The following is a 144,179-nucleotide window of genomic DNA, read 5'->3' on the forward strand; positions in this document are numbered from 1 at the left end:
TTGTTCTTCGCCTCCAGGATTATCCTGGAGTAGAAGGACGACTTGGCCGAGGCCAGAGTGGAGCGGTAAATTTTGAGCAGCAGCCCGCACCTGGCTCTTCAGTGAGCGGAGGTGGGTGGAGTACCAGGGGGAGGAGCGGGAGTAGGAGACAGTGCGGGAAGTGATGGGGGCAAGAGTATCGAGTGTGGAGGAGAGGGTATTGTGGAGGAGGGAGAGAGGAGAAGAGGGGTCGGTGAGGGTTGAAGGCCAGAGGGAGAGGAGTTCAGAGGACTCCAAGGCATCGGTTAGGGATTGTGGGGGTAACTTCTTCCAAGGGCGGTAGAAGATGGTGGTGGGTCTGGTGGAGGTGGGGAGGGGGGTGGAGGTGGTGAAGGAGATGAAGTAGTGGTCAGAGATGGCCTTGTCGGTAATAGTGACATCCGAGACACTGAGGCCCCGGGTGATCACCAAATCGAGTGGGTGGCCGTGACTGTGAGTGGGGGAGTTTATGTGTAAGGAGAGGTTGAGTGAGGAGAGCAGGGAAGAGAAGTCTGTGGAGATGGAGCAGGAGGGGGTGAAGTGTAGGTTAAAGTCGCCCAGGATGATGAGGCGATCAGAGCAGAGGCAAAGAGATGTGAGGAGTGTTGAAATGTCAGAGATGAAGGTGGGAGAGGTTTTAGGGGCCGGTAGAGGAGGAGGATTTTAAGGGAGAGGAATGAGGGGTGGGAGAGGGTGAGGTGCTCGAAGGAGGGGAAAGAGCCAGTGGAGTAGGGGGATAGGGCAAGTGGTGTCCTTGAGATAAGGGCAACACCACCGCCACGGCGGTTGGGGCGGGGGATGTGGTGGGAGGTGTAGCCGGGTGGTGTGGCCTCCGTGAGGGGGAAGGTGTCGCCTGGGGTGAGGCAGGTTTCCGTTAAGGCCATGATATCAACGCTCTCATCAAGGATGAGATCGTTGATGACCAGGGCCTTGTTGCAGAGGGAGCGGACATTTTGCAGTCCGATGTGGAGGGAGCGGTTGACAGAAGGGTGTGTGTGAGGGGAGGGGGGTCCAGGTTGTGAGGCAGGGGTGGGGGAGATGGGGATGAGGGAGGAGAGGTTGACTCCCCGGGTCTGTGTCCGGGGTGGCTGGCGAGTGTGGTGGGGAATGGGGCAGTCGGTGTGGCTGCTGCTGGACAGCCAACGCCGAGTGCCGCGGTGAGCCCGGCCGGCGGAGGGTTCCCAGACTGGAGCAGACGGCAGGTGACAAAGGTACGAACCAGAGTTTCAGCGGCTTTTGGGGAGAGGTATTGGCGGAGACGGGCGATGCGTCGGAGGTGAAAGAAGGCGGTGCTGGTGAGAGACCGGATGTGGGGAAGAAGGATAATTGGGGGTCGAACCTGAGGCCGAGGCTTCATACGGGATCGGAGAGTTTTAGGGGGAGGTCGGGTCGGTGGAGGAGGTGAGAGCCGTGAGATTTTAGACAGTGACGAGAGCCAAAGAGTATGGGTTCCTCTGGTCAACGTTCAGCTGAAGGGAGTTTCATCCAAACCCCTCCACTGTGTCTGTGCTGATGGGGGGCCCTGTGGGTCACATGGGGGGGGGGCCCTGTGGGTCACATGGGGGGGCGGCCCTGTGGTCACATGGGGGGGCGGCCCTGTGGGTCACATGGGGGGGGGGCGGCCCTGTGGGTCACATGGGGGGGGGCGGCCCTGTGGGTCACATGGGCTGTGGGGGTTTGCCGGTGTGTGAGGCGCTGTGGCTGTGGGAGGGTTACAGGGAAAGCTCTCGTCTTTGTTTTTTTTGCTTGTAAATGGTGATCCACTGTTGTGAGAGGCCCTAAAGCTGTGTGTGTGTCTGTGTGTGTGTGGGTCTGTCTGTGGGTGTGTGTGTGTGGGTGTGTGTGTGTCTGTGTGTGGGTGTGTCTGTGTGTGTGTGGGTCTGTCTGTGGGTGTGTGTGTCTGTGTGTGTGGGGGTGTGTCTGTGTGTGGGTGTGTGTGTGTCTGTGTGGGTGTGTCTGTGTGTGTGTGTCTGTCTGTGGGTGTGTGTGTGTCTGTGTGGGTGTGTCTGTGTGTGTGTGTCTGTCTGTGGGTGTGTGTGTCTGTGTGTGTGTGGGTGTGTGTGTGGGTGTGTGTGTGTCTGTGTGTGGGTGTGTCTGTGTGTGTGTGTGTCTGTCTGTGGGTGTGTGTGTCTGTGTGTGTGGGGGTGTGTCTGTGTGTGGGTGTGTCTGTCTGTCTGTGTGTGGGTGTGTCTGTGTGTGTGTGTGTGTGTCTGTCTGTGGGTGTGTGTGTGTCTGTGTGGGTGTGTCTGTGTGTGTGTGTCTGTCTGTGGGTGTGTGTGTCTGTGGGTGTGTCTGTGTGTGTCTGTGTGTGGGTGTGTCTGTGTGTGTGTGGGTGTGTCTGTGGGTGTGTGTGTCTGTGGGTCTGTGTCTGTGGGTGTGTGTGTGTGTCTCTCCTACCTCTCCGACCTACTATCCCCCTACCTACCTGCCCGTACCCTCCGTTCCTCTGGCTCCGGTCGGCTCCACATCCCCCGCCCCAACCGCCCTACCATCGGTGGTCGGGCCTTCAGCCTCTCAGCCCCGAGGCTCTGGAACTCCATCCCCAGTGCCTTCGCCGCTTCCTCCCTCTCCTCCTTCAAGGCCGGTCTCAAGACCTTCCTCTTTGACCGTGCCTTCAGCTCCCCTCTCGACTCTCTACCCCCTCCTCGCCCCCTGCCTTCCCTCCCCTCCCCCTGACCATTTCCCCCCAATGCTCGGGTCCTGACCCAACTGTACAGCGCCTTGGGACGTCCTCCCGACGTGAAAGGCGCTCAATAAATGGAATCTTGTTGTTGTGCGTGTGTGTGGCTGTGGTGTCTGTGGCTGTGGCTGTGTGTCTCTGCGTGTCTGTGTGTGTGTGGCTGTGTCTGTTGTGTGTGTGTGTGTGGCTGTGTCTGTTGTGTGTGTGTGTGTGTGGCTGTGTGTGTGGTTGTGTCTCTGTGTGGCTGTGTGTATATATATATATATATATAAATGGCGTGTTGTTATGTGTGGAGTGTCTGACCTCAGTGTTCTGTCCCTCTGCTCAGGTCCCAGTCTGTGCTGAAGGCGAGTATCGAGGTGTTTTCAATCCTGGATCCCACCATGAACATAACCCAGGGTGGTCTGGTCCTCCTCTCCGCCAGCTCCTGTGCGGCCTGTGCTGAGCTGGCCAGGAAGATTTCAGAGTAAGTAAATAATAATAATAATCCTAGCATTTGATGTAGGGCTGTATGACATCTTCAAGCCATCTCCAAGGGCTTCACAGAATATACTGTGAAGTTAATTGACCGCTTAAAGCAAATCAATACATTTAAGCAATCCATCAATTTTATGCCTTCCTCCAACAAAAAAAACAAAGTGCAATCTGCTGCAATGTCCTATTTATTTTATTTATTTATATATAAAAATCTGAAGCTGTCTTCAGTGGTAAATGTTGTCTTTTGAAAATGGCTCTTTCACCCTAACCCCCACTCCCCACTTTACCCACCCCACCCTTTTTGTGTGTTTGCTGGAGAAACTTCAGTGTGTGAGAGAGAGAATGTGTGTGTGTGTGTGTGTGTATGTGATCACAATCTACAGCGGCATTAATTAACATTAGTATCTCAGCAACTACTGTTGTAAACTTTGAAACATTTTGCCTGTCCACACTTGCAAGTTCTTAAAAATGTTTTTAATAAGATGCTACTGTATAGATGATCTCAGGTTTATCAGGTGTATAGTAATTAAAATATTTGTAATGAGCGGTAAAGATTTTGAATTACATATTGAAAATGTAGATGTGTTTTCTTGCTTTATTTTGGCATACACATTGAGACTTTTTTGTTACCACAAGTCGCTCCATATTTTTTAAAATATTGAATCACAAAAGTTGCTTGGGTCAAAACACGAGGTTTGTTACTGTAATTAATCTTGTGGAGTCACAGCCTCTGATAAAAATAGTGCAGTCAATTGAAGATAATGTAAAAGCTACTTACATAGTAAACCTCACATAACGTCGCATCAGTTAGGACTGTACATTGAATCTGACTTATGCAATGTATGAGTTGGGTAGATATACGACTAAGATGTACAATTATACGATTTATTCAGATCAGACGTATGCAATTTTTGCTGTATAATTTTCTGCATTTTGTAAGTTTCTGATTTTTATTAAAATACATTTATTGAAGCAGGAATTTCCATTCTCACAGGATGTAAACTGTATGTGCAGATACAGCTTAAGTATCAGATATTATAATATGAATAGATTGAAGGTGAAAAGTAGAATGTTTTATTTTGTCTATGCTGATAAAAGAAAATGTTTTTAAATATCATTTTTAATGATACTTGTTATACAGTTTAACTGGATGGTTTATTCCATTGAGCTCCCTTTTAAGGTCAAACCTTGAATGGTAATGTCTTGTGTAATATTGAGCCAAAAGTACATCCTATTATTTTTGTTTAACACTCAACAGGGTGATTAATTCTTATAAATAATATTTTTCCCCTCAGAAAGTCAAACAGGACACTTGTACCTAACACTGTCGAGTGCCCCTTCTTCCCCTCCCCAAGCTATGCGATTTTAGCCTGTTAGACTCGAGCAGTAGCCTTGGCTGTTGCTAACCTGCGCTTATTTCCAGAATTAGGTAAACAGGATCTGCCCCTCCAGGGAGAGATTTCCATATATAAGTGTAATGCATGGAATTCTCTGTATGGTGATGGATTTCCATGTGTGTCAGACACCCGTCTGACCTAAACAAATAAATTCCCCTCCCCTTTCCCTGGTTTGGGAGTGTGGGAATGTTCAGTAAGGAAAGAACTGAGCTTGGCTTTAACACCCCTTGTCTCCATGGACTGACAGCACCCAGTCTCTCTAGGTCCACATTTGAATAATAATAATAATAATCCTTGCATTTGATATAGTGCCTTATCACATATTTGAGCCACCTCAAAGCGCTTTGTAGAATATAATATAGAGTGAATTGACTGAATAGTGTTTCGCCCACAGAATACACAGTCAACCCACTTTATAGTATATGTTGTGAAGCGCTTTGAGTTGTCTCAAAGATGTAATGAGGTGCTATATCAATGCAAGGATTATTATTATAATAATAATTATGAAATATATATTATGAAACCCAGCAGCCGATTGCACACAGCAGTGTTCCGCACACAGTCGTGGAGTGAGTGACCACATTTTTTTTTTGGAAGGACTTATTAGCCCCCGGAAAGCCGATCTGCCAATTGACTAACAACGGATTCCTACTTACTGCTAGGGAAACAGAGGCGTGCAGAGTAAGAAACTTGCCCAATGTTTTGCCCTGCCTGGGAATCAAACCCAGGTCCTCTCTCTTGCGAGGCAAGTACTCTAACCACTGAGCTACAGGACTCCATGATAATAAAATGTAACAGTGAACTCCTGTGATAATAAAACAGTAACAGATAACTCAACCTTGGCTTAAGTTGTCACTACCACTTAAGTCATCATGCTGCCAATATCCTGGCTGCATTTATTTATGTTCAGTATTTTTTTCCCTTGGATGCCAAGTTATCAGGAGTTTATTGTAGTAGTGATCATGGTATAATAGCAGCATTAACCACAGTCTGTATCCCATAGATGAGTGTCTGCTTTCACAAGAGGAATGGAGAAAACCAGGAAGAAAAATAATTAACAATAACAGTGTGGGTGCTATATAAATGATCATGAGGTTTGACCTTAATACAGGCTACAGATTTGTTTACTATGCTGAATGATATTGCCTGAAGTATAATTTGGAGCTGAATAAGAATTGTTCACCATCAAAGCTTCTGATGTAAAAATCGCATTAATACATCTTCTTCGAAGAAACCAGGTGATTGAGTTTCTTATTATTTGATAGGCTGGATAACCCTTCATGGTGCAGCTGGTATCTGAGGTCTAAAATATTCTAAAATTAAGAGCAAGACCTTGAGATTATCTGTTTCCTTAGAGGGTACAGTAGTACTGAGCCAAATACCGAACTAGTTTGCTGACCAATTCTCCAGTGAAATATTATCTTTGTAGCTTACATATTCTAAATTTGTTACCTACTTGTCACTGATTTTGAAAAAGTTGCCTAGTTTTTGAAGCATGTTATCCCCCAACCAAAGTACAAATTGTTGCTGTGTTTTTTTTAAATTTAAAAATAAATGACAAGGTTGTATCTGTATTACATAAAACCATTTTGGTAGATGTGGTTTTCAATTACATCTTCATACAACTCAATAAAATGTTTGGAAGGAATGTTGGCTTCTGTTGGTGGAATAAAGCTTGAAGCTCTGCTGATCTCTCATTTTGGTTTGGGTGGAGAATTGTCCCTTTTTAAAAACTTGACCCATTTTGTATTTTTGTATTTTATCCGTCTCTCCATATTGATTCAGGAGTTGGGCCATTTTCCATTTGTCCTATTGACTGCTGTTGCGGCAGTTGTGTAGTTCATCCTTGGGTTCATCTGGACCAAAAGTCCAAACTTATTGTTGTTCGCTTGTTCATCACTTCTTTGGTGCCATGTTTTATCCAGATATTGTAGTAGCAAAATTGTGGAAATAGTTTCTTTATCCCTGTTCCCTTCCCTGAGGCAGTGACTTGTGCAAAGTTTATACGGTTAAATATTGTTGGCTTTTTGATCAAGCCAAATTCTGTCCTTGCCCAAAATACATCCAAATACCTTCCAGGAAAGATCATTGGCTAGTAATCCAGAATTGGTTAGGTTGTCCTCCCCTCTTCTCCTCCTCCCACGCCAACAACCTCCTTTTCCACTCTTAGGTGATCTAAGATACTTTGTTGTTCCTTCACTATTACGCCTATCAACAAGTGAGGTGCTCTTTATGGCTCAGTACAACTGCATACAATGCGTTGACCTACTCCATCCATTGCTCTGAATAATAATAATTTCATTTGATATAGCGCCTTTCACGTTTCGGGCATCTCAAAGCACTTCAAAGGATTTACTGTAAATTGTAGTGCCTTGTAATTCACAGGTGAAAATTTCATCAATAGGAAGTATTAGAGCAAAATTTTATTATTAATTCATTCTTGAAAAGATACCAGCATTGTTTACATTCAGTGCACTGTTGCAAGATGCTGGGTATAAGGTTGAAGGTAGGATTTCTGTTCCTTATCCAAAAAATAATGGTCCTTGTTTCTGTGCTGTTTAGTTCTTTAATAAAAGTCAGCGTTATGATTTTTGAGGGCTATTCCTCATCTTCAATTTTAGGCGACTTGGCGTAGAACTGGGTAAAGTTCAAGTCTCCCAAGCATCTAACCGAGGTAAGTGGACAATGTACATACAGCCTTATCATGCAGACCTGGTTTGTGGATTGTAACTAGGGGGTAAAATTCTATATGCATCTTGATTTATTGTGTTTTTCTTAAAATTTTAGTTTGCCCAGAATTTGGCAAATTCTTAATTTTTTTTAGGGGTAACAGACAACCAGTTCAAATTTGAGACTGAATTCAACAATTTGCCAATTTCTGAACTCTTTGGGATGATAGGAACATAGAATAAATTTAGACCCAGGTGGAATTTCTCCCCGTTATACTTGTCCCTATTCCTTGATGAGCAATGATTCTTGTAAATATTGGATAAAGTTTGTAGGTTTGGGAAAAAACAAAATAGTAAAAGGGAGTGCGTGACTAATTTTAAAATGATTAGTTATTTAGTTGGATGGCACTATTTGAGAGAGTGGTCAACAGTGGCTAACCATGCAGAGAGAGAATTCTGACCAAGCTAATTGGCAAACCAAAGTCTTTGACAGAAACCCATAAGGAACAGTTTGCTTCATACCGTAATTCTTCTTCTTGTTAAACTCTTGTTCTCCTCCCTCAAGTTATTTGACTTTTAGATTTTTGGGCACCCATTACAGCTGGTCTATGTTCAACAGATATTGTGACGAGATCAGCCTGGCCTGTTTTTTAAGGTGTAAGTTTCTGCCCCCAAACTGGATCAGACTCCAGTCTGCATTGTTTCCCTGGCTGCCCACATTAGAACCTGACATTGGGTGTTGAACCTATTTGTCAGAAATAAGAACAAACCTATTGTTTTGATGTAAGTTTCCTTATCTGGAGTTGTTCGGATCTGGAGTGCATCGTCTAAAAGAGTGTTGGAAGCTTATTGATTGAATAACAACTTTAAAGAGAGTAGATAATCGTTTGGGGAGAACAAGTTTGCAGGGCTATGGGGAGAGAGTGGGGGAGTGGGATTGATTTGGATAGCTCTTTTTTTTAAAAAAAAGCCAGCCCAGACATGATGGGCTGAATGGCCTCCTTCTGAGCTGTATAATTCTATGATCTCGTACCAGATGCAATGATTTTCATTAGAGTTTATCACTAGTTAAGAATTTGGACAACCTGGAATTTGGATTTTGTGAACTTCTATTGAGTTATGTTAGGATTCTCTTAGTCTCTTTGTCTTATTGAATCACGTCTGCTGGGAGGTTGATGATTCCCTGTATCTGTAGTGTATTGAAAGCTACCAGGGGACAGTCCAGCTGCCTCTGGTCTGTCTCTCTGCACTTCTGGAGCTAGTAATAATGATAATAGTAAAAAATAATCCTTGCATCTGATTAGTGCCCATGCCCAAGCACAGCAGCCAATTTGCACGTAGCAGTGTCCCACATAATCATGAGGTGAATGACCTTTTTATCGTTGGGAGAAACTCCTTGCTCTTTTCAAATAGTGCCGCAAAATCATGAGTGTCCACCTGAACAGGCATACTGGATCTTGGTTTGGCGTTTCATCTGAAAGACTGCACCTCCAACTGCACTGGAACATCAGCCTAGGCTGTGAGCTAAATGTCCTGACTTGTGTAATGTTAATGCTGTTTCCAGCACAGGCTGACTTGCCTCCTCCTGTTCTAAAATATTCTGTTTCTGTAATAACTGAGTAGTGGTATTGCGGCAATACGGAGGTCACATCTGCTTCATGCCAAAAATATTTTTGAAGAATGTGCATCATCTATTGGTCAGTTCAATCAATCACCAGTTAAGTGCAGTGAGGTTGTCGTACTTGGAATAAAAGAGAAGTTGGAAGTGTTGGAATTATTTTTAAACCAGTTCAGTGTTAGTAAAATATGCCGCAATAGAATTGGCTGTGTGTCAATTTCCTATAAATCGGACCTTTTTATCATAAAATAACATCCTGCTTTGTAATTTCTATTCTGAATGGGTTTAAATGACTGTATGTAAACATTGACATCTGTTTCCAAAGTTTTCGCCAACTGCTTGTGTGTTTGAGGCTCCCTCTTGTAAACGAACAAAAGCTTATTTAAATATATATTAAACAAAAGCTGCTATCTGATGTCATTTTTCAAAATGGTCAATTCTTTAACTGTTGTATTAATTTACAGTGCGGCCGTGGAGGTGAATTCCGTCAGTTAATAATGCATGGATTTGTGTGCAACAGGATTTCACAGATCACTGAGCTCGAGCTATTTTGATATTCACTGACATGGACTGTTGTGTGGTAAAACAAGGTACCAGTTTGCCTTGCTGGTGACTTTATTGTTGCTATTGGTAGAAAAGATTAATTTGGAATTTGCTGTCAAGTTGCATGAAGTAACAGAATGAATGCTGTGCTGTTCCCAATGGCTCAGTTTGACATTGCAGTAGTTCTTCATTAAAATGACTAGGATATTACAGCGTATACATGAGGAGCTGTGGGTGTTGTTAGTCTCACTCAACCCCTGAGTCAGAATTTGTGAGTTCAAACCGCACGCCAGGACTCGTGACAGCTGAGTCAGCCTAATGCATTGGCAGGACTTGGAAGGACAGACGAGTCACAGGGGCAGGGAATCCTCCCACCCAGCTCCTGTTTAACCCTGCAGACCAAAACCCTAAAAGGTAGGGTGGTGCTAGCTAGACAAGCAGTGGGAAAGCTTGCCATTTAGTGCTATCAATGGCAAGCTATGCGGTTGTAGCTAGTTAGACTCCAGCAATTACCCCCATGCACACAATGGGGCCCCCAAGAGTTCGCTCCTGCCAACCTGCGCCTAATACTTTCTGAAATCAGGTAAGCCGGCTGTGTCCCTCCAGGGAGAAAGTGCACATTCCATTCTAACAATCTGTCTCTGGACATCCCATGTGAATGTGACATTCTCGGCTTGGTTTGGATAAGTATGGGAATGGGTTTCCACATGTGTCAGACACCCGGCTGAACAAAGAAAATATCACTGAGACTCTTAGTCCAGACTGATACTCCAGTACGGTGCTGAGGGAGAGCTGCATTGTCACAGGTTCAGGTGAGATGTTAAACTGAGGTTCCATCTGCTTGTTCAAGTGGACGTTAAAAGATCCCTTGAACTATTGGTAAAAAGGAAGTTCTCCCAGTGTCCTGGTCAACAATCTTCCAGCTAAGATTGGTCATTCGCTTCATGGCTGTTTGTGGGACAATGCAGTGTACAAATTAGCTGCTGTGTTCACCTACACATACACAATTGCTACACTTTATAGTAAAATCCAATGAATCATTGTTTCAATAAATGGTGCTTTTTCATCTTCAAGGATTATTATATGATTTATCTGACAATAGACAAGCGGACCTATGAGATATGATTTATATCTACAAGCGTTATGGAATGTGATGTGTATCCAACAGCAGATACGTGATGAAAGATGGTCTTTGGTTTGTGTACAATATAATTAAAAATTACATTTGTAAAACGCCTTTAATGTCGGGAGGACGTCCCAAGGTGCTGAGCGGGGGGCAGGGGGTGGATGGTTGGGTTCAGGCAGTGGGGAGGACAGAGAGGGTAGGAGGATGGCCAAAGGCATGATTGAAGAGGAGGGCTTTGTGCCTTGAATTAGGCAAGGGAGGGGGCGAGGCGAAGGGAATATGGGATGGAGTTCCAGTGGGTGAGGGCAGCGAGCCTGAAGGCCCAGCCGGTGATGGTTGTGCAGGCTGGGCAGGGACATGGAGGGGGCCAGAGCCTGCTAAGTGGAGGGAACAGGCAGGTTGTAAGGAGTTAGCAGATTGGAAGGTAGGAGGAGGCAAAGCCATGGAAGAGCCTTGAGGATGAGGATGAGAATTTTGAATTTGGTCCTCTGAGGGATGGGGAGCCGGCCAAAGGTGGGTGTGATGAGGTCACGGAGGCTGGTGCAGGAGATGACACGACATACAGAGTTCTGGATGATCTGCACATTGTGGTGGGGGGGGGGGGGGGAAGAGTTGGGAAGGATGACGAGCAGGGCAACAGCATGGTCAAGCCTGGATGCAATGAAGGCATGTATGAGGGTGAGGGTCAAACAAGACGACTAGGTTCCTGACTGGCTTGGTGAGGTGGAGTGTGCATCTGTGGATGCTGATGCTAAAAGTGCCTGAGGTGCGGAGGCGTTGGCACAAGCCAACCAGGAGAGCCTCAGTCTTGCTGACGTTCAACTGTAAAAAGTTGGCTCTCATCCAGGTTTTGATGTCTGACAGGTAGGCTATAGGACGTCAGTGGTCCTGAAGTCGAGAGTCAAGGCAGAAAGGTAGAATTGGGTGTCATCCGCATACATGTGGAAGTTGACCCCATGTCTACGGATGATGTCACCAAGAGGGAACATGTACAGGTTGGAGGGGACCGAGAATAGAGCTCTGAGGAAAACCGCACAAGACCGTGCGGCGGCTGGGGGAGAAGCTGTTTGTAGGGACAAAGTGGAGCTGGTGTGAGGTAGAATCTGAACCATTCAAGGATAGAACCTTGAAGGTTGAGGTGAGAGGAGAGGCGGTGGAGGAAGATAGAGTGGTCCACAGTGTCAAAGGAAAAAGGAGCCCTGGTCACAGATGGACAGAATGTCATTTGTCACCTTGATTAGGGCTGTTTCGGTGCTGTAGGCCACCTATGGAATTGTTTTCTGCTTGGTTGCTGTAGTGGGAGCAAGTGTTTAAGATTGGAGGCTGTCACACAGCAGGTTGTGTTGACTTTCTGTTTGAAGTGTTGACAGATGGTTGTTAGTGCATAAGCCAAGTGTCCTGATGAGCTCTGAAATCAAGGATGACTTTGCGACATGGGTTTGTATGGAGGGGAGGAAAGGGGGGAGAGAATGGGAATATGGAACAGGGCAGATATTTAAGTAGCATTGAGTCTTTTTCACTGTTTGTGTAAACCATTGGCCAATGCAGAGTAAATGTGCCCTGCTTCTGTGCCATAACAATGTCCCTTATAGCATAATAATAATCCTTGCATTTGACATTGTGCCTTATCAAGTGTTTGAGATGTCTCAAAGCGTTTCATAGAATATACTGAAAGTGAATTAACTATAGTTTGTGGGCTTCTCCATCTTCACAAGGGCACCCCCTTATTTTGTTCACACTGGAAACCTCTTAAGACTCTACCCTCAGTTACTGTGGAGAAGTCCTTAACTGCGTCGGTGGCTCTTATATGTTTTTCATGACTGCACATTGAGGCAACCAATCTGGTAACTCTAAGATGAGGTAGCTGGACTGAGTTGTAGGATAGTGTATTAGATATACTCACTTATTTTGAAACGTTTGGTTTTCACTTATAGCGTTTTCCTTTTTTTTGATGCAGAAACAAGAGTACAGATTCAAGAGTCTGTCAGAGGGAAAGATGTGTTTATTATCCAGACTGTTTCAAAGTAAGTGCTGTAGTGAAATGCCTTGAGTGTGAGTATGTTGCATTTTCTTCTGGTCAAACCACAGCAAATTAGTGGGGCTACAAGGAATTAGATTCTGCCTTCAAGTGAGATGTAATTTGAAATTCGATCTTCAATTGCAAAGTCTGGGCTTTCTTTCTGGTTACAACAACAACAACAACAAGATTCCATTTATAGAGCGCCTTTCACGTCAGGAGGACGTCCCAAGGCGCTGCACAGTTGGGTCATGACCCGAGCAGGGGGGAAATGGTCAGGGTGAGGGGAGGGAAGGGAGGGAGAGAGGAGGGGGAAATGGTCAGGGTGAGGGGAGGGAAGGGAGGGAGCGAGGAGGAGGAAGAGAGTCGAGAGGGGAGCTGAAGGCACGGTCAAAGAGAAAGGTTTTGAGACCGGCCTTGAAGGAGGAAAGGGAGGAAGCAAGGCGAAGGCACTGGGGGATGGAGTTCCAGAGCCTCGGGGCTGAGAGGCTGAAGGCCCGACCACCGATGGTAGGGCGGTTGGGGCGGGGGATGTGGAGCAGACCGGAGCCAGAGGAACGGAGGGTACGGGCAGGTAGGTAGGGGGATAGTAGGTTGGAGAGGTAGGAGGGAGCAAGGCCGTGAATGGCCTTGTAGGTGAGGATGAGGATCTTGAAATCAATCCTCTGGGGGATGGGGAGCCAGTGGAGGCGAGCGAGGGTGGGAGTGATGTGGTCCCGAAGCCTGGTGCGGGACAGTACACGAGCTGCAGAGTTCTGAATGACCTGCAGCTTGTGGAGGGAGGTGGCGGGAAGGCCGGCGAGGAGAGAGTTCCCATAGTCCAGCCTTGAGGTGACAAAGGCGTGAACCAGGGTTTCAGCAGCGTGAGGGGTGAGGTAGTGCCGTAATCTGGCGATATTCCGGAGGTGATGGAAGGCGGTGCCAGTTGTGGTGCGGATGTGAGGGAGAAAGGACAGCTCAGGGTCGAACAAAACGCCGAGGTTCCTGACTGGCTTTGAGAGGTGGAGAGTGCAGCCTTGGATGCTGATGGTGTCAGCGCCTGAGGTGCGGAGGCGCTGACGTGAGCCAATCAGGAGGGCCTCGGTTTTTTGCACGTTGAGCTGAAGAAAGTTGTCTCTCGTCCGTTAGAGAGACGGACGTTAGAGCGTACAGTGATCCAAAAGAGTGTCAGAAAGCCAGACAAGATGTCACAGATGTTCACTCAGTATTGAAGACCTGACAGCCAAAGTGACTTCTGCCTTTTTCATTGAGACGTGAATTTGAACATTAACATTCAGATTTTCCACCTGTGACCACAGTGAGATACAAAGGGAAATGCCAAGTAAATGTTGATTATTGTCCTTCATTGCTAATGTTGCCTACAGTAGTGTTTTTTTTTGTCGAAAGTGTGGTTCATTTACAAACAACTTATTTCTAATTTTAGTTATTCATTCTGCCCTGACTATCCGGAGAACTAAATTTAACTAATAGTGAGTTAGTACAAAATGTGCAGTGCTGACATGTGTAAAAGTGACCACCCTTCACTGGGGTAGTGTCTCAGAGTGCTTAACAGTACCATTGCTTGATTCCAAGCAGAAGAGTGGGGAGGTGACTGAAGGTGGGTGGGGGGAGAAATTGATATCTCTGCAACCTCCTAAACCCTACCATTTTGTTCGCTCCCTCCGCTCAGCGGGTTCCGTCCTGCTTCATGTCCCCTGCCTCTGGAACTCCATCCCACACCCTCTCCACCTCACCCCCTCCCTCGTCACCTTCAAGAACCATCTCAAGACCCTCCTCTTCGACCATACTTTCGATCTCACTGCCCTTCCCACCCCCCACCCCAGCTTGGGTCCGTAACTCTCTTTCCAGCGCCCTGGGACGTCCTCCCGACGTGAATGGTGCTATACAATGTAGTGTTGTTGTTGAGACGCAATTCCATTGATTTAACATTTGAGGAATCAACACAACTATTACTTATGCTAAGGTTGCAGATTGTCAATGAGATAACAAATTTATCTTTCAATAGAAATAAGTGGAGCCAGATAAGTAACCCCCCCCCCCTCCCCCATTCAAGTCCCTGTTAAATAAATGACTTTGATAACTTTGCTCTAAATTGTTCTGGATGGACACATGACAGCTGGATTATTTGGACTGTGAACCAAATGTTCAGTTTGATTTGCTCGTTAACATCCACAGAGAGATTCATTCATCCGCAGACAGCTGAGATTTAACTTGTCTCGGGTTTCTACGGATGAGAATGTGTGGAGAGAGGAGGGGTGGATTATCGTGTCCTCTGGGAGTTGCATTGAGAGAGCCTTGATAATAATAATAATAATCCTTGCATTTGTTGATAGTATTCTGGGCATAGCAATCTAGCTCAGTGATTTAGGGAGGAAGGATTGTACTTTTGCGGGAAATGGTAGGGAGTTCATTTTGTGGTTGGCAGTTCATTTTATATTGTATAATGTGCTTTCATGTATGTAAAATCGACAAAATTGCTTGTCCAAGAGTGAAAATATTAAAATGTTTTTTGTGTCAAATCTCACATGAACAAATTTTTAATGTCTTGTCCTCTGTTGTACAACAGGGATGTCAACACTACTATTATGGAGCTCCTTATAATGATTTATGCCTGTAAGACATCGTGTGCCAAGAATATCATTGGTGTGATACCTTATTTCCCATACAGCAAGCAGTGTAAAATGAGGAAACGAGGTTCCATTGTGTCTAAGCTAATGGCATCCATGATGTGTAAAGCTGGTGAGTTGTGCTCTGCTATAGAAGATGCTCTTCACAATCTAATCTATGGATTATAATCTGCATAACTAAGAATTTTCTAGGCAAAAGAAGACCAAGGTTCATCCAGTTCACCTTCCACCATCCTGGCAGTCACATGCACATGTCATGTCCCAAAGTATATTCTGCATCCCAAGATATTATTTGTTCTTGAAAGAATCAACACTTTCTGCTTCCACAGTCTCCCGAGGGAGTACTCTCAGTAATTGGGTTTCAAGTACTAGTCTGACTAAAAATACATCTGAGATTATTAAAAGAATAGTATTTTATTCTTTCTTCGTGACCCACTTTGTCAAGTGGACCTAGACGTCTTGGTAGAGGGCTCTCCGTACTGCAGGTTCCAGCGTTCAGGAACCAAATGTGAGCGGACCTGTACACTCTTACTCCCTGGTTCTCCTTTCTCCTTCTCCCGGCTGCTGGGATGAAATCGGGATTGTGCAGGAAATCCTAATAACATTTCTTGGGAGTCAATTCGTAGAGTGAATATAATCATACTAATAATACTAATAATTCATCCTTACACTTGATACAGTACCTTTTGTGTCAAAGTAGGAAGTTTCAAAGTGCCTCACAGATTTATCCGTCTTGATGGTGAATAAGATGCAAATTCATGTATGGTTAATGGCCCACGAACAGCGGTGAAGTGAATAACCAATTTTATTTGGGGGATTTTTGTAAAGGACTCCAGGAGAGAGAAACTCCCCTTTTTTGAAAAGTGCCATGGGATCTCCAATATCCACCTGAACAGGCCAACGGGACTTTGAGTTGATGTCTCGTCCAAAGGAGAGCACCTTTAACATTGCAGTTTACCCTGAATTGTCAGTGTAGCCTGAGCTCAAACTTGGGGCTTTGAACCAGCAACCTTCCGACACAGGGGGTGATGCTGCTATAAACTAATGCAGACTGTCTATTTTTAATTAGAGAAAGGGATGTTTAGCATGTAATGGGATCCAAGAACACCCTAAAGGGTAGATTTGCAAATTAAGGTGTCCTTTTACCACAGCTCATTCACACCTGATACCTTTGAGCCCACCACTTTGTCTAATGATCTAAACCAGGAGAGGTTCTCAGGTGCTGCTCTTATGATGTTGTCAGCAGTGTATTGGGTTGCTAAAGTTACTGTGCTCAAAGAGCTGGAGGTGTTTATTGACTTGGTTACTACCATGGGGATTTGTTCCCTTCTAAGTTGCCGTGAAAACTGGAAGCTATTTTACTAAATGAGTGGACTCCGGCTGTGTGGAGTCATGCTCAACAAGCTGTTTCCATTTGGTTTGTGTTTGTTTGAATGATGTTGATTTAAATTGTTTGTGTCTTTCAAATTTTATTAAATAAGCTAATTTTTCTAGTCCCGTCTTTTCTCCTCCCTCACGCATTCTCTTTTTCTCTCTCGCTCTCTCTTTGTCTCCCCCCCCCCTAACCTCCACCCTATTTTAATTGACTGCTCTATTAGTGAGTTTTGGACAAGCCTGCCATTTAGCATACTTGAAGGAGAAGGGAATTGAAGGGACTAGGAGAGTGGAGTTTCTTGTGCAGACTATTTAAGATGAATTATGTATTTCTGTGCTGTAACCCTGCTGTAACCCTGCACATGTAACTATGTCCTATGTAAATGTATGTGGGGTGTGGTATAGAGATTACTAAGTTCAATTTACTGCTGACTATAGGACAATCAATGTACTTTTCTTTCATTTTGTGTTTAACTGACGCTGCAATTTCTCTTTTCTGCCAATTGGTGGCACAGTTTTTCTTAAAGATAAAACATATTTTAAAAGTAATGACTTAAAATCTCACTTGACAGGTGAATAGATGTAGACACTTTGCCATCTTCATTGCTTCCGGATGCACTGACGTGTTTACAGGACAATGCAAATTTAAATTTATAGAGTGCCTTTCTTGTCGATGATGTCCCAAGGCGCTTAACAATATCTGATGCCCAGATATAACACAGACCTTTTGTGGTGTTTCTCCCGTGCTTTTTCCAGGCTTGACACACCTCATAACAATGGATTTACACCAGAAAGAAATCCAGGGATTTTTCAATATTCCTGTTGACAATCTGCGAGCTTCTCCATTCCTGTTGCAGTACATCCAGGAAGAGGTAAGATTCACAGTGATACGGAGACCGTTGTTGGCCTATTGATATAAAAATAGTGTAACAGCCGGAGTCGAGACATAGCTATCTTAACCGATATCAAAATAAAATCACCAAGATTTTTAAAATTAAAACTAAACCGCACGTATCAAAATACCTACAATTGTTTAATACTATGTTTTGACACCTTTGTCTCATAACTATGTTGCATTGGCTTGAACATTGTGAACTGAGTATGGAGTATTATTAAATAACACAACTGACATGTTTACAACACAATACAAATTGACATTTATGGAACGCCTTTCACGTTGGGCTGATGTCCCATGGTGCTTCAACCTGGCTTGAAAACCAGCTTGGGGTAGGTAGGTATGCAAGTTTGTATGTAAGGTTTTTTTTATTGACGCTGGTTTTATTTTTGTCCCCTCTATGGTATTTATAGATTCCTGACTACAGGAATGCAGTCATTGTTGCGAAGTCACCAGCATCTGCCAAAAGGTGGGAAAACCATTCAGTGGTGGGTTACAACGTGCAGGGATGTTATCAGGAGAAGAGGAGGTGGCGTGGCAGTATATATAAGCTCCAGTATTGAAGCATGAATGAGAGGATTTTAAAAAAGGAAAGGGCAGCCACAGAATCACTTTCGATTGAATTAATGGATGGCAACAGAGGCAAACTATTATTGGGGGTTGCTATAAACCCCAGTCCAGGGTGATAGTCTTGATCTGGAACTGTGGGATGAGATAAGGATGGCAACTAGCAAGGGACCAACCATAGTAGTTGGAGATTTTAACTTATAATAAATTGATTGGGATTAAAAATGTGTCTACTGGTAAGATAGGGAAGGAATTTCTAGAGTAAAAGGAAGAGTGTTTTATGACTCAGTATGTAAAGGAGCCAACCTTCTGATGCCAACATCTATTGTAGTTGTTTCACCACCAAAGAGACCGAAGCATTGTTGGCTGATGGAACCAACTATTTTCCAGTGTGTGGTGATGTCTTTCTTTCCTCTCGCGCCCCCAGTCTGTGAATCTTCGAGGAATATTCAGCGCCATATAATACAGATTCACATTTGAACCACACACTGTGACAATGTAAGGAAAATTACTTTTAAAAAAAAAACTACTCAATGAATAAAAAAGTTATTTGCGCACAAGAAATATTTACCCTGTAGCATTGTTGAGATGTCTTTGCTCACTGCATGTGTTGACCAGGGTAGCTGCTGTATTTACCATTTCAAAGTGCTCAATTTAAGGCAGGAGACTCACTGCACTAGCTATAACAACAACTTGCATTTATATAGCGCCCCTCATGCAGGGTAATGTCCCAGAGCACTTGACAGTGGCGGAGCATGGCACCGAGCCATAGGGAGGAACGAGGTGATGGTAGTCACGGTTAAAGAGGAAGGTCTTCAGGCACAACCTGAAGATGGGGGATACCAGAGGGGTAGAGGCAGAGTGTTCCAGAGTTTCAGGGATTGAAATCTTCTCTTGTGGCTGTGTTTAGTGAAGGCTTCCTGTTTCAGAGCGCAGTCCTTCGCTGAGCGGTTGCGTCTGGGGATTGCAGTGATTCACGGTGAAGCTCAGGATGCAGAGTCAGACATGGTGGATGGCAGACATTCACCACCTATGGTGAAAAATGCAGCAGCCATACACCCCAGTCTGGAGATGCCCTGTAAGTTCTACAGTATCAACCACTTTGGTATGAGAGGTTGCCAGACAAATTGAGCACAATGTGTCTAGGACTAAAATGTCATATAAACTTTCTTCTTTTCGAACACATTTTAAAAATCTTTACTTTCAGGCCAGATATCTTCATGGAATTGAGGTACATCAGGCCATGATGGAACAGGCTCGATGAATGCCTACTCCTGTTCCTACCTGTAAAAATAAGCGAATTTGAGAGTTCAAATGACACTGGTATTACTATGCTACTCTACCTAGTGTACAGCTGCTCGGATATGAAGAGCTAATGACATCTAGCTGATTGAATTCCAACCTCAGTTTCCATTGTGTAGAATTGGAAAAGTCTTGATGGTTTTATTTGCCTTGTCAGCAGATATTGCCCAATAATTGCCAAGATCGGATTGTTCCGGGCTAGAATTTAATGGTTTATCTAAAAACGAGCTATGCACCCAATCGAAGATTCAATATGGAATGTAGATTTCAGTATTATTATACTTTATATAATGATAGATCACCTCCAAAAAAATATGCTCATGACACTCCACCTGCAAGACCTTTCCAATGAGGTATAAATCTATCTCTCCAGAAGGGTGTGTGATTTCCTTTGTTGCTACTTAGTTATAGAATACCATGCATACCTCATATTTGGGAGCTTAATTAAAGCATTTTTTAAATATAGCTCATCAATGATAGGAGATTCCCCCCCAAAAAATACGCCCATGAACTCCCACATGCAAGATCTTTCCGATGAGGTATAAATCATGTCTCTACCTCAATCGTACAGACAGATACAGAGACATTTCGTCTATCAGGATAGAAGATAGATAGGTCCTGCGGCATAATAATTTGCTTTTATTTTTCTTCTCCTTTTAGTGCTGATTCCAAAGGAGAAACCTCCAATCACAGTTGTTGGAGATGTTGGGGGAAGAATAGCCATCATAGTGGTTAGTAGATGAAGTTGATCATTTTGTGTACTATAATTCTATTTTAAGTTTGTTTCAGATATCTGCCTGGCTCAGTTGGTAGCCTCTGAATCATGGTTGAGGGTTCAAGCCCAAGTTGGGACTTTGAACTCACAGACTGACACTCCAAAACAGACACTCCAACATTTCTATCTGTCTGTTCAGATAGATGCTAAAGAACCAGGAGAAACTCCCTTTACTTTTGAAGAGGCAAATGGGACCTCAGTTTAACTTCTCATTCAGAGGACAGCAACTCTGACAATGCAGCACTGTATTGGGATGTCAGCCTGGACTATAAGCTCAAAATACCAATAGGGGTGGGGGCTTAAACCCACAACAGTCTGACTCAGAAGCAGGATGACATAACTACATTCTTGCAAAATTCTCTTTATTTAAGGCCAAAAATAGACAGCAGTCTTTTACACCTGTAAGCAAAGCGTTTTTTTGTTTCTCGTGCCATTTGAGTTAAGGAACCCCATAAAATTCTACAATGTTAAACAGAACTATTCCAAGGGAAATTGGTAACAGGCTGTTCACTGAATGTTTGACAGGACGACATGATTGATGACGTTGACAGCTTTTTAGCAGCTGCCGACACGTTGAAGGAGAGAGGAGCATACAAAATCTTTGTAATGGCAACGCACGGTGTGTTGTCCTCTGATGCTCCTCAGTTGATAGAGGAATCAGCAATTGATGAGGTAACTGGCACCTGTTGACTAATATTGTGATTAGAGGAACTTAATTATTATTTTTTGTGGTAATTATCATTTCTGAGAGGAAGGCGGGAGGAGGCGGTTGAAGAGGAGGATCTTGATGGGCTTGAAGGAGGCAAGAGAGGGAGATCCAAAGGGTAGCGGCATAAAGGATGAAGGCTTGACCTCTGATGGTCGCTGATTTTTCGTAGGGAGTAAGAGGGAAGCACTGACCCATTTAATTTTCCCCCTCCATAGGTGATCGTCACTAATACCATCCCACATGAACTCCAGAAACTCCAGTGCCATAAAATAAAGACTGTCGACATCAGCATGATTCTGTCTGAGGCCATTCGGAGAATCCACAATGGTGAATCAATGTCTTATCTATTCCGAAATATTGGTGTGGATGATTAAAACTCTCTTTCCTAAGGCCAACCTGAAGTGCACCTTTACCTAACTTGGCAAGAATATTGTGTAAGAAGTGAAATTTGTCAAGTGGAGACTTTTTTAAAAAAGAATTTTTGGGACTACCTACGAAATTCTTTGTTTTTCTGAAGCTTAAAGTGTTACCCAAACCTTTCTCTTCCAACCCAATCCACCATTTTTACTTGTGTTGATACTTGTACTATATTTTGCGTGGTACAGGCATTGCCTTTCTCTGCTCTTGAATACAACAACTTGCATTTATATAGCGTCCTTCACACAAGGTGTAAACCATTAGTTTTCTCTCCCTGACTCCTTACGAGCTCGGCGTTTACTATAACCCAATAGTTGAGCTCCCAGCTCAGCCCTAGCTGAGGTTGGATTATTTAGCATAGACCAGGATCTAATGTATGATCACGATCTGTAAATATATTAATGAGCTCAAAGTAAATTTGACAAAACCTCAACACAAGACGCATGTAAAACTACCCCTGAAATTTAAAAAACCTAACCAAATACAAATGCCATGGCACCTGTTTCCTAATGAGAAAACCAAACCAGTGAACACGTGACAAAGCCAAGCGTACTGTCCTCCATCACAAATTGCTCGTTCCGTTTGAGGCAAACTGTACATGATGCCAGATAAAGACGGCAAGAATTGAATGTACATTGCGTCCTATTTTTCCAGTTCGGAAAGGTAAAAACAAAGATGCCAACAAAAAACAGGATTAGATCCTCCCAAAATTAAAATAACGGCACCCGGAAATTAAACTAAGTGCCCAAAAATTAAACGGCCTAGACAGCTATCGCCAGCCCCAACTAAAAATCTAACCCTAAAAAGTTCCATACTATGGAGCACTGTTACTTACAGAAAGGCTGGAGCACTATTTCAGGGGGTGCTGAACTTCGAATCTTGGAGCCCTGATTTGTATATTTACATCTGTATGAAAGGAAGTCATTGTGGCATAACAGAGTAGCATGACGCAGAACTACAACAGGCCAGTTGGCCCAACTAGTCCCTGACGGTGTTTATAGTCCATGAGCCACCTTCCCATCCCTTGTGTTCCCCTTTCCTACTCACCTACCTCATGTACGCATCAAGTCTTTTGTTAAATATATTGATGCTCCCACTGGGTTGGATCAAAAGAGAGGGTGGGGAATGATGTATCCATATACTTATACTACACACAAATGGATACATGGGAGGCTGCAAATAAGATTGGATTTTTCCTGCAGAGGGAAGTATTGGTGCTTGAGAACAAGAGTTACAGTGAAACTCCAGAAATTATTCAACTTTAAATAACTAGTGTGCTTGCTGATGTTTTACATATCGAATCTAGAAGCAAGTTCTCATCTTTGATTTATTGGATTATTGTATGACCTCTAACTGCTGTCATTAAGGACTCCATTACTTGTGTAAGTAACTTTCATAGGAAGTCTCAATGTTCTCATTTATAAAGGTGACCTTGTAATTTCTGGCTTCACTCGAAACGTGTCGGAGGTGTAGGAATACCTTGTTTGAATAGAAATAGTATTTCATGATTTTGCTTCCCTCACTATCCTCTTCCCAATCAAACCTTCCCTAGATGGCAAACTTTGAGGCGGAAATCAATTAGGTTGCTAATAGTTCTCAACCATGCTGAACTGACTTATTGAATGAACCATAGAGATGAGAAATCACCACTTAGTTGAATTGGTCAATTTAGTTTAGAACATCCCAAATGTTAGATGGTCTGTAGGAACTCTGTGGTAATGGATATTTTTCTTCCACGCTGTTGCTCTGGTTTCCGGCTTTCTGATTTAAGAGCAAGGCAGAAGGGCTGACTTGATAAGAGCAGGCTGCAATTACAGCTCTTTATTTTGACCTATTAAAAAAAACATGATAATTGAATGGGGAAGAAAAAGAGAATTGTGGATTCACGCAAACTGTACATGGACCACAAACCCGTTGTGATGTTATAACTAAAAACATGAGCAGTTGTTGTGTTTGAACTAATGCTCTGCTGACTAATTATATGTGGAAGACGATGTGGATTAATATTGAATTTCCAGACCAGTACAGAGCCCCTGCTCTATCAGTAGTGTGTGTATAATTCAGCTAATGTTCAATATAGCTTACTGTAATTTATGGTGTTAATATTCTCACACCAAGCTGAGTGAATTCCATTCCACAGTCCTAATGAAAATGTTTCTCTTTCCCCTCCCCAATTTATCAATTTCATTTTAGCTTTGAATATGGTCACAAAGCATGTTTCATTGATTTAATACTTTAGCATTTTTGTGCTTGTTAAAATGAGCAACGTCTGTGTTGGGAATGGAAAACAAACCTGTTCTCTGTTTGGCATTATATCAGAATTTGAAGCAGAGTTGAGCTCACTTTAGATAGCCATGTGATAGGACATTATCACAAGCTATGTGATAAGGAAATTTAATTCTGCATAACCATAACTTAATATACGTTTTGTTAAATTGAGGAAACATCCTAGTTAAATACCTGTTGCACAACGTGCCATAAGCCTAGCTGTGTGATTTTTATAACTTGTAGGGATTCTGGTCAAAAGTATTTGTTGGGGAACTAGTTAAGTGTTTCTCATGATTCACTTTGCCTTTAGAATGGAAAAATCAGTAATCCGAGGTTGCAAATTTCTTACTTTAATTGGAAACGGTTGAATAGAGCCTGAGTTAGGCATCACAGCTAGTTCTCCTCACAGAAATCAGTTGGTTGATGGCAAATGTTAGCCACAAAACCATTGACCTGCCATGGGTTTTACACTGAATCCACAACTGATGGTGGGGCACTACTGTGTGCAATTGGCTGCACACTACTATACACTATGTGCAGTCGGTTTGACCACAAAATATACAGTGAATCCACTTTACAATACATTCTGTGTAGTGCTTTGAGATGTCTCGTCAACGTGTTGAGGCGCTATATCAAATGTAACTATTATTATGGATGGAGGTATTGGAACCAAAAGAATGTAGTTTCATCATGAGTGTTCCCTGTTACGAAATATAAGCCATGAGCTCTAAATTCTAACCAGTAACATAAAAGCTGCGGAGAATTTTACCAAAGTTAAGAAATGACTTCAGTCAGTTGGAGGTTAAATCATTTCACGGGGAATTTAGGCACAAATAGAGGCAGAAGTGTTGTCTCAATAATGTTGATCGATGCTTTCATTATTTCACCAGTGTTTTTTTNCCTCTTGGATGCTGAGGTCCATCTGACCACCTTACTGAGTACTCTTTTGTGTCAATTTACTCTAAACACATCTTTTTCTTCATTAAACACAATTCCAGTCAGGTTCCTGATTGATTGAGTTTGAAAATAAGATGGACCTGCTGAAACCTGTACATATGTAAAGCTTTTCATTCTCTATGTACCCTTATTTGAACCTGCTAATCTTAACAACAGGGAAACTATGTACTTGATTTCTTGTGCCCACCTCACCACTGCCAATTGACTGGGGACAGTGAGGGGTATAGACCCAGTGTTTATTGTTACATTGTGATATTTTTCCAATTAAAAACACAAGACGCTGATATCACTTTCCGTAGCGTGTCTTGTGTGCAGAGACTGTAACTTGGTCACAACTTGTGCCTTAGTTTCATTGAGAAAAATTAGCAAATTCCCCAGTGGTTCTGATATGCATTCTGAAAATCGAGAAAAAGCTGGTAATTGTTCCACAATTAGTTATGAGTCTTTCCGGACTTAAGAGTGTTGTGAACCATTTGCTGACTCAACAGCTGGATTCTCGCTTGTGTTAAATGATAGCGAAGGAATCAGCTGGGATGCTTTGTACTGCATGAAATCTTCACTTAATACGTAAAGAGAAAAAAAATGTTTTAGAATAACTTCAAATGTGTTAAATTTCAATCTGAAAGCTCGAGAAGGTGTGTAGTAATAAAGATTGAGTGAAAACACGATTTGTGTCCATGGTACATAGCTTTGGAAAATAACTTCTTGTTTTTTGTGTTTTGTTTCTTGTCTCTTTTTTTAAAAAAAACAAACCTCTTCAGGAAGGTTTCCTGATCAATGATCAGGGTGTGACTGAGACAGGTAGACTTTTTATGTTATTGTCTAGTAACAGTACTGAAGAATGGGACCCAGTGACCTCGACAAAGACATCCCTCCTGTCGCATACTGAATGCCTCCATCTCTGAAGAGCATCTGTAACCAGGAAACCCATCTGGCCCCTCTTTTTTAAAACCAAGATGAATTCCTTACTTGCCTGGAAATATTTATTGAAAAACGAGTTGCGAGCTTATAAGTTAACAACATGCTTTTTACTGCACAGTTTATGAGTACGTTTATGTTATTGCTGTGTTCTTTGAACCGATTCTGAACTGAAAAGTGAATATTTGTATGTGAAGACAATGAAGTTTCAACATGAATAATGGTGGCTTAACTTTGGGGCGGAGAACCCTCTGAGTGTTTAATCACATTGTAGTCATTGGGAAAGGTTTCAGATCAGTCGGTCTCCAATGCGTTTTTTTTGTGAAGTTATTTTAAAAATGCAGTGTAATTGCACTGGGGGAAGGAGCTGTGCATGGCTGCTCCCGTTTGTGATTTTTTTTGTTAAAAGTTTTCTTTACTCTTGATAGTTATTTGTCTGACTAAAAGTAAAGTCAAAAGAGTCTTGCCATCATTTCATTTTCAGTGCAATGCAAGAAATAGTCCTTTTAAAATCGGTTTGTTTTCATTTTATTTATAAGAGACCAGTTGGAAAGGAGTTACTGAGGCTGAGCGAGATGAGCTGGTTAAGATCAGTAATAACATACTTGGATTTCACAACATCTAATTCATTGAATGCTTAAGGACTAATCACTTTTGGGCTCAGTTATTTTATTCTACCCAGCTAGTTTGGGTGTCCAAAATAAAGATTGTGTGTGTGTGTATATATATATGTGTGTGTATATATATTAAATAGATTGACACAGATGGGTAGAAATTCATCTGGAGGATTTTTAAGCTTTTTTTACATGATTTGTTCTTTTATTGTTGAAATAAAAAAAATGGAAAGAAAGCTGCTGGCACGCGATGATTTTTAAAGCTCCTTTGTATGGAAACTCAACTTGAGATTGTCCAAACCTCACAGTCTGTTGAGCTAAATCCAAGTTAAAAGTCCCAAGCCTGAAGGGACAAGTGTTTGTCCACGCTGACTCTTCCTTTCTTGTCCGCAAATCTCTACAGTGAAAGATCTGTAAAACCTTCACTGGGAAAATTAGACATCGGCCTTTGCTTTGAACTTTCGGCGGATAGGGTAGATAGTGTTTTGTGTATTTGCTTTTACTGCAGCCTTCAGCCATTCATACACGTTACTGAATGGAAATTCTGAGGCTTAATTGTGTGCTTGTGCATGAAACCTGGCAAAAACACTTGGACCAGCCACTAAAATGTATGCATGTACATCTGCCACTTTTTTTAAATTTAGAAATCACCAACCCATGCTTTTTTTTAGAACATTGGTCAGATTTTGTGAGTACTTAAACTGTATTTTAGCTGAATTGTAACAACATCAATTGATTAAAAATTGAATAATTGAACACAGAGCAGCAATTTGGCTGTGTCATTTCATTCTCTTGGTGAGATTATTACAAACCGGTCTAGCGATGCCTGTTAAAGCAGGTGTCTAGGTCATCTACTTATTTTCAGGTTGGATGAATTTTGTGGTGCTAGGGTAGAATGCATTAGAGACGCATGTTGATGCTCAGATTAGTCATGAGACTGAAACTTGTTCCCATACACTGTCTTGAGTTTTATTTATCTTGCTGATCAAATTACTAGCACTAGATCTTTACATGCACGAAATTCACAATAATATTCCTTGCATTTGATTCAGCACCTTCACATTGTTAATCTCAAAGTTTTTCAAAGGATTTGCTGTAAAGTGCATTGATTGTGTATTTTGTAGACAAAAGCAATGCCAATTTGTACTAAGCAGTGCCCTACACCCTGCCACAAAGTGAATGACTAATTTTATTTGGGAGATTGTTGGCTAGGACATGATTTGAAAAGCAACTCCCCTCTTTTTTATGAATAGTACCACAGGATCTTTAACGTCCATCTGAACAGACAGCAACTCCAGCAATGCATTGGAGTGTCAAGCTAGACAATAAGTTCAAAGTCATGATGTGGGGCTTAAACTCACAAGCTTCTGACTCAGAGTCCAGCATCCTATTGCCGAGGGTCAAGTTCAAACGGCGTTTTTGTGTGAGGTGCCTGAATGCTGTTGCACCTGTAGAATTGGTGTAAAATACCATCTTTACAAGCAAAAATAGGGGCAAGGGATTGGGGTGGGAAGGAAAAAGTATACTTTTTGTTAATAGTTTACTGATGATTCTGTGGAGATGAAACTAATATTTCTAAATTTAAACAGGTTAACTGAGAGAACACTACACAGAAAAGGTTGCATAAAATTGATACTAGTTACAGACATTTGCTCCTCCAAAACTTGATTCCCATGTAAGCCTATTTGCCTATTGTCAATCTTGGGATGGGCCACATTACCAGTAAATACTGTTGTGTTCAGCTTCAGCAGAGCACAACATTTGTCAATTCTGTCTTCACTCAGAGCCGGGAGTGTCTAGCTGGAGATCTGTTATCTAGTTTATAGCTAAGCTCGGTGCAAATTAAGAGTCATGGAAGGAGCATATTGCATTCCCCATCTGGATTGCTGGCAAGCAGAGCTCTACATGCATTTAGCTTGTGAACCCACTGAGCACTCTGCCCAATTGTAGTGATTGTGAACAGAGAGTATAAATCTGGTCAGTCAGTTTCAAATTCATTCATTATTGCTGACAACGACAAGCAAATCATGACTGAGTAATAATCCTTACATTTGATATGGAGCCTTTAACTCAAGTCTCTCAGCTATTACAATAATTCCTATTAATTGTTGACTACAATTTCCAATGCACAGCCAGAAAGTGAATGATGAGTTTATTTGAAAAGGAATTGATGGTCAGGGCACCAGTGCCAGTTTTAAATAGTGTCTTGGTCTTTTTAACATCTCATCCGAAGGATGGCACCTCCAATGATGCAGCACTCCTCCCAACACTACATTGGAGGCAACCTAGACTAGGAGCTGAAAGTCCCCAATGGGGCTTGCACACAACCTTCTGAACCTAGAGGTGAGAGCGCTACCAGCTGAGCTAAGCAGAAGAGTAAAATTCACATCTCATCTCTGCCCTCTTCAGATGACATCCAATGCATGCAGGAGGTTGAACCATACATAAAGAAAGAAGATCAGCTCAAAGGTAATTTGGATTCAGCATTATGGAAGGTTGTTTTCCTTCATAATCCCACAGAACAGCAACAACAAATTAAATTGTATAGCACCTTTCACATTGGGAGGACATCCCAAGGCGTTGGATAGTCAGGGATTTAGATCTGAGCTGGGGCTAGTATCGGGTGGAGGGCAGGGAAGTTAGGGTTAGGAGGGTGACCAAAGGCGTGGTCAAAAAGGAGGGTCTTGAGATAGGCCTTGAATGATGCAAGGGAGGGGGCGAGGCATAGGGTCTGTGGGGTGGAGTTCCAAAGGGTGGGTGCACACATTAAATCGCCACAGTTTAATGTGATCGAATTTGTACATTATTCAGGGATGGTGGGGGAAAAAAGACAAGTTCCTGCAAGTTCAGTATTAATCATTAATCTTTTCTCTTAAGTGTTTGTCAAGGTAGATTGAAACATCTTGTTTTTATCCCTCTGGTTCATTAGACAAATGCACTTTTCATTTCTCACAAACGCTTGCGCTTTTTAGAGTGATTTTGATTGGTGAAAATATGAAATCTCAAAGTGCCTTCCAGTTTAGCAGAGTATAATTTGAGCTTTGATAAGCACAACAGGTTCCATTAGCCAGCTGTCAGGCTGCTATATTATTTTTGTACTGACCCAAGTACATTCCCCATCAATAACCTTCAGTTTGCTGTGCAGAGGAACTGCTTGAATAATGACTACTAAATATAGTGATTGGAAGCAGCACTTGTGAACAGAAATAATGGACACGTTCCTCATTCTATTTTCTTTTGAAGGCAAATGACCAATTATCCTCCTGCACTGCTGATGATAAAGCAGAGCCTGACTTATCAGTACAACTTGAGGGCCAGGTCAATCAGTAGGGACAAGGATTTTTCACACTCTGCTCCCGGCAGGGCGAAACCTTAGGCAAGTTTCCTTACTCCACACAGAGCCTAATAATAATCCCTCCAAAACAATAATAAATTGGTCATTTTTAATCCACGACTGTTTGTGGGACATTGCTGTGCGCAATTGGCTGCCGCGTTCGCCCACAAATATACAGTCAATTCACTTTACAGTATATTCTGTGAAGAGCTTTGAGACATCTCGAAGACATGAAAAGCGCTATATCAAATGCAAGCATTATTATTATTAATCCTTACATTTGATATTGTGTCTTAGCACATCTTTAAGACGTCTCAAAGCGCTTCACAGAATATACTGTAAAGTGAATTGACTGTAATTATGAGCCTAGGCAATGACTGTTTGGAGTTTTTTGACCGGTGTAGTGGGGAGAGAAGTCAGTCAAACCCAAATCCGTTCCTCAACCAACATCCAAACAACATTTGTGGTCTGCGGGACTCACCAAGTCATAAATTAGCAAAACTCCCTTTCAGCTTAGCAAAGCACATTTGGAGATTTCATAATCACAACAACAGATTCAGTTTTTATTCAGTTTCAAAGTTCCATTGAGCATTGTCACAGCATTGTCACAGCTATCTACCTACCGGCCCATCTCAAATCTATTCTTTCTATCCCAGGTCCTTGAGAGAGCTGTTGCCTCCCAGCTTCGCTCTTTCCACTCCCTCCATGAGCCCCTCCAATTGGGTTTCCGTGCTGCCCACAGCACAGAAACTGCTCTGGTCAAGGTCACAAACGACATCCTGACCATGTGTGACCAGGGCTCCTCGTCCTCCTTGACCTCTCCGCCGCCTTTGATACAATGGACCACTTAATCCTCCTCCACCGCCTCTCCCACCTCAATCTTCAAGGCTCTGTCCTTGACTGGTTCGGGTCCTACCTTTCACACCGCCTCCATTTCGTCGTGGCAAACAGCTTCTCCTCCAGCCCCCACATCGTCTCGTGCGGGGTCCCTAAGTGCTCTGTCCTCGGCCCCCTCCTCTTCACCCACCACATGCTCACCTTGGTGACGTCATCCGCAGACATGGGGTAAATTTCCACATGTATGCGGATGACACCCAACTCTATCTCTCTGCTTCCAACCTGAACTCCAGGACTACTGGTGTCCTGACCGACTGCCTGTCCAACATCAAGTCCTGGATGAGGGACAACTTTCTCCAACTCAACGTCAGCAAGACCGAGGCCCTCCTGATTGGCTCACACCAGCGTCTCCGCACCTCGGACGTTGGCAGCATCAGCCTCCACGGCTGTACACACAACCTCACTGAGCCAGTCAGGAACCTGGGGGTCTTGTTTGACCCTGAACTGTCCCTTCTCCCCCACATCCGCACCATGACCGGCACTACCTACCACCACCTCTGCAACATTGCCAGACTCCGCCACTGCCTCACCCCTCAGGCTGCCCAAACCCTCACCCACACATTCGTCACCTCAAGGCTCGATTACGGGAACTCCCTCCTCATCGGCCTTCCCAACTCTTCCCTTCACAAGCTGCAGATCATCCAAAACTCTGCAGTTCGTGTACTCTCACACACCAGGCTCTGTGACCCCATCACTCCCACCCTCGTCCGACTCCACTGGCTCACTATCCCTCAGAGGATCGAGTTCAAAATCCTCGTCCTCACCTTTAAGGCCATCCATGGCCTCGCCCCTTCCTACCTCTCTGACTTCGGGCTCCCGCCTACTCCATGTCTCCCGCCCAACCCGTCCTACCATCGGTGGCCGGGCTTTCAGCCTCTCTGCCCCCACACTCTGGAACTCCATCCCACGGTCCCTTCACCTCGCTTCCTCCCTCGCATCCTTCAAGGTCGGTCTCAAGACCTTTCTCTTCGACTGTGCCTTTGGTCTCCCTCCACCTCTCTGCCTTCCCTCATCCCTACATCAACCCCCCTCCCCCATGCTCAGGCCCCCACACCTGACTGTTCAGCACTTTGGGACGTCTCCCAACATGAAAGGCGCTCTATCAATGTAATTTTGTTGTTGTTGTTGATTGTATGATTAAGACATGATTCCATGTTACAGTGTAATGTTAGATTTGTGTTCAAAAATGTGTTATTGCAGCAAAAAATTCCTAATGAACAACTCTTTTCAACCTATAATAGGACATACGTAGGGAAAAAGATTAACTTTTCTTCCTAGTTAATATTTAATTTGATTCTTTTAGAAGCTGGCGTGACAAAATATAAGAAGCAGACTTGTTTTGGGGCTCGAGTGATGCACATCTGTGTGATTTACAGGGATCCCTGTCATTTGTGATTAAAAGGTTGTCTTATATAATTGGAAAGCAAACATAGACGGGCCATGGGATTGCACCAATCTGCACCTCAATGGCTCATTGAGTTGATGTGTTAAATTTGATTAATGTTCGATTTCCTATGTTAATCAGTTACCTCATCTTCCCAATCAAAATTCATAGAAGATCACTGTGCGTTTGCTTCAGTATGTTGAGCTGTATGAGGAACAATGGAAGCCAACGCAACTGGTGGCTATTCCCTCTATACACAATCCTTTAGTATTTCTGATGTTATAGTAATCGTGGTTTATTTTGTGCTGAATGTTTTTGTAGGAATATGGGTAAGTGTTCATTTAACTTTGCCTCATTTTTAATGGTTTACTTTACGGGACAGAATCGCTCACGCTTGTTCCAGGTTTTCTACAAACTGTGGTTTTCGATTGACCATTTAAACCCAATGCCCTATTGGTAGAATCCCAGTCGATCAACTAATGGGGGTCAGGATCTGTGCGTAATATGCTGGGTTTAGTCTGCGATTGGCCAAATGCATCCACCGGGAAGCGTGTTTTTCTCACAGGAATTGCATAGCAATTTTTGGAATTGCATGATAAAAATTAATTGGTAAAATTCAGAAAGGTGGCACTTATTTAACGAGTGTTTGTAAAACGTACTTCAGAAACAATCAAATGCACCAGTAGCCTGACCAATATTTAAATTCAGCTCACGTTTGTGCAAATTAATGATAATAATAATCTTTGCATTTGATATAGCGCCTTATCACATCATTGAGACGTCTCAAAGTGCTTCACAGAATATATTGTAAAGTGGATTGATTGTACAGCGTACTAAGTGTATATTTTATGTCTGTCCGGCAAATGCACGTCAAATTAACTATTTATAAATGGCACTCGTGCAATTCTCTTCTAAAGTCGGCTTGAATTGTTTGTTTTGATATTTGGCTCTCCTGGACAGAAATGGGCTTTAAGTGTTAAAATTAGTGGAAATATATCTCCCTGAGGTGGGCAGAAAGTGAGCATATCACTTACTTGCTGCAGTGGAAAGCAAACATTTGGTTTTGATGTTTATCAAGTTATCATTAGTCCAACAATTGCTTACCTTTTACCTCCCTCTCTGCTTTCAAACCCCCTTAAAATTCTATCTCTCTGCCTGCACCTTCAGTCCCTTCTGCTCCCCAACTCTCACCCAGCTCGGGCTGCTACTCTGTCTTTTAAAATGCTTCGAGACGTCCCCCTAAGTGCAAGTAGCTGTTACTGTTAGCACAGGTTGTTATTGCACTGATAAATTAATGCAAGTATTATATTAATATCTAATTTTACTAGTTTCAGAGGACATTACTAGCATGTGTGAGTGATTTGTCCGAGTACTGGACAGGATGGAGCATAACTCTGGGCTCCAAAACAAGTTCATAGTTTTTAAAGCCCGTCAGTGTAGCTGGAGCAATTTGGTAGACTGTAGTGTTCTGCACTGCTGTAATAAGAGATACAACCCACAGAGGGAGGTCGTACAGCAGGCAGATGAGAAAGGAACAAGGTGAGATACAGTAGTACAATATAATACTTGCGCCTTATGATGTTAAGACATATCAAAGTTCTTCCACAGGATATACTATATAGTTTACTGACTGTATTTTATAGATGGCAGCCAGTTTCCACACAGCAATATTCCATAAATAGCCGTGAAGTGAATAACCAATTTTATTTGTGTGCCTGGAGTTCAGTACCGTGGAGTGAGGGGGAAGCTTCCCAATTAATTTCTGGCTCAAGCAATCTAATAAATTGTCAATAAATGTTCATTTATTTACGACTGTATTAGTTTAAAGCCAAATGCGCCTGCCCTTATGATCGAGAAGATAATTTTTTGTGTGTGTATTTAAAGAGCATCTACCTGAAGCAGAACCCCTGTCTCTTCTCAGGCTGCATCTATGGAGAGAGGAAAGTGAGTTAACATTTGAGGTCGATCCTGCCCATACAATAAAGTCAGGCTTGTTCCAAACATGCCAGGAGCACGTTTCAATTTGTAAAAAAGATCTTGAGCAAAAATTAGCTTTTTATCATTTCAAAATTGTGTATATTGTGCTTTATTTCACAAATACAGCCCTGTTCTAATAAGCTCTAGTGGAGAAGTTGCATATTGCAAGATGTGAAGCTTAAAATATAACCATGCCTTGTGCAGACTCACAGGGTGAGTTACGGTCTTAGCCTGGTTCAGTTACTAGCGCTGTTGCCTTTCATTTTGAAAATTGAGGGTACAAATCCCATGTCAGGACTTTGAGCTCACAATCTAGGCTAACATTCCAGTGCAGTGCTTGGGGAGTGCTGCAATAATAATAATAATAATCCTTGCATTTGATATAGCACTTTTCACGTCGGGAGGACGTCCCAAAGCGCTTCACAGAACACACTGTAAAGTGAATTGACTGTATATTTGTGGGCGAATGCGGCAGCCAATTGCGCACAGCAATGTCCCACAAACAGTCGTAGATTGAAAATGACCAATTTATTATTGTTTTTGGTTTTGGAGGGATTATTATTAGGCTCTGTGTGGAGTAAGGAAACTTGCCCAAGGTTTCGCCCTCTGCCTGGAATTGAACTCAGGTCTCTCACTTGCAATGTCAGAAGTGCCATTCTTCAGATGAGGTATTAAACCGAGGCCTGTTCAGGTGGATGTTAAAGTTATTATTATAATTCTGGGAAATTAGTGTGGAAAGAATGAAACATTGTACTTTGAAGTGTTTACTTAAACAATTTCCTCCAAACCTTCCATCCAGAGAGAGGAGTTCCGTAGCCAAACGTTCACGTGTGTTCTCTCTTTACAGTCCTCTTGCAGAGTCAGCAGGAACACTCTAAGTGGCTACTTTCTGGCAGGCAGAGATATGGCATGGTGGCCTGTAAGTAACGATTTACTCTGTCTTGCTTGGACACTTGCTTTAATCATATTTATTCCTTCAAGTGTAAACCACAGGATTGCAAGCATTTTACAGCAGAAAGTATGTTGAAAACATAGAACAGCATAAGTGTGGAAATTTCCATTTGTCCAGAATGGAGTACGCACTCTCTCTTTCCTGAGGCGTGGTGACCTCCGAGGGCGTGTGGGACAATTCTTCCCTACAGCTCTGCGAGGATACAATACCAAATTACATTTGTATAGCGCCTTTCACGTCAGGAGGATGTCCTGAGACACTGGATGTAAGAAGAGATACCAGTTAATGAGAAATGGAGCATTGAATCAATAGTGGTGCAACCAGCTGAACCATGGAACTTTCCGGAGGAGTTAGTTTATGGTTCTGTTAGGTCAAAAGTGGTCTCACCAAGGGAAATGCATTCATTTCATTGTCTAAATGTTTCTGTTGATGTACATTCCCTGGTTGTAAGCGTTAGACAGAGGCTGGCAATAGTCATACGGACCTGCCTGCAAAAATAGTGAGCTGAGATATTCTTGCTCAGCTAAATGTAACCAAATTGAATGCATTGGAATAATAATCTTGGCATTTGATATAGCACTTATAATGGAGAAATATCTCAAAGTGCTTGACAGGGAATTGCTGTAATGATTGTATTTTGGGGGCAAAAGCAGTAGCCAATTTGCACTCAGCAATGTTGTACAAACAGCCGTGATGTGAATGTTCAATCGATCTGGAGAACTGTTCGACAGGAGTTTTCAAACTAAACTGCAAAGGGAAATCCCTTCCTTTGTATTGCATACAGGTGTTGAGTCAATACCGGGCATTCACCGTCCATTTCTGGAAGACTTGTAATTCCCAGAATAATAAACCTTGCATTTGAAATAATGCCTTATCATGTTGTTGAAGGTTAGGACACAACACAGCACTGAGGGATAAGCTAATAATAATAAATATAATAATCCTTGCATTTGATATAGTGCCTTATCATGTCTTCTGGACGTCTCAAAGTGCTTCACAGAATATACTGTAAAGTGAATTTACATATTTTTGTGGGTGAAAAGCGGCCGCCAAATATGCACAGCAGTGTCCCACAATCAGACCTACTTACTGCTGGATAAAAAGAGGCATGTGGAGTAAGGAAACTTGCATAAGGTTTCGCCCCGCCCAGGAATCGAACCCGGGTCCTCTCGCTTGTGAGATGAGTGCTCTAACAAATAAGTTACAGGACTCCGCATAAGCATTTTATTGAGGATTATTATTGTTAAGGATCTTGGTCCCGAGCTCAACTTGTCATGTTTTGGTTGCAGATTGGGGCTTCCCTCTTTGCCAGCAGTGAGGGCTCGGGTCTCTTTATTGGACTGGCTGGTACCGGGGCAGCAGGAGGAATCGCTGTGGCTGGATTTGAGTGGAATGTAAGAACATTGAAACATCACTGCACAACCTTACAGCTCTTTAGTTTTGAGGAAGATTTCTCAGAGGGGATCTGATAGAGGTGTATTAAAGTTTAAATGGAATTGAAAAAGTAAACCCAGTGCATTACTTTAGTATGCACACATGTTTAAGAGTTTGTAAAGGGTAATTTCAGGACAGACAAGAGGATGTTTTTCTTTACTCAGAGGGTAATTAACGACTGAAACAGATTGCCAGGAAAGGTAGCTGTGGCTAGGAAATGGGAGGACGGTAAGGTGGGTGTCCTTGAAGGATGAGATCCAAAGGGCCGAAGGGACTTCTTCATCTGAACACGTCTTGTGAAGTATTTCTTTACACAGAAGGTAATTAACGCACATGGTTATCAGAGAGGGCTGAAGCCAGAATTCTGGCTCGAATAAGAAATCGCTAAATGCTATGTTGAGAGGTAAAATGAAGCCTGCACATTTGTGTGCATTGATTCAATAAGCATATCATTGATGTTGCAGCTGAACAGTAATAAGATGCACCAGTGAAGCACTTACTCTTTTGCTGTCTCCACAGGCCACCTATGTCCTGCTCGCTTTGGCTTGGGTATTTGTACCTGTGTATATATCGTCAGGGGTAGGTACAGTTACCATCTGACCTGCCTTTGGAGTCATTCATTTTATTTAATGATTATAAAAGCGTTTGACAGAATTGGTTGTTTTTAAGGGCTGATGTTTCTCCCCATATATCCTGTTGCAGATCGTGACCATGCCTGAGTACTTTCAGCGTCGATTTGGAGGGCAAAGGATCCGGATTTATTTATCTGCCTTGTCGCTGCTGCTGTCTGTATTTACGAAGATATCTGTAAGCACTCTCTTACTTTCCAATCTCGTGTATGAGTGGCCTAAGGCACAGCCTTAATTATGCTGTGCTTTCCAAGAGGCTTTCTGGCATCCCAGGCACCTTATCCAGATTAGCCGGCATAATGCACCACACTAAATCACACTCAGCAAACACAGGAAAATATTGCTCAAAAACCAGCTTCCAAATTCCTTGATCAGCATCTGTAGGCAGCATAAGTTAGTTCTAGTTAAGATACTAGCTCAGAGTGCAAGATGGTGAACCTAGTATTTTTTACCACACCTATAACATTGAACATCTCCAAGTGCTTCACAGGATTTACTGTAAGTAAATAGATCAGTAGTGACTGTGTATTTGTAGGTGAAAGTGGCAGTCTTATCTGAAGGATGGTACCTGCAAAAATGCAGCATCAGCCAGGGCTGTGGGATCAAAGTACTGATCCCACAATCTGAGACGGAAGTGCTGGCAATTGATCTTTGTAATTGGGTAATGCAACACAGAATGTAACACCTGAAAGGCTTAAGGGGACGTTTTAATGACAAGGCAGAATTTAGAGACACAATTAGCTTTAATAATAAGCACCAAATCCATCTTTCTTGGCTGGAGTTATTGACATGAGATCAGAGGTACTACATTTTATCCTGTCCAGGCAATGCTACCTTGACTCATCCAATTCTCTCAGCCTCCAGCACAGGAGAACACATTTACTCCCCCTCCCTGATCTGCCAAATTGCTGTGGGTTGGGGGTGGGGTTTCATAAGCATTTTTTAAGTACTTTAACTTTTAATTAATATTGGTTTAAGCTGAGCACACCCAAGCATTTCAAGGGGCAAACCCTACAGTCGTAGATACTTCAAATAAACCGGGTTTGTCATCCAGTACATGTGGTGAGCCTTTCATCATCTATTGTAGTCTCATTTGACTACATGTTACTCTCAAACATGTTGAATACTGTACATTAGATTACAGCACACAAGACAGCAGTGAGAGCAGCTTTTAATGAACATCGTTTTAGATGTATCGAGTATTCACGTTTCCTGCTTACACCCCACTCCACTGCCCCACTTCACTCATCTGACTCCAGCCTTCTACGCATCCTTCATTCCCTCTGGTTTATCATCGGCGGCCGTACTTTCAGCCACTACGCCTCCGATACAGCAACAAGATTACATTTGTATAGCGCTTTTCACATCGGGAGAATGTCCCAAGGTGCTGGACAGTGTACAGCATTTCAGACCCAAGCTGGGGAGAGGGGAAGGGAGATGGCCGATGGCATGGTCGAAGAGGAGGGTTTTGAGGCGGGACTAGAAGGAGGCTAAGGAGGGGGCGAGGCGGAGTGATTGGGGGATGGAGTTCCAGAGGTTGAAGGCAGAGTGGCTGAAGGCTCTCCCGTCAATGGTGGGGCGGGTGGGTCAGGGGACATGGAACAGGCTTGAGCGGAGGGAACGGGCGGGTTGGTAGGGGGTTAGAAGGTCACAGAGATAATGTGGGGCAAGACCATTGAGGGCTTTGTAGGTGAGGACCAGGATTACTCTGGATCTCTGCCTCAATCCTTCCTCCTTGCCTCATTCTTCCTTTCTCACCGTGTCTACAGTTACCTCCCCTCTCTCTCCAGATCAGCGTCAAGCTCCGCCCATTGTTAAGCTCTTTGAGGTGCTCCCCATGTGAATGGCGCTGTATAAATGCGAGTTGTTGTTAACGTGGGAGTTTTACCTGTGGTTTCTCTGACTAGAGAGATGCCAGACTCCACTTTAGCACTGTGGAAAGAGGAAAGGTATGTCTCCGTTGTAAAATGGACAAATAACATACACAACACCCCCTAATGCTCTGCAGTGATCAATACTCTATTGCAAGTAATTGTGGATTATAATTCATGTCTGAGATGAACAAAACTAATACCACACTTCAAAATGCAGTGTGATTGAACATTTGTGGTATGTGATGGATGCATCCACATTGGTGTATGGCTCTAAGTATAGCTCTAAGTTTGCATAGTAACCGACAAAGCAAAACACGACCCATCCTTGTTTGTATTCTTTGCAGTATACGCACGGGTCCCTCCCCAGCTCCCGACGCATTTAACATAAGTTAACTACTCTAAATTGCAGAGTTTCGCAAAAGGTATTGTCAGATGTTAGGTCCTGCAAATACCGGATATTATTCCTCTGTCCCACCTGAACTCTATCTGGACACCGATCTTATCTCCTAACTGGGATTAGTTAATGAAAGTGGGGATGTAGCAACACAGATTAGCAGCAGCACAAATTTGATAGGCTGAAAAGCCTCCTTTCTGTGTTCCCTTGAAGTTGGATTGTGGTTATAGAGAGGTCAGTGTCCGGTCATGGGCAGAGTTCGATATTTACCAATTACCAAAAACTGAATTCTCAAAGTCGTGTTCTGTTCTATCACAGGACAGCAAGTTGAGACGTCCTGCTGATGTGAAAGGTGCTATACAAATGTCATTTGTTGTTGTTCATAATCAGGGTTCTATTGTACCAGGCAAAGAACTCTGCTCTGAAGGGAACTGTGTTAGAATGATGTAGACTTGAACATTTTTTGTTTAACACAGCCACGTGTCTGACACATGCAAAAACCCATCACCGTGCTTAAGAGTATCCAAACCAAGCTGAGATTTCCATGTATCCCACCTACACATGGAAATCCCAGAGATAGATTGATGGAATGGAATGCGCACTCTCTCTCTCTCTCTCTGGAGGGACACATCCTGCTTACTTAATCCCAGAAAATATTGAAGCACAGATTGGCAAGTGCCAAAAGTAAGGGACCCCAGTGTGTGGTTGGGGTACTGCTGGAGTCTAACTAGCTAAAACCACATAGCTTGCCAAGCTTTCCTGCTGCTTGTCCAGCTAAGACCACCCTACTTTGGCTTGCCGGGTTAACAGGAGCTTAGCAGGATGACTCCCTGCCCCCAGTGACTGGTCTGCTCTTCCAACTGCTGCTGATGAGCTAGGCTGGCTGTGCTGTCATCAGCAGTGGCCTGGAATACTGTGGATCCACCTGGCTCAAGAACCAGACTACTGAAACTGCCACAGAGGGCTGGTTCAATTCTGACATTCTGCTGCCAGGCATGCCACCTTGGAACCAGTTCAGATCCAAGGAGACCCCACTTATCTCCCTCCCACAAGGAGAATAGAACTAAATAGAATGTTAAAGCACGGAGACATTTGGGCCAGTTAGTCCGTGCCAATGAGGGTAATGTGAATCCTTAAAGCACAAAGTTTGATTGCAAAGTCTGTCGCTGAATCATCGCTGAAGTATTTGCTCAGCAGATCAAGTCCAGTCATGAATTTGCCACTTTTTTCATATGGCTTGAGGAATGTTCCTTTTATCATTTATGTGTAATTTCACAAGAGTAGATTAGGGAGTGGAGTATTTTCATTTCTCCCTGATTGACGTTCCTCTTCAATGTTGTGCATTGCTGGGGTTTGATCGTTTCTGGTTACATTAACTTGTACCTTTGGCATTTATGCTGTTATATAAAAAAAAGTAACAGCTTCATTTCTGGTTGCAGGAGAGCATCTCAAAGCCCGTCACAGGATGTTTATGCTACATGCAAAACAGAATGTTAACATGTCACTTGTTTGCCTCCTTAGACAGACCTGTACTCGGGAGCCTTGTTTGTGCAGGTTTGCCTTGGATGGAATCTCTATCTCTCTACAGTGCTGATGCTGGTTGTGACAGCCCTCTACACCATAGCAGGTAATGTCATACAACACGCCATATAACATCAGGCTTGTGTTACCAATGGGCGCTGCTCATGATAGAGATATGTCTGAGACAGTTTAAAGTCTCTGGTTGATTTCATCCACATAAAGTGTGGGTCCTGCTATGTAACCCAATCAAAGCTGTAAAAGGTGGGTTGAGGTCCCTCTGGGATTATTATTTCATGGAGATTAACATTACACATTAATATAGAGGCATGTTTCCATGGTAACCTTACAGTGGCTATTTATAAAGAATAGAAAATAATGCTTTCACTCAGACTTGTGTTTTGAATGTTGAACCAAGTAACTAGCTGCAATCTGAGGTCTGGAGCTACAATTATTGTCAAATGACTTGACTGGGGAGAGATTCCTATTATCTATTTTAATATGTTTTGAACCAGTGAAACTTTTGATTTTCTTTCTGTTAATTGGTGTTGTATATCTCAGGAGGTGGTAAGGGATACATGACTGTTCCTTTGTCTTGGAAGATATATTGTAGATGTCTTGGCACTGAGCTTAGGAGACGCCTATTGGGGTGGGGACAGTCAAATTCAGGTCAGATATAGTTGTGGAAGATTGGTTGGTGCTAAATCAGAAATGGATGCATTGCTGGGAGACGAAGCGAAATTTATAGTTGGCCATTTCTATCCACATCTTACTCTCTGTAAAGATACTTAATATTCTTTCCCTCTCTCCATTTCCTCATAAACACTAACACAATGACATTGTTGCCTGATTCAGTACCGAGCAACTCTTATAACGTGTTTGACTACCAACAACAACATTAGTATAATAATAAAAATAATAATCCTTGCATTTGCTATAGCGCTTTTCACGTCGGGAGGACATCCCAAAGTGCTTCACAGAACCCACTATAAAGTGAATTGACTGTATATTTGTGGGCGAATGCGGCAGCCAATGGAACAGCAATGTTCCACAAACAGTCATGGATTGAAAATGACCAATTTATTATTATTTTTGGTTTTGGAGGGATTATTATTGGGCTCTGTGTGGAGTAAGGAAACTTGCCCAAGGTTTCGCCCTAAGCTGCCTGGAATTGAACTCAGGTCTCTCGCTTGCAAAGCGAGTGCTCTAACCACTGAGCTACTGGACTCCACGCACCTTTCACGTCGGGAGGACATCCCGAGGCGCTGGACAGAGTATAGCATTTCAGACCCGAGCTGGGGTTGGGAGGGGAGGGTCAGGAAGTGGCACTTGAAGGAAGCTAAGGAGGGGACGAGGCGGAGTGACTGGGGATAGAATTCCAGAGGTTGGGGGCAGAGTGGCTGAAGGCTCTCCCGCCAATGGTGGGGCGGGTGGGTCAGGGTCGTGGAGCAACCAGAGCCGGCTGAGCGGAGGGAATGAGCGGGTTTGTAGGGGTTTAGGAGGTCGCAGAGGTAGAGTGGTGTTTATAAAAAGTGTTATAAAGACCAGGTGATATTATAAAGAGTCATGATAACACGGTAGACGTCCCAGGTTGTCATGTGCAGGAAATGCTGCTGACAAGACTTCCTTTGTAAAGACAACAGCAGTGCTCGCTGCTCACCATGTGCAGAGTGCAGGAAGTGACGATAGTGGCAAACTGACGACCCAAAAGTTGACAATGGAATTCAAAATTTTAGGTAAGAAAATGTTGAGGTCCAAAACGCAATTGCCTTATAAGCGAATCCAAGTTATAGCAGGTGTTCTAACACTGTGGTCCTGTTTATTTTGTTTGTATCTTGTTTGACTCCCACGGTCTTTCACATCATACTAGGCTCAGCTTTCACTCACCTCATTAACATTGACCGCCTCCACCACTACCTTTCCCGCCAAGATCCCATGGAACTACTGAAAAAAGAATTTCTCCCAATGTCCTTTCCAACAAACTTCCAGATAAAATAAACAAAAGGCGAATGACCTATTTGCAGATAAAATAGGTCATCACTTCACGTTTGTTTTGGGGTCATTGCTGTGCACAGATTGGCTGATGCATTTGCCTACAAAGTACACAGTCACTACATTTTAAGGTGTATCCTGTGAAGTGCTTTGAGATATGCTCCTAAATTGAAAGATGTTGTCTCAAGTGCAGATTGATTGATTAAGGAAGCAACGAGTTGGTGATCTTGTACGTTAGCAACTCATTAGCATGTACAAGGACAGACATCATTCACATAACTAACTGCTAATTAACAAAATACAATATAAGGAGAATGACACCCAAATAAATTGTATTCAATTATCTTTACAACATGTATGTGAAAAGAAATTATTAAAATCCAACTCTGGGATTACTGCTGTAAATGTGCAACTGGACTGCCTTGCTGAGGATTATTTCTAACTCATCACGAGTTGTATTGCCCATAAATTACAGAGTGGCAAATACAGACAGTATACCTGAGCCTAATTGATTAAAATGTTTTATTGGATACGGTCCAATCTGGCCATCAAAGCTTACAGATATTTTAAACAGAAAAGCTAAGTGTGAATCTACTTTGTGAATTTCAGGCTCCAGGATAATTCCAGGCATCTAACACTCTAACAGCAGAGCAAAGGGCAAGGAAGGGGACTATAATCCAGGACAGAATAAATCTTCACTTAGAAATGTTCCTAAAATGCATACAGGACAACTTTCTTGATCAGTTCATTTCCAGCCCAACAAGGAAGGAAGCAGTGCTAGATCTAGTTCTGGGGAATGAAGTAGGGCAAGTGGAGAGCATCTGGGAAATAGTGATCACAACATCATTAGATTCAGAGTGCATATAGAAAGAGACAAGGAACCATCTAAGGTAAAACAACTAAAGAGCAGTGGGAAGTCTTCAAGGATGAGATAGCTCGGGGACAGAATAAATACATTCCCACAAAAGGTATGTATGTAGGGTATCCAAACCTCCCTGGATGACGAAGGTACTTGTATCTGGAATGAAGCAGAAAAAGGAGGTGTATGACAAATGTCAAACCCAAGATACAGAAGACAACCAAATAGAATATAGGAAGTGCAGAAGAGGTTTGAAAAAGGAAATAAGAGGCTAAAAGATTATACGGAGAAAGGTTAGAGGGTAACATTAAAGGGAATTCTAAAATAATTTACAAACATATCAAGGAAAAAAGGTTAGTCAAAGGTAGGGTGGGGCCATTTAAGGACCAAGGGGGAAATCTTATTGTGGAGGCAGAGGGCACGGCTGATGTGCTGAATGAGTACTTTGCCTCTGTCTTCACAAAAGAAGTGGATGCACCAAATGCCGCAGTATTGGAGGAGAGGGCAGAGGAAATGGATAGGATAAGTATAAACAGAGAGAAAGTACTGAAAAGGTTGACTGGGCTGAAGGTGATACGGTCCAGACGGGATGCAGCCGAGGTTACTATGGGAGGGACGGGTACAAATAGCGGAGGCTTTGGCTACAATTTTTCAATCTTCGTTGGACACAGGAGTGGTGCCTGAGGACTGGAGAGTGGCCAATGTGACTCTCCTGTACAAAAAGGGACAGAAGGACAAACCTGGGAACTCCAGGCCAGTCAGCCAAACATCAGGAGTGGGGAAACTCCTGGAGACTATAATCCGGGACAGAATAAATCTTCACTTAGAAGAATATGGGTTAATTAGGGACAGCCAACACCGATTTGTTAAAGGCAAATCTTGTCTAACAAATCTAATAGAATTTTTTGATGAGGTAACGGAGGGTGGATAAAGGCAGTGCAGTTGATGTAGTTTATATGGACTTTCAAAAGATATTTGACAAAGTGCCACATGAAAGACTTGTAAGAAAGATAGAAGCCCACGGTATAAAAGGGACAGTGGCAGCGGATCCAGAACTCACTGGGAGACAGAAAGCAGAGAGTTGTGGTGAACGGCTGCTTTTCTGACTGGAGGGAAGTGTACAGTGGTGTCCCCCAGGGATCGGTATTAGGACCACTGCTCTTCTTAATATACATAAATGATCTGGACTTGGGTATAGCAAGTACCATTTCCAAGTTTGAGGATGACACAAAGTTAGGGAAGGGGGTAAACAGTGAGAAGGATAGCAGTCAACTGCAGGAAGACATAGACAGAATGGTAAAATGGGCGACACATGGCAGACGAGTATCAATGTGGAGAAATGCGAAGTAATGCATTTTGGTAGAAAGAATGAGTGGAGGCAATATAGGCGGTAATACAATCTTAAAGGGGGTAAAGGACCGAGAGACCTGGGGTTGCAGGTAAATGAAGCCTTGAAGGTGGCAGGACAGGTAGATAAGGCTGTAAAAAGGGCAAATGGGATACTGGGCTTTATAAATAGGGGCATAGAGTACAAGAGTCAGGAGGTGATGATTAACCCATATAAAATACTGGTTTGGCCTCAGTTAGAATACTGCGCCCAGTTCTGGACACCACACTATAGGAAGGATGTGAAGGCAATGGAAAGGGCGCAGAGGAGATTTACGAGGATGGGACCAGGAATGAGGGACCTTGATTATGAGGAAAGGCGAGAGAGGCCGGGATTATTCTCATTGGAGCAGAGAAGGTTACGAGGAGAACCTGATAGAGGTCTTCAAAATTATGAGGGGATTTGATAGGTTAGAAAGGGAAAAACTGTTCCCACTGGTGGGTGTGTCGGTGACTCGAGGTCACAGATTCAAAATAGTCTCTAAAAGAAGCCGAGGGGAGGTGAGAAGAAATGTTTTCATGCAGCGAGTTGTTCGAATCTGGAACCCATTGCCTGAAAGGGCGGTCGAGGCCGATTCAATAACTACTTTTAAAAACGCGGTGGACGGGTATTTGAGGAGGACGGGTTTGCAGGTTATGGGGAAAGGGCCGGGGAGTGGGACTGACATTACATTGCTCTATTCAAAGAGCCAGCACAGACTCGATGGGCCGAATGGCCTCTTTTTGTGCTGTATGATTCTATGACTCTGTATGTGGAGACGGTTCACTACGCCCAAGCGTACCACATACAGTGGTCTGAAATGTTTGCTCTTTGTTTGTCTTTCTCTCTGCACTCTTTAGAGAAAATGAACGGACCTGCCAACGCTCAGGAGCAGTGCATCCACCTCCTCTTGAATGCAGAGAAACTTGCTTTGCTTTCTGAGTAATTGTCACCTCTCTCCAGATGGCTCCAGCTGAAAGATTCAGCAGCATAGAAATTAGGCGCTGAAATTGTGAACTGGTGACTTATATGTGTCATAAATATTAAAATGTTTAGAGTGAAACACTGTTATCAGTAGCAGCTTGGTTCCAAAGTGTTCCTCCCTGCATCACAAAGGCTCCTCAAAGCTGGGACATGGTAAAAGGTCTGTAATGAGAGTAGAATCTCTCCTGTGCTAAATTGAGAGACACGACTGATGAGAGGAGTTGCTGTTAACTACATTGATGCTCCAAGAGACAGAGGCAGAAATGTATCGCTGAAATCAGCAACAGCTAAAATTAAAGAATGTTTCACTCAAAGAAACGGGTTCCCACTTTTACTACAACAAAGTGGAACTGTTGACACCACAAAAATGGTCTGTACTGTAGACTTTGGCATGTATTATGATGAAATGTGTCTTAATAATAATAATAATCCTTGCATTTGATATAGCGCTTTTCATGTCGGGAGGACGTCCCAAAGCGCTTCACAGAACACACTGTAAAGTGAATTGACTGTATATTTGTGGGCGAACGCGGCAGCCAATTGCGCACAGCAATGTCCCACAAACAGTCGTGGATTGAAAGTGACCAATTTATTATTGTTTTTGGTTTTGGAGGGATTATTATTAGGTGTCACAGAGTCCTTATATCCATCCCCCTCCATGTTCATTCCATCTCTGTCAAATTCAGTTTTTCTTTAGAGAGTTGTACAGAATTTAGACATCTCATCTGATTGAGAGATTTCTAAAGCTGGCAAAAAAATAATCTGCCTCTGTAGCTAAGAATTTAATGAGCAGAGATGATAGTTAGAGTAAACCACAAGAAAGATAATACCGAATTTGCTTTCCTTGGAAAATAAATTGGAGGCATGTTGTTTTCACATTCCAAGATTTAGGGACTCTAAATATATTATGCAAATCTAAAAAATTGAACTAGGAATGTGTATGTGTGATAACCATTAAAACTTATGCTGTTTCACTAACTACCTGTTTTTACCCACAAAATACACAGTCAGTCCACTTTGCATTATATCCTATGAAGTGCTTCATCGCTTTACTATTTTTCCCCAATATTCTCGACAATGTGATAAGGCGTTAATCAATTGCAAGGATTATGATTCTTATCAATAGCATCTTGGTTTATTGATTAAACCAAGCTTTTTTGAAGCTTATTTAAACCAGTCAGTTGTAGGTTCTCGACTACAAGGGGACTTGGGTGTCCTTGTACACCAATCACAGAAAGTTAGTCTGCAGGTGCAGCAGCAATTAGGAAGGCGAACGGGATGTTAGCATTCATTATGAAAGGATTAGAGTATAAGAGTAGGGAAGTCGTGTGCAACTGTATAGGGCCCTGGTGAGTCCACACCTGGAATACTGTGTGCAGTTTTGGTCTCCTTATTTAAGGAAGGATGTACTTGCTTTGGAGGGGGTGCAGCGTAGATTTACTCGGTTAGTACCAGGGATGGAGGGGATGAGTTTTGAGGATAGGCTGACCAATTTGGACCTATATTCTCTGTGAAATAGAATAATTAGAGGGGATCTTACAAAACCTATAAGATCATCAAAGGCCATGATAGAGTAGATAGTGGGAGATTGTTTCCCCGGTTGGAGAAACTAAAACCAGGGGTCACAACCTTAAAATCAGAGGCAGCCCTTTCGAACTGAGTTGAGGAAGAACTTCTTCACTCAAAGAACTTCGTCACAGTGGTGACTGTATGGAACTCACTACCCCAAAGTGCTGTTGACGCTCAATCCTTGAACATATTCAAGACTGAGATAGATAGATTTCTTATTGCAAAAGGGATTAAGGGATATGGGGATAAGGCAGGGTCAGGTTATTAGCTGGAGTTAGATGAGAAGATCAGCAATGATTGAATGGCGGGGCAGGCTCGAAGGGCCGAATGTCCTACTCCTGCTCCTACATGTTATGTTACAACTGACTGTGTGGGCGAGAACAGTAGCCAATTTCCATATCGCAAAGTCCCTCAAATAGCCATGAAGTGAATGATCAATTTTATTTGGGGGATTGTTGGTCAGGACACTAGAACTGAATCGGGAGCTTTAACATCTACCTGAACAGGTAGATGGGATATTGGTTTAATGCCTCATCCAAAGTGCCAACATTGGGGTTGGACCCACAACCTTCCGACTCGGAGGCGAGAGTTCTACTAACTGAGTCAGGCAAACGTGTGCAATTAAGCGTTCTGGGCTGTGGCAGACTTTTAGAAATCACAAATTTCCCTGTAACTGAAATGGAGATTGGAAAAATACTCAGCAATAACATTGCTTGGTAATACCACCTCTTCCAGGAAAATAAAAAGAATGACTGTTAATGTTTTGTAAGTAAAGACTTCTGATACATCCTATATAAAACAACAGCAGCTTACGTTATGCAGCAGCTTTAACAAAGGGTAATGTCTCGAAAAGCTTTAAGCAGACAGTGCAGGCACTGAGCTGGGATGGTCTTGTCAAATCATAGCAGGACATTTTCTCATCGCTAGTACATTTCCCCAATATTCTTGCCCTTAAAAATCCTTAACCCATTGCCTTTGTTACTTCCCGGGTCAATTTTTCCAATGCTCACCTCGTTGGTCTCTCCAGCTCTACTACTCATCAAATCCAATTGATTCAAATCTCTAACATATCTTCACCCACACCAAGCTCCACACCTTCCAGTCCTTGCCAGGCTGCACTGCTTTCCTATTGTGCAACAGATCGATTTCAAGCTCTTCATGCTTGTGTACAAGTCACTTCATGCCTTGGTATTTCCTTATCTCTCCAACTTGCTCAAATTCCATTCCTCCACCCACTCCCTTCGCTCAGCAGGCTCTGGGCTCCTGCATGTGCCTCATCCTCTCTGCTTCACCATCGACAGTCGTACTTTCAGTCACTACGCCCTGAGACTCTGGACTTGTCTGCCTCCCCCCTACCTTCCTGCCCGTACCCTCCGTTCCTCTGGCTCCGGTCTGCTCCACGTCCCCCGCCCCAACCGCCCTACCATCGGTGGTCGGGCCTTCAGCCTCTCAGCCCCCAGGCTCTGGAACTCCATCCCCCAGTGCCTTCGCCGCCTCCTCCCTTTCCTCCTTCAAGGCCGGTCTCAAAACCTTTCTCTTTGACCGAGCCTTCAGCTCCCCTCTCGACTCTCTTCCTCCTCCTCGCTCCCTCCCTTCCCTCCCCTCACCCTGACCATTTCCCCCCTCCTCGCTCCCTCCCTTCCCTCCCCTCACCCTGACCATTTCCCCCCTCCTCGCTCCCTCCCTTCCCTCCCCTCCCCTGACCATTTCCCCCCTGCTCGGGTCATGACCCAACTGTGCAGCGCCTTGGGACGTCCTCCTGACGTGAAAGGCGCTTTATAAATGGAATCTTGTTGTTGTTGCCTCAATCCCTCTGGCCTGCTGCCTCCTTGCCAATCTTCCTCCTTAAAGACATTCCTCTTCAACAATGCTACAATCACCTCTCCTCTCTCTCCGGCTCCACCACTGTTAAGTGCTCCAAGACACTACGCCTTGTGAAGGGTACTATATAAATACAAGTTGTTGTTGTTGTATGTTCAAATCAACAACAGATAACCCTTATGTAACATCTACAAGGTGACGGAAGCAGGGACATGACTTGGGGTTGAACAGTACCCAGACAACTCAGTGATGAGTTATAAGTATTTTAAATTGATCCTTTTTTGTCACATTTATCCAGAGGCTAATACTGTATTGATGGGAGAGTGGGGGTGGAGGGCAGCATCTCTTCTGTTGCTTTGATGGCTGCAAGTTGGCTGGATGGTTGAACCACTTAAATCCTCAACTTGGCTTTATATCAACTGAGCTAGGCTGACATTTAAATTCCGCATTCGCATTTATATTCCATACAGCTAATAGCATGCTGTAGGTTTTCTATAATCTCAGATAAGCAGTGTCTCTGATTATATAACTTAATTGGTTAGCTACACCCATGAAGTCAATGGATACAAGCATTTTATCAACCATTTATTACAACGAATATACTGATTTCACAATTATGTACTTTGTTATTCACTGATGAGGCTGTTTATAATCAGACCCAAAATGTGGTCACTAAACAAAGGGTAGGAGATCACATCTTAGCTTGAACCTTGGTTTCACTTCATGATTAGATACAGGGTTTGTTAGCAATTGCTATGCAAAAATTGCCACGTTTACCTGCCCAATACACAGTCACTGCTCTTCACAGTAGAAGCTCTATTAAATCTCCCCTGAACCTTCTCTGCCCTAAGGAGAACAATTCCAGCTTCTGTAGTCTCTCAACATAAGTGGTCTCTCATTCCTGGTATCTTGTTTCACATAATATGCAATGAGAATGCTCATTCAATACATTTTATTTTCATTTAAGATAGTTGTAAATTTTAAGATTTAAGACAGCTGTTCACCGATTTAAGATAGTTGTTGAAAGAAACAGAGGGGAGGTTAGGAAAAATATTTTCAGCCAGTGAGTTGTTGAGATCTGGAATGCATTACCTGAAAGGGTGGTGGAGCCGATTCAATAACAACTTTTAAGAGAGAATAGATGGGTATTCGGGGAGAACAGGATTGCAGGGCTATGGAGAGAAAGCGGGTCAGTGAGAGTGAGTTGGTTTGCTCTATTAGGAGCCAGCGCAGACAGGATGGGCCGAATGGCCTCTTTCTGTGCTGTATGATTCTATAATTTCTTTCCTCTATGCTTTCAGGTGGCCTGGCTGCAGTAATATACACTGATACCCTGCAGACAGTCGTCATGATTATTGGAGCCGTGGTGCTGACCATTGCAGGTAGAGCTGAGATCACTGCTACACCCACAGGCTTGTGTTAGCAAATCTCTTCATTGGGGGAAACTGAATTTATACTGAATAATAAATTTGTGCCCACAATAGAATGACCAGACGAACCACTATTTTTTTATAAGAAAATAATTCTTGCATTTGATATAGTGCCTTATCACATCATCGAGATGTCTCCAAGCACTTCGGATCTACTATAAAGTGTAGTCACTATGTAGTTTCTAGGCGAACGTCTTGCAATATTGCAATTGTATAACAGTTTATTCAACTAGGATGTCTGCAGAAGTGGAGAGAGCATTGTGTTCACTCCAGGTAACTAAATGCGAAGTCTACATAAGGGAGTGTGTGTGTGTTGGGGGGGAGTGGGGGATGTCTGAGGTGAAGGAACCAGCCCAGTAGCAGTAAAAAGATAAATTATAAATGTTTGCCAATTTTGCATTTGTATGTCAAAGGTTAAATAGATCTCTTTTGGGACAAGAATTTGATGAGATTAGAAACCAGAATGTGAGACATGTGAAGGACCCGGAGGCTTACTCTTGGTCCGTTTTCTCCCTTCCTCCTTTCCTGATTTATTTGCTGAGTTGTTCCATAGACACTGTTGGCTCTGCAGTGCTTCACGCAAATATGATCTCAAATCCGATCGGAAACTGGAACCTTGACTGTTCCCGCCTCCCACCTCCCCGAAGCCTGGAAAGCTGAGGTCTATTGTAACACCAAACTAATGCCCCAGTCTAGATCCAATTAATGATTGGAACAGTGTGCCAAGTTGCCAGAAAGGGTGATTGAGACCAGCATGCTGGATTTATTTAAAAAACGGCTTGATGGTGTGATGGGGGATGATGGGGTGGGTATTCTGGTGGGGGATGAGATCAGATGGGCCTTCTTAATCCAAGCTAATCTTGTGATCACGGATTGGGGTTCAAACCTGGTGTGCTTCCAATCAATACTGCTTATAAAGCTTACTATAGGTGAGTGATGCCTCAAACATTGTCGGGGAGAACGGAACCAACTTGTGTGTAGATCACAATGTGGAGATGCATTTCCAAATACAGTCATGTATCCACGTTATTCTGGCACCTCACATGCAAGATTTATTGCACATTACAAAGGAATATCACCAAATACAAGATCCAGATACTAACAACACCCTGATAGACTCAGTTGTCCGCTCTTTAGATTAAAAAAAGCCCGAACCAAAAATAATTATAGCAGCTGTACTGTACTGAGGTTTTAACATTTACATTAACAAAGTCAATTGCTTTATGTTGCTCCTCTAGCGTTTAATAAGATCGGAGGATACCACAACCTGGAAAGGGCATATCGAGATGCAATTCCGACAAAGATTATTCCCAATACAACATGCCACCTCCCCAGAGCTGATGCAATGCATCTCTTCAGAGATCCAGTGACAGGAGATCTTCCGTGGACTGGCATGACTCTTGGATTAGCCATTTTGGCAACCTGGTACTGGTGCACAGATCAGGTAATGTAAATTTATTTCCCATCACATTGCTTTGCCCCTTTTGGACAGTACAGAAGCAGCATTTATTAAATACTTAAGAGTCCCGAATACCAGGGGCTCCACAGGTTTAACTGCAAGACTTGCTGGTGTTTCAAGTGTTGCTTGTTCATTTCTTCTGTAATGATACTGAAAGTATTGCAGCTCTTTGGCTCAGCAACTTAACCCTTAAATGACGAGATGCTGAAAGCTTGGAGAACGAGAGCCCAATAGAGTCTTCGTTGTGCTAAGGGGAGCCTTCTATAGAGATGATCCACTGTGCGTTGTTAGCTCTGTGGTGCCTACTGTTGAGGTTAATGTCCTAAAAAGGTCTTGATCTTGGTGAAATTGTGAACCATGTGGTAAAACCTTTCAGCTGGAAGGCCCAAATGATTTAGAGATCACCTTTCTACCTTTGTCCAAATCGGTGCTCCTTGTTAATCCATGGAACTTACGAACGTTCATGTTTGACCTCAGCATGGCAGCTGGTGGCTTTGAAGTTAGTGGGAACAAATTATTCCTCTGTGAGAGAGAGAAAAAAGGTATGTGAGTGACTTGAATTGAGATGTACACAACATGTTTCAACAAGTGGCTGTGGAACGGTTTGGCAGTATCTTCGTTCAAATGTCACTGTGTAACTAATGTGAAAGCAAATGATCGGCAGTTCACACAACAGGTTTTGATTTCAACTGTACCTGCTCAACAAACAAACACAGTAAACAGAATGACAATACGGAGTAACCACGTTTCAATGTTAAAAATGTGTGTGGATTCTCCATGTTTCATCCCAGCTTCTTTTTTCCATCCAACCAACCCATGCTATGTCTGTTTGCTAAGAATAATAAATTCTTCAGTGAGGTTTACTAGCGTCCAGGGTAGACATTGTGTCAGCATTGGAACATTACCTGATCTGGTGCATAGATCAGGTAATGTGAACATAAGAGGACCAAGGTTGAAATCCAGCCTATAATATAATAAAAATAATAATTCTTGCATTTGATATAGCACCTCATCAATTCATTGAGATGTCTCAAAACGCTTCACAGGATATACTGTAAAGTGGATTGACTGTGTAACTTGTGGGTGAAATGCAGCAGCCAATTTGTGCACAGCAGCGTCCCACAAACAGCCAATGAGTAAGTGGCCAATTTTATTTGAGGATTTGTTGGCCAGGTCACTGGGAGAAACTCCTTTCTCTTTTCCAATAGTGTCATGGGATGATACGCATTCTGTTCTACATGCAGGGAAATTTTCATACGTAGGTGGTATTGCCTATGTGGAACTTTCTATCTGTTTTGGACGATCCTAAACATGCTGGTGGCTTTGTGCATGTGTCGGACACCTGGCTGACTAAAAACAAACTCTCTTCCAAATGTTGGTAACTTAGAACAGAATTTATTAAATTAAAGGAAATGATGGCTGGAAAACAGCAAATTTCTGCATCCTTCACCAGAACAGGCCTCATTTACATTGACTACACTGGACTGTATTCGTTCTCTGTCCTGTAAATAAGTCAGTATAAAAATACACACTTTTTATATTGCAGGTCATTGTGCAGCGGGCACTGTCTGCAAAGAATCTGAGTCATGCAAAGGGAGGCTCCATCCTAGCGAGCTACCTCAAAATGCTGCCGATGATTTTCATTGTAATGCCTGGGATGATAAGCCGTGCTCTGTATCCAGGTAACTCAGCATTTATCAATTAAGCTTCCACTGTTTATAGCGTATGGTGGTGGTCCAAGCCTCTGTGACACTACTTTACCTAAACCTTCCCTGGAGCAGCGAACAATTTGGTTGAACAACAAGAACAACAACAACAAGGGTTGAATGGAATTTTTTTTTAAAAAGTCTCTGTAGCATGTTAAACAGTGGAGAAGTATATCACGTTTGACAACAGTGCTTTCGGGTTTCAAACAGATTTCAAACTGATAAAAATCAGTGATGTTCTTTCATTAAATTTCTTTTAAAATCTGTAACAAGTTGAAGTTGATCAGCCCATTGACTGTTGAATAGAATTTCTTCGATGGAACAAAACCATTGCCTAACACAATGTACTAAATGCACATGGCTAGTAATAGATAGTCTAATAGGGAGTTTAAGAGGAACTTCTGAAACTAACTGTCAGAAGCTGTGGTTGAAGTAAAAAGTATCAATGTATTTGAGGGAAAACTTGCTGCATACATGAGAGAGAAAAGGACATAGAGTATACCAGAGGGGAATAGGAAGTGTGGGGCTTGTGTTGAGTAATTGACACTCACTTCTGCGTCATATTCCTCTAATTTTATATAAATCGCACCTTGAGATGTCCTCCGAATGTGATAGGTGCTACATTATATGTAAATTTGTTGTTGTAAATGGCTAGCTAACTCAGGAATTGGTTGCTATGTTCACAGTGGAACCCTGTCCCACTCAACCTGCTTTAGGCAATGCATCAGCCACCTTCTGTGCAAACAAAGTACAGTTTTGTATTTACTTTGTCATCACGAGAATGCCAAAAGCTTTCTGAGGAACATGATCTGGAGACAAACGGCTGTGTACGCAGCACTGGGCTCTTTAGTACGAGGTGTGATGGCAAGAATGATTGCTGTAGTCTTTCTTCGATTTGAATTTTTCAAGAGTCGTTTTTCTTAAATGTAATCCATTGGTGGCTTGGATAGAAGCAAAGAAGCTTTCACGATTGTGTGCTACTGTGGAGAGCAGACTTGGCAATTGAACCTGCTCACTCTCCCTATTTGGCTATTATTTTTTGCTGTCCACATTTCAAATGTCTTCTAAATGTTTTTAAAACCACTGCTCCCTCCCTCACTCCCTCCAAACAGACAAAGTTAATTTCCAGAAAGTTCTACATTACAAAAGAAAACTTTATGGGAAATGCTGTGCGCATTTGGCTGCCGCTTTTCACCCACAAAAATATGTAAATTCACTTTACAGTATATTCTGTGAAGCGCTTTGAGACATCTCGAAGATGTGATAAGGCGCTATATCAATTGCAAGGATTATTATTATCATCATCTTCCTTTTCTCCAGAACTTAATCCAAACGTCTTTTGCCTTATCGTAGTGGTGGCCAACCTTTATGGTCAGTCAAGAAAATACATTTTCTTGATTGAATATTTCTTGATTTATGCCACAAATCAAGAAATATTCAATCAAGAAAAAACTGAAAACATACCAATGATCAAACACGGACATGCCTAGACTCATGCGAATGTTCGCTTCTTGATGGCCCTGTGGGCCCCTTCAGCCTGAGGGCCACAGGTTGGCCATCCCTGCCTTATAGTAATAATTAATATTCTGTGGCTAACATATACACTTGTATAAACCTGTCCCCCTCCTCCCCCCCATTTGAGTTTGTCTAGGCAGAACACAACATAATGGCTGCAACATAATGGTTTCTGCTCAAGCCAGTGACCCATCATTCAGAATTTTAAAAAAAGTAATTTGGTCATTCAATCTACGACTGTTTGTGGGATGTAGCTGTATGCAATTGGCTGCCCACAAAATACACAGTATATTCTGTGAAGCGTTTTAAGATGTTTCGAAGATGTGATAAGGTACTATATCAAATGCAAGGATATTATTACTTAGACAGTTGAGTTTGAGTAAGCTGCTGAATTGTTAAAATAATAAGTTAGTCACTGGATACATCTCTGCATTTCCACATCATACTGTAAATGTTTCAGAAAGATACAAGTTGACAAGTGTGATTTTTTGGGGGTCAGCCAGGTGTCTGATACATGCGGAAACCCATCACCATGCTTAAGAGTATCCAAACCAAACTGAGAATTCCATTTAACCCACCCACACGTGGACATTTCAGAGATAGACTGATGGAATTGAATGCACACACACTCCCTAGATGGATGCATATTAGAAAGTATTCGGTGCAGTTTGGCAAGAGCCAAGGCTTGGGGGCCCCAGATTGTGTGTTGGGGTACTATTGGAGTCTAACCAGCTAAAACCACATGGCGTGCCATTGATATCACTGTCCACCAGTGTCTGACAATGATTACAGCATCTGACACAATTGATAAGTAAAATCTTACCTTTGACTTTTCACAAAAACGTTGAAGGTGTTGTTGGTGGAAAGTGTGTCGCATATTATCAAGAGCCTTCTTCTTGGCCTGTTCTTTTACTTCACGTAAGAAGATGGCAGCCTCGTTTTTGGACACTATCTTGTAGCCGTCTCTTATGTCATTCATCGAATGGGAAAAATTCTTGGAGTGGTTCAAAGGGCTTTCAAAGGTGCCGCGGCTGATGCAGTGGTTCACCTCCCCAATTATCTGTTCTCCATCATGCTCGGATGCAACTTTTTTGACTGTGCCATTGAAATCATCACACTCGTAGAAGTCATCTGATTCAGAAGACAGGGAGGTGTCTGATATCCAATCTGGAGTGCAATTTGTTGAAGGATTCGATACACAGTCTTCCTCTAGTTCAGTTTCATCTGGTCCATTCTCCTGACCACCTTCTGTTTCGTTGCTTTCTGCAGGCACCTCTGCTTCGCCTGTTGTAGAAGTAATTACATCTTTTATCCCCTCCGAAGTTTCAATCGCTCGCCCTTCTCCATTTTCTTTACATGCAGATGAGTACACCACTGTCTGTTTCGCAGGTCTTGTGTCATTGTCCAAGACTTTACTCTTCAGTTTGTTTCTGTGCTGTAGAGAGCCTTTCATTCCTCTCATTTTTGACTTAACTTTATGATCTGTTGTATTTGCTTTATGCTTAGTTTCTTGAGTCTCTAATGTTTGTGCAGTCAATAAATTGACACCAGTATTCTTCTCCATTCTTTTGTTAGTTCTCTTAGTCTGAGTATCATTATCAGTTGCTTTGCGGGGAACATCTGCCTCTCCTTCTACCTGTTTTTGTGCCTGACTGCTTTGCACAGGCCCACAATCTCTTTCTTTGGTGTTTGTTGAACTCTTCTGATCCTCGCTGTTCTCCTGAGGCTGTACCCCAAAACTAAACATGTAGGCAAGCATGTCTATTTTGGGCATGTTCATAAGAGCTTGGTCAATGGTGGGCTCTTCGAATGGGATCTCTGGTAATCCACTAGCTGTCTGTTTCTTACTTGTGTTCAACTGTTGATTCTTATCCTTGTTGGAGTCGGACTTCTTATCAGAAGATGAAGAATCCCCGTTGGCCATGTTTAACCGCACCAGGGCGTACTTGGGGTTGATAAGCTTCCTCGCTATGGCGGCACTTTGTTCTGGTGTGAGACTCGGTACCTGGATGGGTTCGGGCTTGGGTTCAGGCTCCACTGGAGCCAAGTTCAATTGACTCATGTTGACCACTTTGGAGAAGTGCAGCAGCTCCCTGAATTCTTTGTCAAACGTTTCCACCACCTGACCCGAAAGCACAGTGATGATGTTGCGGTCAAGCCGAGATCCAGTCCAGGTAAAACTAGATGAGCATAAGAGTAAAAGCTCGCAATTAGAAAATGTTGGTGCGTCTCATAAAAGTTCAACCCAAAGCTTATGATCTACAATTAGATCCAGATCCACCACTGCAATTGCCCGCATTATTGTATTAAGACCACTTTCTGCTGCCCTCCCCAAAGATGGAATTGATTGCGTGAGCAGTCTTTTGTTGCTTGTCAACAGTGCCATCAATTAAGCATGTGATCCTGCAGAGCGAGAACAAACCAGTTTGGCTAAGATTATGATTGAACTATTCCTTTGGAGCTGAGCTGCTGTTGGCTACACCTGTGTTTTATCAAACACCACCCAAAGCAAATAACATAACCCTGTTAACAACCATATTGTGGAGTCCTGTAGCTCAGTGGTTAGAGCACTCGCTTTGCAAGTGAGAGACCTGAGTTCAATTCCAGGCAGAGGGCGAAACCTTGGGCAAGTTTCCTTACTCCACACAGAGCCTAATAATAATCCCTCCAAAACAAAAACAATAATAAATTGGTCATTTTCAATCTACGACTGTTTGTGGGACATTGCTGTGCGCAATTGGCTGCCGCGTTTGCCCACAAATATACAGTCAATTCACTTTAGAGTATATTCTGTGAAGCGCTTTGGGACGTCGAGAAGACGTGAAAAGCGCTATATCAAATGCAAGGATTATTATTATTTTATTAAGGCTGACTTCCACAATCCCATCATTCTGGCTTGCAAACCTTCAAGAGGTCTCATCTCACACGTTCTATTTAAACATGTCACAAGCATGCTTGTGACAAGATTCTGAAGTCATCCCGCAGTTATTTAGTTAGTTTGTTGTTATCTTATTGCATTGTGATGTGAGTCACTGCACTTAGATTTCTCTTAAATAGAAATTGAAAGTTCATAAATCATTTTCTGTCCACATCCTTTGTATTGACTCTTGATAAACGAGCTTGATTAACACCCTGAAATTCACCCTTTGGTCGGTGCTCCCTAATGCGTCATACATCCTATGCAAAAGGTGCTATATAATTGCAAAGTATTGCTCTTGCAGTTAACCAAAATGATTCCCAGCATCTGCTGCCTCGATCCCATCCCCACCCAACTGCTGATCACCCAGCTCCCCCTCCCCTGCCCACTACTGGCAGATGCTGTTCACCAGGATCAGTCCCACTCCCCTTCAAAACCGCGGTCATCACCCCACTCCTTAAAAAACCTACCCTCGATCCCACCAACTTTGGCCACTACCCCCCTATCTCAAACCTGCCCTTCCTTGCCAAAGCTCTGGAACACTTTGTTGCCAACCAACTTCACGCACCCCTCTCCCTCCACACCACAGTCCGGTTTCTGACCTGCCCACAGTACATCCTCTCTATCTGTGACCAGGGCTCCCTCTGCCTCCTTGACCTCCTGGACCTCTCCGCCGCGTTCGACACAGTCGATCACGCCATCCTCCTCCACCGCCTGTCCTCTATTCACCTCAATGGGACCGCTCTCGCTTCCTACCTTGCTAGCCAGCACCACATTTCTGCAAATGGCTTTTCTTCTCGCTTCCACCCAGTCACCTGCGGGATACCCCAAGGATCTATCCTTGGCCCCCTTCCTTATCTATATGCTCCCTCTCAGTGATGTCATCCACATACAATGATGCCATGTATGCAGATGACAATCAACTCTACTTTTCCACCTCCAGCTGTGACCCCCAGACCCCTTATGCGCTGTCAGCGTGTCTGTCGGACATCAAGAGGTGGATGAGTACAAATTTCCTGCAGTTAAACGTCAACAAGACGGAAGCCATACTCTTTGGCTCCTGCCGACGTCTTCTCTCCCACGGTTCTGACCTCCTCAACCTACCCAAGCTGTCCATAAAACTCTCCGAACCAGTGCACAACTTAGGTGTCAGGTTCAATACCCAGTTATCCTTCCTCCCCCACATCCAGTCCCTGACCAGCACCACTTTCTTCCACCTCCGCCACATTGCCTGTGTCCGACAGTACCTCACCTCAAAAGCTGCCAAAACCCTTGTCCGTGCCTTTGTCACCTCTCAGATGGACGACTCTAACGCCCTCCTCGCTGGTCTCCCCTCCTCCACTGTTCCCAAAATTCAGCTCATTCAAAACTCCGCTGTCCCCATTCTCACCCGGACCAAACTTTGTACCCTGATTACTCCAGTCCTTGCCAAACTCCACTGACCCCTGTCACAAAGCGGATTGATTTCAAGATCCTCACTCTAATGTTTAAATCCCTCCATTCCTTGCCAACCCGCCCCATCTCTCTAACCTCCTGTCTCCCCACAGGAGTACCCGCTGCCTCCGCTCTACTGGCTCTGGCCTCCTCCTCATCCCCCGAATCCTCCGCTCCACCATCGGCTGCCGTTCCTTCAGCCACTACGCCCCGAAAGTTTGGAACTCCCTCCCTCAACCCCTTTGCCTCGGCCCCTCCTTCCCCATCTTCAGGCCGCGCCTGAAGACCTTCTTCTCCGACCACGCTGATGGTCACCTTCCCCCCCCCCCACAGCTCAGCCTCGAACTTTGCCATTGTTAAGCACTCTGAGCTTTGATGTTGACTTTCTGTAGTTCTTGAAATAATGCGTAATAATTATTATTTACAGAAAATTGGCTTCAAAATTTAGACTGTGTTTAAGAATTTTCCAAATTCTGGACTGTCTCAAATCCTAATAAAGTAAAATAAATCCATATTTGGGTGGAATTTAGGTAGACTGTGTTGATAAAAAGTTCACCTTGTGACGGTTAATTGTCTTACCTGTATGATCCGGACACTGCCCTGTCTCCATCAATCAGCATAAACTTTTGCATTTGCCTCCCTATGACCGTTTTAGCTGAACGGGTGTTGAATTCATTCCCCTCAATAGAAGAGATTTGTAGATACTGCAAAAAAAAGTGCTCCTGATTTATATTGAAGCTTTTTGTCCTTATCATTCTGAATAAAAATATCAAAATACGTGGGGGGGGGGGGGAATAACCCATATATTTTTTTAAGAGTACCAAAAACACTATTTGCATAATATTTCTTGTATTTCCACCTCCAGTACTGGAATGAGAAATTATCTTCAGATTATCTTTCAGTCATTTGCTCTGTGACTCTAAAGTTGTCAAATTGCTTCTTTGCTGATAACATATGTAAATGATTGTAAAGGACAAGATATTATTCAAAGGTGCAATTCAGCTGTGTTACTGGAGGTGTAGTTAAACATTCATGACGACCCTTATTGTTTACAACAACAACAAAATTACATTGTAAAGCACCTTTCACATTGGGAGGACGAATGTGTTTAGCCTTCACTACAGAAAAGCTTCCTGTTGTGAGTAAAGCTTAAGCGGAATTGGATGGCAAGGCATTTTAACAAGTAGAGGTTTTGCAGAAAAAGCAGAGGTGGTTGCAAAATCTATTACTAGAATGCCAACTAGGCAAGGCTTTGAAATGGCATAACAATCTAAAGGGAATGTTGAGTCAAATTACTGAGAAGAAGCTTTTGTGAAAATATTGCATGTGGCTTTTGTCCAGGGTGTGGCAGGGGCATGTCATGCAAGACCTATTTTCCCTTGCAGCACAACACATATGCCATTCTCGCTATGTGAACAACCGAGAAGCAATCAAATTGATTGCAGAGAGATTTACGCCTCAAATTTTTAGCCGATTGAGTAGCTCATTGAATGTTTTGCGAATCATGGTCAGTAACATCACACTGCTTGAGCAATTAAGATGGAAACTGGGGTGGGGGGTGAGGGAGAGTGGGAAGAGCCATTTATAATATGATAATAATAATCCTTGCATTTGATATAGCGCCTTATCCTGTTGTTGAGATGTCTCAAAGAGCTTCACAGATTGTAAAGTGGATTAACTGTGTATTTTGCTCAGTGAGAATGTGTACAGAGAGAAAAAGAAAGGAAGATGGTGAATCCTTGGCTTCCACAAATTGCAATATATTAAAAAAAAGTGATTGAAGACTTTCAAAATGAGTGAGAAGGCAGTGGGGGAAACAGAGGCAAATAGGTTAGAAAGATTGTGGACAATGGGAGAATGACCAGAGATTCCAGAATTCAATGTGGGGAAACTCGATCATTATCCGTGATCCTCTTTATGATAACGTGTGTGAGAGTGAGGAATTAGGGCAACCATCTTTGCTCCACAAACATCTCAGGTGTTGATAACACAATGACAGACCAGACTAAGTCACTTCATTATTTCTGTGTATGCAAATGAAAACGGTTGACAAACACATTCACCAAGATATATCATTATCAAATTGGGACATAGCTGTGTGCAAATTGATTGCTGTGTTCATGTGCAAAATACATAAATCGCTGCACTTTACAATAACTCCTGTTTTGAGATGCCATCTGTATGTGAAAGACACTCTATCAAATGCATGGATCATTATTCCTATTATGTATTGATATTGGAGGAATAATGATAAACCATAGTTTTCTAAGAATATTAAGCTATGGTTTGATGTCTATTCCAAATGAACTTTATCTATTCACCAGTTACTGGCATTGGGGAAAAAAAAGCAGGAGTCATCAGTTCAAACAAATGCATTTTTCTCTCACTGGTGATTGATTGAATTGATAGCAATCAGGGCAATCAAACCTGAGCGTGACAAGCCTGCACAGCCTGTGTTGCTGGAGGCTAGGGAAGGAAACCAATGCTCCTACCTACATATCTGCAAACTAGGTGAGGTAATGGGTAATGCTGAAACTGCTGTGCTCGTCAGAAAACTGGATGGCGGTAAATGTTTCGAAACTGCAGAAGGGTTTGAACTGGTGCCCCTTTATTTGGCGCAACAACAATTCACAATTATGCAACTTCTTTCCCGTCAGAAGTAGGGTTTGGAGCGCTCACACACAACTGCTGTGGTTACAAGTGAGAGTCCGTTTCAAGTCAACCATCATGAGATGTTAATAATAATAATCATTGCATTTGATATAGCACCTTATCACGTCTTCGAGACGTCTCAAAGCGGGAGACGTAAAGTGGATTGACTGGGTATTTTGTGGGCAAACCACAGCAGCCAATTAACCACAGCAGTGTCCCACAAACAGTCGTGGATTGAGTGATGATATTTTTATTATATATTTTTTGGAAGCATTATTACCCCCAGAAAGCAATCCACCAATCGATTAACAAACAAGTTACTTACTGTAGGGGAAACAGAGGGGTGTGGAGTTAAACTTCCCGCACGGGAATCGAACTCGGGTCCTCTCACTTGCGAGGCGAGCGCGCTAACCACTACGCTACAGGACTCCTCATGTTGAGAAATTATTGAATAGAAGCGAACAATATGGTAAATTTTTCCCTCGATAATGAATATGAGGATCATTATTATTAACACTGCAATATGATTCTTTTGGAAATTCCCAAACTTGACATTCTTGTTAAATTTGTCAAGTTCGGTCACTGCAGATATAATACTGCGATTGTTATTCCTTGGAATTAACAGACATAACAATTTGAGGCAAAACCACTGATCACAGGAGGATAGGCCAGTCTCACGAGATACCAATCTTTTTCTGTAGAACATTTTTAGATGAGAGATTGAGAGCTGCTTATGCAGTATAAAACAAAATACATTTAGACTGGTCTTTCATGTCTAGAGGACAAAGTGCCTTGACACAGCTGGCTGGGCATCTAAGCTGGGGGGGGGGGGGAGGGAGCAGTTTAAAAATAACAAATTACATTTGTATAGGGCCCTTCACGTTGGAAAGGCATCCCAGGGCACTGGACAATCGCGTTTTGGACCCAAGCTAGAAAGTGAAGTCACAAGGGGAGGAGGGCAGTGGGGGTGGGAGGGTGGTCGATGGAACGATCGAAGAGGAAGGTGTTCAGACAGGACTTGAAGGAGGCAAGAGAAGGGGTGAGATGAAGTAATTGTGGAATAGAGTTCCAGAGTGTGGGGGGCAGAGATGCTGAATGCCTGACTGCAGATGGTGGGGCGGGAAACAGGCCGGTGTCCACCGAGCTAGGGAGCGGACAGGCTGATATGGTGTTATAAAAACCAAGGGACAAGCAAGACACCACTTGGCTGGTTCCAGCCTCCTGCTTGTCCTTCGTCCTCTTCACTCCACCATCAGTAACCGTGCCTAGGTCCCCAAATTTTAGATCACTCTCCGTCAATCCCTCCGCCTTGTTCCTCTTTCCCATTTTTCAGATCACCCCTGAAGACCTTCCTCTTCAACTGTGCTTACAACAACAACAACTCAGTTTAACAATTCATCTGAAGGACGGCACCTACAATATTGCAGCGGTCCCCCAACACTGCATTAGAGTATCATCTTAGACTATGAGCTCAGACTTGAATCCACAATATAACAACAAGATTATATTTGTATAACATCTTTCACATCGGGAGGATATCCCAAGGCGCTGGACAGTGACAGCATTTCAGACCCGAGCAGAGGTCAGGAGGGGAGAAGGGAGAGGAGAGGAAGTGGGGTGACCAGTGGAATGGTCAAAGAGGAAGGTTTTGAGGCGGGACTTGAAGGAGGCTAAGGAGGGGGCGAGGCGGAGTGACTGGGGGATAGAATTCCAGAGGTTGGGGGCAGTTATTATTATTATTAATTAATAGTTATAATTATTATTATTATAGAGTGGCTGAAGGCTCTCCCGCCAATGGTGGGGCAGGTGGGTCGGGGGAAGTGGAGCAGCCAGAGCCGGCTGACGGAGGGAACGGGCGGGTTGGTAGGGGGTTAGGAGGTCGCAGAAGTAGGGTGGGGTGAGGCCATGGAGAGCTTTGTAGGCGAGGACCAGGATTTGGAACTGGATCCTCTGAAGGATAGGGAACCAATGGGGGAGATGGGGTCACAGAGTTTGGTGAGGGAGATGACATGGGCTGCAGAGTTCTGGATTATCTGCCAATAGTCTGCCAATTAAGCCAGGGTGACATCTTGGTGAAGTATACATGGAAACAGTGTTACGTACTATGTGCAGTGTATATGGAAACAGGGATTAGTTGATGTTTTCACAGAACAGGACTGCGAGTTATTAGTACCATATTCAGGCCAGTGGCAATAGTACAGCTGAAATGGGCATCAGCAGGCCCTGCTATCGTATTACCTGACTTATGGCCGCACTGATCATGAGTCAGGGAAGTAGAACAGGCTGGTTATTAGAGTTGTTGACTCAGGTGGATGTAAAGGGACCGTACTACTGTTTGTATTAATTTTCCTGTACTAGATAATCGCATGATTTCTGCCTTTTTTAATTCACTTAGAACGAACAATTACTGTATTCACAATGCCAACACCTTCTATTTTCATCCAAGGCTGCAGGAAAAGAGATTCTTAATAAGGAATTACAACAAAACAACTTGCAGTTATACAGTGTCCTATAAGCGGGGTAATGTCTCAGAGTGCTAACTGCATGTTGGTTCCTGCAGTCATTTCACTTCCAAATGAATGTAATTTGGCAATTCTAAAAATTCTGTCATTTCTAAATTTAGCATAGACGCTAATTGTGCTTTCCTGCACAGGAATGTGCCAATTGAACTCTCAACTAATGTCTTTATTGTTAAGGAATTTCACAAAACAACCTTTGTCCAACATTTTATGGCTCCAAACGTGGGCGCAAAGCGAATGTTTTTAAAAGCTGTTATCGGTTTAATGAATATTAATATTATCAACAATTATATCAACGAACAGTTTTCATGTAATTGTCACGCATTGCGCAATCGTTGCATTGGTTAGCTCTACCAGTGTTTAAAACTTTTCATTAAATTCCTATAAGAACAATAACTTGCATTTATATAATGCTCTTCACGTGGAGTAGTGTCTAGAAGTGTTTAAATACTCAACAAGCTTAGAATGGAAAATGAAATGGCTTGAAATCCAGGCAGATGATATAAGTAACTTGCACTTTTAGTGCCAGGTTCCTTCGACCATTTTTGTCCACTTACTTTGAGCATCCCCATGTGCATTCCTGAGCTCTCGCACATCTTGAAGAAGTACTTGATGTTGGTTTGATCATGGATAATGTAGGCAGGAACTTTCCTTTTAAAGCTGGCATCTAGTATGTCTTTGAAGATATCAATGTCTGTAAATAAGTCCATGACAACAGCGATTACCTGTGGACAGTAATGAAAATGTTGTATCCATGTGCACCGACAGCCCATCATAGCTTGTAAAATGTAAGCATTGAAGCAAAGGATTATTAAATCATAAGTTATTTGCACTGCGTGTGCAGTAGTTCAAAATAACTTCTTTGGTATGCTGCCAAATGAGCCAGGCTGCTAACACTTACACTTAATGAGTTAATAATGATTATTCGTGCGTTTGATATATAGCGCCTTTCACATAAGAGGGCGTTTCCAAGGAATTATTCTAAAGTGCTGCGACTGTATTTTATAGGCAAATTGTGGGTTGAATAGTGCAGTCACTGTATGAATAGGAATGCTGATTAATACAAAATTTTATAAAGTCTCTCTGCCACACACAGAGCTGGGGAAAGTTACCTGCCTCTGACAGATAGGTTTATATTCTTCTCAACAACCATGTGAAAGAGTCTGAGCTGGGGTCTCAGATTAGCTGATTGAGACACTCACAGTCATATGACTATTTAGCTTGATCAGCCTGAAATCTATACGTTAAATGCCCAGTTGAGAAATGTTCAAATTGCCCAATTGTAATTTCTGTAGGTTGGAAGGTGCATAGAGCCTCGTGTGATAGTTTCACAACAGTGTTGTAACTATCACCTCCGGTTGTAAAAAAAATGTCCGACTGTGCAGTTAAAGAGGAAGGTCTCAAGGTGGACCATGAAGGAGGCGAGGGAAGGGGTGAGATGAAAGGACTCCAGGAGGGATTTTTACAGGGTGGGGAGGATAGGCTGAATGCCCAACCACTAATGGTGGGTGTGGAACAGATATGTGGAGGGGAGTGCCTGGGTCTGTAGGATTTGAGGATGTCGCAGAAGTAGGGTGGGCCAAGATTACGGAGGGATTTAAAAGTGAGGACGAAAATCTTGAACTCAATCCACTGTAGAAGGGGAGCTCGGCGAGGAGGGGGCCGATTGGCTCACATGGGTATTGCGTTTGGTCACCTTCCTCCCCCTCCCCCTGGCTCGGCCCCAGGATTCGTTACTGTGAAGCGCTCTGAGACGCCGTCTGGCGTGGAGGGCGCTATATACATCCAAGTTGTTGTTGTTATTGTTATTGTCAGAATAAAGAATTGTTTACCAGGTGAAGTAGAGTCGATTGGGGGCATTTAATTGGAATAGGCACCTGTGGAGGATGGGTTTTACGAGGGTATGTGGAAAGAAAATTGGTAATAGGGTAGATGGTTTCATTGGAGGAGCGAACGCAGATACTCATTCCTAATTCCTTGGCTTCTTGCTGTGTTGGTAGAATTCTATTGTTCTAACAATGGAAGAATAAGCATTGAAATAATACAGAGCCGAGTCATATTGCAACCCTGCAAACTAATAAAGTCCAGCGTTGCAACTGATCCTTGATGCAGTCCCTGTTTGCACTGTTAGCAACAACTGTGGAGTCCTGTAGCTCAGTGTTAGAGACTCTCCTCGCGAGCGAGAGATCTGGGTTTGACTCCCGGCAGGTCAGGGCCACACCTTGGGCAAGTTTTCTTACTCCACACACAGCCCAATAACAATCCCTCCAAAACAGAATTGGTCATTTCAACCCACGGCTGTGTGCGGGACAGACACTGCAGTGTGCGGGACAGACGCTGCAGTGTGCGGGACAGACGCTGCAGTGTGCGGGACAGACGCTGCAGTGTGCGGGACAGACGCTGCAGTGTGCGGGACAGACGCTGCAGTGTGCGGGACAGACGCTGCAGTGTGCGGGACAGACGCTGCAGTGTGCGGGACAGACGCTGCAGTGCGCGGGACAGACGCTGCAGTGCGCGGGACAGACGCTGCAGTGCGCGGGACAGACGCTGCAGTGCGCGGGACAGACGCTGCAGTGCGCGGGACAGACGCTGCTGTGCGCAATTGGCTCCGCGTTTCGCCCACAAATACACAGTCAATTCACTTTACAGTATATTCTGTGAAGCGCTTTGAGACGTCTGGAAGCCGTGACGAGGCGCAGTGCCCGGTGCCGGAGTGCTGTGTGTGTTATGGCGGATCCCTCAGTGCTGCGCTGTGTCCTGACCTTCTGTGCCCCCGCGATCATCCTCCGCACCACCTCCTTGATGTGAGTTGTCCCGTCCACCGGCGGCTGTGTGTACACGGTGGCCCGGGTCACCCCGCGGTACGAGGAGCTGTCGGGCCACCCCAGGTCCAGCCCCGGCCGCTCCACATCAGAGTGGTCGGGCCAGTACAGCTGTGACAGCGGCGGCTCCCCGGGACCCCCGGCCCCGGGCTCCCCGGGCTCCCCGGGCTCCCCGGGCTCCCCGGCCCCGGGGTCCGGCTCGGGCTCGGGCTCGGGCTCCGGGAGGTACTCTCGGGCCGAGGACAGCAGCCGCCGCACCTCCAACTCCGAGAGGAACGCCCTCAGGTTCTCGTTCCTGATGGTTTCATCGAACGCCTCTCTCCCGCGGGTCACCAGAGTCTCCACCGCCAGTCTCTGGGCCTCACTGTAGTAGAACTCCGGCCGAGACTCGTTAGTCCTGTGGTTCACGTTACTCTCCTCCAAACACTGCACCTGTGACAGAGCCATAGTCCCTATACAGAGATACACCTCTGTGAGTGAGTGAGTGAGTGAGTGGATCTCTCTCTCTCTCTGTATTCCTCCCTTTCACTCACTCCACACAGTGCCCTCTCCCCGTGTGTGTGTGTGTGTGTGTGACTCACTGGTGGAGGCAGTGACAGGTGTGGCTGAACCACAGTGATCTCCTCCCAACTTCAGACAACACACCCCACAGCCGCACCGCACCGCCCCCTCAGCGGAAGCTGATTCATTCACCTGCGAATACCGGGCAGTGAGGCCCCGGTCTCCTGTTTCCCGGCACTGGGGGTGTTCCCGAGGCGCTGCCGATGGCGGGACCTGGTCAGTCAGACCGCCCCTCAGCTCCCGCCAACCCTGAAGCCACACCACACCACACCCGTGAGGGGGCGCTTCGCTTCGCTTCGCTGACCCGCGGGGGACAGTGCCGCCGGACAGTGGCAAACTGTGGCTTTAGGTGGAAGTTACAGCCTTCAGACCATTGTGGTTCGGTCCGTTTGTTTAAACAATGGCAACAATATGTTGTCTTGGAATACTAAGCGTCTAAAACATCCCTCAGACACATGTGATACACACTGTGGCTTAAAGGTCTTTGATGTATTTCTTTCAGAGATAGTGGAATTCTCGAACAGTTTCTGAATGATGTTCTTTGTTTATGAATGAAGTCACAAGTTCCTACATTCCCCTCCATCCCCTATTGTATTATTTTATTATTTTATTTTTTATTGTGTTCTTGGCAGTGTTAATGATTACTGGTTGCAACCGCCATAGTTTGCTATCACATTGGAATGTAATCTATAAAGTGTTCTTTGCAAATAAATACCTTCATGTGTAAGCAGCTGTTTGTCGGTGATGATGACGGCCATTCACACTCACTGGGTCCCACACAGCGGAGAGAGGAGACTGACTGACTCGCTTCCTTGCGTTGCCCACATCTGATTTGTTACTTTCGATTTTTTCTGCACAGAAAGAGGTCATTCGGGCCCGTCATGTCTGTGCAACTGTTGTTTGGTTTTCCAAACCATCCTTTTTCTTCTTAATAATAACAGTAATAATATTAATCATTGTTGCATGGATATAGCACTTTAGCACATTGACAACGCCTGCACATGGCAATCACTGCAGGATAGCAACTGTGCATTTGTAGGCAAAGGGTAATCTCACTATAAGCTCTCTACCCATGTCCTGCCTTTATTTATTGTTTATTGGGGGATCGTGCTGTAATTTTAAATTTGTTTTTATGATTTTATCCCTTTTCCTACTCCATGTCTGGCCACCACAAGTCGCTGAACGTAATTATAATTTGTTTTTTGTATCTTTTAAGGAAACTTTCATTCAGAACCACAGGGCACTGACTCATTCAGTGATACCATTGCACAAAAATATGTACGAATTAGTCTCACTTTCCCCAAGTGGGAAGTTCCTGATATACTCATTTAATAATTTACGAGAATAACTTCATAAAACTGGAGGAATTTTCTGATGCTAAATATATTTTTAATATTGTAATATTTTGATACTGTGTTAATAATACCAGAATTGGTTTAGCTTTCTACTGCTTTGTGTACATAACTCTAAACTTTAATAACAGTGTCTGTGAATCATATTTCTTAATCAATTCACAATTGATATGGTGGAATATCATATTATGATATCTGAAAGCACTTCACAGGGTTTAACTGTGTAGTGTAGTGACTGTGTCTTTGTAGGCAAATATGGCAGCAGCTTTATGCACAGCAACGTTCCCAAACACCTATGGAGTGAGTGACCAATTTTACCTGAAAGATTGTGGGCCAGGACACCGGGGAAAAACTCCTCTTTTTGACTAATGCCATAGGATCTTCACTGCACTGGAGTGTTAGTCTGGATTATGAGTTCAAAGTCCTGATGTGAGGGCTTGAATGCACAACCTTCTGACTCAGAGATGAGAAAGCTACTAATGACCCAGGCTGACACCTACATCATGCTATAATAACTGATCCCAAAGTATCTAAATGGTGTTTTCTTTTGCATACCTGAATAAAATAAGTTCTTAAAATTAATCCTTCAATTTTTGACATTCTGAAACTGCATTATAGTAGCTAAGTTTCTTTTTACAATCTGCTTTAATCTATCTTATTGTTCAAAAAGCACAATGTTATTTGAACAATATATGGGAGTTTTGTGTTCCTATTCACAATCTTTTCAGCATGACCTTAAATTGACTCCAAAGCAGGTCGGTTGTGCATTAACAATGCAATAAAATGGATAAAAATTAAGAGTGTGAATTCTAAATTCCTGTATAATATTCTATCAAATTCTAAATTTGTGGAGTCCTATAGCTCAGTGAGGGTTATTCATAATAATTTTTACATTTGATATAGTGTCTTATAACATTGTTGACATATCTCAAAGGGCTTCACAGGATTTACTATAAGGTGTAGTGACTGTGTATTTGTAGGCAAACTCGGCAGCCAATTTGCACACAGCAATGTCTAAATCATGCTATAACAGCATGGAGGTGAAAGTCCAATTGAATCTGGGGAATTGCTTTATTTCTAAAGGGAAACTGCTTACAGTAAATATTGTTTGCCAAGCCATATACATTTTGTTGCAGTGAAATTGAACTCAAGTGAAATAATGTTGCCTTTCAAAGTGATTTGCATCATTGAATTACGCAAGTAATTTGTTGATTTACAAAATTTACTGAAAGATTATCACACAATAATAAATAATATTTATTATTAAATACATAATATTTAACATCACGATTGTACTGTATTTGCTTATGAATATTTTTTGTGCTTCGACTGGGTGTCAATGGAGGACAAATTTGTCTGACGCAAGTATGTACAGAATAATTACATTTTAAAGATACATTTCCTTTTAACCCATTAATCCATTTCCTCTTAACCCATATATCCAGGAACCCATTATTTTAATTATTTATTGGCTTTATTTATTCGTTGTTACACAAGACCTGGAACAGGGATCAAATTTCATCTATTCCTTCAATAACAAGTAAATTGGGACATAATTAAATATTCATGAAAATGATTCTGTGCACGCATCTGTTTTGGGAGATAATGAGTCAAGTGCAAATATTAATTCACAGCCCTTCATAAAGCCTGGTAAGTGGGGGGAAAAGCGCGCGCAGGTTATTTGGTTCATAAATTTGTGAATTCACGAACAAAAGGGTTTCCATTATAGGTAATCGAGAAAAAATATTTTAAAAGGAAATTCGAGCCACACAGCATTTGAGTACATTTGAGTACATGTGAAGCCAGAGATGAATTACAGTCAATTGTGTAGTGTAGAGCCGAGGTAGCAAAGTGTTTGCTGCTCTTTGCTGTGCCTGTAACCTGCAAAACTGACACCCTTCAAATAGGTGGAGGAGGACCACAGTGGGAAATAAGATTTATAAAGAATATACAGCACGAAAATAGGCCAATCGGCCCAACCAGTCCATGCCAGTGTTTATACTCCACATAGGTCTCCATCGACTCCTTACTCCCTACCCTCTCCCTCATGTGAAGGTCTCACTTCCTGTCCACTAGCCCTGTTCCCAACTCTTCAAAAACAGCCACCATCACTCCTATCCTTTTTATGTATAAAAAAAATCCCTCCCTGGACCAATCACTGCTCTCAAATTACCGCCCCATCTCCAACGTCCCTTTCGTTTCCAAGGTCCTGGAACAGTGCCGCCCACAGCACAGAACCAGCCCTGGTCAAAGTGACAAATAACATTCTGTCCATCTGCGACCAGGTCTCCCTCTGCCTCCTCGTCCTCCTTGACCTCTCTGCTGCAATCGATACCGTTGAGCACTCTATCCTCCTCCACTGCCTCTCCTCTCACCTCAACCTTAATGGTTCAGATCCTATCTCACACCGCCTCCACTTCATCTCCACAAACGGTTTCTCCTCTAGCCCCCACTCCGTCTCGTGCTGCGTTCCTCAGGGCTCTCTCCTTGGTCCCCTCCTCTTCAACATGCTCCCTCTTGATGACATCATCCGCAACATGTATATGGATGACACCCACCTGTACCTCTCTGCCTCCACCCCCATCTCCGGGACCCACTGCTGTCCTGACGGAATGTCTGTCACACATTAAGTCCTGGATGAAAGCTAACTTTCTACAGTTGAACATCAACAAGACCGAGGCTCTCCTGATTGGCTCCCATTAGCACCTCCACACTTTAGGGGCCGACAGCATCACCATCCAAGGATGCACACTCCACCTCACTGAGCCAGTCCAGAACCTTGGCGTCTTGGCCCTCAACTATCCTTTCTATACCATTTCAGAGCATTAAATTGTCGAATTTAGTCTTAACTTTGCAGCCGGTTTTCTGTAGTTCCTGAAATATTTTACATATAAATATAATATATTTTACATCTAAATATATAAATATAAATGAAATATAAATAAGGATTTACCAAATTCTTGATGGTCTAAAAATTGCTGAGAAAATAGTGAATTGAGACCTGGGTGGAATTTCTACCTCTTCATTCCCAATCCTCCCTCCATTGTGACCAAATTTTCCAAGGATTAAGTAAGCAGGATGCATCACCCTAGGATGACAGGCTGAACACAACTCAAAGCTTTTGAGCAGGAGAAATTTTGAATTTATGCGACATAAAAAGTCACTATACGCAGAGTGTTAAGTTGGTGGCATTTTCATCTATGGGTTGCCTGATGAATTAGAAGAATTGAAGTGGTAAGCTGGTAGCTTTGCAGCATTTTGTTTAGTGCAATTACTTTTGTTTTCTAAAATGTATTGTAGGGAAGCAGGATGGAGCTCAGAGTGTTATGGTAAAATGATTCGTATCTCAAACTCAATGATATGTGTGAGGTTACAGTGTTACAGGAATGAGCTCTGAACGACCATTAGATACGCTGGGATTCTGTAGTCTTGAAAAGAGATGTCTCAGAGAAGATTATACAAGATTCTAAGTGGAATGACAAAGTAAACTTAGAACAATCCTTTCAGATGCATCAAATAACGAGACAAGGATACAGGTTTACAATTGCAAAGGACAATTTCAAGGCAAACCACAAAGCATTTCTTTAACCTAGAGGGTAAATTATGGTTAGACAGAATGTGGGCTACATTGTTGAAACAGTTGAGTTTATATCCCCTGGCCGTTGCAAATTGTTATAAGGCTGAAATCATTGGTTGGGTTACTAGTTTCTTACATTAAGTGTTAAACAAATGGGCGAGAGCTAAATTATCTTGTTCTAACACACAGAACACTTGAGTCACAAAATCTGCCTCTTCATGAAATGCTGAATGAGCATGTAAGTATTTAGATTGCATGAATCACTTTGATTGGAAGATGTTTTGTCTGACCATCTTGATACACAAGTGACTAATTGTGAGTGTTGGTCATGGACTGGGGGCATTAGTGACTAATTGTTGTTTCAGTGCTCCGAGATGCTACCCCATATGAAGGGCACTATATAAATGCAAGGTGTTGGTGATTGAATGACTGACTTGGTGAGAGTTTGAGAGGGGATCTGATAGAGCTGTTTAAGATTATGAAAGGATTCAATAAGATGGCCTTTAATAGACTGTTTCTACTTGTCAGGTAGTCCGAAACGAGGGGGTTTAAATATAAGTGAAGATAGCAGATCCAAAAGAGAGTTTAGGAGGAAATTCTTTAGGCAGAGGGTGGTGAGAATGTGGAACTCATATGCTGGAAGCTGTCATTGAAATAAAAAGCATGAGTGTATTTAAGAGGTTATATGAGCGAGAAAATAACAGAATAAAAAAGGGATATATGGGGCAGTGTGGGTGGTGGAGGCTCATGTGGAGTGTAAATACCTGCACAGATGGACTAGTTGGACTGTTTCCATGTTCTAACATTCTGTGTAATTCTGTGTAAAGGCTGATATGCCCAGACATATAAAGCTGTGCTGTGCTTCCCTTGGTATTAATGGAGATCTGACACACAGTGTTGTGGCTGCCTGAGCTTGCCACTATATGTATTTAGAGAATAGTTCACATTTCAGACAAATAACATCACAGGATATGTACACATTCCAAAGTATTTCAAGTCAGCAGCTTTTTTTCAAACATCTCTGAAGAGCAAAAATCCTCCCCACCTCCAAATTACTAAGAAAGAATTTGCAAAAAAGTGCATACAATTATTAATTCCTGCGGTGACGAAATGCAAAGCCACTTTGTATTAATTCAGTACAGAGGCTTTCATTGCTAAAAAAACTTATGCAAGAAAAAAGTACATTATCTTCATTGCACATTAGTCCAAAACATATTGCTTTCATTGTACTGAAGCTTAACATGTTTAAGATGAAAATTGGTGTTTATGTCAAATAGTCATTTGATCCAAGAGAAAATGGGGGTGAGGGGCAAGAGGCAGCAGGCAGTGGGTTAGCGGTAGCCATATGGGGAAGAAGTAATTTTCTTGTTAAAGTTAAGTGAGTTAGAAGATTAGAAGTGAGTTCAGTAAAACATTTGTTCACACAGGTTGTGAAAATGCAGAATGCACTGGCCCAAAATCTCATAAAAACATGATAAGAATTATTGATAATACAAATAATGCTTGCAATTGAAATGGCTCCTTTCACATCGGAGGATTGTTATCGCTGATCTAAATGTTGTCTTGGCCGTCTTGAAATATTAAGAGTGATTAAGTAGATATTAAATGTGTATGTTTTATTTATTTTGCTCAGATGCAGTTGCATGTGTTGACCCGGAAGAATGTATAAAAGTGTGTGGAACTGAAGTGGGCTGTTCCAACATCGCTTTCCCGAAGCTGGTAATTGAACTAATGCCCGACGGTAACTTTATCTTTCATCGATGTTTGTTTTCTGATGTGCTAAGCGTATCATGCGGGAGAGACACTGTCATTTTTTTCTTTGCAAATTGTTCCTTTGAAGGCTGCACTGCAAAAAAAAATGTGGATGCGGAGGTAAGGTTAGGAATGTGGCTTTACATTTCCCTCATTCTACCTGAGAAAGGAAACATTTGTAATCGATAAAGATGTCATTTTTCCAGACAACAGATGATACTTATCTCATCGCTTCATCTAGATTAGCAGGATTGTTTACTATTTTTGCCTATATCACATTCAAGTTAATATCTAATCGATTATTGAAGTAAAAGTCCACCTGGGTAAATTTAATCTAATTAATTTACTGTTGCTTGGTGCTCACATCCCAAGACAAAGTGAATAAAATGCACACAAACATCTGGTTATGGGGTTTGTCTGGTAACCCACAGTATTCTTCATCTGGCATCACTCAGAGAAGCAGTGATTATATGGGAATCTTCCAACAACAAAGTCGCCATAAAGAACTGTGTAAAGTGAAAGGGAATGAGTAACCACACTGATTGACAGGAATACAATGGGGCATTTGAGAGAGGGATTGAAACACCTGCTAAACTACCTCACCGACTACAAATGATAATAATAATAATAATCCTTGCATTTGATATAGTGCCTTTCAAGTCTTCTAGACGTCTCAAAGCGCTTTGCAGAATACACTGTAAAGTAAATTGACTGTAAATTTATGGGCGAAACACAGCAGTCAATTGCGCACAGCAGCGTCCCACAAACAGTCGTGGATTGAGTGACCAAATTATTATTGTTTTTTGTGAGGGATTATTATCCCTGGAATAGTGATCCGCCAAACGACTAACAACCAGATTCCTATTTACTGCTGGGTAAACAGAGGCGTGTGGAGTAAGGAAACTTGCCCAACGTTTCGCCCTGCCAGGAATTGAACCCAGGTCTCTCGCTTGCAAGGTGAGTGCTCTAACCACTGAGCTACACTGAATCCCTCTGATTCTAACCTTCACTAAGCCAAACCTGTCTGAAAACCTACATCCTTGTCCATGCTTTCAGTCACCTCCCTCTGGCTTCACTTCTGTGAACCACTTTGACACATTTTCCCCACACATGATAGACGCTGTATAAGTACAAATTGTTGTAGAGCAATTCATTTTGTTTTGTCGTGTCATGTTTAAAAGAGAGATGGGAAGATATTTGAGAAGTAACATAGATAGAATAATAATAATACTTGCATTTGATATAGCGCCTTATCACGTCATTGAGACGTCTTAAAGATTTTCATAGGATTTTTACTGTAAAGTGTAGTGACTGTGTATTTGTAGGCAAATTAGGAGGCATATTAACGGGCATTGGTGAAAGAGCAGGGAATTGGTTTTAAAAGAACTGCCAAGATGTAATAAACTTTTGGAACAGGCTCGATTGGTATCCTTCTGTTCCTGTTTTCCTATGTAACTATTCCGATATCACAGACATCGTCAACCTGTCCCTCTCCTCTGGCTCTATTTCCATTCCCTTAAAAACTGCCACCATCACTCCCACCTTAAAAAAACCCTCCCTTGATGCGTCGCAGCTATCAATCTCCGGCCCATCTCCAACCTCCCCTTCCTGTCCAAGGTCCTGGAACGAGTTGTGGCCTCCCAACTGCGCTCTTTCCTCTCCAACCATTCATTATTCGAACCCCTTCAGTCGGGTTTCCGTGCTGCCCATAGCACAGAAACTGCCCTGGTCAAGGTCACCAATGACATCCTGACCATCTGTGACCAGGGCTCCCTCTGCCTCCTCGTCCTCCTCGACTTATCGGCAGCATTCGATACGGTTGACCACACTATCCTCCTCCATCGCCTGTCCTCCCACCTCAACCTTCAAGGCCCTGTCCTTGAGTGGTTTAGGTCGTACCTCTCCCACCATCTTCACTTTGTCTCCACAAATGGTTTTTCCTCCGGCCCCCGCACTGTCTCGTGCGGTGTCCCTCAGGGCTCTGTCCTCGGTCCCCTCCTCTTCACCCTCTATATGCTCCCCCTGTGGTGACATCATCCGCAGAAATGGGGTTAACTTCCACATGTATACGGATGACACTCAACTCTACCTTTCCTCCTCTACCCTCAACTCCACGACCCCCGATGTCCTGACAGCTGTCTGTCTGACATCGAGTCCTGGACGAGAGATAACTTTCTCCAGCTCAACGTGTGCAAAACTGAGGCCTTCCTGATTTGCTCCATCAGCGCCTCCGCACCTCAGGCGCTGACAGCATCAGCATCCAAGGTCGCACTCTCCACCTCTCAAAGCCATCAGGAACCTCGGAGTTCTGTTCGACCCTGAGCTGTCCTTTCTCCCCCATATCCGCGCCACAACTGGCACCGCCTTCCATCACCTCCGGAATGTCGCCAGACTACGGCACTACCTCAGCCCTCACGCGGCTGAAACTCTGGTCCACGCCTTTATCACCTCAAGGCTGGACTATGGGAACTCTCTCCTCGTCGGCCTTCCCGGCCCTCCCTCCACACTGCAGGTCATTCAGAACTCTGCAGCTCGTGTACTGTCCCGCACCAGACACCGCGACCACATCACTCCCACCCTCGCCCTCGCTCGCCCCCACTGGCTCCCCATCCCCCAGAGGATCGAATTCAAGATCCTCATCCTCACCTACAAGGCCATTCACGGCCTCGCTCCCTCCTACCTCTCCGACCTACTATCCCCCTACCTACCCGCCCGTACCCTCCGTTCCTCTGGCTCCGGTCTGCTCCACATCCCCCGCCCCAACCGCCCTACCATCGGTGGCCGGGCCTTCAGCCTCTCAGCCCCGAGGCTCTGGAACTCTATCCCCCAGAGCCTTCGCCGCCTCCTCCCTTTCCTCCTTCAAGGCCGGTCTCAAGACCTTTCTCTTTGACCGAGCCTTCAGCTCTCCTCTCGACTCTCTACCCCCTCCTCGCTCCCTCCCTTCCCTCCCCTCACCCTGACCATTTCCCCCCTCCTCGCCCACTCCCTTCCCTCCCCTCACCCTGACCATTTCCCCCCTCCTCACCCCCTCCCTTCCCTCCCCTCACCCTGACCATTTCCCCCCTCCTCGCCCCCTCCCTTCCCTCCCCTCACCCTGACCATTTCCCCCCAATGCTCAGGTCCTGACCCAACTGTACAGCGCCTTGGGACGTCCTCCCGACGTGAAAGGCGCTCAATAAATGGAATCTTGTTGTTGTTGTTGTTGTTGTAACTGAAAACCCAGTGTTAGTTAGTAGCAAAGCTTTAACTGTTGCCGTCCCCTGATGTGTTTCCAGGTCTCCGGGGCTTAATGATTGCAGTGATGATGGCTGCTCTCATGTCATCCCTGACGTCAATATTCAACAGCAGCAGCACCCTGTTTACTATGGACATTTGGAAAAAAATCAGGAGCAATGCAAATGAACGAGAATTACTGCTCGTTGGAAGGTAGGGTTCAAAGTGTAGAAACTACTGACATGATGTAAAATACACCTGAGCCATGGGGAGGAAGTGTTTTCTTATACAATGCAAAACAAATAGTAACCAAGCAACAGAATCTGTTAGCACTGTATTACTTTGAGCTCAGAGTTTACTGTAATGCTCCATCGCAGTGTTGGGAGGAGCTCTGTGTTGTCGGAGGTGCGTTCTTTGGACGAGACTTTTAACCTTGTTCAGGTGGACGCTAAGATCCCAGGAAAGAATGAAAAGAGAAGGGAGGTCTCCTGCTGTCCTGGACAACCATCCAACAGATACAATTGATCATTCACTTCATAGCTGGATGTGGGATGTTGCTCAGTGCAAATTAGCCACATTTGCCTAAACAAATATCAATTCTACAGAAATCGCCTCTGGAGCATTTTGAGTCATTTTGACTTTGTAGGCATTATATCAAATGCAGGAATTATTATTATTATTAAGAATACACTCGTTCTTGGAGGCCTTCTAGAATAAACTGTCTGGGGTGTAACAGCTGATCTCTCTCAGATAAGGAAATGCTGACAGGGAGTATAGTTTACTGCTGCAACATGATGCAACAACAACATATTGCATTTGTATAGTGACTTTCACGTCAGGAGAACATCCCAAGGTGCTGACAGGATGAATGGGACTTTCTTCAAGCTAAATCTCCATTCTTCCACCTTCTGATATCTTGACTTTCTAGCAAAAAAAATGTTTGATAAGTGACATCAAACAGAGTGGGTAAACCTTCATTATTTGAAAAATACTGAGATTTCAGAAGGTATGTGCTCTCAGAGCACATAAATCAGCAAAACCAGTCAGTGAGATTGTTTCACTGATCGACAGACTGAGGAAAGCTGCTATCCTGCTTACCGAGGTCAAAAGAGGCAATGGCTGAGCCAGGAGTTAAAGGGCCTCGTTAAGGCAGGGAAGAGCAATGAGGATCATCCCCAGTGTTAGAGCAATGATTAGTCAAGCTGGTGCTCTTCAGTTTTGAGAAAAGGGGACCTCATAGAAGTGTTTAAAATTTTAAGTGGGATTGAAAAAGTAAACCCAGATCAATATTTTGGGAAGCATAAGCACAGTAGAACAGGACATAGGTTTAGAGTTGTAAGGATAGTTTCAGGACCCACACCAAAAAGATTTTTTTTACTCACATGGTAATTAATGACTGTACCAGGTTGCCAGGAAAGATGGTTGAGGCCACAACACTGGGATTTACTTTAAAAAGCAGCCTGATGCTCTGATGGGGGGAACAGTAGGATGGTGATTCAGGAGCGATGACATCAGATGGGCTGAAGGGCCTTCTTCATCCAGCCATACTTGTGATCTTGTGACACTGGGGTTGAGGGTAGGGTCAACAACAACTTACACTTATATAGCGCCCTCCACACAGGCTAGCACTTAACGGTGGGGAGCCTGATTCCAAGGTGGGAGGTGGCCATAAGCACAGTTGAACAGGAAAGTCTTCAGGTGGGACTTGAGAGAGTGGGCAATGCGAAGAGATTTAGGAAGAATGTTCCAGAGTTTTGGGGCATAGTGGCTGAAAGCACGACCTCCGATAGTGGGGCGGAGGGTGTGAGGGACGAGCAGGAGGCCGGTGCCAGTCAAGCGGAGGTGCTGGGTGGTAGATTGGGGAGTGAGAAGGTCGGAGAGGGAGGGAGGTGCCAGGGAGTGGATGGATTTGGACACGAGAGTGAGGATCTTGAAGTCGTTCTGTTCGGTGATGGGGAGCCAGTGGAGCCTGGGCCAGAACTGCTGAGATGTGGGTACGGAGTTTGGTCCGGGTCAGTATGTGGGCAGCAGAGTTCTGAATGAGCTGGATCTTGTGAATGGTGGGGTAAGGCATGGTCGGAGGCGGGCAATGTGGCGGAGGTGGAAGAAAGCGGTCCTGGTCAGGGACCGGATGTGGGGGGAGGAAGGACAATTGGGGGTCAAACCGGATGCCTAGGTTGCACACTGGTTTGGTGAGTCTGAGGGAGAGCCCAGGGAGATTGAGGAGTGAAGACGTAGGAGTATGGTTTGTGTCTTGTCCACATTCAGCTGCAGGACGTTTGCACTCCTCCAGGCTTTGATGTCTGCCAGACAAGCTGATAGAACATCGGGGACCTGGAGTAGATGCTGGAGGAGGCAAAGTTGATTTGTGTTCATCCGCAAACATGTGGAAGTTTACCCCATGTCTGCAGATGACATCACCCAGAAAGAACAATAGATCAGGAAAAGAAGAGGCCAAGAATGGAGCCCTGGGTTACCCCACAGGTAATCGGGTGGAGGTGGGAGGAGAAACCATTTGCTGAGATGAAATGGAGGCGGTCGGGTGAGAAGGGGGAGGTGGGTCTCTAGGAGATCGGGTAAGTCTTATTGAATTATTCAGACATTTCTAAACCACCTTGATTTAGTGCCTTTTATGTCAGGAGGATATCTTAAAGCCCTTAGCAGAATATATTATAGAGTGTAGTAACTGTATACTGTTAGGCAAACTCTACGGTCAATTTGTGTACAGCAATGCCCCACAAGCAGCAATGAAGTTAACCACCAATTCTATTTGAAGGATTGTTGGTTGGGACATTTCCCTCAAATCCTTTACAGCAATTCCTCCTGCCACCCTGGTACCAGCCAGTCTGACGGAGAGACCCGTATCCTCACTGCTGGCAAAGAGGGATGCCCCAATATGCCTAGTTAACATATCTGGACGCTAGTGTCTGGTTTGGGTGGTGTTTTTCATGCTGACCTTACACTGGTATTGGTAGCTGTTGAAGGGAAGCAATCTCAATGCTTGTTATGTGCAGTGGGATGCAAACTGATTTGACAACATGAGTAACTAAGCCGCTCACAAAGAGTTGCTTCACGTCATCCACCTCTGTGTTTGTGAGTACACTTCATGGGAGGATTACCACTTTCTTGACAACTACCTGTCGATATTTTCCATTTGGATGCACATGTGACAGGGTCACATTGTGTTGAATCATATTTATGTAAAGATGAGACTTCTCCACCTTTTCAAGTCCATGGTGATATTTGTATATAAAAAAAACACCCTGGAGCATTGTAAACATGGGAGAGTTACTTTCTGTTTTTCCTATTTAGGATTGTGACGGTGATATTGGTTGCTGTGAGCGTGGTATGGATCCCGATCTTGCAGAACGCCAACAGCGGTCAGCTTTACGTTTACATTCAGTCGGTGACCAGCTACTTAGCCCCTCCTGTGACTGCTGTCTTTATTCTCGCTGTGTTTTGGAAAAGAACAAATGAGACTGTAAGTTTCAGCCACTATGTTCCTCCCCTGCTCTCTGGAACTTTTCCCCAAAATCCCCCTGCCTCACCTTACCTAATTGACTTCAAAAACCTTCTACATATCTACCTCTTGGAACATGCCTTTGACTGTCACCCCCTCACCTTAGCACCTTGCTCACTGTTCCACATTGTCCCTGTCAAGAGCTTTGAGGTACTATCCTACATCAAAGGTGTTCTTGTAACTTGCTCTAAGAAGTAGGTGTTTAGTCTACAAATCATACAGCCACTACTCTTTACAGCTTTGAGATGTCATTCCATCATGAAAGGTGCTATGTCAAATGCAAGAATTATTTAACTTCACATGAAGCAAAAGACCTCCACTTATGATAACCATTGGTTTGAGATAGTCCTCTTAAAAAGGTGAGCTGTCGATAGTTTGGAGGGAGGGGTGGGGCTGAGCCCCCTCTAGCGCTAGCCACCCACAACAACAACTTGGATTTATATAGCAGCTTCCACGACAGACGATGTCTAGAGCGCTTCACAGTAACGGATCCTGGGGCCAAGCCAGGGGGAGGGGGAGGAAGGTAACCAAAGGTGACCCACCACCTATGGGCAGAATTATTTCTTTTATGGTTCAGATCATCTGTGCCAGCTCAACCACATCAATTTTGACTTTCACTTCTTGAGCATGTTCGACAGTAAAATGAAACTATTGACTGAATTTTAACCTTTGGCTGAGATTAATGAGGTTTTTACTGAAGTCCTAATGTGCTCTTGATTAGTTTATCAGCAGGAGAAGGAACCTACAGTCTAGCTGCCCTGGTGGTTCAGTGAGATTATCTAGTGAGCATCTGAGCCATGCAAAGTGGGACATTACCAGGTCCCAATTTTGTTTGTGCTCACCTTGCTGAACTCACCCACTAGATTCTGTCCTTAAGAAATATGTACATTCATTTAAGCTCAAATAGAACTATGGTTGACTTGGACCCACTATGATCAATTTAGCTGAAATTTAGATTAGGTTATAGTTAAAATAAATGACTCTTAATTGGATCTTGTTTATATGAAGACTGTGACCTTGTGTGTTACAGGAGTATGTTTTTAGATTGTTACTTTCTCTGGCACCCCCTTCCCACCCCTCCTCCATCATCAATTACTTTATAAAGAAAACCAAACAGACTTGCACTAAGAAGTAGGTGTTCAGTCTACAAATCACACAGCCACTACACTTTACAGTATCTATCACACTCAAGTAAACTGTTGGGATTGTTGGCCAGGGCACTGGGAGAAATTCCTTTTTCTTTTTGAATTGCCCATTGGATCTTTAACATCCATCTGAACAGGCAGACAGGACCTTGGTTTAACTTCTCATGTGAAGGACGGTAGATGAACCTATGGTCTAGTTCCAGTGGATGTATTTGTTACTCTGTTTGTTTCAGGGCGCCTTCTGGGGACTGATGGTGGGTCTGGTTGTTGGCTTAACACGAATGATCTTGGAGTTTGTGTATCCTTCACCACGATGTGGTGTGCCTGACCCAAGGCCCACAATCCTGAAGCGAGTTCACTATTTGCATTTTGCAATCATACTGTGCATCCTGACAGCTCTCATCATCATGACAATCAGTCTGCTAACCAAACCTCAGAACGAGAATCAGGTATAGTATATGCCAGTTTCTTTCTCATTTTGTGTTCATACTAACAACAACTTGCATTTATATAGAATGCTTTGACTCGAGATGCACTAAGACTCGAGATGTGCTTGTCACATTTTGTGAAGTGTCAGCAACAACAATTTGCTTTCACACGTAACAGCTTTCACATGGGAGAACGTCTCAAAGCACTTTCCCAGAGTCTGAAAACAGGAGAAAGGAGTGAGTCTCGGGGAGGGGAGTGAGATGAGGAAATCATTCTGGTAAAGGGGGAAATGCTCTTCCCCGAATGAGGTGCAAAATCAGATACGTTTTATTGGTTTGGATAATCTAGGAATACTTAAACTGCTCCAAATAGAATTCCAGAATTTCTTCAAATCCCGCCTCAAGACCCTCCTCTTCGACCATGCCATCGGTCACCCCCTTTCCCCTCCCCTCCCTTCTCCCCCCCTGACCCCAGCTCGGGTCTGAAATGCTCTCACTGTCCAGCGCCTTGGGACGTCTTCCCGACGTGAAAGGTGCTATACACATGTAATCTTGTTGTTGTTGCATGTATGGAAAGCAAAAACAATTTTACCTTTATACAGCACCTTTTACGTTAAGAGGACATCTCAAAGCACTTCATAGGAGGAGCCTGAGCTGGGGAGGAGTCGGGGGGGTAAAGAGAGAGTGTGGGGAAGGTGAGCAAAAGCATAGGAGAAAGAGAAAGATTTCAAAATGGGCTTCAAACGTGGGCAGGGAAGGGCAAAGCAAGGGAACTCCGGAATGCAGTTTCAGAGAATGGGGATCTTGTAAATCGTAATTAAAAGTCAATTGCTCTAACACCACAGGGATATTTCTTAGTGCACAAATAATTTAGTGAGTAGGAGGCTTTATTCACCAAGTAAAATCCTGTAATGTAAAGCAAAGTCATGTGTGGCAGGGTGGAGGCTGGAAGCAATTATTTTGGGAGTAGTTTTCTACAGAAGTGGGGAGAGGACGGGCTCATTGACTGCTTCGGGCAAAAGACAAAAGTCTGCATTGAAGATTGGACCATTTCAGCCCCACCTTTTGCAGAATGTTGTTGTGAATGCAGAGCTAATGTGGTCTGACCATATTTCATATAGTTAATATCAGAAACTATTTGACTCTAGAGCTAGCCTATTCTACCTTGAATTGAAACGGCCAGACGAGATAAATAAGATGACGTGTTCTGAACCACCCATATCAATGGCTAAGGTTGCTATAAATTGCTATAAATAGCACTGATAAGAAAGAAATTGGTGGAAGGTTAAGGGAAATAAATAGCAAACAATCACATCTTGGTATCTTGTGTGTGTAATCAAGACTGGTTTGTAAAAACTAATCTCTGTGTTGCATAACCTTATTTTGCCAACAAGAATGATTAGAATTATACAAACAGCACAGGAGGAAGCTTTTGGCCCATCGAGTCTGCTCTGGCTCTCAGAGCAAGATGTGTGTTCAATCCCACTGCCCCACCCTATCCCCACACCTCTTTAATTGAAGTGACGACTGTAAACCAGAATATTTATTGTAGGTTTCAGAACAAAGGAGAAGGAACAATCCAAACAGCTGTCTATGCTTGTTTGAAGAGTAATTCTTGGATCTGTTATCTCTCCTCTCCCCGGAAACTATTTGCCCAATGACTCTAGGCCAGCATCTGTGTTGAACTCCGCTCTCCCCCTGCAGTGCTGCAATCCCCCACCATATACTTTCAGATCCTCCAAGGCAGCAGAATAAGACATTCACGTTTGTAGAGATCAAATTCAGGCCTCCTTAGTGCCCAGTTTTTCCCACATGGCCATTTTCCTATCTGGTCATGTCAGTATAAGGAAGTCAAGTCCATTCTCAAAAGGGCTTGGGAATCTCACAGATAGACAACACGCTCACAGACCTCGCTCCTCAAATCCTCTAGGTGTCATCAAATTGCTCTTAAATCCTGCTCTCTTTGACCATTTGTTTGGTTAACACTGGTGTGGGACGGAAAGCTTAGAACCAAGTTTCCTAAAAATCTAATTATGAAGGAAAATGTGTCAAATTTATTGGGAACTTACGATTAATGGCAGCCGTGCTGTGCCAATAACGGGTAGAATCTCATTTGCCCATCTCACAATGCAGACGTTCTAAATATACCCACAGTAATTACAGGCAAGATGCTTAAAAATAAATCTGCCCGTTTGATCAATTAACTGAATACAGTGGGGATTTGGGAAATTGCAGTTACACCAGCTTGCTGGAGACAGCCCAGGGAGCATTGGTGCATCTCCTGCAGCCAGTTTACTCAGTTGGCTGAGGACAGACAAAGTAGGGGAGAGATTGTCAATGGTACCCTGAGCTGGACACAGCCAGGAGTGAGGTTGGATGCAAATCCTGTACCTGAACGCTTATTATGATCATCACCTCAGCCAAGGCTGTGAGAGTTCAGCAGTACCTTTCACGTCGGGAGGACATCTCAAGGCACAAAACATCAAAACACACTGAACTTTTGGTGTTTGGGAGTAGTTGGAATATCATTATTCTTGGAATTCACTTACAGTACATTCCAAATAGGTCTTGGGCTTAATTTTAACTGGGGTAGTGTTATGCTCCTTTTATTACAGTATAAGGTTTATTGCAGATGCAAGTGCTTTTTACCCAGTGTCACTCGGGTAAACTGAGACACAGCAAACCTGATTATTCGGTCAAACTGTCCTGTTCAAAAGCTGGGCAGAGATTTTTGGGAACAAAAGATTTTGGGGTTCATATTACTGTGTGAGAAACTTGCTGTCTTATTTGCATTTAAATTCTGAGCCGGGCTGGAGATAGCCCCATTTTGACATGGAAGACTAATTTAATGATTGATATGTTAAAATTTCTTTTGAAAATAACTGGATCCTGAAAGGGGAAAGTGCAGTATTGATGAAGGGGTTGGGTTAGAACTAAGTGGCATTTTGTTGGATTATTTGACAAACTGCATTCCAGCTAAGACCATGCAGAGCAATGCTCAGGTTATTTCTTGAGGGCATTTGTCTCTAAATCAAAAGATTCACAGAAGCTTGCATACTGTATATTACTGGTGAAATGGTATGCGAAATATTCAACACGTCAGAATACAATGGCAAAGCATAGGTTTTTTAATGCTCTAAAGTTACGAAGAACAAAACTTGATTTCTTACTGGGAAAAAGAAGGTGTCGCTAAATTTGATCGTGTCTCATCTTTCACTGCCGCACTGACACACCCGTTTTATAATAATAATAATCCTTGCATTTGATATAGCGCTTTTCAAGTCTTCTAGGCGTCTCAAAGCGCTTCACAGAATAGACTGTAAAATGAATTGACTGTATATTTGTGGGCGAAAGCAGCAGCCAATTGCGCACAGCAGTGTCCCACAAACAGTCATGGATTGAAATGACTCATTTATTATTGTTTTTTTTGAGGGATTATTATCTGGCGTGTGGAGTGTGGAAACTTGCCCAAGGTTTCACCCTGCCGGGAAGCGAACCCAGGTCTCTCACTTGCACCCATAGATATAGAGTTCCTATGGGTGGGAGCAGAAAGGCTGAAGGCCCATTCACTGATGATGGGGTAGGTAGGGTTGTGGACATGGAACAGGCAAAGGAAGCGGGTGCAAGCTTTCCATAGACATGACTACAACAGGGGTCGTCATGGAAAATACCAATATGGTCAACCCTGCACTAGAAGGTTGAAGGTTGTGGGTTCAAGTCCCACATGGGATTTTGAGAAAGAAAGGTGATGAAATACAAATCTGCATTGAATTGATTTTTATCAATGTGGTGAGGGTCACAGGCTAAAGGCAGTGATGGATTGATACGTATCACTATAAGCCAAGTATTCCTATTTGTCTACAAATACACAGTCACTGCACTTTACAGTAAATCCTGTGAAGCGCTCTAAAACTTTTTGACAATATAAGGTGCTATATCAAAATGCAAGAATTATTATTATTATTTTAACTGTTGTTCAGATGAAAAACGTTACCTGGTGGACATTGTCGCAAGAGAGAATGCAGCCTGAAATATCACTGTCGCCCAAGAGACGTTCGTGGGAAAACAGAAATGAGGGTACGATCGTTTACTCTTTCATTGTGTATTTCAGGTTTGAGAAGACGCCAGAGATCTCAAATTCCACATAGTCTCAGCCTGCAAAGCTGTTTTGTCTTAATATTTACAGAGAAAGAGGAGAAATTCCAAATAAAACCCAGAATTACTCTATCTTCTTAGCATTTGAGAGCATCCAAGATTTGGCAAATTCTTCATCACGGCCTTAATTTAAGTTGTTGTTCTGCACGTTATTTCAGTCTGCCTGTTCAGGTGGATGCTAAAGATCCTGTGGCTCTACTTCAAAAGAGAAGGGAGTTTCTCTTTCCTGCTGTCCTGGCCAAGAATCCCCCAGATAAAATTAACCACTGAACTCATAACTGATGAAAAATAGCAGACGCGTTTGCTTTCAGGCTGAGGCCCCTGGACTTGACAATAATTATTTGTGAAGTCCTCTAAGATGTAAATAAGTTATATTTTGATTGAGTCCATTAAATTGCGTTTAAGTAATGTTTCATCCCTGTGCTAGGTCCAGAGCAGCCGGTACAACAGAAATGGTCCTGGACTAACCTGTTCTGCAGTACCAAGCCGAACCGTGAAAACCGAGGCAATCAACGCGCCCTTCCTGACATTTACGAGAACCCGTTCTGGGCCCGAGTATGTTGCATCAACGCAATAATCCTCATGTGTATTAATGTTTTCTTTTACGCCTATTTTGCCTGAGAAGCCAGGAAATACCAAAACAAACCTCTAATTGTAGGTTGTCTCATCTCTTTTTATATCATTGGTGTACTGTCTAGTGGACAACTGGAGAACAATTTTTATCCGTTAGTTTTATAATGATTGTAGCGCGTCACAGACTTGCTGTGTTCCTCTGACCTGAAGGACATCTCCAGGACTGTCTGTTTGGCTCTCTGATCTCTTTGTGAGCTTTATTATATGCCGCTTGTTTTGTCTACACATATCTTCGATTCCTTTTGGTTTGCTGAGTCGTTCATTCCTGCACATTATTAAGGCCCTATACTTCAACAATATATATCAGATTACTATGTCAAGTGAGTGACTGTTCTCATTCTTTACTGCTTGCCTTAATCACCCTTCTTCAGAATGAAAAAGCATCATTCTGCCATATGTTGATAATTCTCCTCGAATTAAAGTATTAGAGAAGCCTATTACATGGCTCTACAGTGAATGTCCCGTTTCCATCTTTATACTAATATGCACACAGCCCATGTCCTAGAAGGAACCACAAGGTGAATAACCAATTTTATTTGGCCAGAATACTTGCTATCAAAAGGATATTTGAAAAGAAAATTTCCCTTTTCTTTTCAAATAGTGCCACGGGATATTTAATGTCCATCTGAACAGGCAGATGGGGCCTTGGTTTAATATCTCATCCAAAGGACGGAACCTCCTCCTAGTACTGCACTAGAGTTTCAGCCTAGATCATGAGCTCCAAGTCTCCAACATGGGACTTCTCCCACAATTATCTGACCCAAAGATGAGAGAGAGCTGCCAAATGAGCTAGGTTAACCCCTAAAGTTGCAATGCATTCCGACATCTAGATTTCTCAATCTTTGGATTATCAGTTTTATATGGGGTGTAACGTTACATTGGATACCATGTTAGGAACCTTAGTATTATTTTTGGCAATAGATTACTCATGTGTATTTTGTATATTTTGTGGGTTTGTTTTGCTCACAAAAAAATTCACAGCTAATCCAGTTCATAATATATTCTGTGAAGCGCTTTGAGATGTCTCAATGACATGATGAGGTGCTATATCAAATGCCTTAATCACCCTTAAAAGGTTATTATTATTAAAGCAGCCCAGAATGAGATCAGCTAAGATAGCACAGACTGAGGATCAAGTGCAGGACACTCCTGGCCTGAATGATTCATTGGATAAACAAATTCAGCCAATGGAAGAGCAACACATTTAATGGAAAGACTAGCACAAATAGATGCTCTTATGAATGAGGTCAGGATTGTTTTGCTCCCAGTCTTAGATTACTGGACAGTGGCTATTTATTCTGTGTTTAGAAGAAGTGAGTGCAAACTTTGACTTGTTGTTGATCAAACAGCTGAATCCCTTAGAGTTTAAATTTCTATAATTATAATGAATACTTTTGACGCCTTTAACTGTTGCTGTCACTCAAACAGGACAAAACTGACACTTTATTTTACCTTCAACCCAGCATATCTATTTAAGGTGTCTTGTCAAATGGTGACAAGTTTAATAAGAAAGCAGAATATTTATGTTACTCTCGTCAGCTTTTAAGTCACTTCTTGTAACCTGCCCTTCCTGAATCACTCTCAGTGAGGCTGACATTCACTGTTGTAAACATATTTCTTATTTTCTCATAGACTGCTCCCAGACATGTAGCTCAGGAGTCAAAATCTTATAACAGGCACTTTTTCTGCCAGGGTTTGTTGAGTTTAGGCAAAAGAAGAGGTCATGAAAGTGTGTGTCTGTGTGGGTGGGGGAAGGAAGAAATAAAAGGCAGCAATATGGAATTTTGTGCATTTTATTGATTTCATTCAAAATTAAAATTTCTATTCTCAATGGACACACAGCTTGAAACATGTATTCAAAATGGTTTTCAACGTGACAGTAGAAATGGACTTCACTGTTCCCAGACAGTATTGAGAAAAATGATACAAAACCGCTATGAATTCCCATGACAGAATACAAAATATAAAACTCTGACTGCCCACGCTTAAAGGGTCAGCCAGTGTAAATGGATCAATTTCCAAATATCTCAGGATATGTTTAGTTCCCACATTAAGAAAGCTTCATAACGATCCAAGTGCAAAGCAAATAAAGTTATGCACAAAATTAACCTGTATAGCCAGATTTAAAAAAAAACATCCAGCACCACTACTCGTGTGTTTCTGTGCTTAACCAAGAGAATTGTCGAGTCTGGTTTCACAAGGAGGCATGGTTGTAAAACCAGCTCCTTGCTGTTTTATTACTGCTGTCGTATGTTGTATCTTGGCTGCCGGGGGGTCACTGAGACATGGGCTGGACGAAGTTCCGTGGAAATAAACCGGTCCGCCCCCGGCACCTCCCTTTCCACCAGTTAGCATCGTCACTTTTCAAAACTTCAATGATGTCTCCTCGGTTAAAAATGAGCTCATCCGGGTCCTGGGGTGAGAAATCAAAGCACGCTTGGACGTGTCTCGGCTTCTCCTAATAAGTACAAAACACACAAATATTTCAGCTGACCTTCAGGTAAAAGTTCCTTCAAGCAAAGCAAGCAACGTCCTTTTAATTCAGGTGGAAGGGAAATAATTCCTTAAAAAAAAGAATAAATTGCGTCACCATATTTGTGAACGAAATGCAGCAGCCAATTGCGCACTGCAGTGTCCCACAAACAGTCGTGGATTGAAGTGGGCAGTTTTAATATTGTTTTTTTTCTTGAGGGATTATCATCAGGTGTGTGGAGTAGGGAAACTTGCCCAAAGTTTTGCCCTGCTGGGAATTAAATCCTGCGAGGCGAGCGCTCCAACCACTGAGCTACAGTACTCTATGTACAACAACAAAATTACATTTGTATAGCGCCTTTCACGTAGGCCGGATGTCCCAAGGCCCTGGAAAGATACAGTTAAGGACCCGCGCTGAAGGTGGAGGTGAAGCAGGGAGATCGAAAGCACGGTTGAAGAGGAGGGTCTTGAGAAGGATCTTGAAGGTGGTGAGGGAGGGGGCGAGGCGGAGGGACTGTGGGATGGAGTTCCAGAGGGTGGGGGCAGAGTTGCAGAAGCCCCGCCCACCAATAGTGGGGCGAGCGAGGCAGGGGACGTGAAGCAGGTCGGAGCCCACTGAGCGGAGGGAGTGAGCAGGATGTAGGGGATTAGGAAGTCGCAGAGGTAGTGGGGAGCGAGACCATAGAGGGCTTTGAAAGTGAGGACCAGGATCTTGAACTGTACTCTCTGTGTGATGGGAAGCCAGTGGTGTCGGGTGAGGATGGGGGCGGAATAGGGTCACGGAGCCTGGTGCGGGAGAGGATACGGGCTGCAGAGTTAGTTCTAAATGATCTGCGGCCTGTGGAGTGAGGCCAACAAAGAGTGAGTTTGCATAGTCGAGCCTCGATGTAATGAAGACGTGTGAGGGTCTCGGCGGCCTGCGGTGTGAGATAGTGGCGGAGCCGGGCGATGTTGCGGAGGTGGGGGAACGCAGAGCAGGTCATGGTGCAGATGTGGGGTAGAAAGGATAGTTGAGGGTCAAACAAGATGCCAAGGTTCCAGACTGGCTGCAAGGTGGAGTGTGCGACCATGGATGGTGATGCCGTCAGCGCCTGAGGTGAGGCTGACGGGAGCTGATGTAGAACCAAGATCATGCACCAACAGTCACCTGATCTTTAAGTGTGGGGTGATGACCACAGAGGTTCTTGGAATGTGATAAATGTTTGTGATAAAAGCTGGGTATAGTGATGGATTTTTGCCTCAACAGTGTTTGCTCAAAAGACTCAAAATTAATGTTGGGATTGTGGGCCAGGAAGACTCTGGTGACTGCATCCCACTCAACCCTCCATAGAAACATTAGCTGTCAGAATGGTAAGCTCTGTTGGAATTGCCCACAATGCTCTGATGCAGCAGTAAACAGGTGCCCTTCCTTGATCTGTTAAAGCCTTGAAATGAATGCTCTTGTCCTGGCTTTGAGCCTACGCTGGCTGCTCTCTGGATCAGGTAACCTGCTGTCACCGAATCAACTGAGCAAATAAAGAGTGAAAAGGCTGTTTAGCAAAATGAACCGTCAGAAGGATAAAGGTAAGCAGAGATACCGTGTGAAGAAAAAAATAATAAAACAGCTGGTATACTTTTTAAAATGTGTTCCCCAAACACCCACCTCGTAACAATGAGTGAGCAATTTCTAGCAGGTCACGGGATAATGTACAGGGTGAAATCCTACCTGCCTTTACCCTCCCTACTAATATTGCAGCTAAAACAAAGGACTTCATTCCTGGGACAACTTCATGACTGCACAGACGTACTGCAATAATCATAAAATAGCACAATTGAAGATAATAAACGTTTTAAAATGCCATGTTTTATCATGTGCTTTCTCTCTCCGTGTTCTTTCTCTCTCTCCTGCTATTTTCAAATGAGATATAAATTGTAACTTGTTTTTCTTATTTTGTATTAATCTGAACCCCTTCCCTGCTCATTCTAACTTTGTTCCTTTTCTGCTCCAGGTTGATGTCAAGATCCTCAATCACAAATGCCTTCATGCTCCAGCACTTCCTATCTCTGAGGCTCCATAATCAACATACCTTTTCTTCCTCATTGATGTCTCTCAGGAGGATCTGCTGCCTCTTTGCAATTGTCGTGGTCCGGTAGAAGTCCACCAGCTCGTTCAGGGAATTAAACTTCTCCTCCCACAAGAAATATTTCCCCTCTTTGTCACGGAGGACTTTGAAATGCTGGACATGGATTCCATAGCTGTTGAAAGATGGCTGGAGTCAGGCAGCTGATTTTACATTGCCAATTACTTTTGTGCCAGTAGAAATAATGATAATTAGCGGTGTATTTGACATGGCGCCTTTCATGTTAGGAGGACCTCTCGAGTGCTTTACAGAGTTTACTGCAAAGTGCAGTAACTGTGTATTTTGTAGACAAATGCAACAGCCAATTTGTGCACATCAGTGTCCCTAAACAGCAATGAAAGACAAAATTTTATTTGGCGGATTGTTGGCCTCCAAGAGAAACTCCTCTTTTTGAACCATGCCATAGGATCTTTCATGGCAGATGGTGTCTCAGTTTAACGTCTCTTCTAAAGGATGGCTCCTCCAACAATGTAGCACACTCCCAGTATTGATTGCACTGGGATGTTAGCTTAGAGTATGAGTTCCAAATCCCAATATGGGTCTTTAACCTATAGCCTTCTGGCTCAAAGGTGAGAGTGTTACCAACTGAGCCAGGCTGACCAATAACTGACCTATATATTTGGTCCAAACCAAAAAATTGCCAATGGGTGGTAACTAGAGAAAAAAAAGGGTTCCATTACTTAGCATTGGCATCCCTTAAACTTTGCTGAACACGTATTGCTCAGTCACACAGGCCAACGTGATTCATTACATAGAAATTCTCACTGCTTCTTCACCCGTATGCATAGTTAAATGTATTTTAATGTATCACAGGAAGACCTCTATATATCATAATACAATACAAAGCAAAGTGTACATTATTCATCAGACCATGATAGACTGACTGAATTATTCAATGTTTCATTAACCATTTCACTAGTTTCTGGAATAGAGCAGCAATAGCCCAGAGTGTTTAAATTATACAGCAACCTTCTTAACAATTGTCTTCGGAGCCGTTCCAATAATTACAATTTTCATAAAATGCTGCTTAAAATTATGAAGTATTAGATATCCTCTGTTAATAATTAATAATTGCAAGCCTATAAGGTTTCAGTGTGACTTGTTCCTTGAGATGTAGTGATGAAACCAGCTGTTACCTAAAGTACCCAAGCCTGATGAGACATAAGACATTGCAAATTCATTACTTAACATTACAACAAGAGGTTGTTAAAATCATTTACTCTGTTTCTGCCTGAACTCTCTGCTTTTATAAATGATTGGTTAGGCAAGTTCCTTACTCCACACGCCTCTGTTTACCTAGCAGTAAGTAGGAACCCATTTGTTAGTCGATTGGCAGATCATTTTCTGAGGGTAATAATCTCTCCAAAAAAAANTTTTGTGACTGTTGTGGGACCCTGCTGTGTGCAATTGTCTGCCGTGTTTTGCGCACAAAACACACAGTCACTACACTTTACAGTATATTCTGTGAAATACTTTGAGGTGTCTCGCTGACGTGATAAGGCACTATATCAGATGCAAGGATTATTAGTATTTATAAGCAACCGATTGGTAGGTTAGAGGCATCTCCACATTTAACTCTCCAAAAACGATTTTTGTTACCCGGTGAAGAATCTTTACCCTTTTATCGTTTGGTGTATTGGTGGAGGAGTGTTACTGTTTCAGGGCCATTGACTGACCTGCGGTGTCTCGTCAACTGGTCACTATTTTAGCCTCTACGCTCCTGGGCCTCTGGAATTCTCTCCCGAGATCCCTCTGCCTCACAGCCTCCTCTCTACATCAAACCCTTCGAAAAACCTACCCCAGCAACTTCCGTCAACTCCCATCTTTCCCTCATTCCCCTGATTTTCCATTCTGTTTCTTAGTGTTCTACGTGAATGTTGCTGTATGGTTAGAGATGTAACAGCCAAACCGAATCCTGTCCTCACTTTCCAACAGGAGCCACTGGATGGCAATCAGGAGCAAGAAAGCTGATTATTCCCATTTGGGGTCAGGGTGCTGGGGTCAATTGTAACATTTATTGAACCTGGGATCTCACCAGTTTACAGAACAAAATGATCAGCACTGCTGGAAAATGAATGTTTTTGACGATGGATGAACAGTGAAGGTGTTGTATTTGCGGGTGAATGAGAATGGATATATGCAAAAACACAGGGTGTTGCAGATATAAAGTATGCGGATTAAACAGACAATTATCTCAACCAGAGCCACAATTTCTCCGTTGGTTGTGGTCCAATGAGTAGATTTCCAAGTAACCTATAATTATAGCGCTCTGATTTTTTGCTTAGTTTCATAAATGAACAATTTGCATTCTCTTGTTTTTAAGTAGCAAGAGTGAATCAGCATGATTCTTCTAGCTCTGGTTTTATATTGCACAATATGTCGCTGCTTTTGAGACATTGGTACAAACAGTATGGGGTGAATCAGAGTTGAGCATGTGAGAGACTACTTTCTTCCTTGAAAATTGCAGGAGCCATGTTTCCACACAGCAAGGTCCCACAAACAGCCATGAAATGAATGACCAATTTTATCTGTGGATTGTTGGTCGGAAAAGCAGGAGAAACCCCAAACAGTGTGAGCTCAAAGTCCCATCGTAGGGCTTGCACCCATTAACTCAGAACCGCACCAAGCTGTCACTTGAGAAATCAAGAGGAAGCTTCCTATGAGTGAAAGGGATTAGAGGAGTTTTAAAGAGGATATTAAGAGGGACGGAAGCTTGCATGAACATGGACTACTTGGGCCAAGTGGCCTGTTCTGTGCAATATCATGCTATGTATTTCAGTCTGATTGTTGTAACAGTGTGAGAGAAAGATGACATTTCTCTGGGTCCCTTTCTCAATTGTATCAAAGGGCTCTCAATTAGAACCATGGACTCCAGGTAGACAGTGGTCTCAGCTCCATCTGCTGATTGCAATTCTGCGATACGGAGTACCTGAACTCCTTGCATTTGGCACAGCGCCTATAACATAAAAATATCTTCACAGGGAATTGCTGTCAGTGTAACACCATGTATTTTGTAGGCAATTATTACAGCCAATTTGTGTACAGGATTGCCCCAGAAACAGCCATGAAGTGAATGATCAATTCATCTGGAATCAACTGAACTAATTCCACACATTCCCTCAAGAAATCCTCAAATCCTTGAAGTCGTTTTATGACTATTGTATTGAAGCCACCTGATGCTCCAAATAATTACAGGACAGAACTGAGAAAATAGATAAAATCCTATTTCCATGATTTCTTAAATGTGGCTCTTCACTTCCGGAGAAATGGAAAGGTGATGCCAGAAAATTTTCACTGGCGTGTGGATGCAATCCAATTGAATCAAAGAGCAAATTTTTTGCTGTACATTTAATAATGCTATTAAATTCCTGTTCCATATGCAAAATGTATGAAAACAGGAGGTTACTTGTGTTTAACTCGTTTCCATTATAATTTGAACACAGGCCATTTGGACTGAGGCATAATGGGTGTGTTTTTGGCGGAGAACACACAAGTTGATTGGCACAGGTATATTGTCATAATAATTTCATAGTATTATTATTATGATTACTAATAATCAGGAATGAAAGCTTAACTGTGAAGAGAAAGTCTCCAATGTCTTGAAAAATCACTGGATGATGGAATTGCCTTGGTTACGCTGTTCTGTGAACTCGTGCCAGCGAGTCACTGACCAAAGTCCTAAACAGTAAATAAATTATGAACTGCCCAATGTGGAGTATAAAATGTATTGGCAAAACATTTTGAAGAGTTTCAACCATATTTTCCTTTTGATTTCCACACTGAAGCAATAAAGTTAAAAATAATATTTTTTTCTGCACTTACAATAAATTTTGACTGCGGAGTTTCGCCCACAAAATATACAGTCAATTCACTTTACAGTATTTCGTGCGAAGCATTTCGAGACATCTCAAAGACCTGATAAGTCGCTATGTCAAATGCAAGGATTATTTATTATTATTATTTATTTTACTGGGGCAAAATTTGGGATATTCCTTAACCCGTTACCTTGTGCTAATTAAGATAAAGGAAATCAGTAAATGTTGCTCCATTGTGGCTGCATTGGAAAGTTTACCCAATACACAGCCGTCCCATTTACTGCACTAACCTTTGAGAATGAAACCCAGGACCAACACACAATATCAGTGAGATAGTAACTAACGATAGCAGTGCAATGAGTGGTTACATCATGCAGCTTGAATAATGAATGCTGCTCATTGCCAATTCATACAGTGCTGAGATAGTTTGTATGTTTGAATGCTTAAATGTTTTAAGCAGGAACTAATTTATACAGGTCATTAGCCTGAATAATTCAATGATGTCTCTAAGCATTCCTCGGTTAATGCTTCAGTTCCTTCAAAACTCCATCGCCTACTTCTTGACCTGCACCTCTCTCCATCACTCCAGTCCTTGCCCTTCTCCCTGCCTCCCAACAATTTCCAGTTCCTCACCTATAACGCCCTGCTTGTTGGCCTTCCCAACTCTTCTCTCCACAAGCTGCAGATCATCCAGAACTTTGCAGTTCGTGTCCTCTCCCACAACACGCTCCATGATCCCACCATCCGGCTCCATTGGCTTCCCATCTCCCAGAGGATAGAGTTCAAAATCCTTGTCCTCGTCTTCAAGGCCCTCCACGGCCTTGTTCCTTCCTACCTCTGTGACCTGCTGACCCCATATCAACTTGTCCGCTCCCTCCCTTCAGTAGATCCCAGGCTGCTTCACATCCCCTGCCCGCCCGCCCCATCAACGGGCCTTCAGCCTCTCTGCCTCCACCCTTTGGAACTCCATCCCACATTCCCTTCGCCTCACTCTCTCCCTTGCCTCCTTCAAGGGGCGTCTCAAAACTTTCCTCTTCGGCCACCCTCCTACCCTCCCTGCCCTCCACTCTCCCCAATCTCAACCCCCGGCTCGGGTCCAAATCCCTGACTGTCCAGTGACTTGGGACATCCTCCCAATGTGTAAGGCACTATACCGATGTAAGTTTGTATTGTATAAATCCCTTCACACCCTCTCATCGCTGTTGTTCAGATAAGATGTTAAACTGAGGTCCCGTCTGACTGTTCAGATGGATGTTAAAGATCTCTTGGCATGCTTTGAAAAGAGAAAGCTGTATTGATTGTCAGCCTAAACATGGGGTCTCCAAACCGGTCCAACACCACTAGGTGGCTTCTTGCGCATGCTCAATAAAGACAAGAGGCAAGAGCAACATTTACAGCAGTGTAAAGTTTATATTTTTATTTCGAGATGCATTAAATATTTTGTGCATCTGGCTTCATTTTGAATTTGACTTAATAAGGATGCAGTTCTATTGCTCCTTCCTCTTGTCTTTTTGATCACCCACGAGAGCGCCATCCAGCAGTGTTCAATCGGTTAGAGACCCCTGTCTAGACAATCAGCTGCAGTCCCAATGTAGATCTAAAATGTGCAACTTTCTGACCCAGAAGGGAGGGTGCTACCAAGTAAGCCAAACTAAGGCAAATGACCTTGGATATCAAACAAGGACGAGACAAGAAATAAAACTGAAAATATATCCAATGGGAAATCCTGTTCTGTGTAAATCGGATCTTGTTAAACACAGTCCTGCAAAACATGGCACATGTAAACAATCCATTACAGCCCAGTATTGACTGACCGTTCACAGATGAATTGTAATAGTTCAACCGTGCAAGCAGCAAGGCATTAATTGAACTCTCTGTTTCCATTCGTGCCCTGAAAGGGCAACTTGCCCTTAGGAAATGTTTGACTCCAAAACAGCTGAACAATTAATTTTTGATTCAGCGCTGGCACCTGCACAGCACCAATCTACCCACATGATGCCAAACCTTTCTTCTCTAATGCTCTGTTATGCAGAAGAATACATACATTGTTTGGGTAGTGCGGTTTTGTGTTTTTTATGCAATATGTTAAGCAAACCTGTTTTTTGTTGTGACATGAACATTCTGTCTCAGTCTCAGTTAATCATTTGTGTTACGTATGTGAGCTATACGTAATGCTTGAAGAACATGCAAATTTCACTCTGATAAGTTCACCATAAAAGGACATCTTACTGAACAGCACAAGCCAGCAAATATTTTCCGGTGATAGATATATACTCATGTCTTCTTCCCCACCAGGCTTCTTGACCCTATCATCCCCACCCTCACCCGGCTCCAGCAGCTACCCATCCACTAGAGGATAGTGTTCAAAATCCTTGAACTCACCCTCAAAGCCCTCCATGGCCTTGCTCCTTCCTACCTCTATGACCTGCTAAAGCCATGTAAACCTGTTCACTCCCTCCGTTCAGCAGGTTCCGGCCTGCTCCACGTTCCCCTTCCTAGCCCAGTCCTCCATCGGCGGTTGGGCCTTCAACCTCTCTGCCCTCTCTGACTAACTCTAACTCTCTGATTTGAGTTAGCCAGGATCTCAACCTACTAACTGGTAGTAACAGCACTATAACTGTTATTTAATCCCTATTTTTAAGAAAAGGAATCTGTCAAAGATTATGGAGGATAAAATCAAGCGAGTTCCCCCTTTTGAGTCATGGCCAGTGATTCCTCCTCTCCCGACCTTCATCTACTCACTAGAAATGTATTTGTGTGAACATTCTCTGAGGGCTCTTTGGAAAGTGTGTGTGGTGCTATTTGAGAACAGGTTTGGGCTCACTTGTGGCTTCCCCACATGGTGAAATGTCATGTCTATTACTGATGAAGCTCTTCAATGCTGAGAGCCTACTGTGGTGAGGCGTTGGAACAACAACAACAACAACAAAATTACACTTATAGAGCGCCTTTCACGTCGGGAAGACGTCCCAAAGCGCTGAACAGGTAGGAGAGGGGAGAAGAGGAGGAATGAGTATTACAGTATTAAACCGAAGAGTTGCAATGGCGTGATAGTTGTTTTCAAGAATCGCGTTGATGTACCACAGATTTCTTCTCTTAAAAATCGGGATTAAGGTTATTAGTATTATTATCATCTGAAAGTCAGCAAATAGTCAAAGTAGTACTCCCATTACACTGCAGTACGGCCTCCCAACATGGGGCTTCAACCCACAATCTTCTGACCCAGCAGCAAGAATGCTACCAATCTGACACATGAACATCGACTCATTTTGTAAACTACATCCATGGCCATTTACAAAATTACATTTGCATAGCGCCTTTCATTTCAGGAAGAGATCCCAAAGCTCTGAGAACAAGGACTTCAGGGGATTGCATAAGAGTAGCGTTGGGTGAACACAGCCTTTGGCACAATTGGTATTATCTTCTAGAATATCAATCTTCATTTTAATTTTAATTAAATCTTTCCATTCCAGGAAGGTATTTCTTCCTGGCCTCAACCAAGATTCTTGGTAACTTATTGCAGTTGATAATTACACTGCGTGTAAAGAAATACTTTTAGGTGTCTGTTCTGAAATTCCTGCCCTGACTTCTGCACTCTTGTCCTGCTGTCTTGCATATGTGGAGGTAATTTTCTTGGTTTACTTTCTCAATTCAATTTTTAGAATCTTATATATCCTTTAAGCGCTCTGAGACGCCGTCCGGCATGGAGGGCGCTATATAAATCCAAGTTGTTGTTATTGTTATATGGTCACACATAAGAGATTTGGGTTTATCTAGTTAATTCTTATCTAGTTAATTCCCACAGATTATTCCTCTAACATTGCTGCCATCTCTGTGCTACCTCTAGAGCTCGGGAAGCTCCCTACACCTTAGTGACCAGAAGGATACACAGGACTCCAGGTGTGACCTATCCAGAGCACTGTTTAGCTTCAGCATGTCTTCTGGTGTTCTGAAAAATAACTAATCTGGCAATATAGTCCAGCATCCTGTTGGCCTTGATTTACAGCTGCCGTTTTAACACAATGAGCAATGAGTCAACTAATATTCTATAAGCTTCTTCCAGCTGCTCCTTTAGCAAGTTTGATCCCGTGTAGAATGTTACAGCACGGAAACAGGCCAATTGACCTAACTTGCCTGATCGGTGTTGATACTCTTTGTGGGCCTTCACCCCTCTTAACCATCTCTCCCAATCCCACCATTCCCTCTGTGTGTGCATCACTCTTAAATATGTAGATGCTTTACATGTGCCTCCTACATTTACTTCTTGTATCCAGTATCCTTCAATTATTTGCATTGAACTTCATTTGCCCGTGACCAGCCTAGGTGCATGCCCTATCAAGCTCTCTTTTTAAGATCTTGAGTGACTCCTCTGATTGTACAGTATCCCTGGCCTAGATAGACTGATGTCATCTGCAAATTTCACTACTTTGTAATGAGTCTCTGAATCCAAATCATTTACATAATCTTCGACCCACAAAGGTCCTGTGCAGCCTATTTCATTGAAACACTTTCCTCTTTTATCCCTCTGTAGCAAACATTATTGTTCCAGTTCAATGCATATATTGGTACTCTTGAGCGCCTCCTCCTGGTGGTGTCATTCCTGTTCTCACTTTGCTATTTCCCTCCCATGTACTGCTCCTGTAAATGTGACCTGAGATCAAAATTTCACCTGTGAATCTACAGAACACACAGTCACTAACTTTTACAGTAAAATCCTCTGAAATTTTTTTTTAAGGTCCTCCCAATATGCACTTTATCAATCGCAAGAATTAGTGTTGTTATTTTATCTTAAAATTTGAAACTGTGCACAATTTCTGGAAAATTCTTAAATCCAGCCTTAATTTGGAAGACAGTTTTCTGAAAATGTTATTTTAAAATATCTGACTTGCAGTTTAAGGGTGAATTTAAGAATTTTCCACAATCCGTGCGCACTTTAATTGTAAAACAAAACATCTTTGTAGTGTTAAACTAGGTGGAAAGTAGATTTTGCAGAGTAGCCAAAAGCACAATGATCAAGGTGCAATGAGTTGACAATATCAGGAACAAATGGTACCTATTTGACACTGATGGCAGCTGGACTGACTGAAGGACAGAACAATATGGTGATCACTAACATTTAGTGATGTCCCAAAGCGCAAGTGATAACAAGTTAAGTGAAGTGTTCAGCTTAAACTGAATTACCACAGAGTTTCTTTGCTCAATATCAAATTTTACAAAGGTATTCCAAGCTTAAAATACAAGCCAATAAATCGCTTCATTTCTCATCTCAGTAATATTGAGTTAAGTGAACCCCCCCCAAAAAAAAGAATCACTCCATCCACGACTGTTTGTGGGACACTGCTGTGGCGCAATTGGGTGCTGCATTTTGCCCACAAAATACACAGTCAAATAACTTTACAGTATATTCTGTGAAGTGCATTGAGACATCTCAACAAAGTCATAAGGCGCTATAACAAATGCAACGATCATTTTTATTATACAAGCTGAATCCAGAATCTTGCAAATAACATCTGGAAATCACAATTAAGTCTCCATTTAATTCAGCTGAGCTGAAGCCAAACCCACAATTCCACCCACAAAATTAAAATCAACAGTATTACCACATAACTTTGGGAAATGTTTCTCTGAAGTGTTTGGCAAAGAATAAATCATACAGTGTTGCGTGACCTGGCTCACTTGTTTACTTACAAGTACCAACTTTGTGGGTACTCAAAACATCAGTCAAAATGTTGTAAAGTTTAATTACTATTCTAGTGCTACATGTTCACGATCACAACAAGTTGAGGTTTAAAAGCTCTGCGGGCCATTTAGTTAACCTTGTGCTTCCAGAATAATCACCACACCATCCTCCCATCACAGGGTCAACTTGTTTCTTAAATAAGTCCAGAACTCTGGCCTCAACCACTCTTCCTGGTGACCCGTTCTAACCTATGCTTGTTACCCTCTTGAAAAAGCTCCAGCTGATTCAATAGCTGCTTCAAACAGAACTTCAATGTTTCACAAGATAATATATTTTTATAAAATTAGAGAATGAGCACTTGAGATGCCTGATATTTACTTTGAATCTTGTAAAGTATCTCCTCAATTAATACATCTTTATGCCACTTCTACATTTCATCCTTATATCCATTCCATCCAGTTATGAAGCATCTATTGGATTCTGAGTCCCTCTTCACCTTTTTCCAGGAGCTAGTTTTTAATGCCAAGGATTGTTTAGTTCAAGATGTTCAGATATCTGGTGTTTAGATCTGAAGTTATACTGACATTTTAGCCATTCTTTGGATGAGATGTTAAACTGAGGACCCCATGTCTGTAAAGCACTCCGAAATACTACACTGCATGAAGGGCACTATATAAATGCAAGTTGTATTGTTGTTGCTGTCCAACTGGATTTTAAAGATCACGTGACACTATTCAAAACATGAAGGCCAACAATCCTACAGATAAACATGTCATTCACTTCATTGGTTGTTCGTATGTAATTCCTCCCTCGTTTATCTACAAACACTGAACTTCAAGGTTTATGGCATAAATTAAGATTTTTTGGGGGCTGAGTTTGCTGAGTTTTTAACAAGTGGACATTTTTAAAATTGAATTAGATATGATAGATTCCGGACGGTTTGAACAAGAGGACTGGCGGCTGGATCAAACTGGGGCCAAAATTGCATGTCGGGTGCACAATCCATATGCAACTTTGATGAGTTCCACTAAACATGAGAGAACATGCACACGTCAACCTGTAATTGTTGTCAGTTGGATTGTGGAGGACAGCTGTGTATATACAGTAAACTCCTGTAGTGGACAGTTGTGCATTCTGTAAACTCCTGATAATTTGTCACCCCAAGGGAAAAGGACTCAGTGACTAGTTATATGCAGTGGTTTGTTGGGCCTAGGTCCTAGGGAGCCACAAGGGGGCACACATGCTCAGATGCACAGCAGAGGCCTCTGAACTTTTCGAGGGGTTGGGTGGAAGGCAGAGTAGGAGGCCCTCCAATAGCCTCTGCCATGCACCTGAGTATGTGCTCCCAACCTCCACTGAGCACCTGCACCAATCAGAGGATAGACAGGAGATCACTAGGATCCAAGATACCATTTTATAGGATTAGTTATACAATCAATTTTACATTGCAAGAATTTACAAGAATTTCTATAATGCGACTAGTTACATGCTAAGCAAAGTGACAAGCAGAGTCCCTTATTACTATTTTTCATCGGAAGCAGCCAGGATATTGAGAGCATGGCACAGCATACTTAATTATGGAATCATAGAATATTACAGCACAGAAGGAAGCCATTTGGCCCATCGTGCCTGTGCCAGCTCTTTGGAAGAGCTACCAATCAGTCCCAATCCCCATATCCTAGTGTCTTGTTATCAGGAATTTACTGTATTTGCAGATACAACTTGCAAATTGTACACATGTGCTATTAACTTGACTCGCAAATTAAACCCTGCCATCACTTTTGGGTTTCATTGTTAACCTATTGTGCAACTACATTCAGCATTAAACAACACTGCAATGATTCAAAGTCACAGGATTCTGCTTATTTGCTCTAACTGTATTGGATTACTGACTCGGTGTGTCCTGCCCAGGGGAGGGGGAAATAAATTAATCAGTGCATTTTCTTAATATTGAACACAGCACAAAGCTGAAGTAAGTAGATTGGGGCATTTAAATCAGGCGAGGGGACCCCTATGGGACTGTGGGTTTTGCATATGGATGTGGTTTATAACAAGTAGTGGAATTGCAGTACTTACTTTACTGATATGGAGAATTCCCCTGGTGAACTCTCACTTTCCCGCAGCAAGTATGCCCCAGGGTAACTCTGAAGCTGCAACATTTCCTCTGCCGCAGTTCTGGATATTCTCCCAGTGTACCAGCTGTCAAGCAAAACAGCCACGTTAGATACTTTATCAGAAGTTGCCATTTCTGAGCACTTTTCCAGCTCTGCACTCTGGCTCCCGCAATCCCACCACTGGCCAGAAATTCTGCCTGATCCTAGTTGGTGCAATCATTTTGGTTTAAGAACGTAAGATTGTGAAGATAAAATAGTCTTGCGGGTTAAGGCTTTAATTTTATTTATTTGAAAGAACTTGGTTCCAAATTAAGGCTGAATGTGAGAATTGTTAAAAGTTCTGCACCATCTTTAATCTCAAGAGGTATCTTTACTGCTAAACAACAACAACAACAAAATTACATTTATAGAGCGCCTTTCACGTCAGGAGGATGTCCCAATGCGCTGGACAGACAGAGTTACGGACCCGAGCTGGGGTTGGGGTCGGGGAGGGTGGAGGGCAGGGGGAGAAGCAGGGAAATCGAAAGAGGAAGGTCTTGAGATGGGTCTTGAAGGTGGCAAGGGAGGGGGCAAGACGGAGGTACTGCGGGATGGAATTCTAGAGGGTGGGGGCAGAGTGGCAGAAGGCAAGCAAGGCAGGGAACATGAAGCAGGCTGGAGCCCACTGAGTGGAGGGAGCGAGCAGGATGGTAGGGGTTAGGAGGTCGGAGAGATAGGGGGGAGCAAGACCATGGAGGGGTTTGAAGGTGAGGACCAGGATATTGAACTATATCCTCTTTGTGATGAGCAGACAAATGAGGATGGGGGTGATAGGGTCGCGGAGCCCAGTGCTGGAGAGGAACAGTCTTCATTGTGTGGATGATGATCACCAAAAGTGATCCTTTTTATTAAAAGTTTTTTCAATTGCTAATGTTTACTAACTCTGCCTTCAGGCACTTTACTTGATAGCTCAAAATTGCTCACCAATTTTGCTTTATTAAAAAAAAGTCTGCCTTGAATTTTAATCTACAGAACATTGAAAACATACTTTATATGGGATACAAGATGAGGTTATTCTGTGCATGAAATAAGTTGTGTAACATTAAAAACGAAATATTTCACTTATTTAGAAGTAACAATTCAATACGGTAACACTGGCAATACATGACCTATGAAGAGCAACCCATTAATGGCCAACATTAGTTATAACAGAAATTTTACCCATTACCTTTGGAATGGAACAAGTTGATCCACAGGCATGAAAGTAGACTTGCACTGTGAGCTTTTATTCATAGTCGATTTATAGATTTCAACAGAGAAAGAAGCTGTTTTCAAAATTCGAGTTGTTGCTCGTGCATGTTGAGGTTATTCAGTTTTCTCATCAACAAAATGTACATGGCAATCTCTTGGAACCCAACTGCGTAATTGACATTTCCTTCACTTTTAAGCTGTTTTGATGTATAATTGAACCTTGAAAGTTCTGTGATTATTTCATAGCACATCCTGTGCTTGTATCTTGTTTCTGTTAAAATGAACGCAGCTAACCGCTAGATTATTTTAAAGGATTTGTTGTACAAAGAGTAGTACAGATTCTTACTGAGAATTAGCCTTTTTGTTCTACCTGTGGGTTGGCTCCAGGGCCCGAGCGGTCTGTTACATGGGCATTATTGTGAAGTGCTCTGAGACATTAGTCTACGTGAGGAGTGCTACATGAATGCAAGTTGTTGTTGTTGTTGTTACCGAGCATCCTGTTTATTTGTTTGTTTGTTGCTGTCTGACACAGTTTGAACATGGAGTTTGACAACACAAATAATTTTGAAGTTGACGATGACCCACTGTTTGAACATAGCTCAGAATGTAGCTGATACCTTCAAACACCTGTTGACTGCTTTGGATTAGCATCTAAAAAAATACACAAGTTGAGAATAACCCAAACCTTCCTTTTTGTACAACAGTAGCAACAGGTGCTGGTAACGTGTCTGACACTCAGCAAAGTGTGACACTCAGTTACTGAGCGATACTTACTTGTGTGGTTTCATTTTAATGTAATTTTTGGGAACAAATCCTTCTGTTCCCCGCAGTTCAGCTTTATACCAATTCGGGTCATCTTCCATATTCAGCACCTTAAAATAAAGAGATTGTAGTCATTGGATAAATCTTGCTTTTACAACAACAGAAATATTCACATTCACAATAACGAGGTCTGATAAAAAGAAGGCCCTTTGGTCTGATCTCGTCCATACAGAACAACTCCCTGCTCTCCAACAAAGCATTGAGCTACTTTTTTTAAACGAGAATGGTGTCCTGGCTCAACCACCCCTCCTGGAAACCTGTTACAGTCCCTTTGGAACTTGAAACTTGCCTTCTTCTGCTATCTTGGTGCATCTGAAAGTATTATTTTGACTTTACTTCCTCAATCTGATTTAAAATGTTGTAAACTTTTGGAAGACCCACACTTATAGGACTTTTCTTTTCAAGATGCAGAGCCCTAGGCAGTCCTATCGTATACAATGTAGCATTCTCCCAGTCCAGGGGCTGAGGCACCAGTACAGTGTTGAGGGAATGATTTATTGTTGGAGGTGCTGTCCTTCAGAAGAGACTTCAAGTCAAGATTCTATTTGTCTATTCAGACGAACGTTAAGGATCCTGTTCAAAAAGAGAAGGGAGTTTCTCCTGGTGTCCTGGCCAATAATCCCCCTGATGAAATTGGTCATTCACTCCATGATTGTTTGTGGGGCATTGCTGTGTAGAAATTGTTTACAATTTCAGTCTCTAAACTTTATTGTAAACCCTGTGAGATGCTTTGATGGTGTGATAAGACACTTTATTAAATACAAGGATCATTATTATAGCTCATTCCTCTAACACTAGGGTTTAGTCTCCTCTACAAGGTCTCTGGGGCCCAAAAAGGTCCTTATGTTGATTGGATGTTCTAAATAGTTGACCATATTTTAGACCTGAAATTTCATCCAGTCTTGGTTTGTAAGAACATTTTGTGTTAAAATTGTGAAATTGTGAAAATGAAATTTAGTCTTAATTTGGAAGCCAATTGTGAAAAAACTGCTCCAAAATTAAGGCTGAATTTAAGAATTTACCAAATTCTGGACATTCAATATGTTAAGAAAACTGCATCTAGACCCAGTGGAATTTCTCCCTCATTCTGTTGCCACAAAAGGTTATAATTCTGTACTCCAATTGCTATTAGTTCTCAGAAGATAAAATGTCATTGATTGGAAATAATTAGATAAGACCTACTGCGAACTGTTCTGCCCTTTCTTTCATTTCCTTTATCTGATCCTCTTCATATTATTATATGGGTTCAATGTTCTGATGTTGTCAGCCTGTAACCTTGTGAGAAGAGGAATTGTAAACTGGACTGGGTGGTGCCCCCATTTTTATAGCATTCAACATACAGTTTCTGGCAATGTAACATTTCACAAGCACACTCCCCATCTGCTATGACTCAAAGATCCTCTACCATTGAAAACAAACATGATACAACATTGTAAATCAACCAATATTTGATTAATGCTCCTGCCCGCAGGTTGCTAACAGAATAACTAGTTAAATACTATACTTTACCCAACCTGGAGCACAAATGTGAACTTGCACGGTCTAGTCTGGCACTCCTGGGGGAGCAACCCTAATTTATAACAGGAAATAATGGGGTCCCACAATGTTATGGCCAATATTTCTCTCTCGCCTGAATTAAGCAGAATAGATACATTTGTCATTCATCTCAATGGGATATGTAGAACATCATTAATCAATTTTCCTAGATAACAGCTGCTACACTTTAAAGTAACTAATTGGAGCTTATTGCAGCCAAATGATGCAGTTGAGTGTTCAGAAAGCACTTTGTGAAGTACTTTTTCACATAATAAGGTGTTTGTCAACTGTTAGTATGAAACTGTGGGCATGGGTTCAATCCAGTGAGAAACTAGAGGGGATAAAATTCTACCTGGATCTAGAATTACTTTATTACCGTAACATTTCAGAGCATACAGAATATGGCACATTCTTAAACACAGCCTTAATTATGAAATCACTTTTCTTGAAGTTCTTTTAAGAAAAATGAATTCAAAGTTAAGACTGAATTCTCAAAACAGATTGTCAATTGTTGGACTGCCTGAAATGTTAAATAATGGGAGCAAATGCAGACCGAGGTTGAATTTTTCCCCATAGACTCCTTATACAATTGAGTCTTCTAAAAAAATGACCATGCCAAAGATTGACCCCAAATCGTCCTGTAGAATAGTGCGGAGGCAACTGCATTCCATCATAAGACAATTATCATGATCAAAAGGTTGCCTCACGCATTCATTAAAATGCATTATTCCACATGGGGGACTGATCAATTCACCCTACAGATTGTCAGCACAACAAAAAAAATGAAAAGAAACCATTTCACACAGGAATTCAGTATTTCGTAAGCCATTCAGAGGTAAGCTTGAGCATAAGTCAGAAGCCATATATCCTAAATGGCATTTTAAAAGGTAAACCCAAAACAATACTTTGAGATGTGCCAAGGAGAGGCACCGGGAAGTACTTGCTTATCCAGATGATAATTAACCGACCAGAAGAGGTTACCAGGAAGGGTGGTTGAGGGAAGGATCCTTGACTCATTTAATAAACAGCCTCGATGCTGTGATGGGAGGATTGGAAGGTAGGTGTATTGGAAGTATGAGATCAATTGGATCTCTTGTGATCCTGGACCAAACTTTTTAGCTGATGTGTTCCAGTAGTTTTTTCTATGGAGTAAGAGATGATTATAATTTGTTCTCGTTGACTATATTTAGAGGTTTGAGGTGTTAAATCTCATTTAAGGCTAGATATTCAGCTCTGAGACTTGTTTTGTTCAGTAACTTCATCTCCAAACTTTAAAATATTTCCAGTCAGTCCTATTTTTCCATTTTTAATGATAGCTTGTATTTATTTGTCTGTCATGAAAAAATAAATATCTCAAAGTTCCTTTACCAAGTGCACTTGATTCAAAATGAAATGAATATTATTATATAGGCAAGCACATTAGCTAACCTGCGTTAGTAACATCCTATAAACAACAACAAGATTACATTTGCATAGCGCCTTTCAGGTCGGGAGGACATCCCAAGGCACTGGACAGAGTATAGCATTTCAGACTCGAGCTGGGGTCAGGGTGAGAAGGGAGGGGAGGGGGGTGGCCAATGGCATGGCCGAAGCAGAGGGTCTTGAGGAGGGACTTGAAGGAGGCTAAGGAGGGTGTGAGGCGGAATGACTGTGGGATGGAATTCCAGAAGTTGGGGGCAGAGTAGCTGAAGGCTCTCCCACCAATGGTGGGGCAGGTGGGTTGGGGGACATGGAGCAGGCTGGAGCCGGCTGAGCGGAGGGAGTGGGCGGGTTAGTAGGGGGTTAGGAGGTGGCAGAGGTAGGGTGGGGCGAGGCCATGGAGGGCTTTATAGGTGAGGGCCAGGATCTGGAACTGGATCCACTGAAGGATAGGGAGCCAATGGAGTCGGGTGAGAATGGGAGAGATGGGGTCACGGAGTTTGGTGCGGGAGAGGACATGGGCTGCAGAGTTCTGGATTATCTGCAGTCTGTGGAGAGAGGAGTTGGGAAGGCCGACAAGTAGGGCGTTTGCATAGTCGAGCCTGGAGGTGATGAAGGCATGAACAAGAATGTCAGCGGCCTGAGGGGTGAGGTAGTGGTGGAGTCGGGCGATGTTACGGAGGTGAGGGAAGGCAGAGCGGGTCATGGCTTGGATGTGGGGAAGAAGACAGTTGAGAGTCGAACAAGACACCTTGGTTCCTGACTGGCTGGTGAGTTGAAGTGTGCAACCATGGAGGTTGATGCTGCCAGAGCCTGAGGTGCGGAGGCGCTGCGCGAGACAATCAGGAGGGCCTCAGTCTTGTTCACATTCAACTGTAGGAAATTTGCCCTCATCCAGGACTTGATGTCCGACAGACAGTCTGTCAGGACAGCAGTGGGCCTGGAGTTGAGGGTGGAGGCAGAAAGATAGAAGTTGTGGAAGTTGACCCCATGTCTGCGGATGATGTCACCAAGGGGGAGCATGTAGATATTAAAGAGGAGACAAGGACAGAGCCCTGGGGGCCGCCAGACGTGACAGTGCGGGGACTGGAGGAGAAACCGTTACAGGCAACAAAGTGAAGACGATGAGAGAGATGGAATTCAATCCAGGCAAGGGCAGGTCCGCGAAGATTAAGTAAAGTATGAGGATGGAGACACCTAGGTGTATGAGGATGGAGTGGTTGACAGTGTCGAAAGCGGCAGAGAGGTCAAGGAGGACAAGGAGGCAGAGGGAGCCCTGATCACAGATGTTCAGACTGTCATTAGTGACTGTGACCAGGGCTGTTTCTGTGCTGTGGGCAGCGCGCAAGCCGGATTGGAGGGATTCAAAGCGGGAATGGTGAGAGAGAAAGGAGTGGAGCTGGGACACGGAGAGGAAGGATGGAGCAGGGAAGGTTTTTTCAAGATGGGGGTGATGATGGCTGTTTTTAGGGGGTGGGAACTGAACCGGTGGACAGGGAGAGGTTGATGAATGAGCATCAGCCCGTTAACTGTGGAGTTGTGAAAATGAGAAGTTATGAGAGCACATGTGGAGCATAGTGTGAGGCGGTGTTACCTGCACAATTTGGCGGAGGATAAAAGATTAATAATAATTATAATTGTCTTCTCTTTTCGAATAGTAACATAGGATCTTTAACGTCCAACCTTCAGTGGCATAGATACACGAGACCTCGGTTTAACTTCTCATCTGAAGGACAGATCATTACCACATTTGTACTGTATTTTTCACTCCATTATTTCAGCATAGTAAATAGATGAAGACAACTTAAACCTGTCATCACATATTGAACGTTCGAGTGAAGACATTTTTTTCTTGTTACTGGGCCGTTTGCAGAAGAAAAGTGGAAAAAAAAATCTGGTTCTTTAAGACTTACCTTGAGAATTTCCCCCTTCTTAAAGCTGAGCTCATCTTTGGCTGATGTCAAGAAGTCGTGCAAGGTTACTGCTTCCATGCTGGGAGATGGAAATGGCTCACTTTGTGCACACGTCTAGTAACAGTTAATCCGGATAACAAATGGCAGCCTAGAGATTGCGGCCCCCACTCACCTCCTTTCTTGTGCTGTTTCAGCCCTGACTTCCAACACCCAGACTTTACGTTTGGAAGAGTTATTTGACAAGAACGGTGAGCGTCAGGAGAAACAGAACAGGTTTAGGTTCCCCCTTCGCAGCTGTAAATATCTAGCAGTACTTGAGCAGCGGTTGAGTGTGAAAGACGTTTCCGTTTCGAAAGGATATTGTCTCTTCACATACAATCAGAAAGCTTCAGTTACCCAAACAGGAAACTTCACTCAAATTAGTGCCAAGAGTAATACCCCATAGAAGAGGGTAACTTATTGCCCCACCCCACCTCCTATGTTAATAACTTTGGTGAATCATTTTATTGGTGTTTGAAAACTTGAAGTTTTGAGAGAAAAAAAGAAATTGATGAGGTTGAAATTTGAAATTTATAACCCACTGCACCCTTCATGAGGCAGCGGGTTAGTCACCTCAGTGTGAAGTACTTGTCCAGCTGTTGCTGTATGCAAATTGACTGCCACATTCACCTATAAATACACATTAATTAAAATTAAATTAAAAGTAATTTTTAAAAAATATATAGTAATTACTATAAAGAGCTTTGAGACACTTCACCATTACAGGTGCTTTATGAAACTCAAGTATGATTTGTTATTTGTACCAGCGATCAGAATGGTGACATAACTATTTAATCGAGAACATTAATTTTGTTGGCTGACCAAAACGTTTGGCCACCACTGCTCTCGTGGTTGATAAAGTTATCTTTAGAAGCAAGCTTAGTAACTTTATCATCCAATTCTGATGCCCTCAGTGATATGGTGAATGATTTTCATTATTAATAATAATAATCCTTGTATTTGATATAGCGCTTTTCACGTCTTCTAGACGTTTCAAATCGCTTCACAGAATATACTGTAAAGTTAACTGACTGTATATTTGTGGGTGAAACAAATATTGTTTTGCATGTGCAGTGATTATTAGTTTAAATGTGCATTTTGACTAAAAAGTGTACTGTGAAGCAGTGTTTGGGATAAGACATGGTAGGTGTGGAACTGAGGAACAAGAGTAGGCCAATCAGCCCCCGAGCCTGTCCCGCCATTTCATTAAATCATGGCTGATCTGCACCTCAACTCCATTTACCACTTTGCCCCATATTATAGAATCATAGGATTATACAGCACTGAAGGAGGCCATTCAGCCCAACGTGTCTGTGCCGCTCTTTGAAAAGAGCTTCCAAATCAACCCACTCCCCCACGCTCTCCCCATAGCCCTGATCAACCCCACTCCCCCGCTCTCTCCCCATAGCCCTGATCAACCCCACTCCCCCGCTCTCTCCCCATAGCCCTGATCAACCCCACTCCCCCGCTCTCTCCCCATAGCCCTGCAAACTTGTCTTCACCAAATAATTATCTACTTCTCTCTCTTAAAAGCTGTTCTCGAATTGGCTTCCACCAGCCTTTCAGGCAATGCATTCCAGATCCCAACAACTCACTGTGTAAAAATATTTCTCCTCCCCTTCCCTCTGTTTCTTTTAACCACTATTTTAAATCGGTGCCCTCGGGTTACCGGCCCACCCGCCACTGGGAATAGTGTCACCTTGTTCACCCGATCAAATCCCCTCATCATTTGGAAAACTTCTATTAAGTCGCCTCTTAACCTTCTCTGCTCCAAGGAGAATAATCCCAGCTTCTCCAGCCTCTCCTCATAACTGAAGCCCCTCATTCCTGGTACCATTCTGGTCAATCTCCTTTGCACCCTCTCCAATGCCTTGACATCCTTCCTAAAGTGTGGGGCCCAGAACTGAACCCAGTCTCTCGCTGAGGCCTAACCAGTGTTTATATGAAGGTTCATCAGAACTTCCTGACTTGTGTATTCTATGCCCCTATTTATAAAGCCTGGTATCCCGGATGCTTTTTTAACAGCTGTATCTCCCTGTCCGGCCACCTTCAAAGATTTACTATATGACCCCCAGGTCTCTCTGTCCCTTCACCCCCTTTAAGATTGTACCATCAGCGTATATTGCCTCTCCTCATTTTCATACCCTTACCAAAAATCTATCCACCTCAGTCTTGAAAATTTGAATGGATCCACATAGGGAAGAGGGTAGGTATGTGGGGTGGATATGGGAGGTGGAGAATTGCACATGTTTTTCAATGTGAAACTATTTTATTTGGATCTTGCTACAATGCGTTAAACTCAATGTATCTCCCTCTAAATATTCACATACCGGGGGCAGGTCAGCAAATTCTGAACAAGCCTCTGCACTTTTCTCAACTTATAAATAAAACTAGAGAGTTGCAATAGCATTATTTCCAACCAATGTTGGGATCTGTAATGTCGGTCATTAATTCAGAGATGGTCCTTTTAAATTTCTCGTTGGCTACAGTCAGCACTTCTGAAAGGGAAATTGGTTACATATTGAATTAGAAATTGTGTACTAAGTTATTTTTCGGTACACACAGCTGAAGGATTCGATGCATTGTAGATTTGCATCACTACCAGTCCCTCACTCCACACAAATAATGCAGACAAAGCTTCTTGTATGCAAATGCTTTGGGCCAGAAAAAGTCTTCCTGCCCATCTGCAGATGAACCGCAGAAGTAGCTCTATTTAAATCGGGTGTGTTTAACAACCCGTTTGACGTGATATTACTATGTACGCAGAAATATCTTGTCCTTTTTACATGAGCGGTGTTGAAAATCAGGTCGGGAATACCATGAACTGATTATAATGCGTTCCCAACCTGAAATATGCCGTTCAGTAAAATCTTATTACTGGACTACTTCTCCAGTGGTTCACTCAGTTTCTCCAGTGAGAACAGAGCCAGCAGGTGAAAGGTTTGATCCCCTTTTTGTGCTGATGTTGATCTCCCTGAGATGACACAATTAGCTTGAATAGTCTGGGTTAGGGAGGATTGATGCTCCCACATCATCTCTGTAAAGCTCGTTCAGATATTTAACTATGTGAAATGTGCTATATGAGAGCAAGGTATTGTTGATGCGGTTTGAAATTATTCTGAAGCCTTGATATCAAGGGATCACAAGAGATTGGAAGGGAGAAAGACTTTTGGCCCATTTGATCTTATCCTTTCAGAATTACCTCCCTTCCCATCACAGGATCAATCTTTTTCTTAAACGGTGTCCTGCCTTCAACCCATCCTGGCAATCTGTTCCAGTCATTAATTCACCTCTTGCGTTTGAATCTGGGCCCACTTGTTCTGCTCTGTTGGCATATTTACAATTCACATTTATATTGAGATGTCTCAATGACGTGATAAGGCGCTATATCAAATGCAAGGATTATTATTATATAGCCCCTTTCAAATCAGGGGGACACATCCTACCCTTGATACCCAGTGACATCAGCTAGCAAAGGTTGGGCTATTGTTCTCTGCAATGGATTCCCAACTCATTGCTAGTCTGTACAATTGTCCATTTGTTCATTTGTTGATACAGAAAAGATAATTAATGCAGCACTAAAAATTGGGCCTCATAAACAACAGCTGAGCTAGACAAGCAGAAAGACCCAGCTATCTTTAAATAAATTGCTGAGGTCGGCACAGTTTACAACAACAACTTGCACTTATATAGCGACCTCCACACTGCGTAACGTCTCAGAGCGCTTAACAGTGACGTAGCTTGACCCTGAGCCAGGGGGTGGGGGGATCGTGCCTGTAAGCACGGTCGAAGATGAAAGTTTTCAGGCAGGACTTGAAAGAGGGGAGAGAGGTGGTCCTGGCTGGATGTGGCGGAGGAAGGACATCTGGGAGTATCATCAATTTAGATGCTTCTATTATGAAATAAAAGGCAAACTTGTAGCTATTTTACTTGCTGCCCTGACATGAAAGGCGCTATACAAATGTAATGTGTTGCTATTGTTGCTCGTTTTCATGGGTTCTATTGATACTCAATAATTCAATAATTAATAATAATTAATAATAATTCAGGACCTATTGATACTCTGGATTAGATCACCAATGGTGACAACTTGAGAAACTGATGCAGGTGATCTGGAACGTAGATTTCAGGAGATTGCTCGGTGGTTTAAAATAATAACATTACATTAGAATGCATTAGAATATACAGCACAGAAACAGGCCTTTCGGCCCAACTGGTCTATGCCGGTGTGTATACTCCACATGAGCCTCCTGCCCTTCCTCAACTAAGCCTTCAAGCAAAACCTTCTATACCTTTCTCCCTCATGTACCTATCCAGCTTCCCCTTAAATACATCTGTGCTATTTGCCTCAACAACTCCTTGCGGCAGCATGTTCCACATTCCCACTACTCTCTGTGTGAAGACATTTCTTCTAACTTCCCTATCTGATCTATTTGTGACTATTTTATATTGATGGCCCTGGTTTTGGTCTCCCCCACAAGTGGAAACATCTTCCCTATATCTACCCTATCAAAACCTTTCATTATTTTAAAGACCTCTATCAGGTCAACCCCTCAAGAGAAAAGAGTCCAAGCATGTTCAGCCTTTCTTGATAGATATAACCTCTCAGTTCTGGGATCATCCTTGTGAATGTCCTTTGGACCCTCTCCAGTGCCTCTACATCCCTTCTATAATATATATTATATATAATATATAGAAATATACAGTCAATTAACTTTACAGTATATTCTGTGAAACGCTTTGAGACGTCCAGAAGACATGAAAAGCGCTATATCAAATGCAAGTATAATAATAATAAAAAAATAATGTGGGGACCAGAACTGCACACAGTATTCTAAGTGTGGTCTAACCGAGGTTCGATAACAGTTTACCATAACTTTCCTGCTTTTCATTTCTATCCCTCTAGAAATGAACCCCAATGCCTGGTTTGCCTTTTTTATGGCCTTATTAACCTGGGTTGTTCCTTTTAGTGAATCGTGTATGTGTACCCCGAGATCCCTTTGCTCCTCTACCCCATTTAAGTTTTTATTTTCCAGGATGTATGTGACTTCCTTATTCCTTCTACCAAAATGTACCACCTCACACTTTTCTACATTGAAATGCATTTGCCATTTAAATACCCACTCAGCAAGTTTATTAATGTCTTGCTGTAATGTGTTGCCGTCCTCCTCTGTATTAACTACTCCACCCAATTTGGTGTCATCTGCAAATTTTGAAATTGTACTGCTGATTCCCGAGTCCAAATCATTAATGTATATTATGAACAACAGTGGGTCCCAATACCGATCCTTGTGGATCACCACTGCCCACCCCCTGCCAGTCTGAGTAGTTACCTTTTAACCCTACTCTCTGTTTTCTGTTTTGCAGCAGCATGCTATCCATTCTACTATTTTCCCCCTGACTCCACATGCTCTGACCTTATTCATTAGTGTATTATGTGGTATCTTATTGAACACCTTTTGGAAATCTAAATATATTACATCTACCGCATTCCCCTTGTCTACTCTTTCTGTTATCCCTTCAAAGAATTCAATGAGATTGGTCAAGCAAGACCTTCCTTTTTGAAATCCGTGCTGACTATTCTTTATTATGTTTTCCGTTTCTAGGTGTTTTTCTATTATCTCCTTCAGTAAGGATTCCATTATCTTTCCTACCCTCGATGTTAAGCTGACAGCTCTATAGTTCCCTGGGCTTGTTCTATCCCCATTTTTAAATAGAGATATAACATCAGCTATCCTCCAGTCATCTGGCACTACTCTCTTTTCTAATGAGTTATTCTATATGTGTAATAATGCCTCTGCTATCTTTTCCCTCCATTCTTTTAATATATGCAGAAGCAATCCATCTGGACCAGGGGTTTTATCCTCTCTGAGTTTCGTTAGTTTTTCGATTATATCTCCCCTTTGTATCTTAAATGTATTCATATTATTTTTGATCTCTTCTTCTACTGTCATGTCCACCTGATCCGTCTCCCTGGTGAATACTGAGGCAAAGTAATTATTTAATATTTCTGCCATTTCGCTGTCGCGGCCTGTGAGCTTATCGTGTCCATCCCTAAGTGGCCCTATTCCTATTTTGATTTTTGTTTTGTTATTTATGTCTGTAGAATATTTTACTATTTCTTTTTATATTCCTTGATAATTTAATATCATACTTCCTCTTTGCCTTCATAATTTTTTTTGACTGTTTTCCTGACCTCTTCGTATTCTTTTTTGTCATGCTTGTTGTTTACATACTTCGTTCATTTGCCTACTTAGTGAACACCTCTTTCCTGAGTCTCAACTTTGCTCTTGTGTCTTTATTCATCCATGGTGTCTCATTATTATTTAGCTTTGTCTTGCTTTTTAGCGGAATATATTTCTCCTGGACTCTACTGATCACTGTTTTAAATGTTTCGCACTGCTGCGCTATTTCTTTGCTTGCCAATATTGTTTTCCAGTTTATTTTCACAAGTTCCATTCTCATCCCCTCAAAATCAGCTTTTTCCAATCTATTACCGATCTATTGTGGATTATTCTTCAGGTTGCTTCTAATCTAGTAGAGACATCTGAACTTATAGGCTTTAAAATTTTGCACTTTGTGTGTTTAAGATGATATCAAATCTTACATGTAAAAATGTTGCCCTCTATTCTTTGTCTGCTCTACTCACTTTTTCCATTTGAACATTTGTTTCTCGTTTTGCTGCTGCCCTCATTTTTTNGTGGTGTGGTGAAATGTTAAGAGTGACGTCTGGTATTGAGATGAATCAGAGGAATGAAACTGAGGGATTGTGATATTAACATAAAGCATGAGAGCGAAGATTTTGTTACGAACAACATCTTAATTCTTTAGGATTCATTTGTTGCCTCTGGTCCTTGTGTTCTTTTTAATATAATTTCTTTGAATCTAAAGGACAATTCCAGGGCAGAAACCAGCACGTAGCTTGCCTGGCAGCAATAGCAATGGCAAGCTATGCGGCTTTAGCTGGTTTGACTTCAGCAGTACCCCAACACACACTCTGGGATCCCTAAGCTATTGGGAACCTGCTACTAATAGTTACCAGAATTAGGTAAGCAGGATGCATCCCTCCAGGGAGAGAATGTGCATTCCATTCCAACAATCTATCGCTAGAATTTCCATGTGAGGGTGGGATGCATCGCCTCTTGCCTCTCAAGTGAGAGACCTGGGTTCGATTCCCACAGGGCGAAACCTTGGGCAAGTTTCCTTACTCCACTCGCCTGATAACAATCCCTCAAGAAAAAAAAACAATAATAAATTGGTCACTTCAATCCACGACTGTTTGTGGGACACTGCTGTGCGCAATTGGCTGCCACATTTCGCTCACAAATATAGTCAATTCATTTTACAGTATGTTCTGTGAAGCGCTTTCAGACACCTAGAAGACGTGAAAAGCACTATATCAAATGGAAGAATTATTATTATTTATTATTATGCATGGAATTCCCAGTTTAATTTGGATACTCTTTGAAGATCTCGGAACGCTTCACATTATGTGGTTGCACACTAACAACAATAACAAACAACAAATTACATTTAAAGAGGGAAGAGGAGATGACCGTAGGGCTAGTTGAAGAGGTAGATCTTTAGATGAGATGTTAAAGATGGAGAGAGAGGTAAGGCAGAGATGTAGAGGAAGGGAAGGCTATTTAGTCTATTATCTTTGAGTTGGCTCTTTGAAAGAGCAATTCATTCAATCCCATTTACTCGCCTTTCCCTCCATACCTCTGCAAATGACTCCTTTTTAGATATCTACCAAGTTTCCTCTTGAAAGCTAATGTGGAATCCACCACATCATTGCAGTTGGCAAGGCGTTCCACATCCTAACAACTCTCTGTGTAAGAATAAATCCTCCAGCCCATTTGCCAATTTGTCACAGCAAAGTCCCGCAAGCAGCCACCAAGTGAGTGAAGTGAGTTATTCTCCCCCTATTTATAAAATCTAAGATCCCATTAGCTTTCTTCCCAGTTGTACCTGCCTTCCCACCTTTAAATATGTATGAATACTAATTCCCCATGTCTCTGCTCTCAAAGGAAAATATTTTCCTTTTTTTGCAAATTGATCTAGGAAAGGAGAAAGCAATTCAGAATTGCATTGGTGAACTGTTAATAACATAGCCATGACCTCTGATTAACTGAAGTAATGCCTAGGTTTCTTTGCAATAACATGCAGGAAAATGTATAGTGTCATAGACCAAATATAGAGTCTGGTCAAACTTTTGAAAATCTGGTTGCACTTTGGTTCCATCAAGTTCTCTGCTTTTCAAAATAATCAGATTTCGCTCCACAGGAAAATTGCAGGTTTCTTATTTATTGCTTGACCAACATATAGTGTTTTGTTTTACAAGAAATTGCTGACATGTGTAGTGACTGTATTTATAGGTGAATGCAGCAGACATTTTGCCCAATCAGCCATGAAGTTAAAGATCAGTTTATCTTGATGATTTGTTGGCCAGGATAATGGGAGAAACTCCCTTTGTTTTTGTTTGGAAAAGAAGCATTCTCATTAAAACTTTCACAGAAAGTTTCGAATGAAGAATGTCCTTCAACCCATTTGATCTCAACCTTCCAGAACACCCACTTTGCCATCCTCCCATCACATAATTGAACTGTTTCTTTAACAAGTTCAGAGGCCTGGCCTCAACCACTTTTCCTGACAACCTATTCCAGTTGTTAATTAGCCCCTGGGTAAAGAAATACTTCTTGTTGTCTGACCTGAAATTGCCCTTTGAAACCATAAGCTTGTGTTCTGTTGTCTTAGTGCATTCAAAAGTATTGTTCTGAATTTACTTTTTCATTTCCTTTCAAGTCTAATCTCTGTCTCTAATAAGGTGATCACAACAGTGAGTGCCTGATATAATTTCACATTACAGCTTCCATTCTATAACTTGGAAGCATTGAAACAACCGGAATACAATTTCACCGAGATTCATGTAAGCTATTTGAGAAAACCTGGTGTCTGAAGGTCAAATGTGCATCCTTAATATTTGTGCTTTTTCAGCATTACGATGTTTATGTATTGCTCGGAGCGGAAATGTCTGCAGTGTGCAAGGTGATATAACATCAGCACTTTCTGCTACAGAAACTCCTTTACATAAACCCAGATAATCAAACTGTGTCAACTGTTCTATTGTTTTTATGGTGGCAATGTTCTTAACAGTTTCTAAACTGCAATACAGCTCATCTTTGTGGGAAACATTAAACTGTTATCGTTAATAGTTAATATTGATCATTGGCCATTAAAGTTTTGAATATCATTATAATAATAGCTTACGTTTATGTAGCAACTTTCACGTAAAAATAAACTTCTTAGAAACTTTCCAAAATGTATTTGAAAGAAATGGAAATGAGGCTTGTTATAGTAGAAATGGCAGCTAATCTGTGTCAGTGATATCCCACAAACAACGATAAAATGACTGGTGAATTAACAAATTAATTTGGCAGTAATATTGGATAGATTTTAGTTACTAAGTACTGATGCACAGATTTTAAATGTGATGGCAAAAGTAAATCCAGAAAAATACTTTTGATGCATATTAGACAGCAAGACAAGGTCTTCGAGATGTCCTCCCGATGTAAAAGGCACTATCTAAATCTGTCTCCACCTTCTGGAACTCCATCCCACATTCCCTTCACCTCGCTCCCTCCCTTGTCTCCTTCAAGATACACCTTAAAACCCTCCTCTTCCATCGTGCTTTTGGCCACCCTCCTCCCCTCTCTGCCCTCCACACTCCCTGATCCCAACCCCCACTCCCCCCATGTAGGGTAACATTTTAAATTCAATTTTAGATTTACGAGTGTACATTTTCAGTCATTTGAGGATGGAAGGTTTTCCAAACCAGTCTGGTTTGGATACTCTGAGGAAAGTGATGGGTTTCTGCATGTGGCAAGTACCTGATTGACCAAAATAAATATTTCACTATGTGTAAGAAGCTATTCTCCAATGAAAACATAAACCAGGCTGACATCAATAATTTTAACAATAATAATCCTTGCATTTGATGTAGCACCTCATCACAGTGTTGAGATGTCTCAAAGTACTACACAGAATATACTGTAAAGCAGACTGACTGTGTATTTTGTGGGCAAAACTTGGCAGCCAATTGGCAGCCAATCCACAAACAGTCATGGATTGAGTATCAATATTATTATTATTATTTTCAAGGGATTATTACCCCCGGAAAGTGATCCGCCAATTGACTAACTATGGGGTTTGACTAACGATTTGATAATCAACAAAGCATTTCAGTGTGCACCGAACTTGTAAAATTGTTGCACTGAGTTCGGTATTAATTTGTAGCCAGTTTTCTTTAGTTTTTCAAAGACATTTATGAAAATCCATCACCATGGAATAACATAACATCAAGCCCTCATGACTTTCTTTCCCCCAAGATAATATCTTTTTTAAAGCGAGACTAATTATTCTTGTAGCGAAATGTATACTAGAAATGAGAATAAATAAGACATTTGACATCACTCTGATGTTGCTGATGTTCAAAATGATACTTGTTCTTCACAGGTAATGTCTGGAGCTGGGGCAGTGGACACCAGTGAGTGTTTGATAATGAAGAATTAGAGTTAGCCTGGCTCAGTTAGCAGTCAGAAGACTGTGGCTTCAAACCTCTCACTGGGAGTTTGAGCTCATAGTCCAGGCTGGCTCTGTTAATGCAGTGCTGTGGGCATGCTGCATTGTTGGGGATGAGATATTAAACTGAGATCACATCTGTCTGGTCACGTGGGTGTACGTTAAAAAGTATGTTTGAAAAAGAAATGGAATTTCTCCCAGTATGCCAGCCAACAATCCCTCAGATTAAATTGGTTACTCACTTCCATGCCTGTTTGTGGGATATTGCTAAGCGCAAAATTGACTGTTAAGTTTGCCTACGAAATACCCAGACACTGCACTTCATATTAAAATCCTGTGAAGCATTTTGAGACAAATTAATGGTGGGATAAGGCACTATATTAAATCCAAGTTTTATTATTTATATGGATTTACTTAAAAGATATTGATTGATCAGACAAGCCTGCCTTCTAAAGACCTATGGTATATCAGGTAAATATATATTTTTTAAAAACCTTATTAACTTATAATAATAATAATCCTTGCATTTGATATAGTGCTTTTCACGTCTCCTCGACATCTCAAAGCACTTCACAGAATATGTTGTAAAGTGAATTGACTGTATATTTGTGGGCGAACGCGGCAGCCAATTGTGCACAGCAGTGTCCCACAAATAGACGTTTTTGAAAATGACCAATTTATTATTGCTTTGTTTTGGAGGGATTATTATTAGGCTCTGTGTGGAGTAAGGAAACTTGCCCAAGGATTCGCCCTCTGCCTGGAATTGAACCCAGGTGTCTCGCTTGCAAAGTGAGTGCTCTAACCACTGAGCTACAGGACTCCACAAAACAAAGACAAAACTCGCCTTTGTTTGTAATGATTTCACCCTACCAGCTTCTCTGATGGTTGGATAAGCAAGGAAACTTCTTGAGGCCCAACTCTTACTCAGACAAAATATTTTTCTATAGTAACGAGCACACTCGAGATAGGCCACAGAATGACCACAAAACCCCACACATTCTGAGACCAGGTACCTCCAACAGTTATCAATCACAGGAAGGAAATGAACATATGCAATGGTGAATTCCTTGCCTTAACATATCCTCTCCCAACACACCCACACACACAACACTCACACACGCTCACTATCTTGAGAATGCTCTATGACAGGCCAGTGTTCCAGTTATTCTCTCACTACTAAATGGTCCTTTTTATTCCTGTCTGTGGGCAGGTTTACAGCTGAGGGCAAATGTACCGGACAAGCTAAGGCAGTTTAACACTGCTATGTTTTTTACGTTTAACACTGCTCTACGACCCATGCCGCCAGGTGCAGTGCATTTGTTGATGGAGGAGCTGCAGAAAGAACCCCCAAAGAAATAGTGCCAGGTCCTCACTGAGCTTTTTTGTTGATATAGAGACCGGTTTTGTTAAGATGGGCTCCCTCCAAGCTTTAGCTGGTAAAGGCACTGAGCCAGCCACGCGGGCCTGCTTTCTCCTAACATTGGCAAGCTAGTTTTAATTGCGTCTAAACCTCCCCACGTCCAGCGAAGTCTACACCCAAAAGGAAACCTTTCAGGCCATGCCAAAAGTCAGTGGCTAACACAGGCACACTGCCGGTACTGGCCTACAGCCCTGCACACTGAGAGTCATGAGATTGTGACATGAACTGGGCCCCGAAAGCCACACGAGCAAAACCAAACAAAATACTTAAATAGGTGTTAGATAGGTGTTTGGAAAATAATATTGAGGGTTATGGAGAAATAGCAGGGAAATAGGATTAAAATGTAGCCTACAGTCTAATAAAAGTGACAGGACTGGGTTAATGGTTTGAATGGGTTATCCACAGACTTATGCAGCTGCAATATTATTGTGTTCTTTTTCTGCTGGGCCCAACCCCGAGACACGCTGCCTCTGCAAAGCTCTTTGAGACATTGTCCAATGTGAAACACCATTCTTGTTGCAATGAGAAATGGAGTGGAGTCCTGTAGCTCAGTGGTTAGAGCACTCGCTTTGCAAGCGAGAGACCTGGGTTCAATTCCAGGCAGAGGGCGAAACCTTGGGCAAGTTTCCTTACTCCACACAGAGCCTAATAATAATCCCTCCAAAACAAAACAATAATAAATTGGTCATTTTCAATCTACGACTGTTTGTGGGACATTGCTGTGCGCAATTGGCTGCCGCGTTCGCCCACAAATATACAGTCAATTCACTTTACAGTGTGTTCTGTGAAGCGCTTTGAGACATCGAGAAGACGTGACCAGCGTTATATCAAATGCAAGGATTATTATTATTATTATAACTTGTGTGGTTGGAATTTTTACCGAACTTCATAATCTTAGGGTAAATAACATTCCATCATATTATTTCAATCCACAATAGCACTGCTAAACTGGGGAATGTTCTGACCCTGCTGGGCCCAGAATTCCACCTAGTCTTAGTCTGTAAACCATTGTATTGTAACATTTTAGAAATTGTGGAAACTTCTTCAATTCACTCTTAATTTTGTAAGTCGGTTTCTTTTTGTAGATTTATGCAGATAAATAGCTTCCAAACTAAGAGGGGATTGAGGACTTTTCCTTGAAATTTTAAATTTGAATATTTTAAATTCTAAATTTTTAAACTTTAAATTTGAAGTCAAAATTTGCAGGCGAAAGCGAGGTGAAATTTGTGACATGCACTGCTATTTAGGAATCCATGGAAACACTTAATCACACTGAATTATAGTCATTTTAGCATAATATGCATGTTTTCATATTGGATTAGAAAATGTATTTTTTACCGCAGTGAAAATACCAGAATGGATGCAGACGACACTTCACTGCTTGCCTCTGTGGAAAGAATATGATTAATAGGAATTTACAAACACTTATTTCTCTTCACAAGAATAAATACCCCAGTTACAGAAGAAGATGTCAGTGATTGTAGCAGTTATCGCCCTTAGCAGTAAGACACTCCAGTAAGCAAGGCACTTAGCCCTGTGGTGGAGCATGTACTTTTTAAGTATTTAGCATAAACTCAATGTTTAAACCTACATGTGCAATACCAGCAAGAGCTTTGTTTCTTTGAAGTGGTAGATGGTTCCTTTGCATTCATTGAGCTCTTGTAACATACTTAAGTTTAAGTTGTTACCAAATGCCATCAAGTCGCATGTAACCGAGAGAGGAACAGACCTCCACCATCGGCGGCCATGCTTTTAGCCAAGTATGCTCCAAAACTTTGGAACTATCTCCTTCAATCTCTCTGCCTTGGCCCCTCCTTCCCTATTTCCAGGTCATGCCTGAAGATCTTCCTCTTCGACCGTGCTTATAGTCACTTCTTCCCTCCCCCTGGCTCGGCATCAGGCTCTGCCACTGTTAAGCGCTCCGAGATGCTACGCCACATGAAGGGCGCTATATAAATGCAAATTGTTGTTGTTGTTGTTGGAGAATCTCATGAGTGGTCCAGATTAAGACCTAATTTTTTTCCCACAATCCTGCATGATTTTTATAATAATATAAATAATCCTTAATTTGGTAAAGTGCATTACCATACGGTTGAAATGTCTCAAAGAGCTTCACAGAATATACCATAAAGTGAATTGTCTGGTCTTGCATATAAAGACAAAATGGCACTTACAGGCTGAGACTAGGCGGAATTTCAAGTCACAAGTCTGGGTGAAATCTCTTCCACCTCTTTACCCTCCCCCTCCTGCCCCCATTGGGACTGCTGTGGTTTCTCTATTCCTTGTAGATGTGATTTCTGAACCCTTACATCTTGCAGGGCGTATAACACAGCAGTCCTGCTCTGACCACATCCTGACCTTACGAGAGAGAGATCGAAGCCCATGTTGTTTTGCAGGCTTCACCTCCTCTGCAGATGATCTCTTTCAGACGTGAGAATATACAGCGCTGGGTACATGATAACCACAGCCACGAGCACACAGGAAGCATCACCATGGTAACTGCCCCGTTATTGCCAGGGGAAAGCTCCCACTGTGTCACCTGAGGAGCCTCCTGGCTGCACTAATGGAGGTCAGGGCTACAGGTTTGCTTTTGATTTTCACTTCTTCGCCCATTTTATGATTACAGCATCTTTCCATTAGCTCAGGTCTGGGTAAGCCCTGTTCGCAGAGGGACTTTTCAACCTCAGCACTGTCTGAGTTGCGCACAAACTTAACCCTTTTCTTTGGTTAGCCGGGTGTCTGGCACATGTTGAAACCCATCACCGTGCCTAAGAGTATCCAAACCAAACTGAGAATTCTATACAGAGATAGATTGTTGGAAATGGAATGCACAGTCCCTCATGGGGAGTTGCTTACCTAATTCCAGAAATTATTAGGTGCAGTTTGGCAAGAGCCAAGTCTTGGGGACCCCAGAGTGTACTTTGGGGTAACTGCTGGAGTCTAACCAGCTAAAACTGCATAGCTTGCCATTGACTGGCAGGCTTTCACGCTGCTTATCCAGCTGGGACACCCATCTCATTAGGGCACTGGCTTGCAGGGTTAATGGGAGCTGAGTAGGAGGATTCCCTGCCCCAATGAATATAACTTCTTGATAAATTCTGCAAAACTTCCACGTAAGTGCAAGTCGTCGTAAAAAGTGACGTAAAGTTTTTCGTTGTGTTTTTTTTCTGCAGGGGAATTCTCAGCGTGATGGACGTCAATGTCAAGAAGTGAGTTTTGTGTCCACACCTCATATCTAACACTTGTCAGTGCATTGAAGGCGGATGCAGAAAGAACCCTTTTGTCATATTAACAGGCCTCAACCCTGACCTCAGAGCAATCTTTTTTGCAATGATGTGGTTGGTATAGTTTCTCCATCGAGTGACTGTTGTGAACACTGGTCTACACAGAGCAAAACATACCTGACCAGGAATTAACCACATAGTGGTTATTGGCTTCACTCTGTTGCTGCAGTGGTGGCTATAAAGGCAGGCCAAAGGTCAATACGACTGACATCAAACAATACATACCAAATGTCATTTATTCTGTGCCTAACTGTTTCTCCATAAACATCAACAACAACAAATTACATTTGTTTTGGCCTTTCACATCGGGAGAATATACCGAGATGCAGGACAGTGAAGGATTTGGACTCGAGCTGGTGGTTGGAATCAGGAAGGGTTGAGGGTAGGAAGGTGAACAAAGGCACGATCGAAGAGAAGGGCCTTGAGACGTGCCTTGAAAGAGGCAAGGGAGGGAGTGAGGCAAAGGGACTATAGGATGGAGTTGCAAAGGGTGGGAGTATTCAGTCTTCCTGTTTGTGTGTCAGAGGCTGCACTTACACTTTTTACTACGTTGATCTGTGTCTGTTTCTAGCATTCTATCTCACTCTGCATCAGATGTGATTTTAACTGAACAGTACTTTGTGTTGGCAGATACCTTACAGCTGTCCTATAGCTTATCTGATTCAGTGTTACATGCCTCCAGCAATATCTGGGATGGAAATGATATTCGTTCAATTTCCTTTTCTGCAAATTAACAGTCATAGTGTCACAGCCCCCTCGCCCCACACCCCAAAAAAACATCATATATTTTCTGGCCAACAATCCCCCAAATAAAATTAGTCACTCACTTCATGGCTGTTTGTGTGACATTACTGTGTATAAATTGGCTGCTGTGTTCCCTTAAAAATACACAGTAACTGCAATTTACATTCCAATAAATCTGTTTTTGCCATATCAACCTGTCCACCTCCTCCGCTCAGCAGGCTCCAGGTGCTTCACATCCCCTGCCCGGTCAACCCCACTGTCAGTGGTCGGGCCTTCAGCTTCTCTGCCCCAACCTTTGGAACTCCATCCAACATTCCCTTCTCCTTGCTCCCTCCCTTGCCTTCTTCAAAGCATATCTCAGGAGCTTCCTCTTTAATTGCGCCTTTGGCCACCCTCCTACTCCTAGCCTTCCTGTCCTCCAGCCCTCCTGATCCCAATCTCCTGCTCGGGTCCAAATCCCTGACTATCCAGTGCTTTGGGATGTCCTCCCGACGTGAAACGCATTGTATGAAATGCAAGGGTTACTATTATTGATTATAGTGCTTGGGTTTACAGAGATTCTGTTTGCAAGAAATGACCTTAAACTTTCCTTGTTCCTTACTCTTTAGAAACCTATTCCTTGACTTTTACCTGAGGGCCTATATAACAGGGTACCGGGTCCTACAAACTTACACTCCAGCCTCTGGATCCTGGCATCAATGGGAAATGGCTACAAATGCTGTTAAGATGGGGCTGCTCTTGTTCAGTAATGCTGCTGGGGGTAAGAGCGATAGGCTGAGGAACCTGTGAACGAAACGCTGAAGGTTGGTCCCTGTTTGGCAGTGATGATGATTGAAATGAATCTGTGGAACCCATCCGCCCCTAAACTGGATATCTTTCGAGTATTGCCGCTGGTTTTTAGAAGCATTAAAATGTGACTTGAATCTAAAGTACTTATGAATCGGTGCATTGTGTCGGGAGTTAATGGGAAATATCTTTATCCATCTCAATTCGGATTTTGGCAGTCACCTTTCACATGCTAATGTTGTGTTAAACAATGGCGATCCAAAATTCTGCCTCATCCTAGACTGTAAAGATCATTTTGTTTAAAGTTTTTAAGAATTTGTGGAAAATTCTTCAATTGAGTTAATTTTTGAATTCAGTTCCTTTTCTTTTAAAAATAAAGAGTTTCTAATTTAAGATTCAGTTTAAGAATGATTCACGTCACGGCTGTTTGAGCAAACTGGCTCCAGTGTTCAATTATATAATACTGTACAGTCACTAAGCTTTACAGTAAATCCTGTGAAGCGCTTTCAGATATCCTCCTGGCTTCATCAAAAGTAAAGATTATGATTATTTAAAATTTTTCCACAATTCTGCCAATCTTAAATTTAAAAGCAAAATGGCTAAGACTATGTGATGTTGGTATATAACCTGAAAAGACTCAAATAATTTCCAACTCTCCAATATCTTTACCGTCCACCTGACCAGGGAGTCGGGACCTCTGTTTAATGCCTCACTCATCAGCGTTTCCAACAGTGGAGCGTACCCCACTGCAGTGACTGTGGGCAGACATGGTTGAGAATCCAGGCTGAAATTCCAGTGCAGGGCATTGCGGGAGTTGGCAGCTTTTGGATTAGACATTAAACTAAGGCTCCGTCTGCCTATTCAGATGGATGTTAAAGATCCTGTGGCACTATTCAAAAAAGAAAAGGATGTTTCTCTGGGTGCCTGGCCAAAAATGCTGCCGATAAATTATTCATTTATTTCATGTCTGCATGTAGCCTCTTAGTGTGCACAAATTAGCTGCCTTATTTTACTACAAATACACAGTCATTGCATTTGACAGAAATTGCCTGTGAAGTGCTTTGAGACATTTGAAGTTATAGGCTCTGTATGAAATGTCAGCATATTTATTATAATGAAGGAGCAGGTCGTGTTTGTGGCAATTTTAATGAAGCACTTATTACACGATTTACCTTTTGTTGCATGTTAAGTTACTTGAGTAATGACTCAGTTCCAGACAATGCCATAAAATTACAATTAACCCAATGTTATTTGTTTCCCTGCAACTACACCCCCACCCACCCACCCCTTTCCTTTGGGAAACCAACCACTCTTGGTGAGTGCTTCTATTGGGTAATTGCGCCCTCCTGTGGTGATCCAAAAAGTCTGCTGCTAATTATGTATAACACCTTTCTTCCATTCTGACATTAAATCCTTGAAGCTGGAGGTCACAGGCTTGGCATCTGACAATGTTTCCAGGTGTTGAACCCCTTTGAACGCGAATAGTTGTCTGGTTAGGAACAGTATTGGAGGGAGTTCAGCAACAAACTGAGCAAGAACAATGGAGACCTGTAGCTCAGTGGTTAGAAGACTCGCCTCACAAGTGAGTAGACCTGGGTTCGATTCCAGGCAGGGCGAAATGTTGGGCAAGTTTCCTTACTCCACATGCCTCTGTTTTCCTAGTGGTAAGTAGGAACATGTTTTTTAGGCGATTGGCAAATCACTTTTCCAGGGTAATAATTCCTTCAAAAAATAATACTAATGAATTGGTCACTTCAATCCATGACTGTTTGTGGGTCACTTCTGCGCACAATTGGCTGCTGCCATCCATGTTGGCCAGGACACTGGGAGAAACTTCCTTCGCTTTTTGAATAGTGCCATGGGATCTTTAACGTCCACTTGAACAGGCAGATGGGACCTCAGTTTAATGTATCTGAAGGACAGATCCTCCGACAATGCAACACACCTCCAGGATTGCATTGGAGTGTCATCTTAGATTATGTAATTCCAAATCCCAACACGGGCCTTGAACCACGATATTCTGACTTAGAGGAGAGAGTACTAACAATGCGCAGGCTGACACAGTTATAGAGAGTGATGCACTCCACTGAAACAGGCCATTCAGCCCAACTAGTTCTTGCTAGTGTTTATGATCCACAGAAACCCTGCCCTCCTGTTCCCGTCATTTGGGTCTACTTTCCTCTCATAAGGTTTCTTTTCTACGCACATTTTCAAATAATGATCAGTTATTTAAGAAATAATTTAATGGAAGATGTGAAAGATTTAGCTACAAAACAAGTTGTGGTTCAAAATCCTATTTACACAAAGAAATGTCTTTTAAACAGGACTCTCAAAAATCTCCACAGTCTCACAGTCCAAGAAAGATCCCTTTTATCATTTTGAATCTAAGCCACAGTGCTTGGCTATACTTCAGAGATTTCCTTTTACTGAAAACTGACAATGAATAAGAACTAAGGGGAATGAGTTCAGCTTTGGTTTAATCTCCATAATGTGATTTACATGAGCAGAACGTGCAAAGAATGTTTTTCTTGAGTTTTACTGTGGAGGCTGCCCTAACTGAATGAAAAACTTATTAAAATCTTACATGAATTCACTTGGAGGAGCTCAATGCATTTGAATATGTTATCCTTTGGTAAACTTAATGCAAGTAAGATCTTTTTTTCTTGGCGATTTTGAATGCTGCTTTACATCAAGTATTTATTCCATAGCTGTACCATAAATAATTTTTTTTTAAATTTATATCATGGAATCATAGAAATTTACAGCACAGAAGGAGGTCATTCAGCTCATCAAGCCTGCTCACCACCTCTCAGAGAACAAGGTGTTCATTCAATCCCACGGCCCTGCCTTATCCCTACACCTGTTCAAGCCTTTATCTCTCGATCTTTTTATCTTTCACACATATTCCACTTTGACTACAAAAATACCAAAATGTAAAATGCTTTGTTCTTAGTTAATTACACTCTTACAATGCTTGTTTTTTTTACACACATTAAATGTATAGCTAGGAAATTAGAAATCCTATAGACAGTTTTAAAGTTTTTTCAAATGGACTGATTTCAAATGGACTGAAAGGGAAAAACTGTTCCCACTGGTGGGTGTGTCGGTGACTCGAGGTCACAGATTTAAAATAGTCTCTAAAAGAAGCTGAGGGGAGGTGAGAAGAAATGTTTTCACGCAGCGAGTTGTTCGAATCTGGAACGCATTGCCTGAAAGAAAGGGCGGTCGAGGCCAATTCAATAACTACTTTTAAAAACGCGGTGGACGGGTATTTGAGGAGGACAGGTTTGCAGGGTTATGGAGAAAGGGCTGGGGAGTGGGATTGGCATTAATTGCTCTATTCAAAGATGGGCCGAATGGCCTCTTTTTGTGCTGTACAATTCTATGTTTCTATGATTCTATGATTTTTCTACAGAGAATTGAAGAACCGAAAGCCTCCACAAGGGGACAGCAATGTAAAATGTTCACAGACCCTTGACGTCAACTTGAAAAAGCCCAAATACTTAAAAAAAAGTTCCAATGTGCTGCCTTTGTGACTATCTTTTGTATGATGTACAATTTATATGGTATGTTAAAATGATCACAAATTCAACTGCAACATAATTTACAGGGAGCCAGAGAGAGAAATTAAAGATTTACAGTGTTATCAGAATTTAGCAAATTCTGAAATTCATCCATAATTGTGAACTGATTTGCTGTAAATTCTTTTCAGAAACTAGAGAAAATCAACAACAACAACTTGCATTTATATAGCACCCCTCATGCAGGGTAGCATCTTGGAGCAGTTGACAGTGGCGGAGCCTGATGCTGAAGTGGGGTGGTGTAATCATAAGCACATTTGAAGAAGAAGGTCTTCAGGCGCGATTTCAGTTAGTTCAACAATTTGGAAAATTCTGAATGCCTCTGATATGCCACAATAAATGGAGTCAATCTAGACCCCAAGTGAAATTGCTCCTCATCGGTTCCACCTGATAAAGTGGATATTGAGAAGATCAATACAATGGCCAAAGGCACAGCACAAATTTTAATCACATTCCTTTTGAATTGCCATTTATATATCTTTTTTATATCAGGTTAAATGAGGCATTTATATTTGTGTGGAATTGCTTTGCAAATCCACATTGAAACATGTTTGTAAGACTTGGGAGCACATCTAATTTATGAGCCTAAAATTAAAAGCAGAGATTGCCTTCCTTCGTGTGGTCTGATACTAGAGGCTTCATTTGTGGCCTATGTCTTTCACTGATCTGCTTGGGCTTTTTGCAGCTTCAGAAATTCCAGCCTACACGATTATGCTCTGGTTCACTGGAATCTCGCTATTTTAAAAGTCAAACCCAAAACCCAGACTGAGGAACTGCCTTTTTTTAGCTTCCCCTCAGCCTTTTTTCCATCCTTTCCTGAAGGTGTGGGACAGGACGGTACAGTTCACTCGCACTATCATCAGGATTTCAACAGCTCACTCCATTGACTTTTCTTCATGATTTGGCTGTGGGAGGCAGCAGTCTCAACCAGAGTCCTCACACATCCACTCTCCAGCAGTCTATTTCTTGTGCTGAGATTAGGTGAAGAGACAAACCCCAGAGTGAAAGGCACTACAAGTTTAAAAAGCGTAGAAGAGATAACAAGATTGATCAAGTAAAAACTAATGTAAGTAAATAAAGGGTAAAGTGAGCGTTAAGGAGCAGAAACCATAGCTGGCTTTCTGGCTTCTCTAGGCTAGGAATACTCAGACATCAGATAACTCAAAACAGACTAGAGATCAAAGATTATTATTATTATATCAAAGATGGGGACCTTTCTACAGTGTACAAACCAGCACTACAGCATGTAACACACTGGGACATCATGGGAATGGATTAGATTTCTTCTTAAATGAAAACATAAAAGAATCAACTTAATAACAGTAATAATCCTTGAATTTGCCTTTCACGTCGGAGGATGTCTCAGGGCACTTCAAAAGATTTACTCTAAAAGTGCATTTTGTAGGCAAACATGTCAGCCAATTTGCGCACAGCAATGTTCTAAAGGAGCCATGAAATGAATGACCAATTTTATCTGTTGGATTGTTGGCAGGGCACTGGAGCAATTTCCTTCAATTTTTGAATAATGGCATGGATCTTTACCATCCTTGTTACATACGGCTATTCAATCCAACTAGTTCATGCCAGTGCTTATACTGTAGACAAAGCAAACTAGCTCATAACCAGTCAGATAGGTCCTCGGTTTCACAGCTCACCTGACAGGCAGCATCTTTGAAAATGGAGCATGTCAGTTCATACTGTGTGTACAAAGTCCCAATGTGGGGCTTGAACCCACAACCTTCTGACTCAGAAATGAAAGTGCACCAACTGAGCCAGACTACCTTTACACTTAACTTTAGAAGGAGATATTTGATGACAGTAGCATTGTAAGGAGAGTGAAAAACATGGGCAACATTATGTGGAATGGAGCCTAGTTAAGATGATTACTTTCCCATTTACTCAAACAGATTCTGTTTTTTGCTGACGTCCAAAGGAAAGTACCAAAAATGTTGGATACGTGCTTGAAGGCAAGGCGTGTGCATCACCATTTACACAAATACTATGGATAAATGGTTGAGCAAAAGCAAGGAGCGGATAAGCCAAGAATGATAAGGAGGTCAAATTGTTGAGACTGCAAAACATCAAACCAGAAATGCGATAAGTCAAGGAAATACTTGTGGCATGGGAGACATTCACAACTGTTCAGGCTGGATGGGGTTGAAGGCAGCATTTTTTTTGGTCAGCTGGGTGTCTTACACATGCGGAAACCCATCAGCGTGCTTAAGAGTATCCAAACCAAACTGAGAATTCCATGCATCCCACCTACACATGGAAATCCTGTAGCTCAGTGGTTAGAGCACTCGCTTTGCAAGTGAGAGACCTGAGTTCAATTCCAGGCAGAGGGCCAAACCTTGGGCAAGTTTCCTGACTCCACACAGAGCCTAATAATAATCCCTCCAAAAAAACAAAACAATAATAAATTGGTCATTTTCAATCTACAACTGTCTGTGGGACATTGCTGTGCGCAATTGGCTGCCGCGTTCGCCCACAAATATACAGTCAATTCACTTTACAGTATATTCTGTGAAGCGCTTTGGGGCATCGAGAAGACGTGAAAAGCGCTATATCAAAATGCAAGGATTATTATTATTAAATTATTAAATCTCAGAGATAGATTGTTGGGATGGAATGCGCTCTCTCTCCCTGGAAGGACGCATCCTGCTTACCTAATTCCGGAAAGTATTAGGTGCAGTTTGGCAAGAGCTAAGGCTTGGAACTAATCTGTTTCAAATCCTGTATCATTTAGGTTTGCTGCATAACTATTCAGGTCTATTGATGAAATAACAGGAAAGGATCTTATATTAAACCCTTTGTGTAAATACACTCAACGCATACAACTATACTAATTTGCTAAACTATAATGACAAGTAAGAGGAAGGAATAGACACATTATGTCAATCACAAACAAATTCATAAAGCCAGAAGGCTCTTTGGCTCAATTGATCTCATCCTCCCAAAACACCCACTCTCCATGTTTTCTAAATGAGTTCAGAATCTTGGCTTCAACCCTGTAATGTTTCCTGACAACCTGTTCCAGTCGTTAATTGCCTTCTTGGTAAAGAGATACTTCCCGATATCTGTCCTTAAATTGCACTTTCAAAGAGAAAATGTTTTATTGAAATGAGTTATTTGAATGTCCTTTGTAGCTCTTAAAATATCCAATTCAAAAGCACTTTGTGATACTATTGTTACAGATTACATTTCTGCAATGGTTGGTGACACATTTTCCTTAATGCGTTTCTCACTTTGATGGGTCCCACTTTATAGAAACCAGCCCGATCATTTTACAACAACAACTTGTAATCATCAGCACATCATTATGGGTCCAGTGGTAAACAGGGGAAGATTGGGAAGGGTTCTACTAGTTTGAATAGAGTGGGGAGGAAGCTGCAAACACAGGAAAGATTTCCAACGGGAGTATTTGAGCACAATTTGTTCTTGGTGTAAATATTTACCTCTGTTTGCAACTCCTAGACACAGCAGTTCTTTGTCTTGTATTTTCTCATGAGATGTGCGCATGTGTTTAACATGCTTTAGACTCATGCTGCATGGGTTCTCTCTGAAGGGATTCTCTGAAGCTAACTTCTCTTGCCATCTGTTCATATAAGTAGTATTTCATTCATGAGCATCTAGCCTTAAAGTTTTGATCAGAATTAAACAAACAAATCTTTCTGAACTGTGACTGAAAGGTGAATGAATACAAGTGCTCAGATCCACAGTGGACTGAGATATTATTTTGCAACTCGTGTTCCATCCAACATCGTCTTTCACAGAGAGCTAAATTGAATCAAAAGTAACAGGATATCTTGGCCATGCAAATGTTACCATGTACAAGGAGTCAGATTATGAATTGCTTCATATTGTAGAAGTTTACAGTCCATTATGCCCAGCACAATGTTTTCTCTTCAATAAGAATGTAGGAACATAGAAAAACCACAACAGGAGGAGGCATTCAGTTCGGTTCAACAGTTTATTAGAATTTTAGCACTTATTTTAATCCCAGTGCCTTGCCGTTTTGCCACTGTGGGATCTTGGTAAGCCTGGCATTTACCAGCTCATCACCTAATGGTAAGAGCAGCCTTTGCAGTATAGAGCAGCCCTGCTCTGTGGAGCGACTCTGCTTAATCAAGTGTTGGGATTCAGCTCCACACTCACAGTGTGATTTCCTGATCTGGGGAATGAACTAAATTCCCCAAGAGGGAGAGCAGAGAGCAAAATCAGATTAATACCTTATTTATTTATATGTTTGTATATTTATATTTAAATGCTGAAATGTGTTTGACAGTTATTGGAATAAGTAGAGATAATAAAATGACGTAACAAAAGGAAATGATAGCACCATGCTGGCCATTAAACAATATGGGTGGTAAGGATAGACCAGCATTCTGGAGTTTTGTTTGTTTTACTGTTGGGGGGGATACAGAGAGAAATTCAACAAGACCCTGTTATGGTATGTAATTTAGAGAGGACTTGGAACAAGGGCATGGCTGCTTTCTTCATCAGGAAATACCATACAGTGTTATGGAGCCTAAAAGAGGAAGAGAGAAAAAAATAGAAGTTAAAAGATAACACATTCTTGCTTGTGTTATGCAGGATAATTCAGTGCCTATGTATATAGTTTCAAGTGACTTTAGCTTCACTGCATTTTTATAGCTTGAGCCTTGAGCAATAGGTAAAAATCACTAACATTCACAAAATGTTATCATATTAAGATTTTTCATGGGAATAAAAATTATGCCTTTATGTATTTCATATTAATTCCATGGAATTTTGTACATCAGGACTTATCACTACTCAGCATGGTTCAGGTTTTTCATGTGGGCGTATAAGAAAATTCTGCAATGGTTGATTGATAAAGTGTTTGATATGTGATGTCTTAAATGCACATGTATTCAAACTGTGACAGAATGTGTAATGCTAGTGCAGCCTCTTACAAATCAGAACATTACACAAGCCAAGTACAATAACAACTGATTACATTTCCTTAGGCTGCTTTTTTTGTACTCCTGAAAAGGAAATTCAAGTGATGTGTCGCCCAATTGGTTTGGAAAATATGCAAATTCTCCAATTGGCTCAGAAGATAATAGTGCTTTTCAGCCATCTGAACAAACGGATGTAAATAAAGAGATTTTTTTTATCAAACCAGATTTGACATTTAAAGTTAATGACGAGAAGTAATTTTTTTCCTACTTTAAATTATAATTTAAATTGGACTTCAGGGGGTTGCAGGTGGTGGAAGGGGGGAACGTTCCTAAACAAGTGGAAATGCTTGAGCCTTGTGCTGGGAAGCAAATTTTATATATAGTAAGAACTTGCGATTGCTGGCAAATATGGAGAATTAGAAACTACAATTTTCATCTGACTATTTGAAAAAAATTAACTTTCAAATCCTCTTCATCTGTGGCTCAGTGGTGAGAGCACTCGCCTCGCAAGCGAGAGACCTGGGTTCGATTCCCGGCAGGCGAAATATTGAGCAAGTTTCCTTACTCCACACACCTGATCCGTTATGTACGTACATGAAAAGCCTGAGCCATGCTGAGTAGTGATAAGTCCCTCAAGAAAAAAACAATAATAATTTGGTCACTCAATACACGATTGTTTGTAGGGACGCTGCTGTGCGCAATTGGTTGCCGCGTTTTGCTCACAAATATACAGTCAATTCACTTTCAGTATACTTTGTGAAGCACTTTGAGACGTCTAGAAGATGTGAAAAGCGCTATATCAAGTGCAAAGATTATTATTAAATGAGCTCAAATAAATCCATTGGCATACAGTCTAATGCTCCATTTATACTGCAGGAATGGATTTGAAATCACATTTAGCAGCAAAGTGATTAGTAGCTTCAAACTTATACTCATAGAATCACAGACATTTACAGTGCAGAAGGAGGCTCTCACTCAGCTCCTGTTAACCCTGCAAGCCAATACCCTAATGGGAGGGTGGTCCTAACTAGACTAGCAGTGGGAAAGCTTGCCAGTCAGTTCTATCAATGGCAAGCTATGTGGTTTAGCTGGTTATCCAGAAGTTACCCCAATGCACACTTTGGGGACCCCAAGACTTGTCTCTTGCCTAATACTTTCCAGAATTAGGTAAGCAGGATGCATCCCTCCAGGAGAGTGCACATTCCTTTCCAACAGTTTATCTCTGGGATTTCCATGTGTAGGTGGGATGCATGGATTTCTCAGTTTGGTTTGGATTCTTATAATCGTGGTGATGGGTTTCCGCATGTGTCAGACACCCAGTTGACCAAAGAGAAAGTAGGCCATTTGGGCCATTGACTTCTGCACCAGCTCTCACAGGCAGCTGTGCATTGAATCCCAAACCCTCAAACTTATTACAGAAAATGTGCAATTGCCAGGACTCATGACCTCACTTAGTTCCCTTTCCTGATGATCTGCAACTTTTAGGGAAGAGAGTAATGCTTTCCAAGAAAATGTTGGTTATTTTTACTTTTGACTCTCTGAATCAAGTTTAGCTTCCTCTTGATATTTAACAGGGGAAATTGTCAGAATAAATGAAACGCTGTATGACATCAGCAGCCAAGTGATTACAACAGGCACAGGAAATGACCGCTATAAAATGGATTGATTAATTATTGATTGCAAACAGTGAATTTGCATTATGAAGGCTTAGAAATGTAATGTGGCCTGTTAAGGCATCAGTCTTTTTCTCAGTGTGTATATCTTTCAGCCATGTTTATCAATTTTGCATTGTGAAAGAAACAAAGCCCTTTTACAAACCAGTGGTGGTACACGGTGTGATTATTACGCAAGTGGAACGTTTAACAATTTGAAGAAGATTAGGGTGATTGTATGGATGCAGATTGGAGATACAAAGTGGCGATATAAACTAAATTATTTGAAAAACCTACAAGAACAGGATCCAGATTAATTGCACAGTCACATATTACATAGAATGATACAGCACGGAAACAGGTCGTGAGTCAGTGCTGGTGTTTATACTCCATATGAGCCTATACCCCTCCTAATCTCCTCTCCCAAACCCTTCTATTCCTTTCACCATTATGTATGTAAATAAATATCAGAGCGATATGTATAATTCATTAGTAAGAACCTAATTACAACTGCAAATGAAAAACCCTAATTCAATTCTAACAGACATCGTTATATGTCAGTTTATTTTAAAATGAAGACCATTCATTTCATTCCCCCCTTCTCTAGCTTTTGTATCCAAGCAATCTCAAATTATTTTGATCCTACATTCTCTCTCTCCTCTTATGAAAAAATCTCACATCAATATCGAAAGTTCTTAATTGCTTATCATATAAATTATCCTATTTTCAAACGTAGTCCTGAGGACCAGAATATGTTTATGTCATCATAGTAATAGCTGCTGTGCTGTCTTAAAATGAATGAGCTGTCAGAGATTAAGCATTGTAGCAAGGTCTTCTTCCACATTATTGTACACAATACCGTACGATGTCATCAAATGCAACACATGTACATTTGGTTGAAAATCCCGTGGCACTATTCGAAAAGAAAGGGGAGTTTCTCCCGATATTCTGCACAAAGATCCCTCTGATAAAATGGGTCATTCACTTAATGGCTGTTTGTGGGATATTGTTGTGCACATATCAACTGCTATGTTTGCCCACAAAACACACTCACTCACTTTACAGTACATCCTGTGAAGCTTTTTGGGACATTCTCCCAAAGTGAAAGCCACTATACCAAATGAAGGGATTATTATTAGCATTTGGCATAATGTAAGTATAACCCTCAAATTAATATTTTAGAATGAGAACAAAGCAGCAGAACAGTACTAGTGTACACTAGTATTTTCTTGAGTGAAAATTAATAAAATTAATGTTGATGAAAGTGCAGTGCTTGTCACATTTCAACAACACATAGGGTAGACAACATGTTGGCTGTGTTTCCACGTTAATGAGTCTGAAACAAGGGGCATCAGATAGCTAATAGCAGATCTAAAGGGGAATTTAGAAAGAATTTCTTTACACAGAGTGTTGTGAGAATGTGAAACTCACTGCCGGAAACTATGATTGAAGCAAGAAAGCATCAATGTATTTGAAGAAACTTGATACATTCTGTGCATCAGGGAGAAACATAAAAGGAATAGAGGGGATTATAGGAAGGGCAGAGGCTTGTGTGGAGTATAAACATCAACAAGGGCTAGTTAGGCCAAATGGCTTGTTTCCATGGTACAATGTTCTATGTAATTCTATTCAACTGATAGCTTTGATAAATTAGAAATCAAACAGAGAAAGATGAGTCAAAATGCTACTCTTATTTTTATTGATTCAGGTTTCTTCTCCATGGCACGCAAGCAACTCCAGGCAACTCCAGCCTACCATCTGTGGAATAATACATTGTCACAGCTTGCTTCTAACGTCTCGGATATTCCAGCAGCAGCTTGGCTTCTTGGTTTTCTTTGGCTGTTCCCACTGATGGCCATTAACAGTCTATTAAGCGTCATCAAATCAGGTGAGTGTGGAATCCTCCAGATATTTATCATTGTTTACCACCTGCTGAGCTTGCAGGACATTAGGGAGTTAAAAAGCACACATTCCTTCTCAGTTCCTGTATATTAAATAGGAAAATGCATTAAGTGCCACATTCCTCTGCAGACAGTGTTGTTTCGCTGTTTGCATATTTTACATGTAAATATGACCCTTGTTGCTGTTTGCAGTTAGTACATTCATGCAAAAACGCATGAAACTGTCTTGTGACAAAGTGACCTTGAAGTTATTCTCCAGCAAACGAGAAAACGCCTTGCTGGGATAACTTAAAACTTTAAGGACAACAGATGTCAACTTTTCAGCTGGCTATCATCAGGAGGTTTCCAGTGGTAATCTAATTTTCCACAGCTAGAAGCAATAAAATAGGTACTGTTTTGACCTCCCATATCCTTTCCTTCCAGGAAGAACATGAGCTGAAACACAGAGCGAGATATTCCATTGATGAAACAGGAATGCAATCAATCTTGAATTGCAAATTCAATTGCAAATTGTGTGTCAATTTGGCACAGTGGTTGTGCTTTCGCCTCTGAACCAGAAGGTTTTGGGTTCAAACCCCATGTCAGGACTTGGAATCACATAGTCTAAGACGACACTCCAGTGCAGTGCTGGTGATGTGTTGCATTGTTGGAGGTACCGTCCTTTGGATCAGACCAAGGTCCTATCTGCCTGTTCAAGTTAACGTTTAAGAAATCCCATGGCACTATTCGAAAAGAGAAGGGAGTTTCTCCCCTTGTGTCCTGGCCAACAAATTCCCCCAAATAAACTTGGTCACTCACCCTATGGCTGTTTGTGGAACATTGCTGTGCGCAAAATTAGCTGCTGCATTCGTTTGTGGGACATTGCTGAGCAGAAAGTGGTCACTACACTTTACAGTATTTCCTGTGAAGCACTTTGAGACATGAATGGTGCCTGGAAAATAATAATACAGTGTATATAAGTATTATTATTGTCCATTGTAGGATTTTATAAGGGGTTCAGAAGCAGACAAACCCATATGGGTGGTGTACAATCCAGTTTTAATTATCAATCACCAAGCACAAAGTTAACATACCCTTACAGACATTAAATCAACAGTACAAAAGAAACGATATTACCCGATCTTTTGGAGAGCAGGTGACCCTCGGCTGGATGTTCTTTGTCTCTTATTCTAAGCTTAATACCCTCCCCGTTTTATACAAAAATGGCTATACTGTCATGTGTATTACGCCTCTAAGTGTCGTGTCCTGCGTTTTGCGGGTTGGGTGCAAAAATATCCTGTCCTTTCATGTGCTTCCCTATGATTCCTATAATTCTTGGTGTAGATGCTAGCTTGTCCTTTTTATCTTTTGCCCTTTGTTCTCAACTTCTCACACATTCTCAGGAGATTAGCCAAGAAAGCCATCTCCTGCACCAAAAATCTACATATTCTGTGATTGTCACAGTGTCGCAGTTGGAGGTCAATTAAGTTGCACATACGTATTCTTAACCCCTTTTTAGCTGGTATAAATTCACAACCTCACTATAATCTTACACTATTGCACAAAGAATCACAAAAAGTGGTTATTGGAAGTTCATTCATAACTGAATAAACTAAACAGAGTGGATTGAATTTGTTTTTAAATGAAACTGACTGTATTAGCCTAGACATGAAGTTGACATGACCAAAAGGGGAATGCATTAATCATAGCCTCTGTCGTATAATGATAGAACAAACAGCAACAACCCTCCCCCATCGGCACCCAAAAGAGAGCATGACTCAATTGGTGTCAGAAGTGACAACTCTTGAAGAGGAAAGCTTGACTAAAATGATGGTGAAAGAGATAGCACCTGGAAAGAGATGAGGAAAGTATTGCAGTTTGACAATTCATGCAGATTTCATGTAAAAAGCTTAGTTTTTTTTAAAAAAACTTTCTTCTCCCTCTCCCCACTATCTTTCACCGCAAAATAAACAATTAATTCACTTTACAGTATATTCTGTGAAGCACTTCGAGACATCTCGAAGATGTATTAGGCGCTATATCAAATGCAAGGATTATTATTATCATCTTGAGCTTCCTCAGTTTTCCCTTCCCACACAGCTAGGATTCCCAGACGGTTATTTAACACACTTTGAGATGTTGTCCCGACATGAAAGGCGCTATAGATGTCACTTTTGTTTCTATGCAATATTCTTGTAATGAAACTTATCAACAGGATAATAATGAAGAATATGTGCAAAGTGAACAAGCTTCCTATCATTTCAAACAGAAGTTCTGTGCTGTGGAGTAATACAGCTTATCAGTTGTAGCCATTCACAACACATTAGTTACATTGGGGAAGAAGAAATCGAGGAAGAAGTCCAATGTTTGGATGACTCTTTCTGGTAAAAATCAACTTGCGGTAACATGAGGGAAAACTGTTTAAGAAGTTGGCAAAATTCCTGCTTGGTTACAAACAATTGCTCTTGATGAGCTGAATTCCGGGAGCAGTACCAATAGGAAGTATGCTAGACTTTGGTAACATGCCTGTACATTATATCCATATTAGGTAAACCAGCTGAATTAAGGTGGTGAGATTCCCACTACCGATGATGGGCTAGATTAAGATGGAATCATTCTTTCATGCTCTAACTTATGTGTTGCATCACCTCTCCACAGATAAATTCATCAGAAAGACTCATCAGTGTGTGCCAGTTTATGGGATTTTTTTCTATGAGGTTTTTTCTATGGTCAATGAAGCCACAGTTTGTATTTCTGATGGGGTGGTTAGAATACATTAGAATATACAGCACAGAAACAGGCCATTGGGCCCAACTGGTCTATGCTGGTGTTTATGCTCCACATGAGCCTCCTCCTGCCCTTCCTCAATTAAGCCTCCAAGCAGAACCTTCTAATTGATTTAGCACTTGATCACATCATTCAAATGTCTCAAAGTGTCTCACAGAATTTGCTGCAAAGTGTAGTGACTGTGTAGTTTGTGGACAAACATGGCTTAATGGTCACCTCAACAGTCAGGTGAGCGCTTGTTTTATCATCTCACCCGAAGAACAGCAACTCCAACATTGCAGCACTTCTCCCAGCATTGCATTGGAATGTCAGCCTAATGTTTAAAGTCCTGATGTGGAGTCTTAACACATTAATACATTGAAAATATGGAGATTTTATCGAGGATCTGTTTTGTTTCGTAAAACGGTGCTCTCCTTCACAGTACAGGAAGCAAACAATCAATCAGGTCTGCTCTCTCAATCACTCTTGGTTCTTTCTCTCACAATATCCACTTCTCATCCTTGCATTTCATTTAGCACCTTATCACATCATCAAGATTAATCGAGATTAATTAATCATTGAACCCCATTGATGATTTGAAATGAAAATACTATTATTGTTGGAAATAGCTTAAACATGAATTCTGTCAGTCAATGCAATAATATAATTCAATTTACATTTCTATAAATTGTAGTGTAGGGAGCTGGGGAGGAGAATAACTGAAAGAGATGGGTCTTGAACAATGGGATAGAACGGATCTGAGATTTTTTTTGATAGAGTTCTACAGACTAGGGACAGAATGGCTGAAAGCGATGGTGGGGCAGATGACAAGAACAAGGCCTGATGATATTTCACATCTTATGTTATACCTTTCTGATGTGCTTGCTGATCTGAGTTAAATTTCCATAAATTTCCATAAACAAACAAGAACCAATTATTGCATTCTGCTTCATGAAAGTCACTATAATTTCTCTTTACATTCCAAAAATTACACAGGTTTTTAATATTATTATCTTTATCTCTTCAAATGAAATCTTCTTAGTCACTATAAGCATTCTTTCCATTTTGTGCGATAATAGGTTTTACAGCACATTTTGAATAATTTAGCATGTCTTCTTGATGTTATGGAAAAGCGTACATTATAATTTTCCCGTTTCTGTATTCACAGAATAAGGATGTGTCGCTAAAAAAGGCAGAGGCTGCAGCTAGGCACTAAATTGGGAATGAATTCACCTTTCTGATTGCAAACCTGAAAATATATTCACCTCTGAACTTCATTCAAGCAAACCTTGTTATGAAGTAAATTAATCCAAATAATAATGTTTTGTTGAATGGCAATGTTACAGTGGTTTATTAAATTTCTAATTGCATAATGTATTTTCACATTAAGAATGTATTAAAATGTTTATGCTATTTAATACTTTAAATCCGGACTACATTTAATCTCTTTTCATAAATTGTAATATAAATGACATCTAATTTTATTCAAAGGATGTTGAACAGCGTGATTTAGAGAACATTCTCAGTGTTCAATCAATATCGTCAAAAAGCCATAAGTGTGTTTTGAATTAATGCTTAGTCCTTAATCGAGTTCAGTGCAAATAGAGAGAGGAAGCAGGTGGTTATAAAGAGGAAGTAAGGGAGAGCTGATTCAGTGGGTA

At 42.3% G+C, this 144,179-nt stretch overlaps 4 protein-coding genes, 1 long non-coding RNA gene and 1 other non-coding gene across 11 annotated transcripts; 4 read left to right on the plus strand and 2 right to left on the minus strand.

Annotated features, from left to right (window-relative positions):
* Positions 1–1,657: 1,657 nt before the first annotated feature.
* prpsap2 (phosphoribosyl pyrophosphate synthetase-associated protein 2) lies at positions 1,658–26,733 on the plus strand. Of its 5 annotated transcripts, XM_042341035.1 has the most exons (12): positions 1,676–1,766; positions 3,027–3,164; positions 7,194–7,246; positions 12,486–12,552; positions 15,112–15,284; positions 17,303–17,418; positions 17,855–17,910; positions 18,938–19,086; positions 19,971–20,041; positions 20,611–20,757; positions 21,010–21,121; positions 25,198–26,733. In XM_042341035.1, exons 1-12 carry the CDS (start codon positions 1,681–1,683, stop codon positions 25,215–25,217), a joined length of 1,188 nt encoding a protein of 395 aa, XP_042196969.1. In that variant the 5' UTR covers positions 1,676–1,680; the 3' UTR covers positions 25,218–26,733. The 5 variants fall into 5 exon arrangements, with proteins under 5 accessions (XP_042196971.1, XP_042196969.1, XP_042196968.1 ...); XM_042341037.1 differs by lacking the exon at positions 25,198–26,733 and having other exon boundaries at positions 1,658–1,701; positions 21,010–24,019; XM_042341034.1 differs by lacking the exon at positions 25,198–26,733 and having other exon boundaries at positions 21,010–24,019.
* Positions 26,734–31,760: 5,027 nt separating this feature from the next.
* Positions 31,761–88,060, plus strand: slc5a10 (solute carrier family 5 member 10). The gene is given in 15 exon segments (NM_001292667.1): positions 31,761–31,912; positions 34,408–34,479; positions 35,802–35,906; positions 36,466–36,525; positions 36,649–36,753; positions 40,365–40,470; positions 50,254–50,334; positions 51,621–51,826; positions 53,388–53,523; positions 74,530–74,637; positions 77,924–78,074; positions 81,174–81,342; positions 82,760–82,975; positions 86,935–87,031; positions 87,537–88,060. Coding segments are annotated over 15 exon segments (1,917 nt in total). The 5' UTR covers positions 31,761–31,801; the 3' UTR covers positions 87,731–88,060.
* On the minus strand, positions 51,403–67,924 carry LOC103187099 (protein FAM83G). Its single transcript, XM_007906450.2, has 5 exons — positions 67,347–67,924; positions 65,142–65,309; positions 59,993–60,117; positions 55,886–57,242; positions 51,403–52,363 (listed from the first exon to the last, which is right to left on the minus strand). Exons 1-5 carry the CDS (start codon positions 67,851–67,853, stop codon positions 52,214–52,216), a joined length of 2,307 nt encoding a protein of 768 aa, XP_007904641.2. The 5' UTR covers positions 67,854–67,924; the 3' UTR covers positions 51,403–52,213.
* Positions 88,061–89,517: 1,457 nt separating the features above from the next.
* Positions 89,518–111,203, minus strand: LOC103187097 (GRB2 related adaptor protein). Of its 2 annotated transcripts, none has more exons than XM_007906446.1 (5): positions 110,864–111,203; positions 105,948–106,045; positions 103,906–104,028; positions 92,281–92,449; positions 89,518–90,200 (listed from the first exon to the last, which is right to left on the minus strand). In XM_007906446.1, the coding sequence occupies exons 1-5, from the start codon at positions 110,939–110,941 to the stop codon at positions 90,018–90,020; spliced, it is 651 nt and encodes a 216-aa protein (XP_007904637.1). In that variant the 5' UTR covers positions 110,942–111,203; the 3' UTR covers positions 89,518–90,017. The 2 variants fall into 2 exon arrangements, with proteins under 2 accessions (XP_007904637.1, XP_007904638.1); XM_007906447.2 differs by having other exon boundaries at positions 111,036–111,202.
* A 14,206-nt stretch (positions 111,204–125,409) lies between these two features.
* Positions 125,410–127,731, plus strand: LOC103187096. The gene is made up of 3 exons (XR_488847.1): positions 125,410–125,485; positions 126,077–126,112; positions 127,540–127,731. It is a non-coding gene; the product is annotated as an uncharacterized LOC103187096 (long non-coding RNA).
* Positions 127,732–136,692: 8,961 nt separating this feature from the next.
* On the plus strand, positions 136,693–136,764 carry trnaa-cgc. Its single transcript has one exon. It is a non-coding gene; the product is annotated as a tRNA-Ala (tRNA).
* The last annotated feature ends 7,415 nt before the right edge of the window (positions 136,765–144,179 follow it).

Source organism: Callorhinchus milii, unplaced genomic scaffold (assembly GCF_018977255.1).
Source record: "Callorhinchus milii isolate IMCB2004 unplaced genomic scaffold, IMCB_Cmil_1.0 Scaffold16, whole genome shotgun sequence".
Lineage (NCBI taxonomy): Eukaryota > Metazoa > Chordata > Chondrichthyes > Chimaeriformes > Callorhinchidae > Callorhinchus > Callorhinchus milii.

Excerpts from the sequence above, each read along its gene's own strand:
- prpsap2 (XM_042341034.1), top strand. The coding sequence starts at position 1,681 with ATGGGCTGTGGGGGTTTGCCGGTGTGTGAGGCGCTGTGGCTGTGGGAG. Across the intron at positions 7,247-12,485 it reads CTCCCAAGCATCTAACCGAG|AAACAAGAGTACAGATTCAA; the intron begins GTAAGTGGACAA and ends TTTTTGATGCAG. Across the intron at positions 20,042-20,610 it reads GAAGAATAGCCATCATAGTG|GACGACATGATTGATGACGT; the intron begins GTTAGTAGATGA and ends AATGTTTGACAG.
- LOC103187099 (XM_007906450.2), bottom strand. The coding sequence starts at position 67,853 with ATGGCTCTGTCACAGGTGCAGTGTTTGGAGGAGAGTAACGTGAACCAC. Across the intron at positions 65,310-67,346 it reads TGATCGCGGGGGCACAGAAG|GTAATCGCTGTTGTCATGGA; the intron begins GTCAGGACACAG and ends TACTGTCCACAG. Across the intron at positions 52,364-55,885 it reads GTTTTTGTGAAAAGTCAAAG|AGGAATAATTTGTTCCCACT; the intron begins GTAAGATTTTAC and ends TCTCTCTCACAG.
- LOC103187097 (XM_007906446.1), bottom strand. The coding sequence starts at position 110,941 with ATGGAAGCAGTAACCTTGCACGACTTCTTGACATCAGCCAAAGATGAG. Across the intron at positions 106,046-110,863 it reads AGAAGGGGGAAATTCTCAAG|GTGCTGAATATGGAAGATGA; the intron begins GTAAGTCTTAAA and ends CTTTATTTTAAG. Across the intron at positions 92,450-103,905 it reads GAATTCTCCATATCAGTAAA|CTATGGAATCCATGTCCAGC; the intron begins GTAAGTACTGCA and ends ATCTTTCAACAG.